Genomic DNA, 136,652 nt, shown 5'->3' with positions numbered 1-136,652 from the left:
TCAGGGAGCAATGGAACGGAAGGTGATAGGTGTAACATTAAGGGACAAGAAGAGAGCGAAGTGGATCAGTGAACAAACGCGTGTTAAGGACATATTAGTCGAAATTAAGAAGAAGAAAATGGCGTGGGCAGGGCATGTAATGCGGAGGCAAGATGACCCTAGGTCATTAAGGGTAACAGAGTGGATCCCTAAAGAAGGCAAGCGCGGCAGGGGCGACAGGAAGTTAGATGGGCAGATGAGACCAAGAAGTCTGCGGGCATAAATTGGTCGTAGTTAGCACAGGACCGGGATAATTCGAGATCCACGGGAGAGGCATTTGCCCTGCACTGAGCGTAGATATAGGCTGATGATGAATATGATGATGATGATAGCTCGGAGAAAACGGCCCGCGCTCGCTCTCATTCATGGCCAAGCTCGCATGAACGCGGCGAGTAACGTGGTCAGGAGCAAACTAGCTGTGGAGAGCGCATGCGCCAAGCCGGCAGGGACGGCGGAAGCGGCTAGCGAACGCGGCGGCGGCGAGTTATGCCCGGGCGTCGGGCGAGTCACGTGATGGGTTGCCAAGGGCACTGCGCAGCTACGATAAAATGAAGGTCAAATTTATCGCGATGTCCACAGCAGTGCCATAGACAGACCTCCATCGGTCCGACGCGCTTGCCGCATGTCTTGGTGATCGCGTCATCAGCGAACACACGACGGCGCGCGCTACTCTGGCGCCGTCTCGTACCGTGTCGCCACCGCGAAGCATGTCCCGCACGGCCTCGGCGTACCGCCTACCCCGTCACTATGCCGTCACACTTTCTACATACTCTCATCCTCCGCTTTCCGCCACGCTCTACCTTCGGTGCCCCCCTCGTTCTCTTGATTACATCGAGGGACGACAACAAGGGATGCCGCGAAACCACAGGAGCGGCCGCACAAGAGCTGCGCTCTAAAAACCTCGGCGGATCGCCCTTCGGGCCCTATATTGGTCGTGAAGAGAAAATGCATTTGTCTTTGATTAATTTTGTCTGCTTGAACGACCTTTTAAGAACATAAATCCCAAATATTTTCACAATTCATTGCTTCTGGAATTTAGGAGGCGCCGTTGAAATTCTCGTTTTGAGGCGCATCGCAAGCGAATATGCGCACACGGGCGGTCGGCAGCGCAACTAGAATGACGTCATGTGAAGTACATTCCAGAGTTCAACGCAGTTCAATGTTCTTTGTGTATAATACTCTGCAAATCTGCAAACCCAATATTTTAAAAATAATGCCTCCTTTATTCGTTGCCAAAAAACAGTTTTCTATCCACGTGAGCGGTGTCGTGACCGCTTCAGTTGTCTGGCAACCATTGCAGCAGAACTCAGACCGTCCACCGTTCCTGAACGTCAGGTCAGACAACGTCAGGTCAGACCGACTGGGTGTTTGTACAGTTTGTAGCCAGTTTCACTGCCGAATTTCACGTTCTTTTGCCGAATTCTCTTCGGAATTTTATCTTTTTGTATGAAATGGCCCAAGACCGCTCAAGGAAGAAAAAAAAAAGTGCCCCGTGTGCGATTCGAACTTGCGGCCTCCGGGCCAGCCCAACGTTACGGCCAGCCTAGTCGGACACTTTATCCACTACACCAGGGGTCTCAAACACGCGGCCCCCGGGCCGCATGCGGCCCGCGGATTCTTTTATTGCGGCCCGCGGACGTCTCATGAGTATCTTGGTTCATTTATTTTTAATTTTTATGCAAATTCGTGAGTGCGCGCCCTGCTTGTGTAGTCAAGGACGCAAATGGACAGAGACTGCTCGAAAACGCGTGGATATCGTCTTTCATGGCTTCGCGTTACCAGAGTGGACATTCCTCTTTTCCGGGGGCCCCTCAATTCGGGCGCCGTTAAGTCGGGTGGACAATGGTCGCAAGAAACTGCCACTTGTGAATCGAGCCCTCTACAGTGCTCACAGGGCTGGGCGAGCACAGGCCGCGGAGAGACTACCCGCGGCGTTTTATGACCCTGCGAACGGGCTGTACGTGACTAATGAGAAGACGGCGCCTTGACCTGAGTTGTCCAGGCTTCCGCGAAAGTGCGAAGGTTTCCGGGCGTTGTGTTCGTCTTTCCTGTTCGTCTTTGTGTCAAACACACTTACTGTGCTGGAGCTGTGAAGAAAAGGGCGCAGCCACACGCCAGACTCTAGGTTCGGGCTCCGAAATGCACCCACGTGCGTTTAGAGGCGTGCCGCAGCTTTATTTATGGCCTCGGAGAGACGACGTCGCGCTGCTCAGGAAAAGACTGCGCATTGCACTTCGAAACTGTGCACTTCCAGACTTCAAACTCCCCATATCTGTGCGCGTGCGCTAAATTGAGACACCAAACTTACCGTCTATCCTCTGACTCGCAAGCTGTTGAAAGCACTGTGGAAGGTAGCAGAGCCCTAAATCAATCATGATAGAGCGCACTACATAATGGTGCTCCTGCGTGCCTGTCGCCTCCGTAAATGTGACAGGTGTCTCATTGACCTTTTTTTTGGACAATCTGCAAACAGCGAAGCTTTCTGCTGTTGATGTCTAGTGACCCACCATGTCGTTGTCCAAGCAGGGTACAAAGCGCAAAGTGGAAGACGAGAAGAGGTGCTTTTATGAGCGATGGGAACTTTCTTATTTCTTCACGGAATCAAGAGACAAGGTGTTGTGCTTAGTCTGCCACCAGACTGTGGCTGTGCCGAAGAAGTACAATGTTCGACGCCACTTCATGTCTTATCATCACGAGAAGTATGGTGCTTTTACTGGCAACGTTCGCGAACAAACCGTCACTCAACTGAAGGCGGCGTTGGGAAAGCAGCAAAACATGTTCAGAAAGCGGTCAAAGGAAGCGACGAAACGGTAAGGGCGAGCTTCGTAATTTCTGAGCCTATTCCCAAATCACCCAAGCCTTTCATTGAAGGCCTGTTCGTTAAGCAGTGCCTGCTCGGAGTCGCTGATGCTACCAGTCCCAGCATGAAAAAGACATCCGTGAAAATAAGCCTCTCTCCAAACACAGTCGCCCAGATAGTTAACGAGATCAGTGGAGACATTGGAAAAGGATTAATCAACCGATGCCACGGGTTTGAAGCATTTTCCATTGCAGTTGTCGAAAGCACTGGCATTACATACAACGCATTATGTACTATTTTTGTAAGAGGTGTACACAAAAACCTGAATGTCACTAAGTAACTCCTGGACTTAATCCCAACGAAAAGCACGACCACAGGGGCGGATATTCTTTCTGTTCTCGAAAGAGTGGACGAACAAGATGCAATACCGTAAAAAGTTGGTTTGGCTACAGACGGTGCGCCATCAATGGTCGGATGCAAGAGCGGGCTTGTTGGTCGATTGAGGACGAAAGTCGCTCCACTCGAAATCACCTATGAATTTGCCACGGTTCACTGCATTTTGCACCAAGAAGCACTGTGCGGCAAGTCTCTGCAAATGAAGAACGTCATGAAAATCGTGCTCAGAGCTGTGAACTTCATCCGATCAAGAGCTGTTAACCACTGCCAATTTGTATCTCTTTTAGAAGGGATTGGCAGCGAATATGGTGAAATTTTGTACCATACAGAGATGCGATGACTGAGTCGTGGAAGAGTACTGAAACGCGTTTTTGAACTCCGAGAGGAAATTGATGCCTTCACAAAGAGCTGTCACGCGAAAAGTGGCTTCACTCCCTTGCGTTCCTCGGTGATATCACTGATCATTTGAGCTGCCTCAACGTTAAACTTAAGGGAAAAAACAATCTGATCACGAAAATGCAAGGCGACATTACAGCTTTGGTAGAGAAAGGTTAGAATTCAGAAGTCTGATCATTTTCTAACCCTTAAGTTGCTGGAGAATGTGGATAAATAATCCTGTGATAACTTCGCTGACCTTCTCCATGATCTCCAAAGAGAATTCGAGACGCTTCCAAGACATCGCTAGCATCGCCGATAAATTCCGAATTTTTTCGTTGCCGTTTTCGGTGCCGGTGGATGACGCAGCGCCCTGAATTACAGGAACTTTTTGAGCACCAGGCTCACACCCCGTTGAAGCACACATTTAAGGACGTGGCTGTACCAGACTTCTACAAGTTTCTTAACGATGCAAGTTTCCCGGCGCATCGTCAACAGTCTGCAAGGATCATTGACATGTTCGGAAGCACCTACTAGTGCGAACACGTGTTTTCCTTGATGAAGGTGAACAAGTCAGCTCTCCCTTCGATGATGACTATTGAACACTTGCGGTCGACCATGAAGATCGTTTCCGCGCAAGAAGTTCATGCGGATATTTATCCTCTAGTCACAGCGAAGCTTGGCCAGCCATGAAGCCAGCATGTTTAGAACAATAGCAGCTTGCTTGCGTGTCTCAAGAAATAAAGTTTTGTGACTTTCATAAATGACACTGGCAATATTTTCTCGTCTATTACTATCAATAACGCTTTATTATAGTAAGATGCACAGATGCAGCAGCCTTGAAGCCTTTTTTTCTGTGGCACCCAAATCGGTGACCATATGTTGACACATAATCGTGGAGCAAACATTTGATATGTCATACTCGGCGTCCACATTTTAGTCATTCTGTAGAACGGTATCGATATGTGTCACAACTTCTTGCGCGCAGTTCCATTAAGGAATGGCAGCGTTATTTGACATTTTGTTAACTCTCCCTCTCCCCCCCCCCCTTCGTTTCAAATTTCATCGCTCTCCAGGCCCCTGCGGGACTAAAATTCGTCACTGCGGCCCGCTTACTGATGTGAGTTTGAGACCCCTGCACTACACTATCGCCATGGGAAGCGTGCGCGCCGAAAAACTGCTGCATAAATGCCTCTTCGCATTTGTAACCCAGAAGTCTGTCGTGTTTTCATAAATTCTAATCTACCCAGAGCTTTAACCGCCAACTTACTGTTGAGCGCTTCTGCAGAAAGCCAAAGCGGAGCGTATACAGTCAACAAAACAGCGTTAACAGCATTTTTTATTGCAGGAAACAGGAAAGCAATCGTCGAACTCCGTGATGTTGGGACTCGGCGACTCGGCGCTGTATCGCTGCTTCTCGCTAGTTATTTTTGCGCTTGATGAGTGAATAATGAGTGGGTTTTAAGTTCCGACTACTCGAAGTTCCTTCGATAAACGTGTTTATGTAATAAACTCTTATTTTAAGCGTTCGGTCATGTATCTCGTCAGGTCAGAAGTTTCACGTTCGCGCAACTCACATTACAGGCTACGTGAGACAGACGTCGGCAAACTTGTGCAAGAATATCGGCTAGCAAAACGACAGTTTAGACTCGTGGAAAGCAACGTAAACAGTTTACGAATGCCCAGTTTAGATTAAACGTGGTTAATTCTGCCTGCGCCACTCGCCGGTGTTGTTGACTGAAAGTTCGACCATGTTGATCAGTCGTATCAGAGATCAGACGTCTCCCGTTCAGTTGCAGGGCGAGTTTCATCATGGCGCTGATGTTGTAGCTTTATGCTTTATCTGACCCTTTGCAAGCCCGCCCTATGCCGACATATTGTGCAGACGAGGAAGAACTGTGATTGGCTGCTTACTGACTTACTGAAACGTCACTTCACGAGTTGAGGAGGAAAGCCTCGGTGAAACCGTAACTGCATTTATTTACCTATTTCCCGATATCGGACGACGAAACGGGTATGCATTGTTTGTTTATCAAGGTACCACGGTTAAAAGCGCACACACAACACAGTTTTTTTGAAAATCTCTTCACGACCCCTTTAACGTTCCGTAGCCCTAACGATGAGCCCAAGGCAAGTGCCAAGGAACGTCAAAATGCCAAGCTTGGGATGCCATGATAACGTCGTCAAAACTCAAAACGAAGCATTAGGCCTCATGGCAAGTCACCTCAACGTTTATAAAATCCCTTCGCCATTACAGTTCTGCGCCTATCTAACGTAAGGCCGCAGCCTTTCGGATGTCAGGTTTAGTAGCAGTTTTGCTGCTACAGACACCGGACGCCAGTTTTTTTTTTTTTTCTACAGAATGGGACATTTAATGATTTCGCATGAATTGTCATGGCAGCAGGCACGGTAATCGAACCAATGCAGGCGCAGTGACGGGCAAGTGACTTAAATGCTATACTTTACGCTGACGCCACAAGCACCGTGTTGATTGATTGTAGGGTTTAACGCGCCGACGCAACGCAGGCGATGGGGCGCGCCGTAGTGGAGGGCTCCGGATTAATTTGACCGCCTGGGGATCTTTAACGTGCGCCGAAATCTCGAACACACGGGCGTTTTTGCTTTTCGCCTCCATCAGAAAAGCGGCCGCCGCGGCCGGGAATCGAACCCGCGACCTCGTGCTCAGCAGCGCAACGCCTTAGCCACTGGGCCACCGCGGCGGGTACAAGCACGGTGTTCGAGGTGCTTTGAATAGCACAGGAGGATGCTTACAAAAAAAAAAATGCACAAAAGAGGAGCGCGAAACCTCGAAGTTTCATATAGTGCGTGCTTTAGGAATATCACACAAACTCGTGCCTCTAGTTTGAACCTGACGTTTAGGCACGTGGCGCTGCGCACGTGGTTGATCATTGCCTCGCCGGTGGTTTACTAGATGGCGCAAGCTGGGCTAAGGCGTGTTATTTGAACCTAGCGAATCGTATCGAAGTGGCGGAGCCACTATTAGCCCTAGCAGTCTTCATCATACATGTGGGGCCCAACAAAGTTTGCTACATCTCTTTGGAGCCCCATCAGTAACGATGGAGCCAAAAGAAACGCTTTCGCGTTTCCATCTCATAAGAACACGCTCAGGACACCTCTAAAACTTTGTCAACCTCACGAGTGAATTTACTTGGTTTTATAAAACTTTACATTGCCTGGCTGCGTCGCAATTCGTAAGCAGAGTCACTCGTGCGCAATTTTTTCGCTGTTCCGCAAGCTCGGATAAAGTCGCCGTCATTGTGCAGCACGTTAAGCCTTACACCCTTAACTCGGCTTGCTCATATGGTCAGGATGCCTTTTGTCTCCATTGTCTATAGTTGGAAGAAACTAAAAGTCCGGCTAGCCACAGTAAGCGACTCAATGTTGTACCGGAAGGCCAGTGGGAGAGAAAACACTGAGATGGCTTTCACGTTGGTGCGCTTTTGTACTGCAGAATTCCGAGACACCATTAATCCCGAGAACTTCTGGTTTAGTCGCTTAATTTCTTTCCTGAACTTCTTAGGCGTGCCTTTTCCATTCTTGGACCTGCGCGACTTCCGTTTCCGTTTAACTGCAGCACCAGTTATTTTTCGTTGTTCGATGTTAGCCGCTGCTCTTGTGTCCGCCTGCGGAGCCAGTGTTTTTTCGAACAGGCTGTGCACAGCGAACACCTTTGTGGCATCTCCGCTTACCAGCTCCCGTGTGAGACTGGCTGCATACTCAGTTGCCGTGACGCTCGAGGTTGAAGAGGTAAAATCTTGAACCACTGCGTGTGTTCCTTGGCCTTGGCCACCGCGGTTAATCTTGCCAGCGCGGCGAACGAGGTTCTTTGGTGGATTCTTTCGCTTTCCGCGCTTTTTGCGTCGTATGCGCACGGTGGGCGCGTCCGTGTCGCCGGTTGCCGCAGCACATTCACCGTTCGAGCAAGATGAGAAGCTCGCCAACATGTCCCATACTTCCTGGAAAACGAGACACTTGGCCTCTTTCTTGCTCCTGGCTGACGCTATACCTAGAATTTCGCCACCGGATGAGACCACGCATTCGTACCCGATCGTCTGCTGACTTGTGGCAGGTAGCTTGAGGAAACCTACGTCCAACGGGAAGTCGCACTTATCGAAAACCTCCTGTAATCTGGCCAAGACGTTGGGCCCTTTGATGACTTTGCATCTTATCAAGTGCGCCGCGGCATCGAACTTGAAGAAGGACACGGGGTACTCAGCTACTTCGGCAGAGGGTGAACGGAGCAGGGGTGCGGCAGCCGCGTGGCCGGTGACCGTGGCTTGTCGAGGCGCCTTGGCAGGGCGTCCGCCGGCGAGCATATCGGGGCTAGCCGACCGTTTCAGCGGCTTGCATACCGAGTTGGCTCCGTTCTCAGCGGCGCCGGCAGCCTGCTTAGCCTTGGGCGGGGCGTTCTTGGGGACAGCCTTCAGTTTCGGTGCAGGCATGGACGCCTGTGATGTAGAAGACGGCAGCCGCAGCAGCACGCTCGTCCTCGCAGTCGTGGACGGCAGAGCTGCAGGCATTCGCGGCGGCCTCTTCAGCGCTGCAGGCTGGTCGTCGTTGCTGCTGTTGTTCCTTTGGTTTCGGCGCATACCCACTTGGGGGATTGGCCAGGATCGGGAGCTTTGTGGGACTAATTGTGTCTTGGCTGGCCACCGTCTGCTCTGTGAAACGTTCTCTCTGTCCCTTCGCAAAATTGCACATACTTTCACGGGGAATTGGACCAGAAGCTAGAAATTATCACGTGCAAATTCTTTCGATAAATATAAAAATGGTGAAGAAATTTTGATAATTGCACGTCTACTGGTGCAAAAACGTTCTTTTCAGCCGCTCTGGTACACGCATCACTAACGTACACAAATGCATTGCTGGAAAGACGTTTTACCAGTCGAGCATATATAACGGCAAAAAGGTGCTGATCAAGTGACTCATGGTGATTTCCCGCGCATAGCGGCAAGAAGGTGTTGATCGGGGGAGCGATTGCTGGCATACCAAGCAAAGCTAGGTCCTCCCGTCAATAAACATCATCATCACCACCACCACCGTTACCAGTCGAGCAACTTGTGGGAATCGTGGAGAACCGCGACCTGCGATCCCGAGCCAGCGCGCGCTTCGGGAGAGACGCTTGTGCGGCGCGCTGAAACCGGTCCGGCGTTCCGCTGGTTCGTCGGCGTCCCCCGAGAGATGGCGCCACCGATGTGTGCGGGGATAGGCGCGCGGGCGCGGGCGGCGCGAACGTGCGCGCACGGGAGTCGGGAGAGTCTCCTCGGAGACCCGGTTGGGGCGAGATCGGCGGAACGCGGCGGTGATGGATACATACATCTCAGGTGGGAGCTTTGTTTGTCGCGCGCCGTGAGTGCCTGCCTCCCGTTCGCGGTCACGACCCGGACAGCGCGATTCGTGAACGCCGTCGAGCCTTGTGCTCGCATGCTTTGGGATTCCCCAAATAAACGGCTGTGCTTCGGCACTACTGTCTACTGTGTTCTCGTATCGGCGAACCTCGCTGGGCTGCCGTAGGCATGGGAGCCCGCGTAGTTGACACGCCGGGAGCTAGCGTGGGGGCCTACCCCAGAGTGCTGGCAAGGCCCCCCGAGGAACCTCACACGTATCCCACATGGCGCCCAACGTGGGGCTCGTATTCAGACGAATTCGAGGTTGCTAGCTCCCCGAGAAATGCGTTGCTGCAGTCGTAGCCCGCTACCCTTTGTCTGGAAGACTTCGGACGAAACGCCTCGCGCCAGTCGGTTGCAGGCAGACAGTTATGATGCCCGATACAGCCGTGACGGCAAATGTGTAAACCTTCCTACCCGCACCAGGCGGTGAGTCAGTAGGATACCTCCGAGCACCGCAGTCGAGGCCCGTTTGCGAGACGGGAGGTGCGTAGGCCTTGTTCCAACATGGCGGCGGGTCGCCTTCCTCGTAGCGCCGTCCCCGCGCAGTCGCGCCGGTTGAAGTTTCCCGCAGGCGCGGCGGACACTACCGAGCGAGGGTGCGGTGTTTGGGAGTTCGCAAGCCGCACGATGAGACCGCCGCTACTGCGCTTCGAGTCCGAGGCGGAGTGTTTGCCGATTTGACGCCTGACAAAGAGCGAGGGGGATCGCTGAAGACTCAGTCTCCTCTCGCTGCGGGGGGAAGCGGGAGCAATGGGACCGTTCGTTGTCTCCGCGCTTCCGGAGCGCGTGCGTCTCGATGCCGTGAGGTCTCCGCTCGAGATTGCGTTCAGGCAGTAAGAGCTTCGCGTGGCTCGGCAGCGGGCTCGTTGGTCGCGAGAGATCGCCAGTCTTAGTAAGAGACGGACTCTCAGGCGACCTATACCGGTGATGTGCGCCCGTAAGCCGCTGGTATTGCGGTTGGCGCTGGCTCTACGGCAGCTTGTATTGCTGCGAGTGAGTTGCAGGAGCCCGCCTGCTTGATGCTGACGCTGCTTTGCCGACCAACGCACCAAGCCGAAATTACTCGGACGGGTGTTTCGATGCTGACCCCCCCCGTAATAGTCAGGCGAGCTGCCTCCAGGCGGGGGTGGCTGCTGGAGCACAGTTGCCGGACTCATGATTCCGCGAGCAAGCGAACGTGCAAGGGGGCACCCTCGGGCATCTTTGTTACCCTATTTGGCGAGATCGTCGATAAGGTTTCCGGCCAGTCACAGGAGATTGCGGAGTCCCGCTGCTCCCCACGCCAAGTTTGGGAATCGTTTAAACTGGACGGTGAGAGCGAGACCTGCAAACGGATACAACCGGGAGCCACGCCAGTCACCACTGCCACGGACAGCGAGGATGGCCTGCTGAACCACCGGCGGGACCGAGCGCGGCCCGCGGAGCTACCGCCAGTTGCTGCTCCGGCCTGCCGGGCGGCAGCCAACCGTTCGGGAGGACCTGCGGCCGAAGCGGCCACGGAACCCAGGAGGCGGCGGGATCTGGCGCCTACGCGAGCGGCGCGAGCCTTCGGGCTGCCGCAGTGGGCGCGGCCGTTCCTGTTGCCGCCTCGAGCTGGGAGTGGGGGTCGCATCATGGCGCGACCCCGGCGTTCGTCGGCTGCGGCTGCAGGCTACCCCCGGGCCTGCCAACCTGCTGTGCTGGCCAACCGCGAGAGACTCGGAACCATTGCAATGTGTTTGCGGGTTTGTGAAGCGAGCATCGCGACGGCGGCATCGTGTGGCGAACTTTGGTGTGGACTGGCGTTCGGTGGCTGTTTTGCTGACTTGAGACGTCGTGACGAGTGCGGTGCAACGTGGCGTCACTCGAGATCAAGTGGCGTATCGTTTTAGGGGGGAGGAGTGTGGGAATCGTGGAGAACCGCGACCTGCGATCCCGAGCCAGCGCGCGCTTCGGGAGAGACGCTTGTGCGGCGCGCTGAAACCGGTCCGGCGTTCCGCTGGTTCGTCGGCGTCCCCCGAGAGATGGCGCCACCGATGTGTGCGGGGATAGGCGCGCGGGCGCGGGCGGCGCGAACGTGCGCGCACGGGAGTCGGGAGAGTATCGTCGGAGACCCGGTTGGGGCGAGATCGGCGGAACGCGGCGGTGATGGATACATGCATCTCAGGTGGGAATTTTGTTTGTCGCGCGCCGTGAGTGCCTGCCTCCCGTTCGCGGTCACGACCCGGACGGCGTGATTCGTGAACGCCTTCGAGCCTTGTGCTCGCATGCTTTGGGATTCCCCAAATAAACGGCTGTGCTTCGGCACTACTGTCTACTGTGTTCTCGTATCGGCGAACCTCGCTGGGCTGCCGTAGGCATGGGAGCCCGCGTGGTTGACACGCCGGGAGCTAGCGTGGGGGCCTACCCCAGAGTGCTGGCAAGGCCCCCGAGGAACCTCACACGTATCCCACAAACTTAAGCAGTTTGCCAGGGGCTGCGTTTCTGCTGAAGTTGAGACTGTTGCTTCAATTTCGGTCTGGATCATGGTCTGGTTGAAGGGTTCGTCGAATTCGGGGTGGGGAGGGCCCATATAGGCGCCGGACAGCGCCCAGAGGGCGACACGGAGCCCGCGACACCCAGCGCCCCCTTCGACAGATATCCGCAACAGTGGGTCGGTCCCCGCAAGCCGTTACGTTCCTGGCTGGGGGGCGCTCCTCTTTTTGCAGCGTGGCCGAAGCATATTAGTCGCCCCTTTTGGGTTTAAAACGAAGTAAGAGATTGTACAGTAATCCTGCCACACAGTGCAGGTGAATGAAGAGGGACTTATTCGGTTGAATTCGCGTATGGGAAGGTATATAAAAGCCGCATATGCGTGATGCCCAGAAGAGAAACGCTTGTACAGCCTGCCTGTGGGCAAAACTTTATCAAGATCAGAATGTTTTGCTTCAAAAAGAAAACGTAATTTATTATTGTTCAATCCACAAAAGAGGAGGCTTTGTCTGGAAATATATCAGACGTTGCGCGATCTTTCCGCGCGAGGTATTCCATCCATGCGAGTGCACTTGCGACTGCAGAACTCCTAACTGGACCACGGTGTTACATACGGGTATTTGATCCGAATGTGATGCTCCATACATGTAACAGTATGAAATTCACATTTGTTTGTGCATAGCGAAAGTGCTGCCGCTAATAAGTGCCCGCTCCGCCAAGAAAATTTTGGGCTTCCAGGTGTAGCCCAGCTAGAACGCCAGCTGTATAAAAACACGCCCCAAAAAAGAAACTCTTTACGAGCAGGCTATCACAAGAAATTCCATTGGGCGAAGGGGGGGTGGGGTAGGGGTAGGGAGAACATCTAATAGGCGCATCGGAATAAATTACGGAATATTCATATACGGGTATTTTTATCTCTACACGCCAACGGGTCCGGCGTGAGACCTTTCTTAGAAATATATAGTAGCGCTTTCATAACCGTCACAACCTTTGCACCAAAAGTCACAGGTGAAAGAATTAGTTCTCTGAGGACACCTCTCAATGATTTGGAGTGACCGGAATCACAACGGATTGGATAAATAAAGTTTGTCCTCCTCCTCCCTGAGCACAAAAATTTCGTCCTGCGTTATATATTTCGAACTTTGATTGCGGCACGTTTTATCTCTATTTTTCTTTTCTTTTCAGTGGTTAGACAACAATCTCATTGTTTGTTTTGCAAGAAGAGGCGGTGATGTTATGATATCCAATCGCTCGCCAGAGATTTGGGAACGTTAACGCCTTTAAGTGTCCACCCAATATGTGTTTATATGTATTTAATAAAGCGATATAAGCACGTGAAATAATAGATGAAGCAGAGTAGAACCGCTGGGTGATAAACTACGCTGCTATACCTGTGTTTGGGGGCCCTCTTTGTTACCAAATTTAATGCGCACTTATGTGTATTTACCGCCGGCTAGCCACCCTACTGACAAGCTGCTCGCACACCACGGCAGCATGTAATCCCCTCGCTTAGTGTGGGTTTTTCAAGATTGAGTAACCAGGCTTGGTATCTGCGAAAAAAAAAAGCGAGGAGGATCCGTGAGAGAATGCAAAGCTTTCAAACACGCTCCCCAGTTGGGTCAACCTACGGCTCGGCAGCAAGGCGACAGCACTCTATCGGCGCCCCGTTTTATTTGGAGGTTTCCGCCTACTATAATACATTTCTGCATGATTTTGTTGCAGTATGTAGTAGATATGCACGCAAATAACGTCCCGACACATGTTTTTGCAAAGTTCCGTTCACGGGCACTGAAGGCGGTCTGCGCGGCGGGACCGACCCAGAGTTGCGCGGGTCGGCCGCGGCTGGCGCTGCGGTCGCCCGGCAAACTTCGCTGTCCGGAGCCTATATAGTGTCCGAAAGCCGCTGCGGGTACGGCGGGATCGGCTGCGAGCATGGCCTGTAGTTCTGCCAGAAGTCCTTATCCTACGCCTGGCAGTTTCCTAATTTGTTGGGTGGTGGCCGACGTAGACTCGCGAGCCCCCATGAGGGAGCGGAGCAAGTGCCAGGTGCGGCGGATGGCTAAAGTTCCCTGGAGCCGATTACAGAAGTGCGATCAGTTTTGTTGGCTCAATTCTGCTCGCGCCGTGATTTTGGCGATACGGACCTTGAGTTTGCGGTTGGTCTTGCGCTTTCTCCACTGCGGGCATCTCACTGGTGGAGGAGGGGCGTCGACCGCAGGATTGTCCGAAGTGATGGCAGAGTTGAAAGCGACCGATTCACGCCTTCAATCCGCCTCTTTCATTGCGGTGTGCTGCCACCTAGCGTGCCTAGCGGAAGTTGAAGCTGTAGGGTTTGCCGGCGTTTCCTCCGGCTGCGTTCTCGTTGTATGCACGGCAATCCCACATTACGGCGAGGAGCAGCCGAAGTTTTTCTTCTGTGTTGGTGTTATAACGCCTTAAGATGACAGCCCCTGGTCATCACATAATACCAGGCGGCTTCTTATCACTGAATGAGGGCTGGCAGAGAAATCTCGGACAGATCCGTGTGCCGTCCGAGTAGCAGAGCGAGCCCGATGCGCGCATGAGATGCGTCGTCGGCGTCGCTCCGCCCACTGTTTTTGCTCCATGGTTAACTACGATGATCGCTGAGCTGAATTTGTAGATTCTGCGCGTTTGTTCGCAAGAAATGGATAAAGCAAGCAATCGTGAAGCGTTTTCTGCCTTCAGAAACAGTCCGCGCACACGCCAGCCGCGCCTGACAGCTCGGCACGGCACACTCAGCGGCTCGAACCGGCGCAGACCACGGTAGCAACCGCGCTTGTCGCTGCTCTTCTGAATCAATCTGATCGCTAAAAAGTTCCACATGCGAGAAAGTAGGTGTTAGTGTGGTGAAAAATTGTGCTAGGGATTGTTGTCAGGGCTTATTTTAAAAGCGGCGATCAGATATATCTGCCGCGATGCAAGCCTACGCTGACCGGTCGCCGCGGCGCGCGGTGCGCCGAGCGGCCGAGAGATGGCGATACCTGCGCGGAAGCATCGAAACAGGCTACGCAGATGTCTTGGTCACCGATCGCTCAAACGGCAGTTATAACAGTTCCACATGCGAGAAAGGGGATGATAGTGTAGTGAAAAGTTGTGTTGCGGATTGTCATTCGCAGTTGCACAGATAGCAGCGATCAAATATCCGCCAGGATGCTAAGCGTAAAGTTCCCATCACCCGAGCCGACGCGAGCGACGCAAACCGCCGTAGCCGATCGCGTGCGGCCGACGGGAAGCGATAGAAGCCGACACCGTTCCCTTTTCGGCACTCCGAGTTACAGCGGAACGCAGCACAAGTTGTGGGCATTGTTCCGCGCACAACGAGCACACACAAAAAATCAAACGATGTAAATACAACCACGACCCCTTCCCGCTTGTGCGGGAGCTGTGGGGAATGTCGTCTGCTGCCCCTACTGGACTGCTTAGGGACTTGGCCGCTAGGGAATTGCGCATGCGCAGTGGGGTTGTGAAAGTAGCGGATTGGAAATTCTTGAATCAGTACCGACGTATTTGTTCAAGGACGGCACGGATCCGTTTGTGCCGTGCAGCGGTCCCTTTGAAACAATAGGAGTATATATATACACGCGGGACGCCGAGGGGATCGCAAACATGTCCAGGTATTCAGCAATCACTGCTCAAAACCTCTATGCGCCTTTCCTCTAGCACTTCTATTGTGCCGCCTCGTTGTGATGACGAAGATCGCCGTTATACAGATTGACACGAGTCTATTCTCTTGTGGGATCCTCGTGAGTGGGCATATGTTATAATAATAATAATAATAATAATAATATAATAATAATAAATAATTCTGACCCATCTTTTTAACGTCCAGCTTCCCTGCAAAACACTGCTCAGTGTGTGTGCCATCATTATGGCCATCACGTGAGCGATCACGTGACTATGATGACGTTACTGTTCTTTTTTTTCAGGCGCATTGACCAGAAATCCAGGGAATTGATACTAACCGCTTACACTAACGACAGCAAGCACCACAATAAAAAAAAACAAGCTTCGAATCAAACCGTTATTCAAAAAGCGCCAACTTCGGTGCACCAATGCCTGCGTTTCACATTTTGATTTTAGATTTCCTTATAAGAGTGCGCACGTCCAGCCATTAAAGTTTTCTTTTATTTCTAGGTCAGTGGTTATTTCGGAATAAAACAGTGACGCTCTTTTTGACAACCTCACGAGTGAATTTACTTCGCGTTTTTATTTAGGCTTTCTTTCACCATATGCGTCTGTAATTTGTAACACCGTCACGTACGCGACATTTTCGGTGTTGCACGAACACAATTCAAGCAGTCGCGGTGGTTTGCTGAGCACGTTACGCCATCCGGTCAAGATGCATTTGCCCCAATTACTAGTTCCAGGAAACTAACGAGCCGCGGCCATCAACACCGGGCGATTCAATTGATGTTGTACCTGAAGGCCAATGGGCGAGCAAACTCTGCACTGGCTTAATCGCTCGGGGGCTTTTGCAAAACTGCAGGATTTTGGGGCCCCAATAACTCTGAGAACTTCTGGCTTAGCCGTCGGATTTCGTTCTTGAACTTCTTGGCGTGCCACGTCTTTTGTACCGTCTGCGCAGCTTACGTCCAACAGCGGCACGACTTATCTCTCGTCGTTCGATTTCAGCCACTGCTTTTGTGCGCGCCTGCTTATGGACCAGACGTTTCTCGAACAGCTGTGCCGCGAGCTCAACGGCCAACACCTTTGTGGGCTCTCTGCTTTCCAGCTCGCGTGAGAAACTGGCTCCATACCCGGTTGCTCTAACGTTGAATATGTGGGCATATCCTAACCGCTATACTACGCTACATATACATTTAGCGCTCTTGCCCAACATTAGGAACAGAATAACGTGCCGTCGTTATTCTCGCTACTCTGGTGCAGCACCGGACTGCGGAGAAACTGCCCACCAGGGGTTCGAGCGAGCCACGGCTCTCGCCGCTGTTGTACCAGAGCACCCGGCCCAAACTCGCTGCGCCTGGCGACGCGCCCACGGCGGGGCCGACTCGCGCCTCGGTCAAAACGCCTGCAGCATGCGTGCCCCATGCAACTTGACGGGAAACGGCGCCGCTGAGTCACCTTCCCTGCCCCGTCGCGGCGGCTTCTGCTGACGCAATCGCTTCGCCTCCATTCGTCGGATTCACACTGCGGCCAGTGAGAGTCCTCATTGGAGGGATTCGAACTGCTCGCGGCTGCAACGGACCGCCGGGCGTATAAAACCAGTCCGGAAGCAGCGGCGAGAGCGGCATTTTTCGGAGGCGCTGAGTTGAGACGTGCTGTCGCCTTTGTGCGAGCCACGTAATGCTCTTCTTACCCTTGTACATACTGTACACAAATGCTGCTTCAACTCTTCGCCGGCTCGATAGCTTCGTCGCTCTGATGTCCGTAGCCTTAGCAACGGGGACGCGCGGCCACCTGCGTGGCAGCACACGCATCAGTCTGTCCCACCGAGATCAAAAGCATTACCTTGTGGAGAAACATGGGTTTAAGCGCTGGACACATGTACGACTGGTACACGCGATTCGCATGCGACTGATCGTTACGATTGATCGTTAGGACCCGTTTTGGCGTCGATCGCAGGTCGGAGGAGGCTCACGACGTGCGTCTGGCAAGCCAGATGCAGTCGTGCCATCGTTGCAATCGTCGTGAGGCCACAGCCAATGAGAGCCCGCTGAGCCCCAACCCCCCGCAACCGGCGTGCGTTGCTCTGGTCGGCTCGGGTGTTGGAAACTTTAGGTTTAGCATCCTGGCGGATATTTGATTGCCGCTATCTGTGTAACTGCGAATGACAATCCGTAACACAACTTTTCACGACACTATCATCCCTTTTCTCGCATAAGCTACTTCTTTTTAGCGATCAGATTGATTCAGAAGAGCAGCGACAAGCGCGGTTGCTACCGTGGTCTGCGCCGGTTCGAGCCGCTGAGTGTGCCGAGTTGGCAGGCGCGACCGGCGTGTGCGCGGACTGTTTCCGAAGGCAGAAAACACTTCGCGATTGCCTGCTTTATCAATTTCTTGCGAACAAACGCGCGGAATCTACAAATTCAGCTCAGCGATCGTCGTGGTTGAACATCTGCGTAGCCTGTTTCGATGTTTCCGCGCAGGTATTGCCATCTCTCGACCGGTCGGCGCACCGTCCGCCGCGCGCCGCGGGGGCCGGTCAGCGTATACGTTTGCATCGCGGCAGATATCTGATCGCCGCTTTTAAAATAAGCCCTGATAACAATCCCAAGCACAATTTTTCACCACACTAACACCTACTTTCTCGCATGTGGAACTTTTTAGCGATCAGATTGATTCAGAAGAGCAGCGACAAGCGCGGTTGCTACCGTGGTCTGCGCCGGTTCGAGCCGCTGAGTGTGCCGAGTTGGCAGGCGCGACCGGCGTGTGCGCGGACTGTTTCCGAAGGCAGAAAACACTTCGCGATTGCCTGCTTTATCAATTTCTTGCCAACAAACGCGCGGAATCTACAAATTCAGCTCAGCGATCGTCGTAGTTGAACATCTGCGTAGCCTGTTTCGATGCTTCCGCGCAGGTATTGCCATCTCTCGACCGGTCGGCGCACCGCCCGCCGCGCGCCGCGGGGGCCGGTCAGCGTATACGCTTGCATCGCGGCAGATATCTGATCGCCGCTTTTAAAATAAGCCCTGATAACAATCCCAAGCACAATTTTTCACCACACTAACACCTACTTTCTCGCATGTGGAACTTCATTTTAACGATCAGATTGATTCAGAAGAGCAGCGACAAGCGGTTGCTACCGTGGTCTGCGCCGGTTCGAGCCGCTGAGTGTCCGAGCTGGCAGGCGCGGCCGGCGTGTGCGCGAACTGTTTCCGAAGGCAGGAAACGCTTCAAGATTGCCTGCTTTGTCCATTTTTTGCGATTAAACGCGCGGAATCTACAAATTCAGCTCAGCGATAGTCGTAGTTGACCATGGAGCAAAAACGGTGGGCGGAGCGACGCCGACGACGCATCGCATGCACGCATCGGGTCATGTGTCTCAAATTCACGCTTACGACTAGTCGTGGTGACAGTCGTAACGATTAGTCGCATGCGAATCGCGTGTACAAATCGTACATGTGTCCAGCGCTTAAAGCGCTGGACACATGTACGAACGACGTACCACCATTGCGGATCCAGAGGGGGGGGTCCGGATGTCCTGACCCCTCCCTTAATTTTTGAATTTAAACCTCCAAGAAGATGACCACTCAGGTCGCAGAAAAAGGTGAATTGATGACTTGTATTCCTTGTGTTTTTGCTTTCCCGAAATTTCAGTGAATAAATAAGGCTCCTCCTCCTCCTGCTCATCATCATCATCACTGATAGGAGCTGGCCCCCCTCACAGAAAAAGCCTGGATCCGCCCCTGCGTACCACAAGTGTTCCTCTCCGCGGCGGAATGGGCCCTCAGGCATAGCTCAGCAAATCTGGATGCCACTCACTCAAACTCACTAAAAGAAATATATTTATACTAAAGTACTCACTCGCACTCACGCTCGCCACTCCGCCCTCACCACTCGCTCTCACTCACACTCACGCTCGCCACTCGGCTCTCACTACTCGCACTCACGCTCTCCACTCGTGCCCAGCACTCGCACTCCCTCGCGCTCACGCTCGCCCGTCCGCCTTCACCACTCGCACTCACTCGTGCTCACGCTCACAACTCGTCGTCACACTCGCACTCACGCTCGCCACTCCGCTCTCACTACTCGCACTCACTCGCGCTCACGCTCACCACTCCGTCCTCACCACTCGCACTCACTCGCGCTCACCATTCGTCGTCACCACTCGCGCTCACGCTCACCCCTCGCGATTGCGAGTTCCACTCGCGGTGAGCCCCACTCACCATTCACGAATGCGAGTGCTCTCACCACTCATGAGTGCGAGTGCTCTCTTCACTCACGAGTGCGAGTGCACTCACCACTCGCAAGTAGTGAGCCCCGCTCGCCACTCGCGAGCGGCGGGTGCACACGCGCGATGTGCGGTGCTTACAGCTGTGAGCGGTAAGCACCGACCCTCGAGCCGCTCTAACCCTCGACCCTCGAGCCGCTCGCTGTGGTGGACCACCACAGCGAGCGGCTCCTGCGAAGAATAACCAACACGAGTAGAAGCTCAATTAAGGGTCGGCGTTCACAGCGGTAAGCACCGCACATCGCGCGAGTGCACCCGCCTCTCGCGAGTGGCGAGCGGGGCTCACTACTTGCGAGTGGTGAGTGCACTCGCACTCGTGAGTGGTGAGAGCACTCGTGAGTGGTGAGAGTACTCGCACTCACGAGTGTTGAGCGGGGTTCACCGCGAGTGGCACTCGCACTCGCGAGTGGAACTCGCACTCGCGAGTGGCGAGCGGGGCTCGCCGCGAGTGGAACTCGCACTGGTTAGTGGTGAGTGGGGCTGACCGCGAGTGGAACTCGCACTCGCGAGTGTTGAGTGGGGCTCGCCGCGAGTAGTACTCGCACTCACGAGTGGCGAGTGGGGCTCGCCGCGAGTGCAACTCGCACTCACTAGCACAACGATGGCGAGGCTCACTCACCACTCACTCATGAGTGGTGAGTGGGTGGTGTGTGAGTGCACTCGTGAGTTTGCCGACCTATGCCCTCAGGTCTCACGTCGCTGCGCCGCGCGTATTTGATTACGGAGCCAGCGGGTACCGCGGTGCGTTGTTTTCGTCACCGGCGCTCTCGGAGGGAGTTTTTTTGGAGGCCCGTTGTCTACGCGGGCCGCCGCCCTGGATTTGGATTTCGCCCGGCTTTCGCCCTGCTAATACGGGCCGTCGAGTGCCAGCTCCGGCTCCCTAGTATACCCGCCTGTCGGTCGCACTCCATTCCAGCGAAGCGGCAGACTTCGCTCCTCGTCACAGCGAGCTCTCTCGCCTCTACGCTTCACCGTCAATGTACGGCTTTCGAGGAGGGCTTTCCACAAATGATATACACTTGAGGCTACATCATGATATCCTGGAAAACCCACCCATAGCGGATGCCACAGCTGTTTAAGCCCTGGATTTAACCAAAGCCTTCGACAGAGTTACCCACGATGCTATCCTGAGAGGTCTGGCACGCATAGGACCAGGAGCTCGAGTCTGTAACTACGCGCGCGCGTTCCTCACACAAAGAACGGCCACCCTCCGATTGGGAAATATTACACTGCCCGATATACAGTTTCTATCGTGCGGTACTCCCCAAGGACCCGTGATTTCCCCGCTTCTCTTTAACGTAGAAGTGGCTCATATACCAATCATCTTAGATCAGATACCGGAATTGCAATACACCTCTTACGCCTAATTCGGAAGGCTTATCTAGCTGTTCTACAAATATCGCCAGGAGCTTCCACTGCCAGACTGGAGAGCACCGGCGTGTACAGTACGGCCACAGAGCTTATCGAAGGACATCGCACGGGGCAGCTTGGCCGCCTGACGCGCAGTGCAGCCGGCAGAGCCCTCCTAGACAGCCTGCGCATTGGCTACCTACAAGAGTTCGACACAATATCACTCATCGAAACCGTGACTAGAGAGAACATCATTATTCGGCCCCTTCCTCGAAACATGCACCCCCAATATCATTCCCAAAGAAGGGCGCAACGAGCCCGTGCATTAACAATAAAATACCCCATTGATCCAGGCACACTGTATGTTGATGCAGCGGAGTATCGTCACGTGGACGCTTTTGCCCTGGCAGTCATCAACTCACCCGATTCTCCCCCACTCACGACCCTCACCATCCAAACCCATCACCCTCAAGTGGCGGAAGAGGCGGCGATAGCACTTGCACTCACACGCCAACACCCCGATTCATATTCTCAGATTTGAAAACGGCCGTTCTAAACTATGCCAGAGGCCAGATCTCGCCTCAGGCCCACCAAATTCTTAAACAAAACCACTGATCCTGTAGAATTGGTCTGGTTCCCTGCCCACACGGGTATTAGAGAAAATGAAGTGGCACACACCGAAGCCCGAGCTCTCGTCTCCCGGCCTGTGATGTCAGCACTGCCTCTCATGGAGCCAGATCAACCCGTGTTAGTTTACTCACGTACAGAGAAATCACCGAACATTACCGCCTCTCCCGCCACAAATACCCTCCCGCCCATCCATCCCTATCAGTGGAAGAGGAACGCCTTTGGCGTGAGCTTCAAACTGAATCCCTCCCCTGTTTAGCCGTATACTTCATCACATTCACCCCTCACTGTACCCCACAACACTTTACCAGCACTGCGGAGAACGGGCCACATTACATCACCATATTAGGGGCCTGCAAGTACGATCCCTTCCCTCTCATCACCTCCCTCGACCAGTGGGAAGCAGCGCTGGGACGCTCAAGCCTGGTTCTCCAGAAGTCACTCACGGGTCGGGCAGCCACAGTCGCCGAAGCTCTACGGTCTTCGGCCACCAAGCTGCACTAACTTTTGGTTAAAATAAAGTTTTATCTCTCTCTCTCTCTCACCGTCCCCTGCGAGGCTTCTCGTCTCCCGGACGCAGCATGACGCCAGCCAGTAGTGTTTGAGGCTTGTTGTGGGCGACGGGATCAACCGCAGTGCTACTCGCCTCTACTCTTTCCTCGCCTTTGTAATCTTTACTTTTCGCTATTCTATCCTAGCATCACTTCAAAATGTCGCTGCCATTATTCGTATCTATTGACGCCACCGTCGAGACGATGGATGCGAAGTGCTCGAGGGCAAGTACAGCGCCGCCTCATAATGTGAGTGCGATTAATACTATATCTGTTGACGCCACCGCCGAAAATTTGAAACGTGGCAGAAGATGCACGCTGGTGTTTTTTAGATGCGAAGCAGCTTTTGGTCAAGCCTGTTCCCTCCGCCGTTGTGTGGGCGCCGTTGTGCGGCGTCCACACCCCACTGCGCATGCCTGGCCAGGCACCGCTGATGACGATTGTGGCAGGATGCCCCTAGGGATTTGCCAACCAAAGAATCCATCACGAGATAGCTTCGCGTTCAACCACCGTCGTCACCTTCCCGTAGGGGAACCGCTTGCCTGGCATCTGGGCTCCATACCGGACCTGCATTTCCTCGTCTACGCGGACGACATAACGGTATGGACCGTCCACCCAGACCTGCATCGCCAAAACGTGTGCCTTCAACATGCCTTGAGAGACACGCAGACATGGTGTCAATACGCTGGACTGACACTTTCAGCGGACAAAACAGCCGTTCTGCCTGTGGCCAGTGCTTGGGGCCGTCGCAAACTAGCGATTTCTCCCCTCATACTGCAACTTTCCGGCCAAACCGTACGCACCGCCGCATCTCTTCGCGTGCTAAGTTTGGAAATCTCTGCGTCAGGGTCGGCTGCCATATGGCTTCGATCTGCCCGACAAAAATTACACCATCTTCCCGTGGGGAACCCTGATGAGAATGCGAAGCATCGTGGTGGTTCCGTGTGGTTCCATTGTGTTGCCGTTATGTTGAGTGATCTGGTTTTTACTAGCGCCAGAGGGAATTCCGGGTCCACACCGGTGGCAAAGGCACGCAAGTGCTGTTGTGTTACGGTGAGTAGGCGGTGGTTCTCGAGGCGCCGAAACTCGTCCATCATGTTCTTGTCGATGTTGTCTCTGTGGTAGAATCGGTAGTCTCCGTCAGCTTTGGTGAGGTAAAGGTTGTTGACATTGGTACACCGGCTGAGAGCAATGTACACGCCCTCCTCTTCGCAGCTTCGTCTTCTCGTTCTTCTTCTTCGACGGTTCCCCTACGGGAAGATGACGACGGTGGTTGAACGCGAACCTATCTCGTGATGGATTCTTTGGTTGGCCAATCCCTAGGGGCATCCTGCCACAATCAGCATCAGAGGCGCTGCGGACGGGGCTGGTTGAGCTGCAAGGCGCGTGGCGCTTCCCGCCAAAGCTTTCCCACGGGAAATTCAGCATCCCCCTCTAAAGTTTTCAGTTCGTCGTTTCCGTTGACGTTCAGCTTCGCGTGCCTTCGTTGTATCAGTAGCTTCTTGGCGTAGTTTGAATGACTCAAGGACATAAGGCGCGTTCGTAGCACTTGCTCCTGTCCCGGATGTGCAACGTAGTGGGAAGAGCACCGCGTACCTCCCGTTGCGGCCAGAGAGTCGTGGGATCGAAACCGGACGCCGCTAACTATTTCTTTTTTTATATAGTGTAGTATTGCGGAGCTGTGGGTGTAAGGAGGAGAGTTGCGCATGCGCAGTGTGAGTGTGGACGGCGCCGCCATCAACGACGGAGGACCAGGCGAGCCTAAGAAATGCTCCGCATTTAAAAAGCAGGACAGATGCTTCACCTGACTCGACGCATCTCACAGAAGTCTGGTGGTTCCTGCTCTAAGATGGCTCGCCTCCTGGTGAGGTCAGTACTGCAGCCTCGACTGGTTTATCAAGCCCAATTCCAGTACATGACTCAGACGGAGTGGGCCCGACTTGAGGCTATCAACAGAGCCGCTATGCGCACCATCACCTGCCTTCCCGCAATGACCCCGATACCATCGCTCCAAGCTGAGGCTCAGCTGAACACGCTTGACGAACTCGTCGAACAACATCGCTCAGCCCGCATACACAAACGTACTTTTGTATCGGAAGCAGCGGCCTTGGCTAGCTATATGGGCTGTTCCCTACCTGCTTCACCAGATCGCCCTGTAACCAGGCCGCCGTGGCGGTATCACCAGGTGACCGACAACCGACCACTGACTAGACTGCACACTCGAACTACCGGAAAAGCATGTGCCAGAGGACCACTACTGACGGCTGCAAACCAGTACAAGGCGATAGAGGCCTTCGTGGACGCTGGTGCCCAGGATTGCGTTTTATCTACGGCGATACAGTGTCCCGTTTATCCTGACGCCTCTCAAACTTGCCTCTACCAAACCATCCGCACCCTGCCCTCTCTACTGGCGGAGTTCACAGCCATCCGGGATGGCCTACAGGCACTAACGCCGGCCCTACAGCGCGCCCCCGTGGGTTCCATCCTACATCTTTATACGGACTCCACCGCGGCGATACGGGATTTACGCCAAGTATCGAACAATTGTACCATTTCAACGGACATCCACACACTACTAGACACTTACCCCTGCCCTCTCAGGCTGGTGTGGGTTAGGTGGAATACGCTCCCCGCTCACATTGCAGTGGATATGGCTTGTCACCCGACGTATATTCCTCGGCCGCTGCCAATGTTAACAACCGGTCCAATAGAAAACTTTCTGCAACGGAAGGACGATCTGCGTCGCGCCACACGTGCCCTCATCCCCCCGTGTGGAACGATTGATTGATTGATTGTAGGGTTTAACGCGCCGACGCAACGCAGGCGATGAGGCGCGCCGTAGTGGAGGGCTCCGGATTAATTTTGACCACCTGGGGATCTTTATCGTGCGCCGAAATCTCGTACACACGGGCGTTTTTGCTTTTCGCCTCCGTGTGGAACGGACCTCCCCAGTAGACTTGCTCGCTGGGAAGAGGTTTTGCTGCGCAGACTTTGCGTTAGAGTGGCGCTTTCACCTGCCGTGACCCGGGCGTGGCCACCACGCTACCATGCCCCGTTCGACGACACCTGCCCCTTCTGCACAACTCCGGCCGCACAAGCTGACGCGGACCATCTCATATGGGCGTGTTCTTCACTGGCCTCAGCCAGAAAGCGACACCTGAGGCACAGGCCTCCATCCTGGAAGACCCCCCGACCTTCAGCGGTGGCTCTGGGGACCCCACCACCGCTCACTTCTTGACTTCCTTCGAGAAACGGGGGCCCATGTATATTTGTAAATAAGTTATTTTTATGCCAACGGGCATTCTATCCCCCCCCCCCCCAAAAAAAAAGGAACCCTGAGTACCACATCCCACTGCGCATGCCTGGCCAGGCACCGCTGATGATGATTGTGGCAGGATGCCCCTAGGGATTGGCCATCCAAAGAATATATCACGAGATAGCTTCGCGTTCAACTACCGTCGTCATCTTCCCGTAGGGGAACATATAAGTAGTATGCGAGGCATTCCTCCTCTCTTCTCCAACGCTCCTCTCCTCTCCGGCATTCCTCCTCTCCTCTCCGGGATTACGGAACGAATGGCAACACCTGCGGCTCCGCGCGCAATAATGCGAAGCAGCTTAGAGTTAGAGACGCGACAGTAGCCGCTGCATACACCGCTGTGGGCGCCACTCTAGCTCCGCGGTATAAATGACGCGCGCGCGCTCCGCTCCTCATTCTCCTCCCGCAACGCCGCGATAGAACTGAAAACTAAAGGGAACTTGAGTCGACCCCATGGCTGCTTTGTATACTACTCAGGGTTCCCCTACGGGAAGATGGTGAAATCTTTTTTTTTTTTTTGCGAGATGCGGGCGTAAAGCGCATGCGCAGGCACAGTGGCCACGGACATGGCGGTTTTCAGTGTTGCCAAGCGACGAAATCGCCCGCTAAACTTTTCAGTGAATGCCACCTATAAGGTGCAGGGTAGTAGCGACAACTCTTTCACGCAGAGCTGCTGCTCCTTCCCTTCATGGTGTAGCAATCGATGCAATCAACGTACTTTTTAATTGCGAGAGATTGCCCTACGGCATAAGAAAAAGCTTTCATATTTACAACACTGCACCCGTAACGCGAAAAAATCCAAGAGACCTGTGCTGGGGCCCCCATATCCAGCGCTTGATATATAGGGGCCTCCCATGGGATGGAGCCCTGTGCGCGTTCGTGCGTCTCTAAGTTCTGGGCAAGTCCACAGCAGCAATCAACGTACGATATATCCAAATCATAGCGCGGACAGAACAGGCAAGGGATTGTGACAAAATTCAGAGAGAGACTGCATCCTTACGTGTGGGAACGCGAAAACATTTCGCAGATGGTGCCTTCGAAGTAGCAGAGGCCGGGTCCGTTACACACACCCAACACGCGCTGCGAGCATGACTAGGGAGGCAATTCGCTGTTTTATCGGGAGTGCTGCTTCTCAGCTGCAGAAACAGCGTTTTCTGAGGCTGCGGTGCACCTGCTCTCTTCAAGTGCCGTCACTTGCACCTGTCGCGTACGCGGCACGACGTCAGCGCCGCAAGCACAAGGCTTTCTCTGCCGCAGGCAAACTGCATAGTAAGCGTCGTGGCTACGCACTCGGCTTCAATTACGGGGTCCCGGATTCGATTCCCGTATTAACTCCACTGTACACAATTTTCTGACTTCGGGACCCGAGCGAGGACAGCTAGTCGAAGCTGAGGAGTATTCCCGGACTAGGGACGCCTTTCACTGGGCGAGGCCCATAACATCAGCCTCTGCTCGACAAATTAGGATTATTGTCTCTCTCTCTCGTTCACATTAGTCCACGTACGCAAATTCCGAGATTTGGCACTGTCTTTTCTTACCCTTTAAAGACGCGGCCGTTTCCTGTACCCGACCACGAACAATAAGGCACCTAATGCTTTGCCATCAAAAATTGGGAGGTTCGCCATGACATGCTTTGCGTATAAATAGCAGATAAAGCGATCACTATCTCACTCGTCTCTCCCGATTTTTTCAGTCACGAGAAAGAAACTCCATGAGACTGTTGTAGGTGTATCCTTGCGTAAGCCGTAGGCTTTTGTTTTGCAGCTGAAAGAATTTAGAAGGGACTTAATGTATTTGAAGCATAGCGAGGGCACCCCGAGCACTCGTCTCATTTGTGCATTCGACAAGTCCGGCTCTGAGACAAGAGGAATATTTGGAGAATGGTTGTCGACACACGAGCACGGTCGTTGGCGTTCGTTCATGGCTATCGTAGCTCCACGGGTGGTCCGGGCACTACGACTGCATACACGCCCCAAATATCCAACTAGCTCCACGGCAGCATATGGCTTCATTTTGCTTGAGAATCCCGAAACTCAGTCTCAGCGTCGATTTGTGTAGCTTAAAGGCGCAATTTAGTATCGTCGGACACTGCCGTCGCCATCCCGGCTGGACAATGTTTCCGGTCCGTCAAAGTACTAGCAAAGCCAAATGTCCCTTACGTCGGCTCTTGCTTTCCCCGGTTCCGGAAGCTACGGGGATTCGGGATAGTTGAGTAGCCAATTCCAAATGGCCTCGTACGAGCGCTCCTTGGCTTCCTTCTTGCTTCCGGCCGTCTCCTGGGCGATGACCTCGGCGTTGCAGGAGACGATGCACTGGTGCGCGGCCCTCTTATTGTCTCCTGCAGGGCCCTGTATTTGTGCTCCACTTCAAGGTGGCACTTCAGGAACCCCGTGAACAGCTTCTGCAGGACGTTGGCGCCGTCGAGCGAGTCTTCCTTGACCATCTTGGCCAGCGCGGAGAATCTGGGAGCCCCCGAGAACCGGTCCCAGGCCGCCTGGACGGCCTTAGTGATGGCCCCCCGCTTGGACCAGTGCTCGGCCTTGCCGAGGTAGTCGTTACCGCACGTGACGATGCATACAAACGGCGTTCGGTGGTGCTTCTTGGCGCGACCTAACCTAACGTCCACCCTGAGCTTGAGGCCGCACTTTAAGAACACTCCGATGATCTTCTCCGCGGTGATGGGATCGGAATCCTCGTCGGCCTTGATCATAGCCGCCACTCGCGCGTATTTGGGTAGCTTCGTGGGATCCTCGAGGAAGCAGTTCTGGGTGGTGGGCTTCACTTTCTTTTGTCGACACTTCCGAGGTATTTTCGCGTGGGGACCGGCTCGGTTGCCGGCCGGCCGCTTGCCAGGCCGGCCAGCTGCGGCCTCCGCAGGCGCCGCCATCGGGAACGGGTCGTCGCGCCGAGTGTGATGGTGGTGGTGGCCCATAAAGTGGCGCATATATACCCACTGAGGGGGATTGGCCAAGAAGATTATTTCACAATAAAAAAAAAACCAGATAAGGCACAATAGTAAAGTCGAAGAAAGAATTCAGTACGTAGATTGAAGAGAGAAATGGAAAAAGAAAGATGGGCGATGGGCACGTTCTTTTCTCGCACGATGATGATAGCAAAGAAGCCTCTTTATAGACACAAGTTTGTTGCGATATCTCAATCCGGGCGCTTTGATTTTCCTTATCTCAAAACCACAAGTGGACCACGTTTCAACTTGTATAATAATTGCGCTGGTATACAACCTTTCAGTTTCCGCATATTGACACAAGTTTGTTGCGATATCTCAATCCGGGCGCTTTGATTTTCCTTATCTCAAAACCACAAGTGGACCACGTTTCAACTTGTATAATAACTGCGCTGGTATACAACCTTTCAGTTTCCGCATATTACGCGAGCCTTATCTGGCCCGTTAGAGGATGAAGACGACGCTTGTTATTATTATTATCGGCGACCTCTTTAGCTTCCGACTCTCCCTTGTACCACACATTACTGTTTTTTGTTCCAAGGCACGTGAAGGAGGTACGTTTGGCTTGGGTCCCTGGCCATAAATCGAACATTTTTTCTTTCGCCTGTCGCGCCGCTTCTCGACAGCTGCTTTTGAAGGACCCAATTGAGCGTTTGGGGTTGACTTTATCGGTTCCACTTATATTATCTATTGGCGCAATACATTTCGGGTATGCAAAATGGTATATATATATATAACAGTCGAACACGGATATATCGAACTCATAGGGGATCGCAAAATAGTTCGATATATGAAAAATTCGATATAAAAAATATGGGCTCTGAGACTTCACCTATGGCGAACGATCACTTACCGATGGGCGCATTCAAGAATGACAACTAATTCCGCACTCACGACGCAACAGGACGCTTTATTTCCGTGAAAAAAAAATCGCTGATCTTGGCCTGCTTCTTCGTCCTGGAAATGAAATTAAAGACGCTGGTCTCAATCTTCTCGAGGCCGTCCAGGTGCGACAGCCCAGTTCTTTCCATGTCGCCGCAACAACGGCGAATCAAGCTGAACGCAGCGGCCACTTCTCCCGCGGAGTACGATCGTGTAGCCGCCTCCTCGTCCGGACGATCTTCACCACTCGAGCTATCGGCCTGGGTTCCTGCGACCGCAGCTACAATATCCTCGTCACCGATGCTCGAAACAGCCTGAACATTGGTGTCAGCGTTCACGAAGTCGTCGGGAGACACTCCGGCTGGAACAGCAGCCGGGAAAAGGGACGACAACTGACGAAACGTGTCGCCCATGCACTCGTCGTCGTCGTCGTCGCCGTCTTCGCAAGCTTCGGAAAGTTCGGCCGTCACAAAGCCTGCCTTCCGGAAGCAGTTGGCCACGGTCTCCTTCTTCACCCCGTTCCAAGCGCTTGTCATCATATGTATGGCTCCCAGCAGGTCGACCTTAAGCTCGGTGCCCACGCGGACGTTCATCAAAAGCCTATCGAGGAGTCGCCTCCTGTACCCGACCTTCGCCATGCCCGCGCATTCCTCCACATCCTCCTCAACCTCAATCGGGGGTGCAGCGACCGCCGAAGAGCACCTACCAGCTCCCGCGGCGTTCGATATACCCGATGTCGGGAAAAATACGGTTCGATATAAACATACGAATTCCTATACTTTTACACAGAATTTTCAAGGGGATAATTTATGAGTTCGATATAGACAATAATTCGATATACCCGTGTTCGACTGTATATATATATATATATATATATATATATATATATATATATATATATATATATATATATATATATATATATATATATATATATAATTGTATTCGAGCTTTTCTTTCAGCTTCAGATCGCTTGAATTGCTGAAGGGTAAGAATTATGGGTAATTGGGGTTTTAATCGTATAACGATGCGTCATTTTACGCCCTCGCTCTTTCCGGTAATAAATTAGTATTTTGAGGTCCTCGCGAATTTCAAATTTCAGCAATTGATTTAGCCCTGGCCAACCCCCCCCCCCCTTGTGGGTACGTGCCAAAAGCTTTGACGGTATCATCATCATCATCATCAGATCGGGCTGGTAGCCTGTCTTCCCAACGAGCCATGGAAAGAACAGTGATTGGATTAACGCCTAGCAATAGTTGGCGGCCACACTGGGGAGCAGACTCGAGAGGTCGGTATCCTATAGCTCTGACCAAGAGGAACGAGTGGGGTTGGGCTGACAGGTTACGCGGCGAACTGACCACCGATCGGCCTTTTGGGCAACATAACAGCTATTGAAAGGCGGGACTAGATAGGGAAAGGCCGCTAACTCGGTGGACCGATGAGATAAGAACACTCGGTGGAAAAGAATTGAGGAGGAGGAATAAAAGTCTCTATGGAGCAGCTATCCTCGGGGTAGAGTCCTTATTCCAGGACCCCTTGATAGGCAAAGAACGGGTTCGAACAGCGCAGGATAGGAGCAGTTGGAGCCAATGGGAGAGGCCTTCGTCCCGTAGTGGACTCAGGTAGACTGGTGATGAGCCTGGGTAATGCGGTAATGCGTTAGCTCCTGTCGAAAATGTTGCTGTAAGCCTCAGCGTGCGCGTCTCAATCCTCGTTCAGGATCCCGCTCTTCGTGGAAGTACTAGTAAATAATTATTTTTAACAGCGCAGTTGTCGTTGTCGGTACTGAATGTAAGTTCGCCGTTGCAGGGAAAAATACCAAGAAAATGCTGAGTGCTGTGAGCGCGTGCCCCGCGGCGACCGCCGAGCGTCGTCAGCACGCGCAGTGGCTTTAGAAAAAAAAAAAAAAAACTGGCAAGCAAAAGCCTAGAGGAGCGAGAAAAAAAACTGTGTCCGATTCCTCTTTCATAGGAATCAGTAAAACACAAAAGTTAAAAGTGCAGCAAAATCTGCAGCTGAGCATGATTTGCGGGTCGAAGGCTGTCTTGTGGGTGTGCTTGGAGAGCACGACGTCCTGCTGGCAAGTCGTTTCGGCAAAGGTGTACTGGCGATATTTCCGTGACGGATATGACGCCAGTGACATATCTTGGGGTATCGCGGCATAAAACACTTTCGTGTTTATATTAAACCCGAAAACGAACAACCCTAAGTATAAAGTAAAGGTTGCTTCCGGTTTCAGCAATAACGGTTTCAGCAATTCGATCCTTTCCGAGATCACGTATGACAGTTTGTAGCCGCATGGTTGGGAATGCGTCATTCACACGTGGGACCCCGCAGTACGAAAGACGCGCGCGACGTCGTCGGGCGGAGGAGACAGCCAGGACATCGCCTGCCGACCAACTTTCGCGCGAAGGTGTGTCGCGTCGCTCACGTGATGCGCGGCGTGCAGAGCGAAGGCAAGAAATATTCTTCCTCCTATCGGTTCAGCTGGCGTCACCCGACACGGTGTCGATGGTATTGAATACGTTGTCGATCGCGCCATCAAAAGATACTTTTGAAGATCACTTGCCACGGTATTCGTGCCTCACAGCGAGGCGGGTGTTGCAGTGTTCTCGGACTGCTGAAAATGTCTCTCTCTCTCTCTCTCTCTCCCCTCCGGTAACAAATGGAAACCTGAATGGTCTGCGAAACATGAAACCGCCAACCGAATTAATTCATAAGCGCTATTGTCCTTCCTTATTTAACTTGCCCATGCAGCAGTTTTTTAGAGAAACTTTGGCAAGTGCACGGGTACGAATAAAATCAGACCACGAGATGAAAGAACCACTTAGAACAGAAGAAATATACGCACAATTTCCCCCTTTTTTTTCACTTAGCAGGAAATGATGCTAAGTATTTTTAGTGACTTGATTGTTACTTAGCTTATTTCAATCCTTCACAGTTCTTGCGAAAAAGAATATTTGGAGCAGCCATTGCGGGTACGAACTTACGATCACGGCTCTATGGAGTGACGTAACCTGAAGAAGAAGGAAATTCCTGTACATTCTTTGCAATTTTCACCAATTGATTGGCACAGGTTTTTGCACTGAATCAAGCAGATACGCGGCCTTTTTGTTTTCTCAAGACAGTACTTTCGAGAAGCTGCAGCCATTGATTGATTGTGGGGTTTAACGCGCCGACGCAACGCAGGCGATGAGGCGCGCCGTAGTGGAGGGCTCCGGATTAATTTTGACCACCTGGGGATCTTTATCGTGCGCCGAAATCTCGTACACACGGGCGTTTTTGCTTTTCGCCTCCATCAGAAAAGCGGCCGCCGCGGCCGGGAATCGAACCCGCGACCTCGTGCTCAGCAGCGCAACGCCTTAGCCACTGAGCCACCGCGGCGGGTCTGCAGCCATTACGGGAAGTCTTACCTCACAACTCAATGTCATTCTTAAGGAACTTCAGCTAGCAAGAATTCGGTAGTGAACACAACTGCTAGTTTTGAACTCTACTTCATATCATTCTCAAAACAGATTTTTACAGCAGAGCTGTTTGAGCTCTTGGTTGCAGCGTCCATACGCAGAAAAAAAAATGAAGGAAACTCACACTAACGCGTAAGACTTGAAGGTAGCGAAGCTGGACGCAACAGTAGCGTGTTTGCTCTTTTTCGCCTCACGGCGTTGTTTAAGCATCGCCGCTGTACGCGCGACCACAGCTGGATGTTCGTCCTACTCCATCGCACACGGCTCTGCGCGCACGTCACCTTCCTTCGTCGCGCGCCCTTATCGCTGCGGCGGCGGCGTCCTCGTCTTCCTCCGCCAGGTGGCGGCACGGGTCCCGCGCGCTTCTCCGTTCCCTCCTCGCCTATCTCTCCCCGCCATCGGGCGCGTCTTCAATCCGGGCGCTTGCGGAAGGGGGTGTGGTTTGACCTTTAGCTCTCAAGGTCAAAACTGGTCACCCCGCGAAGGCTGCCCGAGGTAGCGTACTGTAGCTCTCGCTACAATAACAAGAAAATGCCGAACGCACGTGTGTGCGTCTCGTGATGTTCCATATAATATGAATCCGGCGTACGGCCTGCTAATGCGCCTGCTACACTAAACTGTAAATTAGACCCGGGACTGCGGGGCGAGCAGACGACGCCGCTGTCCTACGCTGTTGCAGTGTTGCTTCGTGCCGTGCGTGGATATCAGACGTCCAGGCAGCACTGAAAATCGGTAAGTGTCATTTATTCGGTATGTCATGCTTTAGAAGAACGTTCAAAGCGTCCGAGAGCTGCCAGGTTGGCCCATAAATTCCGTTCCCAACCCGCTCAGGTGGCGGACCACCCCACACGCGCTTTGTTCTGACGGGGGTTGCCTGTGAAGCTACGTTTCACCAGCAATGTATACTAACGCTTTCTTGCTTTTTACATGACATTGTCCCAGCGTATGTACAATAAATCCTCATTCCATGTTGGTCAGAAGGCTATACTTTCAGCTCTCACAACTCAACGCCAGAAATCATGGCGGATGTGCCAAGATTTGTCATGACAACACAAGCACAGTGCGACTAACTGACCAGTTGCAGGAGCACACTGCTTACTTCTTTTCCTTAGCCTGTTCAGTTAAACAAGCTTCGCGCATTTTCAAAGCCCACAAGGTTTTCCTTCTGGATTGACAACTACCATGCATTGTGTACACAAGGTTAGAAGTGTGGCACCGAAAAATTGAGTATTTGCGTGGTTTTCTTCAGCTGCAACTTCAATCTCGCCCTCCACGCCTTCCCGAATTCTCTGCTGTGCAACTGTGGTGAAAAAGCTTGGCGCTCTTTGGCCTGGAAGATACACCCCATCCTACACCACATCTCGCCGTCCCTTTTCCCCTACAACTGCCCGCACTGTCACATACCTCTCACGACTTACCTTGTTTTCTCTTGTCCTCACCACCCTAACCCCACCCCATCCCCCAACCCTGAGCAGTGGGAGTCCGAGCTGACCAGCTCAGCACCAGAGCAACAGCAAGGCCTGGTGCAACGAGCTCTGGACGCAGCTCGGACTCGCGGCCTCCTGGACTTGGGAGGCTGAGCACATCGTGGTGTGCACAATAAACGTTTATTCCTCTTCCTCCTTGCTGGTCTTTTTGCCTCACATTGTAATTCATGTTCATGTTCAAGTTCATGTGACATGGCTAACGACAGTAGTGGTTAGCCATCAGCTGCCATCTTGACAAGATACTGCCCGAGTGCAATTGTTATGTACAAATATGCTCTGCTCCAGTCAAAAGATGGGAACACCACTTCAATTCAATCTTTTATTCAACATCCACAGCGCCATGAAGCATACGTGGAGAGAGTAATGCACACCATTCTTACATCTTTCTGGAATTGCTCACACCTTGGAATGAGCACTCACCAACTGCTGCCTCCAAAGACTTGAATGTCAATTTGATAACCTTGTGTTTGCTGACCAGGATTTCCACACTTCGCACAGTTTAGACGCATGAAAATAGTAGCTTGCCTGCTAATGTTACTAGGAAAATAGAAAAGTTGCACAACACAAACCCGCACTTCATCAGTATTCCAGCACTCCCTTTGCGGAGCTCTCCTGAAAAATACATCACCAAATAACCCTAAGCAATGCAATTTTCAGTTTAAAACAAACAAACAAACAAACAAAAATGACAAGAACACCTTCGCAGGGCATTTAAAATATGGTGCACAACATCTTCTGTAGCCTTCTTTTATGTGGGCATCAACAGGCAAACAAAAAGGAAGGAGGGAGGGGTGCAGTTTCCTTCCTGCAACTACCATTTGGGGCACAAACGAGGTGGAATTACGCTTCAAGATAACAGAAAACTGTTGAAGCTGTAATTAAAGGCCAACTGCACTCAAATTTTTTTTGTCCAAATAAGTAGTCTATGCTCTTAAAATCACCATGGCGAAATCCTTAGCTTCGTAATCACAGAGAGCGCTAGGTACCGCCGTTCAAAGTACCTCCGAGCAGACGACGTTTGCACCTGGCGGAGAGTCGCCGTAACAAGTTCCGAGCGGCCTATGACGGAGATTGGGGAACCTATCCCGTGAAGCTCGCGCTTCTCCGGCGACTTGCAGGGCGCTCCGCCGGGCGCAGGGATGCATTCGCCCGGGGTTTCTCTGCTACACCAGCGCGCTGTACCGGCGCCGCCACCAAGTGTTTAAACTAAGTGCATAGGCAGTAATATCCCCCACTTTTCTCAATGCAAAAAAAAAAAATGATTAGAAGCCTAAACCTATTCAGGCGCTTGCGAACGTGTTGGAGTTAGCAAAACTCTTTTTACTTGAAAATAATATTTTTACTCAAAGAAAAAAATAGCGCGAAAGGAGCACTTGTCTTACATTTGTCATTCCTATTGCATTTATCACAGAAAAAAAAAAAAAGATATATTATAAATTATTGACCACTTGCACTTCCGCGTCCAATATTGGCCTCATCTGGGCTAGCCCAACGCCACCTCTATCCTTTAGACATTTCCAAAAGTTTTACGACCCAAATAGAGTTCTTGTACACGCGGCTATAAACATTTGTGCGAATTTTGTCTCCCTAGCTAAGTGAACCAAAATCAGCCTTTCTCGTAGTAACAAATACACCCGCAGAAATATTGGCCGTCGTATTTGGGAAGTGCGAAAACTAAACTGCTCCTCTCCTAAACAATAGATTATATTTTTGTTCGATTCCCAAGTGAAGTATTTACTTTGAGCGTTAGATTTAGTTTATTTGAAAGTAAAACGTTTTCAACAGTACCTGTCTCTGGTTAAAGTAGAAAACAGCGGTAGATAGGAAGTGTTTTCGTGTTTTAGTGCGTCATTTAGCTCTGGAGGCGGGCTTATAGTTTCAAATCCCTTTTATAATTCGATTCTCGATGTGCACACAGGGGGAAAAATACTGGGCCGATATTCACGAAGCTCTTTGCATGTAATGTATACTAGAAATAGTGATTTATCCCCGCCCGCGTGCGATTTGTTCCCTTCAGAGAGGGCGACGTGATAGCCAAGGGGCCGGCTATAATAAAAGCTGCTTTTTGATATCGTATACGAGCAAATAGCTTTGTAAATCAGGGTCCGTTTTCTACTTGCAATGCCAAAAATTGCTATTCCGGCAGTCATTATGATGGAAAAAAATTACTGTCGGGTGGTCTACTTCATCTCGATTGATAGCAACGGGATGCCGGAATTGCGCCACACTCCATTATCATGGGCAAACGTTAGTGGAAGATCTTCTGTGGAAATAAAAAAGCGAAACGCGGCGCTACCATGCGCATTTGAAGGCGGCTCTGAGCGGCCGCCGGCTCTGGCGCGGTCGCTTCCGTTCCCTCACGTACGTCACGTCCGGCCGCCGCAATGGCCGCCTTTTCTATTGGCGGTGAGCGCGAACACAGGCGGCGCTGCGAAGCGCGCCTCCGTGACGTCAGCTTAGGGATTCGCGCATTTGTCGTCTGCTTCACTCAGGATCGCTCTCCCTGCTGTTTCTTTGCGCTCAGTCAACGTCTGATGCTTGTCCGCACCAGAATTGGCGTGTGGGTAACTTTTTATTATAATAATAGGCTTAAAATCGCAGCTCATGGTGTCAATTAAAGTATAGTTTTGGATACCGCTACGGGAGAAACATTGCGGGCGCCACCCCATTCCTTGCGAAGCCGGTCCTGTGCGGAGCGCGAAGAATCGGAGCTAGGCGTCAGCTTCTCATGTAAGCATTCGAAAAAAAGGAACAGTCAGCTGCTAATAACCGACAACAGCGAAAATGGAAGACCAAAACAAATTCTAGGCCTTCAGGGCTGTCGGCTTCGGCAGAACGCATCACGATTCTCGGTAATCATATGTAAGGTAAAACAGTTTTTGCAACCTTGCCGAACGCTCGAACGCGTTTTGTCACATCACTTTACGTTGTCAAGGCATGAAAGTTTGCCGACATGCACTATAGACTGCAAAAACTGTAGGTTGAGTTCCAAATAACCCAGTGTGTATATACGCGCGTGCTGATTCTATACCAGTCATCTAACCAGTATGGAGGTTTATTGAGCAAAACGAGTCACGTCTTCGTTAAATTTATAGTAACACATATATGTTTGTTAAGTCCTGGAGAGATATTTCGGAATATTTTGCACAGCCACATCTTCCCGATATTCGGATATGAGTTATAGGAAAACTGCACTCAAGAGGAGGAGTAGGAGGAGTAAGGGGAGGAGGGGAAAACTTTGTTTAACAAATAAATCGATCTAGTTAGTGGGCCGGGTCCTCAGTCCAGGACAAGAGAGTAAAAGTAATTTTCTTCAAATCATAGAACGCTATCCCGAGTAGAATAGGATTTGTTCTTCGCGCCTGGAAGGGTTGAAAAGCAATAAAGAGCTACTTGGAATTCTTCTTCGGTTTCGAGTCTTGTAATATATGCAGGTATACTATTTATTACGTTAGTTTGCGAGTATATCATGCCTTCAACACCGTAATCATGTCATCATTGTTCGAGTTGAGAGTCAGTTCGTTATGATAACGATATAATTACGATAGAAATTCGGAGCACGAAAGCCGCCTTCGAGTACTGTGGACCACGTTGTTTAGGGCGCGATCGCGGTGGCGTAGCACAAACCTTCTCATTGTATTTGCATGTGAATAAACAAAGCGCGCTGCGGATATGTACCTTCTTGCACGCAGCTGTAATGAAAGCGAATTTGTGAAGAAGGGAATGTATGCCATACAAAATGAAGGAAATATCCACACGACCTTTGTGAGGCTCCCAAACACCCCGAAACCTCCTAATAAGAAGTTGGTGACGGCACAGGAAAATTAATGCGTTGGGCAGAAAAAAAAAGCAAGAAACATTAATCCGATACAAGACAACAACGAAAGAAACAGAAGAAAGCCTGCTGTGCGATGAGCGTGTAGAGGCCGCTGCTTGGTACGTAGTATTAGACTGTTGAGTCTTCATAGGAGCATCTCAATAATACTGCAGGGAAGCTTACGCATTTTGAATACTTATCGAGAAGCTCTGATCGCTGATCCTCGCTAATAAGCAAGAAAGGACGAGCTACACATGATCTTCTGACCGATACTCTGAAGAAAGTTGTTCTCTATCTCTTCGTGTGTTGCAAACTTGTGGGGGATACAGCTTCAAATTATTCAGATGCGTCAGTAGATGGCAAAATAACTGAGTCGCTAGAAATACGCTCTTTAGCGCACTACAGCAATGAAGCGGGCGATTTCTAGCCCAGGCACTGTTGCCCCTCACAAGCGGAGTGTAGCAGACGACAGCGGCGCGAATCCCTAAGCCGACGTCAGAGCTAGGGGGCGCCACTCAAAGATCTCACCGCCAATACAGTTTCGGTTCCGAAAACGCGAATGTCGCGAGCCGTTTGCGTCGCGCGCGTTGATGTTTGAAGCGCAGTATTTTGCATTTCGCACCCTTTTTATATGAACTGTTCGGTGACATTATTTTTACGTTGTCGAAAATTTGAGTGCAGTTGGCCTTTAAGGTCATTTCGTGTGCCAGCCATCAAACAATGAAATAGGGGTGCATTTTGTGTTAGATAATTAAAAACGTGTGGACAGACGAACACATTTAATGAAAGCAGCAGCTAATCAAAAGTGCGCAAAAGCCAGTGTAATTATGTGTGCGAAGGACAGGACCACAAAGTGCATATGGCAGCTTTCATCCTGCAGTGAGGAAAACGGGTTGAAGGAGTTGGCACACTGCTGGGTGGCAAATGTTTTTTCTTTTTTCTTTTTGTCCCCCCAATCGACGTGCCTGATTTGTAACTCCAACAAGGACACCATGGTTCACCCCGCCGATGTTCTTGCTGTAGCTACTGCAAAATATGCTGGCACCACCCCACAAGCACCAAATACTTTTTGCAATAAATAGCAATGAAACAATCACTGTTTACGTTTTGTTGTTCCTGCAAATTGTCTAACATTCTTTTCCCCCTATCGTTGCCTTTTTTTTTGCTGCGATATTATTTACTCATTCCTCGATATTCATCCTGCCTTTTTTTTTACTCTGCACTTTTTTTTACTTTAGTTTTATGCAAAGTGATGCATGTATACCTGTACCTCTACTTGTCTTGCCACTCCTGCTCAGGCTTTGTAAAGCCTGCAGTATTCAATAAAAATAAACAAATAAATGGCAGTTTTACGCTGTGCTTGAACAAGACAGATTGGAGAGTTTGGGCACTTAGCAACTGACAAACCTGGCATCTTCCTCAGGTGGGTCATTGCTGCTTTCTTTCATTCAGTGGTTCCATCTTTTCCCATGCACTTCCACGGCTGCTGTCGCTGCTTTCAGGGCCCTTCAGCTTTTAAACCAAGTTTCTACGCTATCTTGCCCAGTGCAATATAGCAAGGGTTTACTGCCTTCCACCGACACCCCTTCTAAAAAATGTCCAGCAGATGTCTCATATTGGAGACTGTACCTAGAACCATGAACGGTAAAACTATTTTCCCACCAACCGAATAATTTAGAGGTGAAAGTTTATGCCGTACCTTCAGCCTGCTATCTGTGCTTGAATAGTATTCGTTTGGTCAAATCAAGACTTTGTGCCCCTTCATTTGCTATTTTTGGGTCTTGAAACCTCAGGGGAAAAGTCAGAGGAGGAGGAGATGCACAGTAGCAAAACTTATTTTTCACGACTGTTGGTTTGTGGCCTCACATATTCGTGACAGCAGCAGCATTTGCTCCGGCCTTGTTAGGCCACCACTGTCCGCCCACTTCTCTGCCCAGCTGAATTGTTTACATTATCACAATTTTCATCAATAACAGGCTGACGGGACTTTATACAGAGGCGACTTAGTTTGGTAAAAGGAACAGAGGAGAAAGCGATGGCGGTGTCATTTGTCAATCAGGTTTTCTTCATGCATGAATTCGCACATGTAGTTGTGTGTTTGCATTTTATCGGGCGGGTGGTAAAGGCCACATAGAACCACTTCGATGATGGTAGGTTTACCTTGACAGAAGGTTATGAGGCTAAAAAATAGTGGGATAGATGTGATGCAATTGAAAGTGATTTGAGTGTGCATAGGGCCCCTAGTTAAAAACTGAAGGTGGAAATGGAAGCTAAAAAAAAAAAAAAAAAAAACTGAAGGTGGTAATGGAAGCTGATAATGACAATATTGAAAACTGCAAAACAATTATGAGTATATGAAGCATTCCTTAAAAAAAAAAAGAAACATACGAGATAAAAAGTTGGAGATGTGTTTGCATGCACACATGGGTTTGTCTGTGAGAGAATTAGCTGGAGTGTACAGCTCTGAGAAATGTTTGTGCCTGTCCGCGTTGTGTTCTGCAAATTCGACCAGAACATGGAAGGCAGAAAGCTGTCCTCCACATTTTGCACAGGTTGGTCTCTGTGTGCTATTTCAGAGGTACGAGTGTACGCATCTGAACTTACCCAGACATGCACTTACCTTTCTTCCAACTAGCCAAACAACAAATAGGGCAGAGGTCAGCCTGATGCACAAAACCCTTACACGGCTTGCAGGTGTTCTCCTCGGTTTCCAACTAGACAAAGGCAGCGGACGGTACCCCATCCAAGGGCAACACAAACAAGCTCTGGGAAAAGAAAGAGGCGGGCCTCTCCTGAGCAGGACCCCGTGCATTGCTGCAGAGAGAGGCTGCGTAAGACCGCTCTCGTAGCCTCTTTCAATGCAAACACGTGCACACATTAATGCATCGCACACACATTATGCATACATTCACCACAATTTGCGTACCTTCACTGCAAACATGCAACAATGATGGCTGCCTGGGTGATATATTTTCCCTGCTACTCCACAAAGACCTACACTGAATCCATAAAAACACAGACAGAGAAGGACGTACACTGCTTGTACCTTTCCAATCCCAGTTCACACTTGTGCAAGTACGCACGCTACATCACAAGAACCCTAACGGAAATGCCTGCACAGGCCCCAATACTTTACTAATGACCCAGCAATGCTTTAGTCTCTTTAAAAAAAGAACATTTACGCAAAAGGCCCACTCTACCGGCAGCCATCTCCAGCGCCGCCTGCTGACTGTGTGTGCTTCCTCGGCTGCATCTCTACAAGTGAAGAGAAAATGGATGGCAGCAGCGCACAGGATAAGCCTGCGCCCGCCTCAAGCATGCTGCACTATTTCCTTCAAATTGTAAACACGCACACAAGCAAGCACTTTTTTTTTTTTTTTTTTTGCGATAGTATGCCCTTTGGCATAACGTCCGGCATAACGTTTGGCATAACGTCTCTCTCTCTCTCCCATACATACAGACACAAATAAATAAATGCATGCGATTTCATACACGTTAGTTCTTGTTGCCTGGTGCTACCGCCCACAACTCCACTGTGGTGCTTAAAAGAGCCACAAACAGGGTGTCAGAACGAAAAAAAAAAAAAAAAAAAAAACCGCAACCGAAAAATAAAATAATAATAAAAAACATCATTTTTGGCCAAAACGAGAATACAATGTTATTTATTATTTTGTTCGGGAGCGAAACTGGAATGCCAAAGAGCATGACTGGGAAAATGTAGTAGGGCCTCCAGTTCTGTTTGATTGCATTACTTGAATGCTAACGTGCATTCAATAATAGCTATGTTTTCAGTGCTGGCCCATAATACGTCACTGCAGTGGGAATTTCGAAAGTTTTCTTTCGAAGTGAACATGATTGAATTTGGTCTTCATGGCCTTTTTAACCATAACCGCAGCGAAAAAGGCAATCTCAGAAGCTCTGCACCCGCAGTTTGGCATGACATTCTAATCCATTGGGCTGGCTCACAACATTTTTGTCGCGAAATGGAATAGATGACTACCAAGATGCAGGAGGCCGAGAGGCCCTGTTGTGCGACATGGGGAAGATGATTCAGATAAAGCTTGTTCACGGCACTTTGAGCGTTCACTTGAGCACATCAGGTCTGGTTACACACAACAAAGTTGCCTGCAGCCCATTTATGTGTTCCCACAACTGCCTATGTTTTTCTTTTCAAAGATATTTTATTAAATCACGTAGGATGCTAGTGTCATAACTGAAGATGTACAAACATCTCAAGCAATACATGCACAGATGCATTCGATGAAATTAACTTTTCCTCACTTTCTAACTGAGCAAGACGACTGCATCACACAAACAGACCAACAAAAGCTGGAAGTGCTGCCAGCAGCCGCCTTCAGTTTCCCTCGGTGTGACCACTGCTGCCTTTACTGACGGCCACATCGATTGGTGCGGCTGCACCATCTGGTACTGGAGCATAGAAAAGCCAAAATTCAACCGAAATGTTCAGCGTAGCACACGTTTTCCATTCATGCTAGGAAAGCTCTGCCCAAATCACTAAGCATATGCCAGGCCATGAGCAGGCTGCGATCATTGGACCCGAGTGATTATAGGAGGAAAAACTTGTTGCCCGCTCGTCAATAGATGCTGCCACCGCCATATCCGCAGTGGCATTTCACCAGGAGCTCTTCACCGACATGCGCAGAGCACCACCAGTCACCACCCAGGTCAGCGCTATGGTCCCATGTGTTAGACACGACAAGGGAAAGAAGTGCGAAAGAATGTGCTCTCTTTGGATGTACAATACAACCCTTCATGCTAATCGCATTAGCAGTGGGTGCCTCAAAGCCTCCGTAGAACAGATATACATTTTTGGGCCCCAAATAAGACCAATCTTAGTGTACAGGTACCACTGACTACGAATAAGTATGTAGAAACCTTGTATTGTTTTAAAATTACCAATGCATATCTATTAATTGTATCCTGTACCCACAGAATTAATTTGGAATAAATTTTGTAAAAAAAATTTGTGCCACTTCATTCATGAAAGAGGACCGTGAGCAATTACACCTGTTTGCGTATTTGTTCCTGCTTGGGTAGCTGTAACAGAATTTATAGACATACACAAGCTTTCAGCATATGCATACACATCTCGTGGCATGCTAGCAGGTGTGGATGGTTTACAGTCCATATTGATGGCTACCAAGGCAACAAAAACGAACAGGCAGCATTTTTTATCTAAATAGGGTGGACACAAAAATTCAATACATTTTTCTCTTAATTTGCACGTTTCTAAGGAATGAATTTATAAGTAGAATGCCTTCGTAATTTAAATAGTACTATAAAAAATAAGTACAAAGTGATTTTTTATTTGACTCTGCCACGATGAACTAAAAAAGTTTGGTTTAGATTTAATACATAAAATAACTAAACAGCAAAAGTGGTTTCAGTTGCTTCACCCCTCATTAACGACGCTAAGCTGAAGAAGTTGATCTATGCCGCACACTTCGGCAGCCTGTTTTTGTCAGTGTTTATATATTGGTGAGCCAATACAGTGAAAGCTCGTTAAAATTAACTTCAATAGTAGGAGTTTATGGATAATTAAAACTGTACGATTTGGTCCAGCCAAGCTCCATAGAAGTCTGTGCATTGAAAAGGTTGTTAATTCGAACCCGATCCAGTTTGGCCACAGATAATTTGAACTACACGCCACCCTGGTGGTGGCAGCAGTGTAACACCTGGTACACGGTCGGAGAAACGCATCCACTCCCTACGGACGAGGCTGCGCCACCTCTGGAACGGAGAGAACAGAGCAAAGGTACAATCGGGTAAATCTATAGCTAACCTCCCCTTCGCACCGATGGTGGCTATTTCGAAAGTCGCAGTATTCTTTGTGCACTACATTGATGTGGAAGCGAGTGCAGTGCTCACTGACGAGGACATCATATCCCAGGTCAGAAGCTCAGAACCTGCCGCTGCGCCAGTCGTGAGGAGGAGGAGGAGGAGCAGCACTGGAGCCGTCCGTTTGGAAGTTATGACCGGATTGAATGCCGCCTGTCTCTCTTCATGCAAGCTACCTTTTTGCTCTCACACAGAGCAAGAAGTACTCTGTTGCCTTTAAGGAGAAAAGAAATTTTTCAAGCCCCAAATACTTGCCATGCCATACTCAGGGGTGAGACAGCCCAAACAGATTTGGAAGCAGTTTTTGGAGCAGCAAAATTTCGATTTTGGAGCAGAAGAATCTTGATTTGGAGCAGTTAGTGACATTTAATACATCGCCTTGTGAGCTTAAAAAATCATTATTTCAGCAATTTGCTGGGTCAAGTGCACATTTCAAGCAGTTTTGAATACACAGAACACTCAAACAGCCTTACCTGAAAGAGTTTTTAAGAGTATCACAAACTACTAACTGCACTACCTTTTTCCTAACTGGTAATATTGTGTTGCGCCTGGACGCAACACTGACAGCAAAACTGCCGGTAACATTAGAGAGTTTTAGCAGTCCGTCTGTTCTGTTGGTTGCTTTGTTACCGGGTTGACCGAACCGGTCTGCGCCTGCGCGCGCAGACCGGTCTACAAGCACGCGCCTCCTACAAGTAGGAGGCGCGGGAAACTAATCCCCCTACGGCTACGAATGCCCAAGTGCCCAGACGAGTCCCGGTGAGCACGGTAACTACGTGCACGACGGAACAGACGGACTGCTAAAACTCTTATCAAATTTAAGGGCTCCGCAATTGTGGCGGTTTTTTTTTTTGCTGTTTTAATGCTAAAATTATTATTTTTGTAATCCCAGGCTGTGTTGTACAAACGACTGTAGTCACGGACAGTTGAGCAGCTTCGAGCTAACGGTCGCATAGCCCAACCAGCCTACCCGTTTCAGTCCCCCGGGCGCAGGTTCACCCTGTGGTCATTTGAGTAGCGTTAATGTTTAGCCACCTAGATTTTGGCATTAAATTTCACTTTGCATACATCAAGTGTTATAGTCGCGTTCTATGGCAACCGTGTAGTCCTGCAGCTATTGGGCGCTGCCTGAACAGGTCGCGGCGCCGCAGCACAGCCCGCAACTTTCGTGTCGACCGTTCCATCCCCGAGGCTCGCGATCGCGCTTCGATGCACAGAAACACCTCAACATTTTACAACAGCACAACAAGCCAAAAAAGTCACTTCACGAACCCGATTATAGACGCGCGCACCGCGTTTCGCACTCAAGGACAAACCACGCCGAATCGTAGGCCCCAATTTCAATGAACTTTTTTCGAGCCGCCCAACTTCCCGGAATCTGGTACCAATCTCAAACCATATCCTTGCGTTAACGTCACTGTTCAGAGCCACAACAGATAGAATGAATAGACTGGAACTCAGCTGATAGCGCAAAATAAACCAGGAAAAATATCGGCGATACGCACTGAGCGCGTTGGTAGCACCCAGATCAGGCGGCGGCCATGTTTGTTGCCACAGCGATGCCTAATCGAGAAGGCCGTTTCTGCGAACCCGGACGGAAAGCGAATCAAGTTTTAGAAGCTATCGCTTGCTTCGTTTCAGTCTTTCTATTTGCGCCATTTCTGTGTTTGCGATTGACCGACGATAAAAGCGGTGACCGGGATGCGGGAGGCTTTTGTCCCCACCGAAACTGACATGAGCATCAAAATCCGTGCCGTTGAGGCTCTTCTGGAGCAGTTTGGCGCAATTTTCGCCATTTTCGTGCTTTTGGAGCAGCTTGGCGCAGGAAAATGGAATTGTATCAGAAAGGCGCAATATGCGCAGCTGTCTCACCCCTGCATACTGCTTCCCAATCGCAGCGTACTGTTGTTACTCTTCACTTCCATTAGTTCTAACCTTCATCAATTATAACTGGGACGCCTTCCCCTTGCAGCTTGAAGAAGCAAGCTTTTACTGTACCTTCAGTCTAAGTTACTAAAATACTACATGTTCACAATGCCTGTAGCAGCAAGTGTTTGCAAAGGAATGCGTAAAGTGAATATCTGTACAAAATGTAAAATGAACTTTAAATCTGTGTCCTGCGGATACAGGAATGTACACACAGTAATGCTGCCTTCAACACTAGATGTGCAAATGTGCCTGCAAACAAATATCCCGCATTAGTTTGACGCAACATTGAAAGGATAAGCCTCCCTTGCCAGCAAATGCTTCAATTAAAAAAAAAAAAAAAAAAAGAGAATAACTGCAGGAATAGCACAGAAGGTGCACAGTGACAGCTTTCGGGCACCTTTGCAGTTGTAGTAGACTGGCATCATGTACATTCGCACTGCTGTAGACCTCTCACCCAGAGCAAGGCTCACCACAATGCCTGATGTAGCTGCCAAGGGACGTGGGATTCCTCCGCCCTGGGTCTTCTGGACAACTAGGCCCCGGCAGACAGATGACAGGACCGATGTCTCCCTGCATGAATGGCTATGTTGCTACCATCGCAGGTTCTCCTCCAAAAGCGCAATGTGGCTACTGTTGCAAAGCACTGCACGCTGAATGCAGCTGTTTGCACAGTTCACATTATGCATTCAGGCCACAGTTTTAATCGCTTTGGTGAAGGCTTCCAACCACCTGGCGTTAACACTTAGTTTTACACACAGAACCTGCAACAAACACAGCACACTGTGCTTTCACAAGATTAAGCCGTGCACATGTGCATATAGAAATTCCATGCGAAAAGTTGTTCATGTTGACAAACACATAGCCGGAGGAAATAGGTGGGGGTCAACCTACTGACAGAATCAGCTTGAACAGTACACCTGAGAGGTGCGCTTGAGCCCTTTTCACATTCAGGCTTCATGAGAGTTCAGTCTCCCACGTCAATTGCTGACACAAATAAACACTGTCACTAAACAGAGAAAGAATAGAAAGACCATATAATGTGTCTTAATGCTAACATGAGGCAGTTTCATGTGCAGCAAACAAATATTTACGTACCACAAATACCACTGCTTTCTTTTCCTTTTGTTTCAAAAAGGGAGAGGGAGGCATCTGGGGAGGGGCAATAGATAAAACCAGCACAGGTAACATGCCACTCAATCAGTCATAACTGCACCTGTAGAACTTTTTAGTTCTATAGGTGCAGTTATGACTGATTGAGTGGCATGTGAGTGGATTGAGTGGATTGAGTGGACCTTCCTAAACATCCAACTAAAAACATCCAAAACAAGCTTTCAAGCATTTAAAACTAAAAAGAAATGTTTTTTGTAGTCTTAAAGTGGTTTTTACCATGTTTTAAGTGCTCAACACGTTATTCAGGATACTATCAATGTACTAAGGTATTGAATTAGTGTTCCCACTTGGGCCCAATGAAACTATATGATGATAAAACATGCTACAAATCCCATAGCTGAAGACATAATTGTCAGGATCCTGTGCACCAAATAATTACATTTAATTTTGACTAGTGATAATCACTCGCAAGTAAAACCTGTCCTGTCACACCCCTTGCATCATATACACACACTCCCACTCCTTAAAGTAGTACTGACACCAAAATTTTATGTTCCATTTTTATTGTTTTTATCAGCACTGAGTGGCCTGGAGAACCCAAAACAGCCCTTTAAATACTTGAGCGTGCAATGACTAATCAGATTAAACTGCCTGAAAATCGTGTCTGAATTTCCTGCGCTTTCAGCCTGCAGGGCGCACATGACAACTGTAGTATGACCTCACCATTTTGTGTAGACGTTTGTGGAGGCTGGTGGAGGCCTACCATTGCGGTAGAAATTCGATGACCACTTTCACTAATGATGACGACTTCTACTGCGATTCTAGGCTCCATTATTGGCTACTTTCTCGCAAGTGGAACTTCATTTTTGGTAAGGTTGCCTTCCTGGGCAGCGGTTATGCCTGTAGCTCTGATTGCGTGCATCAGTTTGTGAACGCACCCACACTAAGTTGCCTGGGCTGTGCGTGTGAAGTGACGTTACGATTTTCTGACGAGCGCTGTAGGCGCACAGCCACACCACTTCTTTTCACTACCTTAAAGTTGTGTCACGGCGATGTCAATTTGCTGCCCGCCGCTCCGCGTGCTGTTTCGTTGGTTGCAACAAATGAGCTCAAATTGGAGTATGTTACACACGCTACAGGCCTCTCTTACCCTAGCCAGGGTATTCTGTTGAGTAAAGGAAGTGAACTGTGTAATAATATTAATACCAAGAATTGGTTTCAGTACCTCTTTAAGATTATGGTTCACTGAAGACAACGAACATTGAAACAGCAAGATTACTCACGGTCACGGGACACGGCATCTTCACTGCCGCCTCAATTTCCACATCTTGTTCGAAAAGGTCACGTACTGCAGAAAGTACACCTGTGTAAGAAGAAAAAAAGGGGGGAGGTGGGGGGTGTAATCAGTTGCCATGTTTACTGCTACAAACACCAGCTGCTTTAGACACAAGACGTACAGACAAATGGCCCTCGCATTATCTCTCCATTTGAAAAGGTGCTGGACAAGAAAGAGTTTGAAGAGGTTCTGTTTGCTAACTGGAACACAAATGGAGTTGCCAAGGTGTGCCACAACTACCCATGGTCATCATGGCCAATTCAGGTTTCAGCCCCATTCATCTTCGGAGGAAAACAGCACGCAAGAAAACAAACGATGCAAGGAGTGCCGAGCTCACAGCCCGATGGTTTGTCAACACTGTGCCTAAAGAGATGTTAGTCTTAACTATTCAGCCACGAAGTCAGTGCTGTGTTGGTCTTTCTCTGGGTGCTTGCATAACACAAGCAGAGCTCATATTTTTAAAAGCCCATTAATCTCATTATTAGCTTATTTGTGTTTGCTATAGGACAAAGGCCTCTCTCAGAACCCCCTTTTCACTCTGAAATGCCCAAATCCATTATTTGCGGCAAAAATTTATTTCATCCCTATATTGCGCTTGCTTCAATTCTACTCGGGTCTCTTGGTAGTTATTAACCCGACGGTTCATCGGATTTTTCTCACTACTTGCTCGGCCCAAATCCATTTCTTGTATTCTGAGGGAGCGTGTCTTCTTCCACTCAAGTTTGCTCTCTAATCCCAGATGCTCGTTTCCTATCCCAAAGCGTTACTTCTATCACTCTTCACAACATGGCTCATTGGCCACACATATGAAGTGCAGGTTTTAATGATTTGACTTAACCTCCGTTTAGGAAAATCGAGCAAATGGCACAACCTTGTTAAACTGAAGACAGCAAAGATGTGAATGTCAGCTGGAGTGTTGCTACCCCCCCTTGAGTTAAAACACTCTTACGAGAATTTGACTGCCGTGTGAAGGAACCAGTTTTTCTTTTGTCTAGTCATACGGTATCACGGGACGTTATAGTACACACTTTTATTATGTTCTCAACCACTGATCCAAAGCATAACTAGCTACTTAATGCATTACAGTTGAACCTCGTTATAACGACACGAATATAGCGAATTATCAGCTATAGCAAACTAAATACAAACTTTGGTCAGTCACGCTTTATTCCAATGACACTTATTCTTTTATGAAAGAACTGAAACCATGACAGCCATGTGCGATATCAAATATAATGAAGAAATATTTGACAAGGAGTTTAAAAAGCTACACGCAAAAAAAAAAAAAAAGTTGTCGTCCGAAATTGCAGCAGTATTAAGGCCCTTTTGTTCATGGTCACTCTGGAAAACTACATCTTACTCAGTGCTGCGAGTAGCCACCACATGAAGATCACATCCTTCATAAAATAAACAAGGACGCAGGCCTGTTTTGTTCAGTGAACTTTGTTCTGTTGTAATTTTACGTACTCAAGTTCCGGCTCATTCACCTTGAAATGCAACAAGGAGAAAGGTAAGGGTTACCTTATTTATAGTGAGTTGGAAGCCTAAAAAATGCATTTTTGTATCAAGTATTTTTGCGCGAGCCAGATTGTCAATTTGTTAAAGCCGATTTTTACCCCTACTGTTACAATTATCGGACATAACGAAGTAATTTGCTGTCCCAATACTACTTCGCTATAACAAAGTTCGAGCATACTTGGTCAGAATTCTAATTTGCTGTTGAGTGCTAAGTGACCTTAAAAAATTCTTGTTTGGCATATTATTGATTAACTATGCAAGTGCTACAAAACATAAAAGCTTTGCGGCATTCTAGCTTGGCTTCGCACATGACTGAACATGCACATTGGATTCCAGACTTTTTGCAGAATGTCTTCTGCCCCCACGGAGTTTTTTTCACGGGGGCTCTATAATTTTTGTACACGTACAATTGCTTCGCAACTTGCAACAGCCCACTGGCTGCGAAGTTGTATGCTTATGCAGCATTGCTTTCCTCGCTCTCTTTTCCCCTCCAAAACAACAGCACAAAAAGATGCTTTCAGGGACACTAAGCCTGGATAACGCAATGATTACCCTGCAAACACTCCTTTTTATATGCTGGTTTAGAGGTAAATAAAGCAGCATTTCTGTCCTATTTTACATTTGCAATAATAAAGGAATGCTTAAGTGAGTAGCAAACATCGTCTAATTACCTAACCATATTTAAATAGAGCGCCTAGAGCCGTGTTACAACTATATTAGGTGCATCTAAGCCCATTTTTCAAAGAGAAAAGTGCGTCTGTAATGGCCGTTTCCCTTGCATAATCCTCCACAGCAATTTGCTGACATCGGCCATGAAAACCCATTGGCCAATATTTATTTACAATACTGGTAACATTTGCATTAACAATAAATATTGTTAATTTAATTAACATTTAATTTATTGCCAATGTGTTTATTCTGCAATATTTTTGGGAAACAACAAATTTCAACATTAACCACACAATAAGGTTGCAATAGCATTAACACACACTGTAAACCAATGCGACATCATTGCGGAAGTTGGTGCTGCAGCCACAAACAACGCATAGTGGTTTCCTTTCTGTCTTGCAGTACAGGCTATGCTGTATAGCCCCCTTAGATAGACAAAAAACAAAAATGGATTACACAAGTTAAACTGCACAATGCAGCCACAAATAAGGCGAATTCACCTTGGTGTACCTGTGAAGGCAAACTGCACTGAAATGTTACTTAACAAATTTCTTTTAGTATGCAGCCACCATAACACGACTGGTGGCACTATGAAATTATTAATTATTAGAAGCGTTTAAAATAGCTCCGTAGCAAACGCTGCCCTTCCAGCGGGTCACCAGGCAGAACTGGTCAAGTTCCATTCTGCGTGCATCGCCCTCAGCTGCTGCCTGCACCCTTCACCCAAGTGGCTGGCTGCAACATCACTTCTGCCTGCACTTTCCTAAATTTCAGTTTCGACGTAAGCGATTTTTTAGGTTGCCTGAAACAAGCATGTGCATATTTCTCCAGTCTCATTCTGAGGTCTTCAAGAAGTCAAAATTTTCACTACAGTGGGCCTCACAAAGGGCGTCATATACCATGATCCAAGAAGCCAAACTGACAAGTACAAAGCAAAGAAACTAATGCACGATGGCTCAGCCATCATTGTGAACGTAAAATCCCATTGCTGGGTTGGTAGCCTCGGCACCTGCAATAACGATGTCGGTTGCAGAGCCACGTGTAAAAATGTCTCCCTTTCGCCTCGGCTTGTTGCCGCAGATAAGGAAGTACCAAGATGGCAGCGCCCAGGCCCACTGTTGTGAACCTTACTAGAGGATTTTTACGCTATAGTACTTCACCTGCTTCCTGAAGTGTCCAAGTGAGACAGCCCGCTTGGCATAGCACCTGAGTGCACCTTCAAACTTCCAGGACAACCTTCTTTAAAAAAGCCGCCATCTTTGGCAGTACCTCAAATTTAAACGCTGATGCTGGCACATGCTTCGGTGCACTGTATTAGGTCTATAGCTAGGGGTTTTTGTGTGCATGACAATATCTGTATGCTCATTTATGCTCCAAGTTAAATTTAAAATGACGCTACCCTGCATCATTAACTTACCAAAATTGGTCTTCAACAGTGGACGAGACGGTTTCTCAATAACTTTACCTTTGCACTAAACTAGGAGGCAGCTGTCGCCTTTAAAAATGGGGAAAAGAAAGCAACCCTAGGGGGGGTTCGTGAACATCATAATACGTCTTTATTGTAGCAGGCAGCTGAAATGGGAGAAGAACTCGTGCAGAGGTGCAGATACTGATATTCCAACTGCTTTATCACAAGATGCATTGCGACTGCTATCACGCGTACCCACCAGAATAAATATACACGAAACAGAGGATAAAAAAAGAAAGGGGTGGGGGGTTAGACGAGTGCTTGGAGTTTGGAGCAAGAAACAGTCCTCCAAACAAAACAATGTCTTGACAGACATTATGAAGGTTACCATCACATTTTGTCTAAATTGTTTTGTAGGAACTTGCACTGCCAGATGGGATGATAAATGCCAGATGTGTCTAGTTACACGATGACTTAATGTACACTGCAAGGGCACATGTTTACACAGTCCCACTAAATGCGAATTTCTACCTTCCTGTACAGATGATGTTCTGTGGAAACTTGTACTGCCAGATGTGTCCCATTATTAAGCGCACACTGCAAGGGCACGTTTTCACACACTTCCATTTGATGAACATTTCTCCACTACTCCGGAGATGACGGCTGCACAGGCATGACGAATTCATACTTGCAGGTGGGGCCCTCGGAGAGGATCTTGCTGAGCAACTGTTGCGGAAGCATCCTGTGGCTGACCACGTAGCACTTGCCGTGGGGCCTCTTCACGCGGCTGCACTTGAGGCCGTACCTCTTGGCCGTCTCAAACAGTGAAGTGCCCAGCCTCTTGCTCAGGGCTGGCGAGAAGACCAGGTCCTGCAAGACCACGTTCTTGGCATACTCCAGGCAGGCCTTGTCCGCAATGCGTCGCAGCGCCTGGTCGGGGCTCTTGGTGCCCTTCTTCTTCTGGGCTCCGTAGCCGAGCCCCTGCCTCCCCGAGGCCTCCGTGGGCATCACCGGCTGCACAATGCCTGTCCCAGCCCGGCCAATGGCGCCCCCCGTCCACCCCATCCGGGTGAGCAGCTTGTGGCCAACATTGTCCGACGGTATCTGCGCTCCGCACGGCCCACCTGAGGCCGTGTGAGGCTCCTCGGGCGGCAGCGCAACCTCGTCGCCCCACATGTCAATGCGCTGCTTGATGACAACAGTGGGCACAAAGCTCTTCAGCACTTGCAGCGCCTCAGCGGCCGCCTCGTGCTTGGACATCTTCGCCTGGCCAACCGAAGAGCCGAGGACGTGGCCCGCGAGCTCCACGGTGCAATAGCGGCCATCGTCGGAGGGACGGAAATGGTACGGCACCCCGTTGGCAGAGGCGGACATCGTCAGGATCGCCACTGGCCCCTGGGGGCCCCCGCTGCGGTCTTCAATCAGCACCAAGCTGCCAAGGTCGTTCCTCATCTGCTCGCGCTGAATGCGCCGCAGGTCCTTCATGTCACCCTCGTCGCTGCTGCAAAACACCTGCAGCTTGCCCTTAACGACAACACTCACATCTATGCGCAGTGGTCCCCTCTTCAGCCTCCTCAGGGCAGCATAGACGGCATCGTTCTTGGCCTGCGTGTCGTCCATGCCTTCTCCGCACGAGACCCAGATGTCATCTACAAAGAGGTCGCACACCTTGGGCTTTGCGCTGGTGCTACACAGCTGTATCTTATACGAAAACGTGCAGCCTTTTCGCAGCGCAATGTTTTCCAGCCACTGCGACAACATTCCAGGCGGGATGCCCTGCTCTGGTACGGCGTTCGCTATGTCAACAAATTTGAGCAGTTGTGCTTGCTTGGGCTTCACATCGAAAATTGGACCAGCCGAGCTTACCCTGTCACCCCCAGAGCCACCTTCAAAAGCTTCACTTTCCGCAACCTCTTCTGCAGCAAGGTTTACACCAGCAACGCCCACTTTTCCTTCTGTTAAAAAGCTTGCAGCGCTGTTTAGAGAATCAGCAGCGCGAGAAACCTCATCGCTGAACTGTTGATTAGCTGAACGAGTTTCTGGCACGAGTAAATTTTGTTTCGCTTCCCCATGTGCCACACCAAGGGCAGGGTTCTCGGCCTCACTGGTTGCAGCCCGAGCCGGAATGACATAGTTGTGCTCCACGTGTTCCTCCCTCTCCGTCGTTGACACTACCACCGACTCTCCATTGATTTGAGTAAAAATGAACGGCCTCTCAATCAGTCTCAGAGCAGACTCGTAAGCCAGGCTCCTGGCCGACTGCTTAGAGGGGCCCACTGCGCAAGCCAGGAGTGCACCGCTCAGCGACAGAGTGCCCTTCCAGTCCTCAGTCTGGCCAACACGTTGCACTTGAGCCAGCAGCTCCAGTCCGCACACAGTGGCTGCACTGTGCATCTTGGTGGCTAAGCTGACCCCCCGCCTGCAATCGTTTGTCACCATTATGGCCCACCTTGCAAGCGCAGGTCCCATCTCCTCACAGTGCAGGGGTGACCCCACCGCTGGCTGCGCAGCGTCTCCCGCCTGGCCACTGCCTGAAGCCTGAAACTGCAGCCGCGGGCGCCCTCGTGAGGTAGTGTCAAAACCACTCCGGAGGCAGAGGAGCATAAGTTTGGTGCCACAGGGGGTTCGGCTGACCGTGAACACGTCACCGACAATCCTTCGCTTCACCTCGGAGAAGGCTGCTAGCCGAGCGGCCACTTTGTCTGTCCCTAAACCCCGGGCAAACTGCAAGCCGTTGAGGAGAACCACGTAGGCAATCTGCCCCTGGGGCGACTGCTCTGGAGAACACGAGACGTCAAGTTTAGCTCTGGCTGCAGACTGTGCCACGAAGGCAGCCAGATCTTCTTTTCCTTCGGCCTGCCTCATGAGATCCCTGAAGGCAAACAGCTTGGCAAACAGGCAGAGGGCCTGCAGCGTTCCCCTTGTCAGCTCAGTGTTGTGCCCTCCAAGCTGTGCGGGATAGACGCTTAAGTGCTGCTCAACAAACTCCCGCGGAAACGTGTCGGGAACCAGGATGACGACGTTATTGCAAGGCACACCCTTGGCCAGTACACGGCCATCTATGTGCTTGTCATCAGGAACATACAAAAGCAACTTCTGGCCAGCCACATTAGGCCCCGGCACCACCGTGCCATTCCTCAGCATCTCCACAGCCGCGAGAGCAGCAGTCACTTCTGCAGCTTCCATCGTCACGCCGGTCCCTTCAGTCAGCCACATACCCTCAATGAACACATTAACGGTACGCTTGCCAGCTCCAGCTGAAAATGAAAGAGCTAAATCCAGCTTGCCAGCGGCATGCTTGAGCTTCATCAAGGCCATCTGCCCGTCCTGTATTCTCTGGCCACGAAGCATTTGCGAGAGAGCACAGAATAGTATGATGCTCATCAGCCGGTATGGCAAGTAAATCTTGGCTGCAGCAGCCTGGCAGTCTGCAGGGCTTAGCCCACCCCAAAAAGGTTTCTGTTGCGGCTCCCTGGATGCAACATAGAGCTCGTCATTGCCCAAAAACTCCAGGCTCGGACCTACAAAAAGTGGCTTAGCTCGCAACTTGGCCCAAGCAGCCCGACAAGCCTGCTCCTGAGCCTCAGCGGCATTTGATGCCTTGGCACTCGCCAACCACACATTCTCCACAAACACGTGGCAGTAGTCTGCTGGCTCACGTTGGTGAACGCCGACAGTGTTCGCCAAGGCCAGCGACATCTCAAGGGCATTAACCTCGCGCTCCAATAGCTCACGAACTCTGCGGCCGTCACAGACCGTGCCACACCTTACCACTTCAGCCGACAACCGGTGGAACAACATAACCTGCGATGGGTCAACCTGGGCGTCGAAGTCGGGGATTGTGTACGCCGCCGCACGCTTACGCAAAGTGTTCTTTTTCCGCATCTTCAACGGTAGCGGTGCGCTCGCCGGTTCGGGTGCGTCTGGAACAACGTCCGGCGGCTCGCTCTTCAGCTCTCGCAACTTCGTGGGATCCGAACGCTGCTGCTGCCGTGTGCTGTTGGCGGGGGCGCGCTTCGCAGCCTTCAGCTTGCGCCACACCTCACGGTAGGCCTGAGTCACGGCATCCTGCTCGCAAGGCGCGCCCGTCGAGCTCACGATCCAGAAATCGTTCACAAAAACGTGAGACTCGAACGTCCCGTCCGACTGCCGAACAGCGTTCACGTGGATCGTCGCGTCGACAGCCTCCACGGCATGACGGAGTATCGAAGGCACGTCGCAAGCGTCTTCGGCTTCATCCAAATCCCCAAATGTGGCCTGTACCACGTCGAACGCTTGATCCAAGCTGGCTTGCACGCTTTCGTCGTTGTTGGGGGGCGGGTGTACCGCTGTCACTGGCCCATTGCGGCGGTCGCCGAATCGCCCCAGGAGCGACTCCGAGTGCTGCGGCCGGGCGACGGGAGACGCGCGACTGGCTGCTCTGTCATCGCAGCGTCTACCTGCCAGCGAGCTATCCGCCCCAACGTGGTCCACCCTCGCGCGCTTTCTTCGCCAGTCCATGTCACTATAGAGGCAGAGTTCACCAAACGATTGCGTGGCTGCAGGAGTCCGCGCGTAGAGGACGACAATTAAACATACCGCAGCGTTCTCGCAGGCAAAGCAACGCTGCCACCACGCTACCGGCGCCGATGATTGACCAGCTTCTAAGCGAGAGGTCACTTCACGCACGAATATTCGCAGAAATTTTGTTGGAACGCGTTCCGCAACAACGTTCGGTGAATGTCATTCCGAGCGCCGACGCCATATTGACAATTGAATGAATCTATCGATGGTCGCGCCCCCACCCGTGCGCGCTGCGATCGTTTCAAGGAAGGCTAGCGTCGTGCTACACTCCTCAAATGCCGTATTTTTGAAACTAACATGTTTTGTTTGCCACAAAAACATTTCACTGAGTTACTAGTGTTAACGCGATTTCCATTCAACTTCGCCGCTAGCTAGGCGCTGGTGGCGCCACGAGAAAAACAACAAAAATGGCGCCTGTTTGACATGGCGCGAAGAATGTGGTGCGAGGAGTGAAACGTCGGGGGACACATTATCCGCGCAAGCAGCAATGCAGAACCAAGGATCCCCGCTTAGCAAGAAGCCCTTGTTCGCCCAGGGCGCCATGTACCCGTCGCCGCCGGCATCACCGTTCCACAGCCCCGGAGCGGGCCAACAGCAGCAGTACGCGCCAAACTTTTCCCCTCACGGCGGCGACCGGTCGGGTCCGCCGTCGCCGTTCCCGTCGCCCAGGTTTAGCACCCCTGTCCACAGTTATCAGCCGCCTCCGAGGTACCCGAGAGAGAGCTACGGCTCGCCCCGATCACCCTGGCAGCACACCGGCCAGCACGGCTACACACCGCGACAACGCTTCAACTCTAGCCGACGGGTAGGCGATTTGACCTCGCTAGTTGCCGCTTTCGACTTTCGGTATCGTTGCCACTGGCTGCATTGACCCTACGATGTGCACTAGACGTTTCGGCATGACGCCGATGTAACCGCCGCACGACCAGGCTTACAAAATTCCCACCCCGGCCGTGGTGGCGGTTTTACTGGGGGCACCCAGAGGTCAGAAATTTCACGAAACCGGGTGTTAATGCCTAAGGTTAATTTATTTAAATAACCAGCTTCGAAAAAGAAAAAAAAAAAGCACACTTGCACAGCAGGCCCTTCTCTTGAGACTTCACTCGTACACATTCTATCCTTTTATCACACGTTAATGCCGCAGTGCTTGGCCTAACAGGCCAGTATTGTCACAGCTCCATCCTTTATGTACCTAACCATTCGTGTAAAAATGGCGGGAAAAATTATATAAGAAGACACCCAGTTGTGGAACAAAAGCAGGCCCATCTTGTTGGCACTGAAACACTGTGTTTGGAAAGTTCAGCTTGGACTGCGGCACGGTTGCACTTAACCCTGGACATAGGAAGGTCCCCCCCCCCCCCCCCGTTTCAATGCCCTTGCACCAAAAGTGTGGTAGTGGCTCATCACAGCTGAATAATACTGCAAGAAAAAGCGGGAACAACACGCCTTAGTCTTACAAACCTTTCTGCACGTGTCTCTGAGTACACAGTTTTGTGGTGGTGGTGGTAACGAGAGCGGAGCTCCCCGAAAGTCGTTCACAGTGTGGGTGGGGGGAGAGCATGTTGTGAGGGAGCCCTGCCACCACTGCCTGCCATTTATTTCTCCTCCGCTTGCAGTCTTCGGGCGGCTCCCGGGGTTCCAGTTGGTCCGCGTCGCCCTACTCGTCGCCCCGGGCAGCAGCAGGGGGCAGCTTCATGAAGCCGTCCATGGTCGAGGACCCCTGGGCTGAGCTGAAAGACATGGCCAGAGTCAAGCCACCGGCCAGTGCGGCCACAGACACGCCTCCCGCGGCCGACAGTGACCATGACGACCCTCCCTCCGACAGTGCCGAGCCAGCTACGGAGGACTCCTAGCCCAATGACCCTCGGCTACAGCTCGCACCATTTGCACACAGCAAGGCGTGCCCACGAGCCAATACATGTGTGGACTTTGTAACGTGAACTGCCCGGAAGGGAGCTAGAGAATGGAAAAAAGTACCTTTTATCATTCTGTAAATAAAGCACACCTCAAGTCACGGCCATTGAGAATCTTCTGGAAGTTAGTTCTTTTGAAAGAAGAGTACTGTCTGTAAATCACAAATTGCAGCTATTCAGTGCCTATGCAAGTTCTTAGAGGGTGATGGTAAGCTGCCAGCTGCAGTGCCAAAATCTAGTTCAGGAGACATCACACACACACACACCCAGCAATGCTCATATTTAGCTTTTTTCCCCACCTGTGTGCAAAGGCAATTTCTTAGCGGGTGTTGGTATAGCTGCTAACTGCAGTGCTAAAATGGAATTTAGAAGACAGCACACACCCAGCAATACTCATATTTAGCTTTTTTCCCCCCACCTGTGTGCAAAGAAAAAAGAAGGGGGGCACATCAATGTTGTAAAGCGAACATAACATGCAATTTGGCAGCACTTTTTTTTTATCCAGTAAGCTGATCAGCTTCTCGGCCCCATACCTGCAACCCAGACGGTTCTGCAGCTTTTCTGTTTTTCGTCTACGACTGAGCAGCAATGAAGAAAACTTGCACGCGGAAAAACTGTGCTCACACCTAAAAAAATAGCAGGCCTGAAGTACTTGCATGCTAAATTACACACAGAGGGAAATGCAGAAAGCCTAGTAGCTCACCACTTCAGCTGGCACTGTTGTATACTTTTCCAGGAGTACCTGCGAACAATAACACCAAGAAAGAAACATGAGTAAAAGAGAAGAAAAAAACACACGCAAAAAGCAGCGGACAATAACCCAGTCACTTTAATTAAAAAGTTAAACCACACCACCAGCAGCAGCAGGGTCCCAGCAGTAACAGTAGCAACTTGCGTGGCCCAACATCGGCCACCACTTCGAAGCTCGCTAAGCCCAATGTAAAAAAGAACACGGCGAGACCAAAATGCCTGCAGTCGCAGGGCAAATCCCCGCGTCGTTACCCTTGCCGCCGTTATATGTCCACTACTGCCGTAATTCGACCACGCGCTCGCCACAAAACTCCCTTCCCCCATCCTTTTCACACACCAGTGCGGTGTTTATTTCCTTCAACGGCCCCCCGACGCTCGCATCACGACGCGCTCTAATCCCACTAGCGCGGCGATTCACGCTCCAAGAAACCGATTGCATCACTGCGCTTAGAGCTCGGCGCGACGGTGAACCCAATTTCCCGGAAGACGAGAAACCCGCAAAGAAGACTGCAATCACATTCCCAAACTCCACGCAAAACAGAATCCCCTCCTTCCGGAGTGTACATGCTGCGCCAAACTAGGCACACTAACCGAAATCATGACCTTCCAGAACCCTCACAAAATCAGTCGCCCTTTGGAGCGAGCACACCGCGCCAAGGCCACCCATTGGTTTCCGTCAGGTATTTATACACATCCCCAGAAGGATTTCGAGCCCCCCGCCCCAAGATATTCCACAGCCACCACACCCCCCACAGGGATTTATTACACCCCCACCCCAAACACTCCACTACGAGGAGTTCGACACCCCCTCGAAATCGAAATTCTGGATAAACCCCCGGTTTGCGTGCTTCCTCAGGTAACCACTCCACGATTTAGCGGAATAGAATATATCGTTTCTCTTCCTCCCAACCCCGAGCTTGCTCCACGGATTTTCTGGCCGACAGCCCTCCAAGCTCGGGCTGCGCTCTCTCGAGCACGTGACAGTACTACTGGTGCTACCCCCAACCCTCGAATGACCCGCGTGCAGCGAAACACGCTTGGTACACGAGATCCGAAGCGACTATCAAAAAAGGCTACCCAGTGAACTATACGACACACTTTGGAGACATTCTTGCAGGCCACTTTTGCCGCCAGCCGTGAACAGCAATCCAATTTTAAAGGCTCTCTGGCAATGAGGGGTACCCTCGCGACATCTAACTCTGTTGTAGCAGACGTGAATTACATTTACTCTTCGCGGCAATCAACGCCCTAAAAACAAATAAAGCTAACCCTTGTTTTTTCTGGCCAAAAGTTGCCTGGAGTTTACCTCCAACTAAACACACGCGCATTGTGTCGGCCCAAATGCAAAACTGCATAGTAGGGAAGCCTGTGGTTGGGGAAAAGGCGTAGGGACAGAAAGGATGAGAGAGAGAGAGAGAGAGAGAGAGAGAGAGAGAGAGAGAGAGAGAGAGAGAGAGAGAGAGAGAGAGAGAGAGAGGGCGCTCCGAGTTTACTTGCACAACGCGCAAAGAGTGCCAATTCCGCGGACACAAACAAGCGATCGATTCGCTGGAGTCCTATTCGCTCACGCGCTAAGCGCATGTCGCATCTGAACAAGAATTCTTCGTGTCGCTGTCACACCACCCAGGTTATAAATTCGTCACGCATAGGGCAGGTTTCCAATACATATTCCCGATGAAAGGTATCAGCAACACCCGCGCAAGACAGCGTCGCACACGGAAGCACGAGCTTCGGAAGCCAGCCTAAGCTTCGACTGCGACAGGAATGTCGGTTCCAGTTGGCAACACGGACATACCGAGATGCTTTGGGAGTAGCAAAGCCGTACTGCAGCGTCAGCAGTCTTACTGGGCATATTTCGAAGTATACAAGCTCCCTTGTTCCCTAAACAGAGACGGCCAAATCGCGTCTACCTCGGAGCCTTTCGTATCACGGAACCCCCCCCCCCCCCCCCTTCCAAAAAAAAAAATATAATAATAAAAAATAAATAAAGCACGGCAGCTTGAGGTTGTAGTAGCCAGTGTGTTCTGAAACGGGCTGCGCGGGCCACATTCGAAACACATGAGCAAGCAGGTAACTGATATGAATAATAGGACGGAACCAAGATCATATTAGCGCAATCTCACGACACCTTGTACACTCGATTCAGTGGCAGGCTGCGCGCAGGGTTTTATTATGCCAGTTTCGAATTCGTTTTTCAATACCGCCGTGCACGAAGGCACTAAAGGGGTTTTAAGGGTCCTCTGCAGCTCACAAGGCCTGGTGAAAAAAAGCAGCAACAGCACATTCCGAATCCTTGCGACGTTGGCTGTACTCGAGAAATAGATTCCAGCTCTCCCAGGCTCCTCAAAACGAATCGTCGTGTACATGTGTTCGCAACGACATTCGACATCGCTCGCGCGCCCGTTCCAGACCGCTCAGGACGGTCGGGAATCAACCCACATCACACTTCAGTAGCACAGCGGCAGATGATATTTGCCGTCATGCCTCATCTACCGCGATTAGTCAATGCGGCACCGGATTCCATGTACTTTCTCGGCCAAGTCGATGCGATACCAGATTGTGTGTACTTTCTAGACTGACACTGCCCCCCTTTTTTTCGCGAGACAATCCATTTGGTGCATCGGTATATAATGAAAACATGCGAGAACACCTAAGCACATCTGGTGGGTTGTGAATGATGCCTTGCTTTCGCCTCGCGTGGTGGAGGGGCTTGGAAATAGTGCTTCTTGAGACGCTTCGCTTCAAGCTCCACCTGAACGCTCTCGAGCGGCTTCGACCAGTCTCCTACGCGATGTGTCGCTGTTCATGCCGCCGTGTAGTGGGGAGTTGACAACGATGGCGAATTTCGCCGCTTGTTCTTCCCTGCCTTAATCTGCGGCGTACTCCGGGGACGACCACCCGTCGCAATTGCTGCGGAACGCCTCGTGAAGGGGCCGTGGGATCCAGATGCCAGACGCTGGCTTCTCCGCTGAAGCCCGCGCCGTGCTCGTGCAACAGAACTAGGAATTCATAGCCCCCCCCCCCCCCCCCCCCCAGAAGGTCCCTGAAAATGCCCGAACGCTTTTCTGCGACCTTCTTAAGACAGTAGGCTGCTGCACGTAATTGGGGAAAGCGAAATACCAGCACCGAGATGCCAGCCGTCGGCATTCAATTACATCGAAAACGTCAGAAGTTAAAACAAAAAAAAAAACTCTATTTCACATATGCTTGAGGTGTGCGCAGGATACGAGCAGCAAACGCCCCGCCAACCGATTTAAAGTTCAACGTTCAACTGGAACCACGGTTTGAGTGACTGCAGGGTTCCTACAGCAGTCGAGGCTCGATTGAGAACGTCCTGGGAGAAACCGTCGGGCTGTTCCGTGTTTAGACCCCTCGCGATTTCATAAAAAGCAGTCGCTCGAACCACCACCTCCAAGACATGAAAGCCCTTAGCGTTCTTAAGCAGTATTGTACTGCAAGCTTCAGCGATATTGCGGGCACAAAACTGCTTGGACGCTGGAGAATGAAGTCGGGAATGAACAGCCTCTTCCCACGCTGCTCAAATTTTTGCTTCCGTCGAGACCCGCAACTGGTCCCCGGTGCGGAGCTTTCTCTGCCAGTGGCCCGCCAAAAAGCGCCACTCGACGAAGACACCCCCCGTGTGAACGCAACCGCCGTAGACGAACCACCGGGGAACACCGCGAGCGAGCGAGCGGGGTTTGGTAAAATTTGCCCCAATTTCTTTCGCTCTCAACAGCAGCCTGAATGAAAACAAGTGTGTGCGCCCGCCACAGCAGTCGCATCGCAGCCATAGCCGACACGCTCTTCCCCGTTCCCGATGACAAGTGTCATGCCGTCCCACTCCAGAGTAGAGGAAAAAGAATGACACAGCACTTTATAACAAGTGTCATGCCGTCCCACTCCAGAGTAGAGAAAAAAGAATGACACAGCACTTTATTTTTTGACGGACAGCTTTTATGGAGGGGTTACGAGAACTTTTTTTTTTTTTTCGTGCAACACAAGTCAACACATCTGCGCGTGCAGAAACTCGGCACCTAAATTAGACGCAGTAGCGCGAGGCGTTCGTGTGTCAAGCGCGAGGCCACGCGTAGTGCGGAATGCAGGAACCAAATTTCCCGCTCCTCCACCATGATCGAATGCGCCTTCCATGAAGAGTTTCAGCCGCGTGTTTCAAGTGAACAGACTAATAAGAGAAAATGTGTTCACGACTAATAAGAGAAAATGTGAATTATTTCCTAAGGGCTGCGTTGTAGAAGCGACCGCAACACACGAGCGTATTTTTTGATGTGGTACATTTCGCGGCGACAGAGCGTAGCAAACATGACGCACATAAGTCTCGTCGGCGCCCATCTACACAAGTTTCTCCCCATCGGCGTTTTTTTTTTGGTTAGTACAATGCATGCATCGTACCGCGTATATTTATCTTGCAAAGCAAGGCGTCTATTGCAGCACTACAACGAACGCCCACTACCTCGATGCATTTTGGGACGCCTCCATTCTTCAATAAGCTAGTTCGCATTATAAGCGGAAAAGCAGCGTGTTTGAATAGACTGCGTAGCTAGCGCGTGTATTTGTACCAATAGACACAAAAAAAAAAAAAAAAAGGAGAGAGAGAGAGAGAGAAGAGAGAGAGAGGAGAGAGAGAGAGAGAGAGAGAGAGAGAGAGAGAGAGAGAGAGAGAGAGAGAGAGAGAGAGAGAGAGAGAGAGAGAGAGAGAGAGAGAGACCGAAACATTGTTCCGTCTGTCATTTGTACCGTCGCGTTTTTGTTCTGTCCAGCAGCAGGTTATGTGCAAGTGTAGAGCTTTTGGAAACGGGTACGCCACATAGGCCGTATTCTCGACAAAGGCCGGTAGCAAGTGACACGGCCTCCTGACAGGCGGGAGGACAGAATGCCCGCTGGCGCTTCCGCGTATTTCGTTGAAGTTCACGCAAAGCAATAGCGCGGCAAATGAAACCAGAGTAACGGCACTTCTCGCTTGCTGCGCGAAATCGGAAGATTGGATGGAGTGAGGTTTCTTCCGCCCTCTTCCGCTGACGCCGCCGCCCCGTATGGAACTCTCGAGACGAAAACATACACACACGCTGGATTGGTTCAAGCAATTTGATTTAAAGAACGGCAGTCAGACTTTAACTAGGCACTTTCCTTGACTTTCGAGCGTCGTAAACACGTGACCGGCGGCCATCAACAAAGCAGACAAAAATGGCATCCCAAGGCATGTGCGATTGCGCAACTGCCACCGTTTATAAACCAGTACGAGGAAGCTAGGATAGCCATTTTTTTACTGCCAAAAGCGAACGGAACATTCAGCGAGTGTTTTGGAGGTTACCGGAAGTTACCTAAGAGAATTTTACCTACTAAGAGAATTCACTATGACCGAGTGTACCATCCGAGCGAGCAAGCTGGGCCAGACCACACAAAACGATTGCGCGTGCCCGCTTCACCTGGTAGCGCATGCAGAATTTAATCAGAGAACTTTCCATAACGAGAAAACACTACGTTGGCGCGACGATATAGTACCGAGGCACGTCCAAGCAAGCTCGGATTGCGTCAAATTACTCCGGGAGCCCTTTTGAACAAGCACATGAATGGCCTTGAAAAAATGAGCGCGCAACCTGCACTAGTGGTGCAAGGTTGTAGAAACAGCAAGGCTGGCGGCCCCTCTCCCTTCGTCCGGGACCGGGCTGTTGCACATCAATTTCCGAACCCGAAGCTGAAAGTTCTCCATGACTGACAGGCCTGGGTCGTTTTGATCGCGGGCTTCGACATCTCTCCCAAAGTGGACCACGTGAGCACGCACTAGAACCGGCGGCAACCGGCCTCGCGAACTCCGCGAGTGCTCCCCACTTCAGGCGCGAACGCACGTGGATTGGCGAGAAGCGCACGCGAGATCACTCTACAAACACTGGGCAGTGCGTTCTAGAAGGTCGAGCTGGGCGACGCCAGGCACTCCTCACACGCTCACGTGCACTCAGCCTTTTTTCTTTCTGGTGACGCTTGGAAGCTTAGAGGGACAATGCAGCCAAAATACAAGTTCGTTTTATTCAAAAGATTGTGTTTTATAGTGCCCTCAGCGCTTGTTGTAGCAAACACTGCCGTATTCACCGAGAAATTGAACATTTTAAGCCAAAATTTCAATTCTCCCGCTAAATCGTGTGTTGACGTCGACAATGACGTGTCTAGAGCAGGGCCTAAAAACTAAAGACAGCCTGCTGACCAGGACTGCTACCATCTCACAGACTGCCGTTCGGTTAGCTTGTTGATCACCCACTTTCACAGAAGGCGCTGCAATACCACTGAAGTGCCAGTGTTTGCACTTTGCTTCAGGCCGGACTTGTATACCCTGCCGTATTTTTATTAGGGTTCATACTAATTGTTCCTAAAACGTAAGCTATGACTCTGCTTCAGGCCGGACTTATATACCCTGCCGTATTTTTATTAGGGTTCATACTAATCGTTTCTAAAACGTAAGCTATGACTCGACAAACACGGTCAAGTAAGTGACCGTGCTGCTTATGTCAAATGGTCAGCGTTGCGTCGGTAGTCCAATGCATCCGCTGGCTGTGTTGGGCAGCGTCAGCCTGCAAAGTGCCGCACTGACTGCATCGGTGGTTACATGTTCGTAACTCTAATTGTTCACCCCACTATTCTTGCTGTTACAAAAAGAATATGAACCAATTCTGTGTTTTGCCAGTGTGGCCCCTTTAAGCAGCTCTGCTGCTAAAGAAAAGGTACAAGTTGATCTGGGTGAGAATTGAACCAGGGCTTCAAGGGTGCGAGACCAGTGCTTTACCCCTATGGCATGGCTGCTCTAATTTATCGCTGTGCCAGGCACGTGAGTCAAAACCAATTCTACCTCTCCATGGCTCCATGAGGGGGGTCTTTAGACGTCAGCTGTACCGCCAGTTTCTGCGTTGACTACAGCCGGTACATCACGAAAGTATGGCTATCAGGCCAAAGAGCAGTAGATGTGTAACGCAGCGGCAAAAGTGAAACAACTGGAACTTGGTGCGACTACGAGGGTGTTGCCTCTGCACTCGCATTAGCAGCACACGTCTTCCGTAACTATCAAATATAGTCAATGCATTCACAAGTGATGCCCACGAGCAGGGTTAATTACCCTTCAAGTTTTTTTTTTTTTTTTGTATGCGCTGGCTAGCTCCCCATACTTCTGGAAGTAACAGCAGGCTCCCTTCAGCTATGCATTCTGCCCCAGCTTTGACTAAACAAAACTTAGGTCGGCCCAAGAGCCCAGGGAAAAATGATAGGACTTCAAAAAGACTGCCCTGGATTAGACAGCAAATTCCTTTGGCAAAAGATAAGTTGGGCGCACATCAGATGCAGATGACAGAGCAGAAAAAATTTTGTGACAACGAAGATTCCAGCCAGAGACGGGTAAGTAAGCACTAAAGGATAACCATTCTGCATGAAAACCACCAAGCTGCACTTGATGGTTCATTCTTCACAAGAAACAACTCCTAACAGGAACCTTTCCAAGAGACTGATGCAGACAGACCGACATGTTTGGGTTGCAGTTCCCATATCAATACGATCAACGAACATTGCAGTGGGCAGCTCCACTTGCCGTCCAGGCCCTGCAAGGATCGACTAGAACCAAAGCACACGAGTATTTGAATTCAGTCCCTTTTAAATGAACTACCACTGCAGCCCAAGATCAACCTGAGACCTTATGCTTAACTGTGCGATGACAATGCCCTCGATGTTACTGAAACATATCTACAAGAAGGGATTGGCCAGGCCTCTGTGGAGCTTATAAGTCACGGTTAATCAGCTGCCCCAACAGCAACTGCCTATGCTCTTGTACAAGCGAAGAACGGCAATAGCTCTCTTATAGTGTATCAATCTGCCAAAACGACGGAGCTGGACGTCACCGTTGAAAGGAGATTGTGCTCAATGTGCGACGTCTGCCTTTTCTCCGGTAGTTCGCTTGTCACTGCTGCAATAATTACAAGCAGACTGTCTGAAAAATCGCAAAAATGACTCGTGTCCCGTTCAAAAGACTCGCAGTAATGCAGTCTTTGCGCCGCGCGGAGGAACACTCAGCAGCGGTAGGGGCTAACTTCTGTTGTTATCCTTAAGTTATACCAGAGTTCAGCTGCCAAGAAGCATTGGCAATGGAGAAAAAAATGGACTGACTCCAAGACCTGACACTACATGTAGCACAGAGCCCGAATCTGCGAGCTTCAGAATCCAGCAGTGAAGCTTAGTGATGGTTACTTTGCGTTGATGCGAAGCACAAAGTTGAGCACTCTTTCCTAGCGAAGAGCGCATTATGAGTAATGTTAGATGCAAAAACCTTCAGTCTTGAGAAGGCAAAACCAGACAGATTTGGGGTGACAAATTGAACTGGAACTTTGATAGCGAGACCAGATTTTTTAAGCCTGTCACCCCTTGCTATGGCGTACTGTTTTATAGTCTATACAGCCGTTTCGCTTTACATTCAACGCGGTTCTTTGAGGGTATTTTGCCAGGACGTTGCAAAAGTACTCCGTTTATCTACTTTCTTGTTCTCCCCAATGAATTACAATTTACTGGAAAGCACCAATTTCCTAATACTTGACACTGAAGTTTGGCTTAGTATATAAGTGGTTTATCAGCCACTTGTCATGAGAACTAATGCACAATACATAACTGATTTATAGGCTACGTGTACACATTTATACAGTGTACAAACTTTATACACATTATTTACGCAAGTGTGAAAAGCAGCTTCACGGGGAAGCTCAACTGCAATAGTGTATCGGTCATTGCACAACGGCAGATGAGACAAACAAGTTGTTCTTGTGGCAGCCCCCCCCAATAGTGGCAACTTGCATCCACAGGTTGCACATGGGTTTCTTTCAGCAAATGCACCGTCGACAGGAGAACATATTTCCAAGCGCCCAGAAGCGGTGCGGAGGAAGGGACGCGGAAGGCAGAGATGGGTGAACTACACAATTGTGTGGTCGACTTCACAGCTCGCTGAAGGTGAAGTACAAGAAGCAGGGCAGGACGTCCCTATTACACTTCTCAGTGAATACCCCCCCACAGCCACAACAAAAGTGTGCGAGGTTGGATTACGCCAGTGTTGAGGCTCTGGAGCCTTGGTGATGCCAATAGACAAGTTCCACGTGGTTCAACCGCAACAAAGCAAGGTGTGTGAAGTCAGTTCAGCCACTGCGGAAATTCTTGCGATGACGGACAATGGTCGACACCCGGCCGCTTATACTTCAGTGCGGCTGGGTCCCCGCCAACTTCCGGCAGAAGTTTGGCACTGCGAGTTTTTGTCCACAGTTTCGCATGGGTTGCTCTCACCTGGTACATGGTTCCAACGATGGCAGATAGAAAAGGCATGATACACAAACAAGCAGCACACAGAACCAGTCTAAAACGGACGACGCGCTCCAGCCCAGAATGGTCGGTATACCAGTGTCCGGTGTTGTGTGACGGATGTGAACGTGGTGTAGGCATCTTACATTGCACAAGACTGTGTTTAGGTTGTCTGCACGCACGCGCTCACAATAATGATGTACGTGCCAAAGCATTTGCCAAAGTTGTTGCTATTAAAAACCAAAGAGCGTGCCATACAGCAGTAACGAGTACATGACAATGTACAGCACTTACAGGACACCACCAAGTCCACCCAACTAGCAGAAAGCGTGGGAGCATATAGAAGCATACCGTTTTTTTTTTTATCCTAATGGAACAAGTACCTTAGCTGCAGCTGCTCAATGCCCACTTTTGCACATGTAACTTGCACGGTGGTGTCCATAAGGGCTGACACGTCGCCAACTAGATTATAAGATGACAGCTAGCATTCTCTTCTTCAAGCTTGCAGACTTTCCTATTGACATGCTAAACATAAGGAGGACCCATTGTGTTATGGCGAAACTTGGAAACCAGCTTAGCAGCCATCCATTACGCAGGCCTCCAAAAATGCGTACACCTAGCCTGACCGAATGCACGCAGGGAGAAGCACAGGCAGCCAATGTGCAGGTGAAGACACAACAGCCTTCCCGCACAAACTTTGAAAGGACAAAAGGCCATGCTTACCTCTCAGGATACCTTGACAATGCAAATACAGCGGAGAACATTTTTTTTAGCTGCAGTGGCAAACACGTCGCTTCGTACGTATCCTCTGGAGGCACGCGTCTTCCTCGGTGGCGCTACTCCCTCACGAGTCATGTCCTCCAACACAAAGAAATGGCACGCGCACTTGACTGCTGCGAACGTTAGCGCACTTTTTCCACAGTTTGTAGAGACCGTCTTCGGAGGCACGGATGAGGGGGCTCTTGCGTCTTCGGCCCTGGCGGCCTGGCAGCGAAAGATCCCAGGATGAAAACCAAAGCGGCGTTGTGTTTGCGATGAGATCACTGCAAGGTTGCAAGAGCTGCAAGGCTGCAAGATTTGTAAATGGTGCGTGCGCTGTGCTCTCCGTCTTACAAGAAGCTTGTTTTGGAACGACTTTCAGTGTTACCGTGCAACACAGTTCCTGAGTACGCCGCGAACTCTTCTGTATGATTGGCAAACTCCTTTTAGCAAATGCTTTGACACGGAGGGGTCGACATGAGCTCCATTTGGTTATAAAATCGCGCGTGTGTGTGTGTCAGTGGGCAGTGTCGGTAATATGCAGGGCTGATGTCCGCGAGCAAAATCAAGGAAAAAAAGGGGAGAAGGCCTTGCCTTACAAGATTTCTGCAAAAAAAGAATTTTGTCCACGTGGCAACACATTTCTTCCCTCATTTTACTCAAATCAGGTCTTACATACAAAATCGGGGGACCAATGACAAGGCAATTGATATGACACAACAAGGGCGGCACGAGAGTCGCCTATGGCTGACGAGCCCATTCACACCGCCAACTGGGCTCCCTCTAAGCCAAGCTTTCCCGGAGCACAAGGTTACACTAACAGACAAAAAACAAACATAGTAATAGTAAAAAAAATGCCCCATTTGCCTCTTCCAAGTCAGCCTTGGCTCCGCTTGCTTCTTGGGAAAGGAAGTTCCAGAGCTGCAAACTGGGCTTTTCTTTGCCAGAGAAGCAGACCATCCTTCAAAGGGAACACGGCAGGTCCCAGTGTCTTGCGCTCACATAATCCGTTCCACAAACACAGGCACACTTCACACAAGGCTGCGGAATGCAGAGAGTGTCCACTTTCACCAAGCAGCACAACACTATGCCAAGTTCCAGTTAAATATATATATAATATGTATATACACATGCATTGTACAAATGGGCTGCCTACTGTGCAGTTTCTGCAATATCGCTCCACTGGCCACCAGTGAAATAAAGAAGTCAGTCACCTAGCTCTATGCTAAACAACAATCACTGCCCTGCAGTCAGTACTGTTCTGGCGCAGAAGCACTGGGAGAAACAGTGAAGAAGGCCAGTCTCTTCAAACACCCAGTAGAGCCGCCAGTCATTAGGACTGCGCCTGACGCTCTCTCAATTTCTCTTGCAGGATGCGCGGGGTGCAGGGATAGTCCCACCAAGGAATACCATTAGCGTGCCGTGCTATTTTCTGGTGCGACTGCGCCACACACAGAGGAGGGAAAATGAACACGAGGGAGGGGCACAACACCGGGCTCGGAAGCAGGCACCCCAGGTGGTGTCAGGAAAACACACAACCCACAGGCCAAAACCCACCCATCCCCCAAGCAGAAGTGGACCCCCTCACAGCAAGGGCCTGCGGCCCCCCCTACCGATGTAGTGGGACGCCCCCCGGGGACCCCCCACAAAAGGCGCAACTTCCCTCCGAGGTGGGTACACGTCTGGGGGCGACACCTCGAGCACCCCGTGGCCAGGCGGTGTGTGCAACAAGCTAAGGCGGCGCGATGGTCCCAGCGGTGAGCTGCTCAGCAGCGCTGCCCGCGACTCCCCCATCGACGGTGACCCGTAATAGTCCCGGCTACCCCGGGCGTCCGGCCCACTGCGATACGGCCGGCCGTACTCCGGCTCAAAGCCCCGCGCTTCCCCTCCAAACCTGCTGTCGCCACCGCCACCCCCTCCGGGAAGGAGGTGTGGCGGCTCAAAGCCCTGCTGCTGCTGCTGCTGGTGGTGGAGTGGCGAGGGGGATGGAGTGGTGGCGCGGATACCTGAGAGGCTGCTGGGTTTCTTTACGCGAAAGCCCTGCGCTTCCAGCAGCTGCGCCAGCGCTGCCTTGACCCCCGAGGTGGTGTAGCTCTGCTGCTGGCCACAGGAGGCCCCCAGGGCGGACGAGGGGACCTGGGGCTCAAAGGGTGGCGACGTGTCGTCGGGTGTCGGGGCCCCACCCCGGTGGTAGGCAGAGTCCGGTGCCACTACACCCCGGCCCAGGGGAGGGGGCCCCGGTGCAGGTGGCGATGGCGGCCTCCCACGCAGCACACTGGTCTCGGACGGTCGCCGGGGGAGCAGTAGTGGTGGTGCCCGGTTGTCCCCGCTGTCCAGCAGCAGGGGTGGCCCTCCCGACGTCCCCCCACGGTCATAGGCGGTGGGACTGGTGTCTCGGATGTCTGCGACAAGGCCCCCCCAGACCACCCACCAACTTAGCCTCCTAGCTCGTATCAGTGCCGCTTCTACTAGAACGGTTCAGCAGTGCCATACATGAAGGGAAGGACAGCTAGCATCCACGCAAGCAGCAAGCAAAAGAACCATAGCGTGTCGGTAGGCTCATGTTCATCCTATTCTGCCACTGAATGGGCCCAGAAACAGGCTTTAAAAATAACAAGGACAAAAAAATTTGGCCACAACTCCGCAACTGAGACTGAGGAAACCGCGGAGCTGGTGGCCTTCAGTAGCTTTATCTTGGCTTTTTCTATAGCGTTAAAGGAGTACTGACACCAAATTTAGAGGCCTAAATAACGATATAATTGGCTTCAGTAGTTTGTACAGATTACCCACAGAAATTTTTGGAGCGATCCGAGGCTGGAAACGCATCAAAAATCGATTTTAATTGCCCTGGCCGCGAACTATTACAAATCGGCAGCACTAGCGAAATCGCTTAGGGTGTGACGTCAGGCTATCCGCGATTTTGCGGCCGATTCAGCATGACGTCATACAGTTGTTTCCGGAACCGGAAGCGATAGCCTGCGCTGTTGTTGTGGGCGGTCTCGCTTCGATAGGAGGTTTGGCTTGGCTGCGGTACCGCTGTGAGCAAGGCTTGCGAAGTGCGCACTTCACGTTTCCGCGCAGGTATTGCCATCTCTCGACCGGTCGGCGCACCGCCCGCCGCGCGCCGCGGGGGGCCGGTCAGCGTATACGCTTGCATCGCGGCAGATATCTGATCGCCGCTTTTAAAATAAGCCCTGATAACAATCCCAAGCACAATTTTTCACCACACTAACACCTCCTTTCTCGCATGTGGAACTTCATTTTAACGATCAGATTGATTCAGAAGAGCAGCGACAAGCGGTTGCTACCGTCTTGCTACCGTGGTCTGCGCCGGATCGAGCCGCTGAGTGTCCGAGCTGGCAGGCGCGGCCGGCGTGTGCGCGAACTGTTTCCGAAGGCAGGAAACGCTTCACGATTGCCTGCTTTATCCATTTTTTGCGATTAAACGCGCGGGATCTACAAATTCAGCTCAGCGATAGTCGTAGTTGACCATGGAGCAAAAACGGTGGGCGGAGCGACGCCGACGACGCATCGCATGCACGCATCGGGTCATGTGTCTCAAATTCACGCGTACGACTAGTCGTGGTGACAGTCGTAACGATCAGTCGCATGCGAATCGAGTGTACAAATCGTACATGTGTCCAGCGCTTTAGTGTGAACCGCGTTCAATCCGTAGCAGACGATGCAGCGAACGTCCCTGACGTCACGGAGACCATGACGTCACGGTCCGACGTCACGGAGACCGTGACGTCAGGCAGTCCGCTTGCAGGCTCTCCTTCGAACGGCCATTTTCCCGCGCGGCGACCGAATTTGAAAGTGGTTGCAATAAACGTGCTATAATTAATTATATGTTGGTGGCTGACGCCTTTCGGTTCGATTTTCGTAATTACTGGGACCATAGGTATTCTTTACAGCATAAAAACTGAAAGCGAGAAATTTCGTGTCAGTACTCCTTTAACTTTGCGTTTCTATAGCTTTAACTGGGCTTTTCTATAGCTTTAAATGGGCTTTCTGCAGCTCCAACTCTGCTTCCTTAATAGCTCCAGCCTGGCTTTTCCATAGCTTCAAACCGGCTTTTTTATAGCTCTAACTTGGTAGATAGACCGGACACTGATCCCTCTGAGCACATGCAGCCTCTCTGCACTGGACCATCTGCACGTGAGAGCTTACGTCACCACTAGGTGCAGCCAATCCCCGACGTATGCTTCCTCACCCAAACATCTGGGACAAAGGCACAAATATTCGTGTATCAAGCGCACCCAAAAGCCTCCAAAGCCCTCCACAACAATCATTCGGCTCAACGCCCTTTTGAACTGAATGTAGCTGATTTATGTAGTGGAGCAGCATAGCAGTCACATTTGAGCCGAATGATATTTAGCTTGAACGCACTCAAAATGCTAGTCCAGCATGGGTATTACTGACCTCTGCTGCAGGGCCTTCCCAGACATGCGTTCCCTTTAAGCTGGTGTACAGCCACATTCAGAACTGATAATGACGTTAAGCTTTATAAAAAGCCTCTATACAGCACTCATTGCTAGCTTTTAATCTGAACAGCCAAACATCACAGTTGATGTGTATAGCTCCTTACGACTGATGATGGGTACCTTACAACATGATGGGTACCTTAGTGACATCTTTTATAAGCTTAGATTGGATGAACAAACATGGCTGCGCCTATGGAAGGATTCAATGCGACCCCTGACAGCACTACCGTATTTATTCGAATACAAGCCAGTCCTGATTTTACACCCTGATCCCTGAAATTTGGAAGGGTAAAAAATTTCCTCAACAGTAAGCTGGCTAAAACAGGTGGAGCCGAAAACAATCACGAAACTAAAACGGCAGTTATTAGTCAAATATTGGGGGGTTTATGCACCAAAGCTATACTTATGCCATGAGGCATGCCAGAGTGGAATAACCTTGACCCCCTAGGGATCTTTAACTGCATCGAAATCTCAACAAACGGGTGTTTTTGCTTTTTGCCTCCATGTGAAAAGCGGCTGCCACAGCCGGGTATTAAACTCGACTCCTTGGGCGCAGCCTCTTAACGCCTTAGCCAATGAGCAGCCGCAGTGGGTCAACATTTACTAGCCATGAACCAGCTTCGGTTTACTCAACACTGTCACTGCTGCCGGCTTCGTTGCTACTGTCCTCCCCGTAGTTGTCCCCATCATACGCCACATTTACCTGGCAGCATTAGAAGCCCTGCGACGTGGCTGCGCCTTGGTGCCAGGCATGTAAACCCAGCAGCAGCACAGAGAGAAGAGAGGGGTTCTGGGATACCAGTTTCTGGGGAGATGGCTCGTGATAAGCTGCGTCCACAGAACCCTTTCAACAAGTAGCTCACTCGTTTTATCAGTTGCCGCTGATCACGGCTGTAGTGGGCACGCCGGGTGGCTGGCTACTTTGGGGCGCTGCAGAAGCGCTCGCCCATTGGGCGACCAATTACTGGCACTGTGAAAAGTATTACTGCAGCACCCTTTGGACATGAAGCCAGCAAAGACTGGCGCAGCTTGCACTAGTGGTGCAAGGCTGGAGAGACGGCAGAGCTGGCGGACCCTCTCCCTTCGTCAGAGACCCGGCTGTTGCGCCTCACATGAAGTTCCAAACTTGCCGCTGAAGGTTCTCCACGGCTGGCAGGCCCGGATCGCTTCGTCCGCAAGCTTTCACATCTCCCCCAAAGTGGACCGCATTAGCACGTGCAAGGACACGCGGTAAACAGCTTTACGAACTCGTCTGTGGCACACTTCAGGAGCGAACGCACGTGAACTGGTGAGCAGTACTGCACACGAGAGATCATGCCACAAATGCCGGGCAGAGCAGACTGTCCTCGAAGGTCGAGCTGGCCAACGCTGGGCGCCTCTCATGAGACGCACGATCGCAAGCCCGGATGACGCCGGGCACTCCTCACGAACTGCACGCTCATGTGCGCTTGGCTGGGCTGAGTTTTCTGGTAATGTTCGATGGCAGAACTAAAAGCTCAAACAGCTCTGCTGTTATAAGTCAAACGTGATGTGTATGCCAGCAGTACACCCTGTCACCACTAGCCATGGTCGAGAGAGCCACCAATCATGCTTACTGTGCGGCAAGACGATAGTGATGGGCGGTATGAAGTTGGAAGAGGATTCCAACGCACAAACTCTAAAGCAGCGTAGTGAAGAGTAATTTCCTGCTGTGACACATGGACTAGATGTGTTTCTATGCAAGTGACATTGCATTGCAGCGGCTGCTGCCCTATCTTGCTTCATTGCACTTCTGTCGCAGCCATGTGATTTGGTACTATCAAGTGCATCTGCAGTGCCAAACTCTGCGAACGAGCCTGCGGTGAAGATTTCCGAGATGCCATCATGGGCTCGTCTTGAGACTCCTTTTAACGCGGACATTTCTTTCATCAATGCCGAATTCCCACCTTGCCTGGAGGATTGAATTCTTGGCCGCAACCACAACTTTCCGCTTAAAATGCACCACTATAGCACCGCTACAGACGCAATTGCACCGAGCAGGGGAACTTGTACTGCCAAGCCAATGCTACAGTGTAAGGCACACACCAATACAGAGCAATAATACTCTGTTACAATACGGTTTTAAACGGAGCCTCCATGCAGCCCTAGCTGCAAAACACTTGTCATGTTCGGATGAGTACTCGGCCAATTTTATACAAACCCTCCCATCTAAGCTAACCCATGACTCTTGTGTCCCACTTAAAAGAAAGTACCGTCTTAGAATCGAGTAAATACGGCGGATACAGTGATTCAATAAATACAGTGAGGTGGCCAAACGAAGTGTTCTGGTCACTCACTGCTCACATGCTGCCCTCATTTCAGCATGCGCTGTGCCACAAGAAGATCCCACAAATAATGTGAGAGTGAACGGAAAGAGAGAGAAAAAAAATTGCATGCTTGTGATGTTACAGCACTAGTGGTGTATGAACTTCTAGCAAGTTGTTACAGTGCAAGGGCCGCTAGGCCTTTTTCTACTTACATGGCCTTGCAGGTACACCCAACACAGCTGTGAGGAGACAAAGCACAGTCCAAAATGCAACACCAGTATCTGCCAAGGTGGTATTCCATTCTTAAGGCAGCGTACCACCAGAATGCGTTAGTAGGTTTGTTATCCAAGATCAAGATAAGAAATCTCAAAAAGCGGAAGGAAACAACAATTGCCCACATAACGGGAGTCTGAATTGTGCATGCAGACTCAACTCCAACGAAAGTGGTCATGACAGGGTGCAAGTGGCACAAATTCCCTTTAACCCCTTAAGTGCTTTATTTTTTTTAGAATTTCCCGACCTAAAGTGCCTATTTTTTTTATTGCTGATTTCGAATCTGATTGTACTAAAAAGTAGCTAGTCGATGTTGAAAAAATATTTGTACCCAACAGTTACTCAAATCAACACAATAATCTTATTTCTGAAGAATACATAGGAAACCAGCGACCTGCTGCTAACAAAATTAAAAACTTTATAAATAGAACAGTTGCAGATGCCACATCTTTCTTCACTTGTGTAGGCTAAGCACCTTTGCAATAGCAGGAGTGCAAGGAATACCCACATCTCCTCCTTTGTAACTGGTACCCATTTTTTGAGGAGGGAGTGATCACTGGGAGGAAAGCATTTCAACTTTTCAGCCGCTTTGCGGTTGGTTTCGTCTACCACAAATGATATAAGTTCATCGTCCAGAAACTGCTGAATATATTTCATAATGTCACCCGGCGATGACAATATGAAAGTCTTGCCTGGAATGGCCAAGAATGGAAAGCGATGAGGCTTCACAGGAGGATTGTCCACATAAAGCAGGATCCACTCGCGAGCACTCGCGATGTTCGCTTCCCCGCTGTCTTTGTCATCACCGGAGGAGCTGCTCAATACACCGTCATCGCTGTCTTCACTTCCAGAGACAAGATAAACATCTGTATCCGAATCAGCATCACTTGAAGAAGATGACGAAAATGAAACGCTTCTTTTTCTAGTTGACGGGCCAGCTATGCATGGGTCGGCTCCACCGCACGCCATCTTTTCATAAAAAAAGCGCGCCTTGCCGCAGGAGAAAACTAATTCGTCGAGTAAATGCTGCCATCTAGTGGATGGCACGCAATCTAAGCCGCAGACGAGCGCTTCTCGTCCTGAACAGTATAGGGCAGTACCTATTCCGCTAAGACGAGCTCTACTCGTCCAAAGCAGTTTGGTGACAGTTTCGGCAGGACGAGCTCTGCTCGTCCAAAGCACTTAAGGGGTTAACTGCTGCTTGAAAACAGAGCGGCTGTAGGACACTCACCAGAGACGGGCGGCAGAGGGTGCTGAGGCAAAGGTGGCATCAGGAGGGGTGGTCCGGGTGACGGAGGCTTGCCACCTCTCCACTTGGCACGCGTTGGTGACTCCAAGGGTGGTGGCGGAGGCGGCCTGCGGGACGGCTGCGGGGGTGACGGGAGTGGTTGCACTGGCGGCCGTGGGGCGCGGCCTCCTTCCCTGCCCCCTCCTCCCTTTCCTTCATCGACACCAACTGGCTGCTGCTGCTGCTGCTGCTCCCTCCCCACAGCGTCCACCATCACTTGTGGCTTGGCGGAAGAGGAAGCGGGCGGTGGGTGTGGTGGGGACGGTGGCCGCTGCTGCTTCTGCACCAGTGGCTGCTGAGTGGCGGCCCCCGGTGGAAGCTGTGGAGGCGCCACGGGGGCCTGCCCCTGCTGCTGCCTGCTCTGGTGGCTGGCCATCTGCACCTTCTGGGCCTGCTTGGCAGCCGCCGCCAGCAGCAGCTGCATGTTCAGGTTCTCCAGGAGCTGGCGCGTCGAGGCGTCAACCTGAAAGGCACCCACCGGCACCACTCAGCATCGCTGAAGAGGGTGCGGCCACCCGTCAGCTGCCACAAACGCACCCAGGCCATGGCTCTACAAAAGCTGGCCACCACCGGCACCAGTTCCAACACCACATATACAACAGTGCCTGTCATATTGCTCGCTTCATAGGGGGAGCAATTGGAATGCCGAGCTCAGCCACCCATCTGCAATGTTGAGCACCCCAGAGGGCACTCCACGTTGCATCACGGGCCTTCCGAAGGCCAGGGAAACAAGCTGCTTCCGAGATGCGGCGCTGTTGGGCGGCAAAATGCGAGTATCCCGAGAAGGGGCCAGACAGAAAGGCTCATAGTGAGCAGAGAAGGGCAAAAGGAAAGCAATTGTTCAGCCGTTTTCAGCTGACACAGACGATTGCTCCTCCGACAGGGGAGGAGAAGGAACGCACACAAAGGGGCCCATGCGTAGCTTTCACAGGTGCTTGGATAGGAGCGGCAAGCAGAGAACAGCGCAGGCAGCAGGGAGAGGCACTGGGAGCCAGATGGGCAAGTACCCCCATTTTAGCAAGCTGCTGAGACACACACAAATGAGGCTGCCCTAGATGGCTGAGAGAAGTTCCTTGAGCCATTTTAGGCCAGGGCGTGGGAAAATGTCCCAAACCCTGCGACCCCTCCCCCCAACGGCTAACAGGCATGGCCCCTTTCCCCGCAGTAGTGACTAGCTCACCTTAATGTTAAGTAAATTGGCTAGCTGGGCAATGCTGAGTGTCTCATGCTTCTGGAAAGCAGCCGTGATGGTGTTGAGGTTGGTCTGCAGCTGCTGGCTGTTCACACTCGACGGAGCCGGGTTGCTGTCAGAGCCGTCGGCCGACTTAGAGCTGTCAGCTTCTGCACCACAGGGAGGTGGGAAGGGGAGGCAAAGCACGGAGGGGGGAACTCAGCAACATGGCACACACAACAGAGCTCGCTGCCCAAGGGGAGACACGTGCAGTTAGCTACAAGGGTGGGATGCAGCGCCCACCACAGCTGCCCCAACACACGGTGGCTATGGGCTGCCACAGGAGGGAAATTACGAGTGAAGCGCATGGTGGCACCCTGCATGGGAACCAGCTTCAGCTGGTGAAAGAAATGGGCCTCCTAGCTGCTGCTGCCGAACAGTCACCCTGCCAGTAGCCCAGTAAACCATTCGCATGTTAAGTCACAAAGCCCAAAAGGCTTCAGAAGTCTGCTGGTCTGCTTCACATATACCATGCAAGCAACTGCATGCAGTAACGTGCCCTAAATATCCTCGTGAGACCCGAGACATGATGTAGTTAATTTTTTTAAACAATTGAGTTTATCAGAGTACAGAGATAATTCTGGTGTCATTCCTTATTTTCTATGGTGTTCCGTTGAAGTTATCAGATGTGCACTATATTGCACACTGGGACGAAGTTGTCAAAGAACCATGGAACACGATGTCACAGACTGTATGTGGGTGTGTTGTGTGTGTATTTTGTTGTGTGTGTGTCGTGTGTGCATGTGTGTGTGTCTCGCTGTTTCCGATGAAGATAAAGAAGCCGATCAGCAATGGAAAGTCCGTCCTCTTCTTGACATCATTAGAAATGCTTGCCTCCCTTTGCTATGCTCACCAAACATCTGCGTTGACGAGCAAATTAGTCCCTTCCCCGGTAAATGCCCAGTGAAGCAGTTTGTTCCTGGGAAGCCCTACCCGACAGGCCTGAAGAACTTTATCTTGGCACGTCCTCAAGGCCTTCTCTTAAATTTTGATATCTTTCAGGGGAAAGGAAGCCTCACACAAAAGAAACAACATGGAATCGGCGCTGCTTGTCCCCATTTGCTGCAATCCCCTCAAGCATTTCGAGGGCAGAGGCATTGGCAGCACCTGAAGAGATTTTTAGGGGCGAAGTCCCTTGGGGGCTGGGACTGTTGGCACCTCCTGCTGTCGTCGCAATCGTCAACTCATGTAGGCATGGTACTAAAACACCAGGAAACTTGTTTACATCTCGCGCTAAAACGTAACGCGCACTAAAAAAACACCGGGACACTCGTTTACGCCTCATGCTAGAGAGCTTCATGCTTCAAAGACGAGAGACTTTCACAGCAAAGCTGTATACCCCTCCCCAACAGTCTCATCTCCGTTGGCAAAAATGCCAAGGCGCCAAGAATACATACACTGCCTGTCTCGCCCCTCCCCAAGTTTCACGTTAGTGGAGATGGCCCGGGATTTTTTACTATTTATTTGCAATAAATGGACCCCTAATTTCAATAGTGAGAAAGGGCAAGTCAATGTAATAGGTTCTGCCAAATGTAGTCACACAGAGTCAACATTGTCCTGACGTGCAACACGTTGCACGTAAAATTTACGGGTGAAATGAGGAAGAAAACAAAAAAGTGAAGGCAGAAATAGCGGCGTTGAATGAGACCTTAGTCTTTCATGAGTTCGTAAAACGATATTGAAGAGCGTCGCAGCATTTTTAAATACATGAAAATGATTTGCCTTGGCGGCGTCGATAGAACAACTCCGGACTGAAAGACACAATTTTTGTTTGTTGGCTTGAGCGCAACCTCAAATCTACAGTTGCATGGAACACCAACAGATGGCACCACCAGTTTCTAATGTAGCTTGGAGAGACTGTTTCAGTTTCCCCTTCAGCCAATTCAGCCAATTCAATCTTAATGTGCAATACGCTGCACATGGGGTCTTAAGAGAATGCGAGTGCTTCCCGTAGCTTCGGAGACACACTCACTAGGCTTCATCGTAACTACAGTAGAACCTCGCTGGTACCGTTTGTAAAAAAAAAAAAAAAAAAAAAAAAAAAAAAAAAAAAAAAAAAAAAAAAAAACCCGTGAGGGGGAAACGTACTATCCAGGAAAACGTACTATCCGGTAAGAAAGGTACTACGAGGAATTTTTAGTGTTCACAATTCAAAGCATACTAACCAGGAAATCGTATGGACCGAGAACATATCAACGGGGTTCTACTGTAGTTTGTTGATGTAACAAAATCTCCAATAAGGAGGAAAAAAAAAAAAAAAAAGAAAGTGGTCTGATCACATTGGACCAATAGCATCAAATGGGCTCCTTCTGCAGTAGTAACAGTTTTTGTTATCCACCAGCACACATGCTCCCTCTTTAAAAAAAAAAAAAGATACATAAATTTGGAGAGTCGAAGCTCAAAAGCCTGAACGAAAAGGCTCTGGATGGCAGAGAGGCATGCCAACCTCTGCCTACTGGTGATCAATGGTAAAATGCTTGCGGAGTTGTTAACTAACTGACTGACTGACTGACTGTAGGGAGGGGTGCGGACAGTAGGGAGGGGTGCGGACAACGACGGTGCGGACTACGGACGTCAACGCGGGTGACATCGTGAGTTACTGAAATGCTCTGCATTTAAAAAAGGAGGGGAGGGGGGGGGGGGGGGGGAAGAGAAGGACAGCCAGAACTATGTTCCTCAAACAAAAAGGAGCACAACAGCAGGCAACGAGGAGAACAAATAAATAAATAAAAAAAACTTTACAACAACCATCTTGCCGACGTTTACACATCGGGAGTGTTCAAAGGATGCCTACATGGACACTGAAGGCAACAAGCAAGTTGGTTTTAAACAAAAGCCCGACCTTCCCAAAGCCATTTTAGTGTTCATTCGGTGCCGAAAGATGCCTTAATTGCCGAGAAATCGCTAGTCAAACACTGGTCAAATGTGAACCGCTGTTTCTGTAACGAGAAACTGGAAGCAAGCGAGGCGGCGGTGATGTATAGCCGTATAGAAGCAACTAAATACAACGGTACCACATACGAAACGATTTGGTCCGTTTCGGTCAAATCAGTCGTGGTTTCCCCAACTCCCACGTTTTTTTGCAGCTCCGGACCGCTAAGCAATACGTTCCTTCGTGAGGCCCGTGATCAGTATTGACGCTTTGTTGAAGAAAAACATTGTCCTTTTGAGGCCCCGCGAATGTTGGCATCGAACCAGCCCCTCGTGCGTAACTCGCACGCTTCCTCAAAAACTGGTACTGCTGCCCTAAGCATGGACAAGTGGCGCCATCCAGTGGCCGCCAGAAGAGACTGCCAACGAGACTAACTACTTCTGGTGCAAGTTGCACAGTATATAGCCAGTGGCGGCAGGACCCATCCATGATTTCGCCATTTTCTACCTTATTTTAGAGAAGCTATGTGTAAGAGTGGTATATTCGTGTTCTGGGCAAGCTAATCTATTGATCTAGATCCCCTTAAAAGGCAACTTGTGAACATGGTCCCGACCCATCCTTACATGGTCCCGACTTATAGTGGAGATTTGAAACTTCTGCAATATACATTATGAGCAGTGTACACTGTACATGGAAGCAAATCATGCCATATTTCAACATTAGGTCCAGGATAGTCAATGAAAGCAAACAGAGTTTAAAGGAAAAGTCAACAGCCAAGGAGCAGAAGGATTAGATGCGAAAATGTGCCGAATTCTGCTGATGCACGATAGGAGTGCTCCGCCGTGCAGTGGACAGCCACAGGCTACCGATCGTCCAGGAGGCACAGTGTGCACCCGACACACAACCCACGTTTGCAGTGGATGCAAAACTCTGCTTTAGCCTCTGAGAGTTTGCAAAGGAGAAATGCTTTTAAGAGGCGTACACTGAAGGATGTTCTCCCTGTTCAGCCCTGCTCCTTGCACTGCTACTCCTAAAATATCTTGCCATTTTGGCCCTCAAGATGGTTGGCCAGAAGAAAGCAATGGATTGCCTAAAAAAAGCTACATGGAAGCCATCATTACAGGTGGAACACAAGCGGAAAGGGACGCGTCCTTGCGCGCATTTACAGCTTTGGAAACCGGTTCGGGTGCTGGACGACCCCACAAACTGCTCGCTAGCCGCGCACATTTTCCCCTGCCGCACTCGTCTGCCGCATGGGCAATTCGCTCGCCGGTGGCCGCAGCCAACGGCAGTGTGGAGCGGGAGCGTCATTGATGATGTTACGGGCGGAAAACGAGAGGGGAAGGTGTGACGCATCCCTTCGCACGCCCCTTGTCCCAAAGATGCACTGCAGGCACACTCACAGCATGCATCTCCATTTTTTTCAAAACAGCAGCACGGGGCCGTTATTTGACCGAGTTAGCCGCAACGGAAACCAGATTGCCCGGACACACATGTGCCTACCACTTTTTACCCATCTTCCTGTGTAAAGTAGCAACACAGAAGTGTCCTCCTCAGCCACAATTGGAAGCAAATTTCAATGCAAACCACAATAAGCAAAGCCGTGCTGACAACCAACCTTTCTCTGAAGGGTCTCCATGGTGACACTGACAGTTCATGCACCCATTGTTTGTTCTTCACATGCATTGCTGTGAGGGGAATGCAAAACTGATCAAACCCATCCTGGCAGCGAGATTACAGAAGGAAAGCCTCATGCATTTCCATTCATTTTTTACCCAACTAATAGGCTGGCACCGCCAAAGACGTGGCCTTATCTACCGGCACAGAGCTGCACAGCCCTTCACCCCGCCCCCTCTGCACCAGTGCCTCGTGTCCGCAGTCAGGCAAATCGGCTCCCCGTGAAAAAGCAGCAGCTCGGCTTTTGGGCTGCCTTCAGAGTGCTGCCGCCCACACTAAGCCCTGCCCAAACGCCCCTGGCTGGAAGACCCCCCGGGAGCAGAAGTTGCACGCACCATCGAGGCCGTAGGAGGGCCTGGCGTTGCCGCCCCCCATCTGGGGCCCCTCGTTGCTGTCCCCCCGCGAGATGTCCTGGGCGCTGGGCGGGGCCGAGTGCACCCCTCCTCCCAGGTGCATGGGCAGGCCGGACGAAGGCAGCGGCCCCGACGACGAGGCCGCCATGTCCTGCTCCAGCCGCAGCTGCCGCCGCCGCCGCTTGGACCACATCTCGTGGCAGTCCTGCCAGTGCGGGAGGCTGCACAAGGGGAAGGGGATAGGGGGGGGTCACACCAGGGGGTGAGGACCGGGCTTGCTGAGGCACGAAGGAAAGGAGCTCGCAGGCACACGCAGAGCCACAAGGAAAAGCAGAGAGCCCCTCCGGTTCAACCGGTGCCATTTCAGCAGGTGGCGTGCAGAGCTCCCCACTCCACCCACTTCTGCTCCTCTTGTCCAGCAACGTAGCAGGCAGCAGCGAACCCCAGTGCTGTGCACAGTGCTCAATCAGACACAACTGGACATGACTGTTGTGTTGCTTCTCATTAATTCAAAAGCATTAAATGGCCCAGTGAGTGAAAATGGCACCGCAATTCCCTCCCATACACTGTGACCCACATTCATGGCGCATGCCCCAGAAACAACACAATGAAAAGGACCCCCTGCTGCTAGGCAATGCCTCAGCATGCACAGAGCCCAGGGGGAATGCAGGGAGCATGGCAGCAGCAGTGGCATAAGTTCTGCTGCCATACACTCTGTGCCAAGCTTTGCACTCTAGCCACTCACCAGCGAGCTCAGGTGCTTTGCACAGTGCCCAGCACACTGCAGCACTCAACTGGCCCTGAACACTTCCCATTCATAACTCCCACAAAGTGCACTCGAGTTTTTTTCTCGCTTCGACATTCCTGAGTCTGTACCTTGTCTTTTGAATGCAACGCGGGTGCATGCATTGGAAAAACAGCAATGGTCTTGCCACTCTATGCCCGATCCCTTGCCCACCATTACAGTGACTCACCTTTGTTGCCTATTACCATAGAGCCCCAGTTCATGTATTTCTCCACTTTAAAGAGGCAGCGTCTTCCCAGGGGAGATCGAGACATCAAATAACAACGGAGCTGTGGAATGCTTCCCAGACACGTTCAGATGCCAACTTTTTCGCTGAACGGCCACTTAATGTTTTTGCACTAAAAGAAGGGCCCAATAAGGGAGCCTCAATGCTCCATTCTTCGTAACAGTCACTGCGGACAAACACCCTGTCTATCGTAGCTCAGTTATGATGGAAACCTGCACTGTTCATGTTGCCGTTTTTCGCCACTGCCTTGTCAACACTTACTGCGGAGGTATTCTTTGTGCAAACAGTTGTACAAATCATTTCACAAGCCACTAAAACCGTTATCGATGCTGCTTAGAAGCAACTACGACATATCCCTTGGGCCTAACTTGACAACAGCTGGAATAATTTGGTTGCTTTGAAGGGCTTGCCCATGAACAGCTACACTACTAGCACGATGTGTCAGGCAGTACTTTCCCAAATATCGCCTGCCCGCGATGATGTTCCATATGCCCAAGGCATGCGTGACTGGTTTTGGTTACACGCATGTAAGGATCGAGATAAGTGCAAGCAGAGAGTCCTCACTCTGCTTTGGTGCAGCATTCACGGATGCAAAAAGCTTTAACAGGTGACCAAGGAAATACCCAGGTAATACAATAGCCCACATACAACCGCCAAGTTTAGACTTGGAAAGTTGTAATAGCAAGTATACCGTGAAAATGTCTGTTCACGTCAGTAGTTGATAAAAACATAAATAAAAATGAACTGAAATGCCCCCCCCCCCCCCCCCCCCCTCCTTCCAGAACAGGAGGATCAAGTGAGAATTTTTTGCCCACGATTCGCCTGCGATTCCAGTGAACCAAACAAATTGTGCGTATCATTTACTTTCGTGAGAACAGAGATTCAAATTTTTAACCCTTACCTTAAACCATTACTGTTGCCTTTAAGGGGGCAGACTGGTCTTAGAGCTATTTTTTTTATTTACCAACCAATTTTAATGAAACTGCACTGCGTTATAGAGTTTTTGTAAGTTGATTATGTTTTGAGTTAATTATTAATTGCCATTACTTTGGGTCACAGTTACAAAATAACCACTCCATACAGAATGGCAACTGCCACGTGGCTAGACAGACAAATGACTAAAGAATACAACATAGGAAGAACTTTTTTTGATTCAGCTATTTTTGGTCGTTTTACAACACAGGGAACTTCGCTTCTCCCGCACTCTGCCAGAAATGGCTCGCAGGTGGTGCCAATTGAACACAAAACAATTTTCGAAATCCTCCATTTGAAAAATTTGTTTCCAACATTGTATTCTCCACACATTTCGGTATCAGAAGCAAAAAGAATTAAAGTAGTACCTGCTCTGGGTGCCAAGATATCGGAGGATGAAATGCTAGCTTTGCATTGCAAGAAAAGTGCCGTTTCACCAACAAATTCTGCACTAACTGAGCTGTAAAGTGCACTTTAAAATGCTATTATAATATAATAATAACAAAATATGGTGCCTTTTGATGTGGAAATTTACAGACTGATAGAAAAATGGTGGTGGAGGCCAAAAATGACATTTTTGAGAAAACGCTTTTTTTTACCGTTTTTCGGCCCCTAAGACCCAACTGCCCCCCCTTAATTAGTCAAGTGGCAGAAAAGTCTGCACACGCTCTAATACTGCTAAACCTCGTTATAATGAGATGGGCTATAACAGAATAATGGCTATAACGAGCTAATCGTAATTCTCCTTGAAAGTCCCCATAGAAGCCAATGTAGTTAAAACATCATTTTAAGGAGTAAACTTGCTCGTTGCGGGATACAAAAAACAACTTTCGTTTGAAAATAAAATTTTAAGACAATTCCATGGCAGTGCGCAATGCGGATTTGAGACAGTGTGCAATACGACAACTGTGTCGCGCGCAAAACCAAATGGCGCGCCATGCATCCACTGTGCCTGCAAAGCCATTCCCACACACGGCCGCGGCACAATCGCCTGCAACTGTTGTCACTCGCCGCCGTGGGAGCCACGTGGTTGAAGTTGTGTGCATGCTTTTTTTTTTTTAACTGCTTCAGCCTTATTTTTTATCGTCCTGCGCACGTGATTCGGCGAGAATGAATGCGCCAGGCGGGAAGCGAAAGCGACAGATGTAGACGTCAAGGCGGCAACGATGAAAGCCGTCTAATTGGGCACGAAGCTGAGCGAGCAGTCATTCGCATCAAAAGGATGCATCAACGTCCAGTAACGAACTTCTTTGCAGCTAAGCCCGTTTGACATACTAGTTACGTATTTTAAACTGCAATAAAGTAGGTGCGTTAATGCTCCTTCTTACCTCCCGAATGCGGTTACGCTGTTGTGTACCGCCATGTGGCACTATGCAATTTCGCAACTATTTATTTAGGGAAAGTACATCCCCCCATATTTGCATTTTAACGGCCACTACGACTATAACGAAATATTGGTTTAATGAGCAAGTCGCGGTGCTCCTTCACTTTCATTAAACGAGGTTTAACTGTATATGTGCCCGTGAAAAATAGATTTGCATTCGTTGGCAACCCAAGTTAACTGATATGCAGCCTGTGTTGTAGCTCGTGTTAAATGTGCAGCACCATTAACAACTTAACAAGCCTCAATCATTTATTCTTTTGAAACAACTGTAAAATGGCAAAAAATTTGTAACTGGGTTTTTGCGATAGATCTTGAAGTCAAATAGTTCGGTACGGCCAAACTGCACATGACCACTGTTCTTGTAATCCTTCTGCTACAAAGAAGTTTTAAGTGCGAATGCACTTCTTAAGCGAGCCTGAAGCGTCCGCCGCCGTCCGCATAGCAACAGCTGCGGGTGCGCGCGCTCCTCGTCTTCCTTGGCAACGGGGGGAGATGGGCGCGCGCTGCCTGGCCACTGACATGGCACATACCCACGTGGGGGATTGGCCAGGAATCTCCTCGTCTTCCTTGGCAACGGGGGGAGATGGGCGCGCGCTGCCTGGCCGCTGACATGGCACATACCCACGTGGGGGATTGGCCAGGAATCGGGCGTGAGAAGGGCTAATGCACCCGCTTAAAGGAGTGCTGACACGAAATTTCAAAGCTGAGATCCGCTCTAGCAATCAAGTACAACGACAACACAAATAGGTGTCTGTGAATAAATGCATCTTTCTTTCTTTGTAGTTGTGTGTGTGTGTGTGATCTCTCTTTCGCGAACATTACCGAACTGCGCAAATTCAACTTGTGCATTCGCACTTTCACATTCTTCCCCTTGGGGAAATGCGGGGAATTTTTACCAGCGGTCAGTCTTTTACTTCCTAATCACACGCACATACTTCTCTGCCGTTTTCGCTGCAGTCGGCTCGTCTTCACTGCTACCCAGAGTGTTCTAAGCAGGGCCAATCGTGAAGGTAATGCCAATGCAAGCTTGCTCTTCCCGTAATTCTCGTGCTGGAACCGCAGGCCTCGAAACAAATTACGTAGATGGTAGCCACAGAGTCCCTAGTACATTCTGGATGGAAATTATGCCCACAGCGGCAGCACACAGGACAGGTAAGCTATCAGAATGCCAAGCACCATTTTGGGGACTGAGCCGATGGCATTATCCGAACAAAGCAGCTGCAACCAAGGGCCTTTTCTTGGAAAGCCTCACAATTTATTGCCACGACATGGGAACGGCTCACAGCCTTCCAAATGCGGCCCATGTCGGGTGCCAAGAACCGATCTTCAAATGCTAAGTGCTCAATCAATGACCGGCGTCCTGCCACACACGGTAAATGTACATTTCAGGACCCCAATGATGAAGACAGACAGGTGCAATGACGAGAGCAGTGACAGGAAGGAAGCAACAGTGAAAAGGTTGCACACACTCAAGACGCCCTAGGGTGTGCCGCAATTGTGGAGGACGCCAGTGACATAGCATGCATCAGGCTTTGTGCACTTTAGTAGTACAGGGGGTGCTTAGCACTAACTAGCCTTTATCGGTGGTTCCACTGGGAAACTGCAATTTGGAACAATTTTTGGTGCAGCCAAACACTAATTTTGATGGAGCTTGGTGCACCTGAATACAAATTTTGAAGCTCTTTGAAACAACTACATACCAACAAATAGAAATGTCCAAGGTGCTCTGAAAGCATAAAATTGTCCATCATGTTTGCTGACCGCGTAAATACAGCACGCTGCTGTGCCTCCATCCACAAACAAGAGAACCCTAAATTTGGACCATCTTCCTAATTTTCCTGGAGGCAAAAGACCTGCCTGCACAACCTGCTGTAATTCGTTCCCTTCAAATCGAGTGAATCTGCCGAGACATTGCCTTTAACATTGTAACAAGTTTTTTTCAGCTTAGCCATGCTTCTTATTTTTCCTCAGCAGTTTTTTTTTTTTTTTTTGCATCTCTGCTCAAAGCCACACATATGATATTAAAGCTAATGAACCAAGGTGTCAGATATTAGAGTATTTGCTCGCATGGGAGTGCATCGTAATTTGCTCCCGCAATAACCCCCCCCCCCCCATAATGGTTGCCAAAATTCCCCTCACCACAATGAAGACATCACACTTTTCAACCGGAAAGATATGGCTAATAAGCTCCACCGACAGCTAGCTAGTAGATCCTAAAACGAGCTCCTGTGTGTCCCCTGCCCTGCCTGCCAGGATGTTATCACCTTCCACTCGCCTGGATCGGACCTTCGAACAGCGAGCTGGCCATGGAGATAAGAACGGGAAGCATGAGCTAATAAACTCCAGGAAAAAGATGAGCAGTTTTGACTCAAATAGAAGGTTTCTGCTTCTGACTTCACTTTGTGGAATTTTACACAGCGCTCGCCTGCACCAAAAAGCTGTACAAGGCATGCACGCTCAACTTCATTTAGATTTAGTTTAGTAAAAGGAGAAAAAGAAGGTTAACACGCGAAGACACGGACGGAACAAGCGACACATGAAAGCGCTCTAGTTTGTCACTTCTTCCGTCCCCGTCTGTGCGCTGTTTTTTAGGTCAATGATGTGTCAACTAGCCCAATGTAAGCCTTAAGTAAGGGTAATTAAAAACTGAGCTTAAAAGGCCTCAAGGGTTTCTGGTCAAATCTAAAATATTTGAGCTACTGTCATAAAAATTGACAGACATGCTGCAGTGTGCTGATCCCATATAGGAAACAATTTCTTACATAGAACAAACACTTAGGAATACACGAAATAGAAAAATTAAATAATGGGTGCTTATGAACTATGCAACCATCACCACGAATATTCAAGGAGTGCTATGAGGGTTGTTCTACACTTCTGACTCTCCTACTCCTAGTTGAGCGGCTTCAATGAACATCACATGTGATGCAAGCCGGCATAGTTGGAATTGATTCATCACGGAACTTGTGCTAAACAAATGGGGACACAGAAAAATAAGCACCTGCTTATGTTTTTATTTCCGAGTCCTTGTTTAGTTAGCACAAGTTTCATTATAAACAACATGGTTTAAAAACAAGCAGCCATTCAGCAGTTCTTTTGTCAAAACTTGACTTCTTCAACAAAAACATTTGAATACATTTCATATTTGGGATGCAACACACAAACCTGCCAATTTCCACGACAAAAGCACAAACATTGGAGAAGATTTTGGGGACTTGCCCTGTGCAGAGCCCGCTCAGGGGGAAAGAGCAACTTGGCCTTTTGCAATGAGGGAGCGCGGCAAAGGAGAGGAAGGAGCACTCACTCGGGCGGGGCCATGCGGTCGGGCCGCACCTGGGCCAGCCACGGGGAGCGCAGGGCCGCCTCGGCCGTGATCCGCCGCTCGGGGTCCAGCTCCAGCATCTGGTCGAGCAGGTCGAGCGCGTGCGGGGGCAGGAAGGAGAACTCCTCGCGCAGGCGCCGCCGGTGCTGCTTCTTGGGCCGGAAGGCCGCCCAGTGGGGCAGCTGGATGACGCGGGGCCACACGGCCGGGCACGGGGTGCCGCACACGCGGCTGATGGCCTCCAGCTGCGCCATCTCCTGGTTGGCCTGGAAGACGGGCTTGCGCGTGAACAGCTCCCCGAGGATGCAGCCGCAGCTCCAGACGTCGATGGCCGGCCCGTAGCGCTCCTCGCCCAGCAGCAGCTCGGGCGGCCGGTACCACAGCGTGATCACCTTGTTGGTGTAGGGGCGCGCCTTGTCCTCGGCGCTGTACAGCCGCGCCAGGCCAAAGTCGGCCAGCTTGATCTGGCCCCGGTTGTTCATCAAGATGTTGGAGCACTTGATGTCCCGGTGCAGGAAGTTGCGCCGGTGGCAGTAGCTCAGGCCGTCCAGCAGCTGCCGCATGAACGAGGCCACGTGGAACTCGTTGAAGTCCACCAGCCCCGACTCCAGCAGGCCCATCAGGTCGTGGTCCATGTACTCAAACACCAGGTAGAAGGCCCCTGCACAGCCCGTTCAGCCGTTATGCAACACAGCCCACAGCGTCAAAGGCACCGTAAAACCAGATTTTACCAGTGGCCGCTAGACCGACAGCTGTGAACCCTGATCCTGTTTCCCCCACCTTTGTCCTTCTTGAAGTCCAGGGCGTCCTGCTTGTCGGTGACAATCTCCTTGAGATTGACAATGCTGGGGTGGTTGAGCTGGCGCAGGATCTTGATCTCGCGCACTGCCGTGATGGGGAAACCCTCCTTCTCGTTCTCCAGCCGAACCTTCTTCAGGGCCACCAGCTCCCCTGCAAGGGAAACACGGGGGTCAGTCACCGCAGCCACTGGCTCCTCCCACTGGCCACAAGAGACAGACTCCCTGGTTCCCTTTATTTGTGCCAGATTCCCTACTCATAATGCCAACAATGGCGAAGCCACGTCTTGTGAGCCGCTTGTCACACTTGCCAAGCACCCAGAAACCCAACACAAGATCCTGCCCAGAGGATGTGCGAGTAAGAATAAGGTTCACAGTTTCCCAACTTTTCAGAGCACCTTGGAAAAACTGTGAAATCAAAGACAAGAAAAGAGTACAAGTGAAAAAAAAAAAAAAAAAAAAAAAAGTGACTAACAGACTAAAAAAAAAATTCCCCCACCTCCCCGAAGGGGATCGTGCGGAAATGCGAATGCATTGGGTGCACCGATGAGTGCGCTGCGAGTAATTATTATTAATGGCGTACTTAATGAAGAGAGACGAGAGTGTGAACGTAACCATTTATTCATTCATCAGCACCTGTTTGTGTTATCGTTGTACCTGACGGCCACAATCACCACCTTGTGGTCGCTGAAGTGCACGGTCAAAGGGTCTTTGAGAAGCATACGCGCGGCACAGTTTCGCGTGCCGCGCGTATGCTTCTCAAAGACCCTTTGACCGTGTACTTCAGCGACCACAAGGCGGTGATTGTGGCCGTCAGGTACAACGAGAGGAGAGAGAGACCCGCGCAACACGCCCGCCCCGCGCGCGAGCTCTCTCCGGCGAGCTCCGTGATGCGAGCGCCCTCACACGCCCGAGCGCGCTCCTCCTCTCCACTCACTCTCCGCTACTCCGCCCGAGCTCCGCGATGCGAGCGCCCTCACACGCCGAGCGTGCTCCTCCTCTCCCCTTGCCCTCCGCTACTCCCGCCCGAGCTACGACGTGCTCCGGTTGCTAGGCGCGCCACAGCTGTTGCTAGGCGCACGCCGGCCAACGCACGACAACCCCCGACATAGAAATGCATTCGCATTTAAAAAACGCTACCGATACATTCGGCGAAGATGCAGTTTCTCTCCAGCTAACAGGAAACAGCTTGGGAAAGCAGTAACTACTGTAGTTGACACGCATTTGGGTAAATTTCCAAAGTTGCACATTTTTTCCACAGCCCAATGCAAAGTGCACCAACAGAGCTACTACTACGTTTATACTGCCACTGCGCTGCCACAACACAACCACAGAAAAAACAGAGCTGGAAATGATGCTCTACTTTAAGAAATTGTGAGAAACATGACAATTTCATTCTTGCTGAAAAAAAAATCATTTCAATTGCAGTGTTGGATTAAAGCTCCACATGAACTTAGCACTAATGAGCACATAATTTATGTTCCCGAGTAGAGACAACAGTGATGATCATCAATCCGTGCTACATGCAGAACTGGTATTCCGTCTAGTTACAAAGAGCATCTAAAAAAAAAAGGCGGGGGGGGGGGGGGGGGGGGGGGGGACTGTAACAGGTCTGTCAAATGAGCGCCCCAGTGATTACATGATCACACAAATGTTGTCTGACAGCAGTTTTTTTTTTGAACCCGACAATGCTGGGATGAAATTGGAGTTGTGCCCAATCGTTCCCCAGCTCCTAATAAGGCAGGGCAATGGGGGAAAGGGGGAGATGTGTGCCTGTGTACCTGTGTCCTTGTCCTTGGCCTTGTAGACCTGGCCGTAGGTGCCTTCTCCAATTTGGCACACGATGTCAAAGACGTCCACGCAGCGCTCCCCCCAGTTGGGGAACCGGTCATCGTCCGAAGGGGGCTTGTTGAGGATCCTGCAGAAGCAACAAAACGGGGAACGTTACGGGCTTGCCTTGAACACGCCGACCAAACGCTTCTTACCGGCACGGAGTATACAGTTCAGGCTCACTGCAGTAAATATGGGTGCAATGCACATTTGGAGAGAGAACCGTGGGTCTGGCTAGGCGAAAACACCTTTAACAATGAAGTAATGCTCCAACCATCGACACTCATGCCACTGGAAATTGTGAACACAGCTTGCATAATATACAGAGTGTGTTTTATTTTAAAAACAACACAACTTTTTCAAAAAAGGTATAAAAGCAGGGTTTCTTGCAAGTGGTTGTGGGTCCCAACGTCCAACACAAAAACGCAACGTCAATCCAAACGAATGGTACAATTAACATAAACTGCGGACCCACCATATGACTTGGAATAGGAATGTTTTTGAGGCCCAGTTTCGGGGACTGCAAGCCATTCTCTGTTTCACTGAAATGGCCTGGCATTAATACCTGGCTCCAATTTCCTGATTCAAATGTGTCCTCTCAAACTGGCGATTATAAAACCTTGCCACGTATTTGCTAATCATGCCAATTAGTGTGATTACCACCCCGTTTCTTGGTGGACATGAACACTTGTTACCACTCTAAAATAAACTGGGATGCTTTTAACTTGCACCCTCGACTCAAAAAGAGGTCTGTGGCAAAAAATAACTCTGTATAATGGGACACAGCCCAACATGCTATACAGTTGAACCCCTTTATAAGAGACACGTACCGGGTAGCAGTTTCTGTCTCTTATACGAGATGTTTCTTATAAGCAGGGTACCATGTTTTCACTAACTGATCAACCCACAGTTCAATGTGGGCACCGTATGACTAAAATAAGCTCAAAAGAACGCAAAAGATTAATTCTAATTTATGTTTGGCCCCCAGAACAGTTCTGAATCTTTGTTTGCTTCATGGCTGTATTTACGCTGTTTTTTACAACGGATTCTACAAGCTTTCTTTCCTTTCACTGTTTGTGGAAGATGAATCGTAGATGTTGAGTTCACAAGCCTGATGAATAGCCAGAGCGCACAGCTTCTTCCACTGTGTGCTCAGGCTATTCATTACACTTGCAGGACTCAACATCTGCGATGCTTCTTGATTGGGAGCTACGCGAGTTCGAGAGCCCGCATGTGCGGTCGCACTCCAATGGATGGCAGTAAGCTTCAACCACTTCTGTAAGTTGCATTTTCATTGGTAGGGCTTCTCATCGTCATTTCATAGCTGACTGAACCACTGTGTGTTAGCTGAAGTTATAATAAATAGCGACTGCAGGCGCCTGTCGTCCACCTGTGTTTCCATAATGGAAGCAACTGCAATTAGTGACTGGTGGCACTGCATCTGATTCTGAAGTTAAAATGTCTGTTATAAGCGAGATTGTTGATTGAAGTTCAAGGATGACTTGTCCCTTATAACCAACTGTCTACATCCGATGTCTGTTATAAAAGAGGTCAATTTAATGGGAAAGATAAAGATAGGGCCGCCAACCATGTGGGTGATTAGTGTCTTTATACCAATTTGACTCTTACATCCATGTCTCTTATAATGAGGTTCAACTGTACAAGCCATTTTCCATTTGACCACATGTGAGCAGCACCCACTGAGGTCCACATTACAAGGTTCTCATCGATTATTGCTACAAGATTTTGCTTGTTTCAAATAATATTCATGTAATCAGAAATTTGTACCGCCAAAAACATGCAAAACAAGCCCAAAACAACAACAAAAAATTGTTTCTTTCACTGGCATCAGCCAAAGTCTCCTACACATTCTGCGCTTCTTTTTACCTTTGAAGTCGCCGAACGGTTTTGGGTAATAAATGCGTAGCTAATGCTGTTCTCAAAACAAGCCTGGCCTCACCGCTTGAAGCTCACACCAGGCTGAATCGAAGACGAATGCACCGCAAGTGGTAGGAAAAACATGTCAGCAAGCAAATGGGCCAGAAGTGTTCCCCAAACGAGCCTTCCAGACACGTTTAAAAAATAGTACTACTTCAGGGATTCATAAAATTCACATATCTTTCACCCCATTATGAAGAAGTGCAGCAAGAGTTATGCCACCTTTGCGAAGTGTGGCCAAAGGTACAGGGCACAGTAGTTTTTGAACCTCAATTTAGCATAGTTTTGAGCTTAAAACACAATTAAACCTGCTAAGGTTGTCACTTTATTATCTGCATTATAGCAGACATACCTAATGCAATTTGCTTCGGGAAATTTGGGTTACAACTGCTCTTGCAGCCATCTTTCCCACGCTTATTCTGGCTGCCGACTGGCTACAGAAGCGATGGCCTCACATTATGCATTGTAAGATTGGAGTTGCTAATTACATGTGAATCAAACTAAGCTTTGCATAAATATAAAATTGTCTTAGCAGTAAAATGTTGCATAACGTGTATCACAATACATAGAATGGCCTGCCAGTCACAGCCATTTTTAGAGACTTGTATTGTCATAGAAAGTATTCAATCCGTAGCATTCATCACGAGCTGAAATTTGGCCCATTGCCTGAAAGGCATTTCAGCCGGGAAATTTTTAAATTCAATCTGCTGTGACTGTATCAAAAAGATTATCCTATAGCCAATACCGGCTATCTTCCTTTAGTGAACTACATCCTTAGGGTCCAGCATGGAGTCATTGAAGGCTACACCGTTCAGAAGAGACAAGTAAGTAGGTTGTCCTCATAGCCCTGCTCACGTCTGTGCAGTAAGCCCCGCTTCAGGCCACACTGTTAGCTGATCGGAAGGAAGAATTATTTAACCAGAGAAGCAACTGCGGTTGGTAAATCCTGCTGACAATAGGCGCATTCAGCAGAGTGAAGGCACTTTGTGCTCGTCAGCTTTCTGCTAGGCAAAAGAGAATGCTGTTCATTTCGATCCCTTGTTCCACAACTAGGATAGTGTTCTCATTAATTAACTAAAATATTTTTGTTCCACCATATTACCGCTTCTTCACAAGCCTCAACCAAACCCAACCAGAACTAAAATACAACTTCCACTGCCTTTACAACTTAAAATTGCTCCATGTAGAGAGAGAAAAACCTCCTACTCATGATGAAAAGCAAAATTTTCGAAAAGAAACACGCAACTTTGCATGCACCAGGGAAGTGCCAAAGGCGTCCCAAATTGCTCGCTTGTTGAAATGGAACTGCACTCCCAGAGCCAATATGTGGCAAGCTCAGCAAGTGGCAGTACAAAAAGCTTGGCATAATAAGGGCACAGCAGGCAAAGCAACATTGTGTTCCATATCTGTCCTGCATTGCCAGGGATTTGTTTTAGCTACATGTTTTGTTTTTTTCAATCAATGATATAACAGAAGTAGTTTGATTAAGATGGGATTATTCGTAGATGACTGCTTGCTTTACCAGAAAATAAGTAGCTATCAGGATCAGTTAATAAACTACTACACCTAAGAAAGGTTGCAAAGAAGTGCTAATTACGAAGAGAGAACAGTCACTTCTGTTGCGAAGAAAGAAGGTTTTCATATACATCTAAAAATGGCCCCTCCAAACTGCTACAGCATTCAAATATTAGGGCATCATGATTTCCTTCTACCTAAGCTGAACAGTGCATGTTGAGTATATTGAAAATAAAAATGTTCTTACGAGGCCCGGAAGGCAGAACCGCAATGAAACAGCAATTTGTGCAACTCTGGAGAGATGGCAGCACCTTTCACAAGCTGGCATCACAATGTTAGGGCAGCCACCATACAGTATGTGTCCGAGGCGCCATGAAGTAACAACTATGGCCCTGAAAAGGTATACAGACACTACACGGCTGGACGCCAGAAATCAACATCTCAGTAGGCCGTGCCATCTCATTCAGAAATACGCAAATGTCGGATAGTTCCCTTCCACGGACAAAATTAGTTTCGCTTAGAAGAATGCAACAAAAAGGAGTGCGTTTCATCCATACTCGTTACATGCACACAGATCCACTGACTGCACTTCTACAATGGGACGGCCTTTCCACTCTGACCGCAGTTTGTGCATTGCTATTTTGCTTTAAATTTCTGTACCCGCTCGTGCAATATTCATTCAAATAAATCCGGCCCTGCTCATTAATGCAAATGGCAAGCGGCAAACACGAAAATAGCATTGTCATTCACTTGAGCAGTATTACTCACACGAACAACGTTTTTCGCCACTCTCTTCTCCCACAAACCATATGTGGCCGAAATGCGCTCCACCTCACTGCAGCAACACTGCTGACAGTTGAAAAACTTGTACCCCTTGCACGCGAAGATGTAATGATTTGTTTGTGTATTTTGTTTATGTTTAGTTTAGACTTCTTGGCATACGTTTGATGCAAAGTGTCTGTGTATTACTGTGCACCTCATATAGGATTCTCCTCCTGTAATAATCCCCTAACAGGAATAGAAGTATCCTGAAATCAAAAGAGAGAGAAAAAAGAGAATCCCCTCGGTTTACACTTTGACAATGCGTCCTACACCCCAAAGGCTGCTCCATACGATGTCAAGCACAGGCAGTGATGCACCGGTGCAACCCCAAAGAACCACAAGTGGGGGAAAGGGGGGCCTCCTCACCTCGGCCTGCGGAAGACCTGCATAGAGGCGGCATTCAACGCCGCCTGAGACGCCGAGCTGCCCGACGAAAAGGCTGCCGCGGCCATGGCCTTCTGGTTGGCCGCACTGCTCTCGCGCTGCAGCTGCTGCTGGAGCTGCTGCTGCTGCTGCAGCTGGGGTGACCCTTCGTCCCGGTCCGGCGCCTCGGGCGACATCATGTCCTCCACCTTCATGCCAGGTGGCATGGGCAGCTCCTTGATGCTCTTGCGCTGGGGCGGCGGTGGGGCCTGCGTGGGGCTGGGCTCCGCGGCCGGCCGCTCCACCGACGAGCGCCCGCTCTCCAGGCTCCCTTCCCCTTCCCCCTCCTCCTCCTCCTCGTCCAGCACGCCATTGTTGCTGTGCGGGGCACTGGTGTCCCCGCCCGCACCGGAGGCAGCGCTCTCTTCGGGCGAGGAGACCAGCTCGAGGGAGTTGTCCGAAGGGGGGGTGCGTGGCGGCTTGGAGGGCTCCGCGGGTGGCGGGGGAGGCGGGGCCGGTGCCTCAGCCGGTGGCACGGGAGCAGCCGCAGGAACGGGGGGCGGAGGCGGCAAGGGCGGAAGCGGGGGCGCCTCTGGAGGAGGTGGCGGTGGGTGGCTGGTGTCACTGGGGGGCAGGGGTGGCGGCGGTGGTGGGGGGATGTCCGCCGTGGCGGGCCCATTGCGGGGCGGGGTGGTGGGCGGCAGTGGGGGAGGCGGAGGGGGAGGCGCCAGCTGCGGAGGCTGCGCTGCCCGGCTGCTGGCCGAGTGCCGACTCTTTTCAAGCTCGCGCCCTTTGCGGTGCTTCCGCAATTCGGCGCCGAGGCTCGTTGAGGCGAACTTGGTCTCGTAGCTGGGACTGCGCTCTCGCCGCCGGTGCGTCTGGTAGGCGGCCGGGGGGCTCAGAGGAGGCGACCGGGAACGGCCGCCCCTTGAGCGCTGCAGGGGTGGGCTTCTCGACCGGCTCCTGGACTTCCGGGCACGTCTGCTTGACCTGAGGGAAGAAAAGAGGGAAAAATGATGCCACTCTGCTTCCAACACCTCCCAACGATGGCACCCCATACAATCAGGAACTAACAGTTAAATACAACACAGAGGGAGACACACTGCTCAACATTGTGCATTACTGGAATGAACTTAAACAGTGCCAGATTACCAAGGAAATTACTTTGAAATTAAGAAGCTCCTGAAGAAAGGTTGAAAAGGAGCGTAGTAAAAACTGCTAGTCGGACGGCATGGTAGAAACCCCAGATTCCTGCCTCTGTAATAAAAAAGGAAAATATTAAGTGCTTATCTGTCTTCATGACAGGAAATCATATTCTTGCCTTTAATAAACAAACAAAAAAGAAAAGAAACTACCCGCAACATTCAATGAATAGAAGCCCTGAACATCAGAGATGGACCTTGACCACCTGTTCTGGACTGGTGGTTATGGTGGTGGTAATGGGGACAGTAGCATGCCCTGTGGGCTTGGCACTGGTACTTCAGAGGGATTTTCAAGGGTGCAACTGCGGCCATTACACCTCCTGGTTCCAGCAGTTGTCCATATGCACCAAGTGGACCAACAAATACAGCTACACCACAGTTACATATTGCTTCAGATGTCTTCATTTCGCTTTGTAATGGCACAGGACAAATGAAAATGGGGAACCAATGGCAGGTGTAGATCATCTCCCAACACGAATAAAGACGTCATGAATTTAAAATTCCACAAATTCCATTGCATCCCACTTTCAGCAGCTGTTCACTGTAGTGACACTCTACGCCTCCTTCCTGTTCCCGTCTGTCAGAACTGGCAAGCACAAGCAAGAAGGTGGTTCACGCTGATTTACATATGCACTTCATGGTACATGCCTGCCCGATTGTGGTTAGTGTAGCTCTACCGTGAAGGCAACCACCACCATCCCTGCGGTTACAAGCAGACCGTGCACTGCTATAGTGAAACCGGGAGGAAGCACCGTTGTTATGGTAATTCAAAGTGACTCAGCTATGAAGACTCCAGCAGGTGTGCATGCATGTGCGCAGTGACAAAAGCATCTCGGTGTACGTTCGTGCAAGCCCCAAAATCGGTTGCAGTGGCCCGTCGCTTTTGACAGACAAGAAAAGGCACCACAGCAATCGCACAAAATAAGGGGACCTAGAGGCTTTGTGCAAAGAGACAAGCCCAATGAGGACATCTATAACTGCAATAAAATAATGCAGACGTCATGGCAACAGTAACCTAACATCCCCGAAATAATGAACTATGTTCTCAAAAATGTGCCCACCTGTGCTTCGGCTATTTGTGTGCACCTTATCTTTGAACTACCCATCTGCAAGGCTCCCAAAGCCAACACTCATTACCAGCTAGGCAGATACAAGGCCAAATTATGATTAGTGTTCCATGTCAAAACCCCACCCCATTGTCGCATGGTAGAGCAGCCGTGCTGAACTTGCCCCATAATTGAAACCAACAATATTTCTCTGCCAATTTTGTGTTGTTGCTTTTAAAAAGTGGTGTTGGAGGACCTTTGAATAATTGCTTATGTGCCACCAAGGAAGGCTGCAAGAAGGTAAAATATCTGGCAGCATAATTTGGCATATTTGTCGGCTTCAATAACCTCCTCTCCGACAAATAATATGCCAATCACAGAGGTGGACACACCATGGTGCAAATTCAGAGTATTCCACTTTCGATATCAACTGGTGTTCCTTTAATTTCAACACCTTGTAAGCAACCTTAATTTTTACTTTTTTTTCTTGATTTGAAGCAAAAAAAAAAAAAGGCCCTTTAAGAACTTCACGCACACCGGCCCCAGTGCCTTCGTATCACATTACTAACAGCAATCGCTCATGTTGCCATAAGACACATAGGCGGGCAATGCCCCATACTGCCATGGCTGCGACAGAAGACGAAGGAGTGGCTGTGTTCTTGCGCGTGCTATCTTATGCCTGCTATGTAAATACTGTAAACAGATCATTCCTCAGTCTTTGCCACGGTCCGTGTCATCCGCCCTGTCGCCATGTTACATTTTGGTGAAGGGTGCGGGTCGATCACCTCCATCCTGGCCACAGCTTATGCTGTCTTGGCCTGGACGTGATCGTTGTTACATGAGCCACCACAAATGTCACGGGTAAAAGGTGAAGAAATTGTGTTTACCGGGCCAGCAAGACTCACATACTGCACCTAAGCTGGTGATGAGGACTAACAACAAAAGCTGCGGCGTTAGCACCCCAACCTTCTCTTCTCACGCTCAATGTTCCGAGAGAGGCACATCCCAAGCAGAGAGAATGACCCTGCGCTGGAGTTCGAATTTAGGTAACACCTGCGGCAATATTATTCCAGAGTGGGGGGGAGGGGTGTCCCTGCAGGTTTATTGGATCGTGATTATTTTTTACTGTTTTGAAGACATGCAGGAAGGAATGCCCACAGAAAATGTTTAGAATAAAAGGAAAAGGAGGATGCACCAAAAGGTAAACCACCTGAACGTAATGTGCAAGAACACTGATTTTCAAATACAGTGGACTCTCGTTCTGGAAAAATGTTACGTTCATATGGAGCTTCACTTACAGAGACTGTAGGCTCAGCACTGCGTGACACAAACTTTACGTATGAAAGGGCACAGCACGCCATGAGCACAAATGTTAATGCCCAACAGTAAGCAGTGAGTGGTTTTTATTCTCCCGTACTACGAAACGAAAAAAATCTGTCAACAGTTCACTTACTCATTCCACCTGCAAAAATAGTGACAACTGTGATTTATTTGCCAGGGAACGACTTTACGTTTGGTTGTTTTAGCTCTCAAGCACACTGCAAGCACACTGTGATTACAAGCAAGTGGTACAACTGCAGTGTGCATAGTGCGCGATAAAATTGGTAACTGCCAGAGTCACAAAACAAGAAGTGATGCATACCTCAATTACACTAAGCTTGAGTTTTTTCAATTCTGATTAAGATTTTTTTTTTTACAGTGTCAATATAAAACCACCCAACCGTGAGACATTTGCTCCATTTAGGCAATTAGTGCCATTTAACCGTTTTCCGTATATCAAGAGTCTGCTGCAACTCAATGAACCATTCTTTCTGGGCATAAGCCAGCGCAAGGATGTTTTAGAAGACCAATGGAATGCTAACTGCTAGCGTTCGTGCAACCAAAGGGTCTGTTGTGGGCCTGCTTCTAAAGAAATGTTCCCTCCATCAACCATCAAGAAAGCAATCTCCCAGAGCCCCCCCTCCCATGGCTTACGAAAATGTGGCATAGGCAATATCAGTAAAAATAAAATTAAAAAAAGCCCAATCAAACCTGCGTTTTTGAGACCACAAAAGGAACTCTATTATGATGTCAGCCCGCGGCAGAAAGTTGCCAGGCATCAGAGCTGATGTGAAGAGAGCTTTGAGGCTACAACGCAGTGAAGACGTGCACAAGTTATGAATCAAGGGCACAACCAGCGCTGTGACGGCCCACACAACCCCTATGAGTCAGAGCCTAACCATTGCCTCACAGATGCAGTGCCACCAGGAAGTATGAATACAGCTGATGGGTTGCAAGTAAGCTCAGATACTTGCACCCCATAAGTGAGCTGTAAACAGCCCCACACTATGAAAGTTCGACAGCTGATCCAATCCTCTGCTCCCAGCTGAGATCCTAGCTCAACCTAGCCCAACATTCTGACTTGCATCCGGGCTCTGGAAAACTACCAAAAAATAAGATGTAGACACGAAACAAGAAAATGACAGCACATGCGCTGGACTAGCAATTTATATGTAATTGAGGAACGATACGTTCCTGTGAGCAACCTGTGTGTGTTACAGACATACATAAATACATACAACAGTACATCCTACGCGTGTTGTCTTCCCCTTGCTTTGTGTCTACGTTGTATTTTTTGCTGGTTTTCCTAGGCTTCAGCATGAACCAACTTCTACTGCACCTGGGGACAAGCATGCCATACCTCAACAATCCTAAAGGGGTAGGCATTCGTTGTAATGCTGCAAGTGGTAGCTTCGCATGAAAAGACCGAGAGCCGAGCACGTGAAACCAATAACAAAACTCGCTTCTGTGGAAGACTGCCCACGTAAGGTCACACATGTATGTGCTTGTCATTAAGACACTACGCCTATTTGCCTTTAGCGCCTGCCAAAAAGTGACAAATCAAGTCACGCCCCGCACCCCTTTCCTCTACTTCAAAGAGCCTTTCGAGTAATGCTTTAGGTTAGCTAACACAATCGAAAAAATCTTCAAAATGGCCATGAAGACAAAAAACAAATTTCTTTTATTTAAAGGGTTTGGTGTTTCACAGTACCCTCAGAGCTTGTCCGGCAGCAAACGATGCTTTAGTTACTGAGAAATCAAAACAATTTATGTCAGAATTGTAATTCTCCTGCTCCTGCAGCATCGTATGTATTTTAACGTCAGCAATGACGTGTTCAGGGCGGGTACCTAAAACGAAAAGTAGTATGTTGACGGGGTTGCTGCTGTGACTGGTGGTGCCCCCTTCATTACTTTGGTTACTGTCGGCCCGCCTAAATGGCGCAGCAAGACCACTCAAGGACTGCTGTTCGCACTGGGTTTGCTTTTGAGCGGACTTCACCTGCCGTATTTTTGTTACGGTTGATAGTAACTGTTTTGTGAAACACGGATATGGCCCGACAAACAGGGTCACATATGTGGCCGTGCTGCTTATGTCAGCTGGCCAGTGTCGTATCAGGCAGGCCCATCCCCCTCCCCCTACGCTTTTCATCACTCTAATTAGGGTGTGCGAATGATTTGCTGCTTTATTTTTGAAGCAGTTAACTTAGTCATACCTGTTGCCGTCTAGCCAATGTAGCCAGCTCCATTACCCCAGCCCTCCTACCCAGCTTCCACTTGGTAGCATAGCATACGCGGACAATGTGCAGGTAACACTGTGCACCCTTCTTCTGACTACACAAATGGAACACCCTCACAAAGCAGCTTATGCTGCACTGGGGATCTCCCCATTATTAGTCCCATACCTACCAAAGTCTGTTCGATATGCAAGACGCCATTCATTTCCCACACGTACTTTTATGGCGACGAGAATACTCGGCCAACCCGCAGCGCATCCACAGTGAATCAGAGAGTGATAATCGAAGAGCCCCATCGATGACACGTTTTAGCAGGACCGGGTTATTTTCAAGACGGATACAGCAATACATCTACCCTCATTTTTGGGACCTATCCAAGCCTAATGCCCTTCCAAGCCCTTTTTCCCCTTTACACCACAGTTTATGTTGAAATTACTATTAATAATAGCGAACAAGTAGAACAATATGACACCTTCCCGTATGCTCTGTATGTCCTCATCAATTCCACCCCCGTTATGTTGAAATTACTATTAATAATAGCGAACAAGTAGAACAATATGACACCTTCCCGTATGCTCTGTATGTCCTCATCAATTCCACCCCCGTTATGAAGCTTTCGGAAGAAACTAAGGGCATATCAACCAGGACCAACGGATGAGACATCCTTTAAAAACACCGACACAGTGGCTGCTGGATTGGTACTTGCGGCTACACTCTAGAATGCATCAGTGACCAGAAGGAATAAAAAATCCGCGCCGGAGCTGCTCTCACACGCAGTCACAGGAATTGAGCTACTTCATAGCTTTGTCGGCTTGAGTGTCGCACCACCTTGGACATTGTGGAAAAATGTAATCAGAGGTGAAGATTTAAAAAAAAAAAAAAAAAAAAAAAAAAAAACGAACCTACGCAGCAAACTATGCATGATGGGGCAAAGCGGCTGGAAGAAGCATTGCTTGTCTTGAAAATGGTGGGCCAGCCAGACGAATCATTACGATAGAAACGGCGCACAGCAGTAACACATCACGATATCGGCAAAGGCCAAATGCCAAACCCCAGCCTCACTCTTGCTGTGCCCACCAAAACAGTTGAGAGGCATCTTTGAGGGATTTTGCTCGGTTTCCCACACCTGTGGGCTTAGAGGTGTAATGCATTTATTGCTAGAGTTTCTTGCAAGATTTACACCACTACTAAGCATTTTTACACGCATAAAACCTACGTCAACTTCGCCAATGCAAAGAAGCAGAAGACAATTGTACCAATGCTGCTGTGGGAGTATTCAAATCTGAAGCTTAACAACCGAGAACATGTGTGGCAACAAAAGATCTTTAGCTGGCAAACATATACATGGGCGTTTATTTCATGGGAAAGTTTCATGACAAGCCAGGAATAGTTGAACCTGTCTCCTCATGCATTGTAGAACAACTGCTGTCGTAGTTCCTGCACCCCAGCAGTGGGGACAAATGGTGTTTTGTTGCTCCACTGAAAAGCAGTGAAATTAGTCCCCCCAGTGCGCAACGGCTTCGAAGCCACCTTTTTACCATAACAGGCTTAGTCTGAAGAAAGTGCCAATGCCTGTGAAATTATCAGATGTGTACACCCTGAATGACATTTTCCTACTTTGTAGCCTTCTCATGCATGTGCCTGCACAGGTTCAGTTTGTTTACCACTCAAAGCCTGGGTTGAAATAGACTATACTAGACGTAAATGCAATGAACAAATGCAGATCACAACAAAACCTTGGGCCACTGACTCCGGACTCAGCTAAGACCACTACGGGTACCAGCAGCTGCACTCCATCTCCCCAAGTTCATTGAAAAACATCAAATTTGGACAAGCACCTGTTTCGACCAACCTATAACCTGCGTGTGCTGCACTTGCAGCAGTGCAAGATGCTTGGAAAAAATAAAGCACATTTAGCCAATCATACTGGGTCCTAGAACCAGGCACTTATTCGTGCCTAATTTTTACAAAGTAGTGGGCATGTTGAAGGCCTGAAAATCTTGCGGTGGTGCCCAAAAGCTACTCATACCTGGTGCCCTGACGGACAAAATGCAGAGACGCAAAGGCAGTGGATATTTGTGAAGGCTGAGGGTTTCCCCCTTCTTGCTAGTGCGGAAGTTTCAGCACAATACAGCTGGCTGGCTCAGGGTGTTAAACTGAAGACAAACATTAAAAACTCACATTAGGGGGATTTTATGTGCCAAAGCTGCACCTGGGTAAAGGGCTACGAATTCATTTTGAATGCTTGGGCATCTTTAACGCGCGCTAAAATCACGACACAGGCATTTTCGTTTTTCACCCCCATCAGAAACACGAGTGCAGCGGCCAAAGTTGAACCAGGGTCCTTGGACTAAGCAGCTGAAAACCATTCAAAATCTTCTAAAAAGGCTTGCACGGAAGAACAATGCAGTAAAGTAAGGCTCTGTAAGTGCACTGCTTTAAAAACTTCATCAGAGGAACAAGAGATAACCACCAACAGCATTCGACACAATCCTCCACAATAAAGATCATCTGTAGAGGACCAATAATGAAGAAATTAATGCAGCTCTTCCACTAGCAAGCATGTTCATCCCTATTTACACTGCACGAGAACAACCCAGCAATAGGGTCAGAATAAACAAAGTGCGCATACAAGCTTGAAAACTGCTAAGAATGCTTGCGTGGTTCCCACCCACCTATTACAAACCAGTAACTAGCACAGACAAATGCTGACCTAGTTTTATCGACACTAAATGAACCACCCCAGCTACACAACCACGCATGGTGCAAAAAAAAACCCAACGGCTGCGGCACTGAGCTTGCATTTAGGTGTTCAGGCTTCTGATTTCGAGTGCAGTAAGTGAAAGCTGCTAATTAACGGAGTGCAATTGATGCATGTTGGGAAATTTTATCCCTCAGTACAACAGAGCACAGTTTTTTTGAAAGCTACGTTCCTCACAGGATGCCAGTATCTGGGTGAAAAATGAACACTACCCAACATTGACCTTGACAGCAGCATGGAATCTGGTTGAAAATCTAACAGCGGTTAGACGAATACCCCTGGCTGAAGAACCCACAGTGGCATCTAATGTCCTGCAACGTACGAGTGAGAGCAAGCAAGATACTCAACTTAAAAAGCTGTGACACCCCCCCCCCCCCCCAAAAAAAAAGAAAAAGAAAACTCACAAGGAGGCATAACAAAATGACAAGCAAAACAAACAACATGCACCAAACTGAGAAACATTGGGATGCTGTGGGAGAATTTCACACAAGTTTCTGATGGTTTTTTGGTTCTGCAGAGGGGCACTGCCAATGGCTGATAGTTGTGGTGACAGCATGGTATCAAAGCCATGCAAGCTGGGGCGTGGCTTGCAATACAATTATAATTATCAGTAGTTGTTATTCCCGCCGCCCCCCATGGCCCAAAGATTTTTTGGAGGAGGAGGAGTGTCCCCTCCTGTGCTATCCTGTGCAGTGACATTATGCTCAAGTACTGCACGATTTTTTAAAGGTGGCAAAACATGGTGGGTTATGTTATTTATCCATGAACCCTAAAGGAATGTGCTGCCCCACGGATGTGCCGCACAGCTAACCTGTTCTTGATAAGACATGCCCAGCATGCACTGCTGACTGCACAGGCAACAAAAACAAAATGACCCAAGTGTAATATAAGCACCACTTCTTTCCTTATATTTACAGCCTGGAAGCTGATTATTGAACACTTTAGGCAACGGCAGATGTGTACACGAAAGGCTGCTCTAGTGTTTGGGAGCTTTTGAACTCTCGTTACATTTGGAAGCTCATCATGGCCAAAGAACAAGACCCTCCTGATCATGGTGGCTGCTTTTCTGATGGAGGTGAAAAGAAAAAACGCTTGATTTCGGCGCACGTTATTGTCCCCAGGTGGTCAGAATTAATCCGGAGCCCTCCCCCAATGACGTGCCTCGTAGCCTAGACGTAGCTCTGGCACTCCGAAATTCCAAACTCCCAAATTTAGTAGTATGTGGGTGTTTATGGCGCAAGGGCAGCCAAGGCCAAAGAGCGCCAAGATAACATTGAGCGGTCCTTCGCTGTCATTTTAGTGTCCTTCGCAATAATAAATTTAGGTTGCAGGGCCAGATACTGCCCGAAAGCAAGACTTCTGCTCACAACTCTGGTAGCCAAACGCAGAGAAATAGAACAGCCATTTTAACTGAAGTCACTTAAACTTACTCAACAGAGTGAATTTTCCCTAGTCATGAACACTAGCTTCGTTCTGTTCCCCTCAAAATCTTAAAACAAAGCCCGAACAGCAGATTCCCTAACTCCTGGTGTTACTTTTTGCCTTAAAATTATTTCTCATGCACCCATTTGATTTGGGCACCTTGGCGGTGCAGCCATTGTACAGTTAAACCTGGATGTAGCGAACCTCGATGTAATAAATTCCTGGATATAACGAAGTTTTTCAATCCCCCATTGCCAGCCCCATTGAAACCCATGTTTTTGAGACCTCTATGTAACGAAGGCGTAGCAGCGGTTAAACCTTGATGTAACGAATTCGCTACGCTGATGTGCCATTGTTTTTTGCACTTCTTCTGAAAAATAGGCCGAAGAAATGCACTAATTTAGCGAACTTCGCCTGCACCGCAAACTACCATGTGTTTCCAGTGTGAGTGCGGTGTCTATTTGGTGCTAGGCCTGCCTGTCGGCGCGTAGTCGCACGTCTCCAGTGCCATCTGTGGTGTTGGTTCGTCGGTGATGAGCTAAGCTGCCTGAAAACGAGAAGTTTTGGCTTTTCAATTCCAAGACAAGCTCACAATTTTAAATGCAGTCTCTGCCCGTGAGAAAGAAGAACATTGCCGTCCGGTACAGTATTCCAGCTAGCACCCTCTCAACAATTTTGAGTGCAGAAAAGAGCAGCATCAAGTTCGCGAAAAGGCACCCTTTATGCCTTGTTTGGGTTTTGAAACGGGTTAAGGCACCGAAAAGTGCCAAAAGACAAAAGTGATACTTAAGTGACGTTTGTGATATGGGGTAAGTGACCTAGCTTTTTTGGATTGCCGTGTAAAGTTTGTGGGAAAGCAGCAAGTGCAAATCACACAGTTCTTCACTGTGAAATAAATCCTTTAAGGGCGAGTTCATCACTATGTCTCGCATTTCGTTTTTGCTTCATTCACGCGAGCCTTGACTCGAAACCCGAATAACGAAAAATTGTGAATTATTGTAACTTTGTTATACCCAGGTTTAACTAGTTCTTTCCCACCTTTTTGGGCCACCTTGCTTAACTGAGGCTGAAATAAAAGTAGCAGAAGCCCGAGAGGTTTGACAAAATGTCTCCCCTTGACGGATCAAATCTGTCCTAGGACATGACAAATATCGCTCGCTCCTCGCCCAACGTTTCACCCTTGAGCTGAAATTATCTGTCTGCAACGATCTTCGGAAGTTTAAAGGAGCACTGACACCAATTTTCGGCGGTTATATTATTGCACAGTTCACTTCCTTCACTCAACAGAATACCCTGGCTGAAATATGACCGGCTTGCGATGCGAAGAACATAGTTCAATTGGATATCATTTATCGCGCCGACAAAGCAGCGCGCGGACCGGCACTCAGCAACTGCTCCCGGCTCACTCAGGATAGAGAGCCGTCAAGGAAAAAACAGCGTTGCATTATGGCCGATTCCCACTGTAACTGCAGGGATGATTTAATGAAAATGCAACATTTCCTGAAAGGATAGCGGTGGGTAGGTATTTGAGTGTGATCACTTCCCCAGCATTTAACAGCGTGCAAATGGATTGCGCACCCAGCTCGACGCTCACCTGCTCTTGGCAAAAGGATACAGTGAGCGCACGAGCAACAATGTGTGCGGTGCGAGCACGCAGAGCTCCGTTTCTGGTATAAGAATTTCATCGGTTTCATTTTCTTGGCTGCTGTACCAAAAAGGATCCCTTGCACCCTGTGTTTCGAGCATAGACTCGACGTTGTTTCAGTTGCGAGGTTGTAGCGAACGGCGCGCGAAAGGTGCTTGTGCACAGGCGCTCACTCCCGCTGGCTGAATAAGTGAGTTAAAGCACAAACGCTGTCGCGACTGATTGTCTCTGCGTTGGTGGCGACAAGGTGAAGAGCATGCGCATCCCGTAACGACGACTCCAGCCAGAGTTTAATTTCATTGCTTCCCATCAACAGCTTATCGAGTTCGTGGGGACTGTCCTCTGTCCAAGCTCAGGACAGCCGCTCCCTTGTACATAGCGTACACTTGACCAACTGTGGAGTAAAGCTCACTTCATCGACTGCCTGCCTCCAAGAGCGTGGGCGGCTGGCTAGGAGTAGCGGCGGAGATTTTGCTTGCCCATTTGGAAAAACCTGTCATTTGTCGTACTCCTGAGCATCATTTAACAGGAATAACGTAATAAACAACATCAACTAAGAGTACTAGATTGCTTGTATGAAGTGTCGAGCGCAGTGCATTTGCTGTTATCTAATCAAGACGTGAGCGTACACTTTGCCAGCACAGGGAATTATGTAGCTAGGATAAAAGTAAGTTACCGTTCATGGCAACTCTTGCGCATGCAAAGTCGACTCAGTACCTCACGCTCAAAGTCCGTAAGGATTGGGAAGCCAGCTCAAAACAAAAAACAAACAAACAAAAAAACCTCCTAAGCCATCTCCACTAATGTGAAACCTGGGGAGGGGTGACGCATGCGGTGTATAAGTATTCTTGGCGTCTTGGCGTTTTTGCCAACGCAGATGAAACCGTTGAGGTGTAGAGGTATACAGCTTCTCTGTGAGTCTCTTGTCTTTGAGGCATGAAGCCTTCTAGCGCAAGGCATAAAGGAGTGTCCCGGTGTTTTTTAGTGCGCGTTACGTTCTAGCGCGAGGTGTAAACGAGTTTCCCAGTGTTTTAGTACCGTGTCTACATGAGACGACGATTACGACGGCGACGATTGTGACGACGACGTCAGGAGACGCCAACAGCCCCAGCATCCCTAAGGGGATTTGCCCCTAAAAGCGTTGTCGTCCCATGTGGTCACTTGCTGAAGTAACCATAGTAACGACGACGCTGTAAACAAACGCGGGTAGAACCACCGCCGTCAAAAATCGCAGACATAGAAGTGAATTCAGGTGGCCAACCATGAAATGAGTGCTTCACCTCGGTTGAGGTCGGACTTCTACGTCATCGCAAGCCGCCAAGCCAACAAATAGTTCTGCCTCGTTGGGGTAATAACTTTGTGAGCAAATTTGCTTACTATTTCCGGACTTACTATTTTCGGACGAAGGGAGCTGCATACCCCACTGGTCCAACCTAGCTGCCTCATATGAGGACCAACTATCCCATTGTTATTACCATCTCCATACAAAACACATACCTTCTAAAACTATAAACAGTTATGCCCCAAGGCTCTGCACACTAAAGCAATACAAATGTGAGTGCTGATCTCAAGTGCTTTTCCAAACTTACAGCAGCGATTATTATTGGTTATGAAAAAAAAAAGAAAAAAGATGCATGCATGCAGAAAAACATTACAGCATTAACGCCCAAAACGCACTCACCCATGACTGTGTGGCCAGTGCACCCCTGCCTGCCTATAAAAACTAAAAAAAAAAAAAAAAGAGAGCGATCTAATGTAAGCAGTACATGAATGCCAGTCGGTGGTAACCACCCCAAGCAACTCTGGTAAGCAAAGCTACAGGTCACACTACCAACTATCTCTCGCATTCACAGCTTGTTCACGTTTTCGGCAAAGGCCACCTTGCGAGCCAGATGGCTTACTCAAGCACAGCTGGGGGCCCCAAAAAAGGTCAGGGAGCAGCTTATAAAACAGGCAAACTATGGAGCGTGAAATACGTTCTATGATCCAGTTCTCGGCCCTGACCCAACTTCAGGCTGCGCTTTTGTCCCGGGCAGTGCCCAAAAATCAATCAACATCGCACTTGGTTGACGGCATTGACAGCCCAGTTGAGGGGCAAGAAACACTCGGCTAAGAACTACAACCAGGACACTCACAATTAAAACTCTCCAATTTTGTACTCACTTAGATAGACTTGCATGGTTTCCTTTTGAATGCAAGTGGCAACGGTACTTGTGCCGCTTTTTAAAATTGGAGGTAAGTACCTCATGTTGGCTAAAAGAAAACAACATTACTGGTTAATCAGCAAACGAAATCGGCGACTAGTTATTGCACCAGAGGATCGAGAAAAGGGCCAACCATTATCCTTCACCAAGGTGTGACACACGTGTCAGTAGTACTCAAAATAGGCATATTTCATTCTATGCAAACAGGTCCACCCAAAAAATGTGGGAGCTCTACTACCATTAAAACACTAAAAGCTGATTTCTGCGTCGTAAAACTGGTAAGCCATACCAGTGATATTGCACGCAAATTTCGCAGCCTTTCTTGAAACGTATGCAAATCCCACTTGCTCAAAGTCACACGTTAGTGCCGCTAACACGACCCAAGAGAGTGCGACGCGGCGCGGGTGACACGGAAAGGTCACGCGATGTGGCATGAAAAGCTACGCCCGATAGCTCCAGGCAGAGGACAGCAATCGGCGCACTTGGCTAACTTAACATGCCGCCCTAGGTGTTCAGAGGAGCAACGGTGCGCCATAAAATGAGCTCTGGAGGCGCATCAAGAAAACCATGGACAAGGCAACGTGTCAAGGAGGGGGAGGGCATGTGGGGGATGAAGGAAGCGGGTTAGGACCTCGAACAGTAGGCCCACCGTCTCACCAGAAGTGGTACCCACCTGAGCGGACTCCTGCTTCGACTTCGTGAATATGCGGATGTCTTCCGCGAGGACGTGTAGAGACTAGAAGAGTTGTTGGGCGAATAGTTCCGCGACGGCCGGTCCTTTTCGCGCGAATCGGAGGTCGGGGTCTTCCGCCGCTTGGCCGAACGGCTGGGCGGCGGGCTGGGCGAGCTGACCGGACTGCGGCCGCCACCCTTGTAGGCGCGCGGGTGGTCCGGCGACAACGAACGCTTGCGGCTCGAGCGGCTGCTGTAGCAGTCACCGTGCGAGTCCGGCAAGCCGTAGTACGGGTCCAGCACGCCCGAGTCTCTGTACCCACTCATATACGTCCGGCTACTCGCGTAGTCCTTCATCACATCGCGCTCGTAGTAGTTGCTCGACGTCGAATAGTCCCGCGACGAACGCGACGACGGCGGAGGGGGTGGTGGCGACGGAGGTCGTTCGCTGTGGTTGCGCCGGCTCGACGAGCGCGACGAGCTGCTGGCTTCCTTGACGTCGCTAGACTTGTGTCGCGACGAGTGCCGCCGCTTGCTGCTGCCTTCGGACCGCTCGGATGACCGCTCCGCAGCGTGCCGACTCGACGAAGACGAGGACACGGGCGGCGGAGGCGGCGGCGGCGGCGAAGCCGGGTAGACGTGCTCGGCAGCCCCTCCGCCGTCGTCCGAGGGAAGCGACGAGTCGGAACTAACATCGTCGTACTCGACGAGGGGCTTGGTAGCGACGATGGCCCGCTCCGAATCCCGCGTCGAATGCTTCCGCCGGTGCGACCGATGACTCTTCTTGTGCTTTCGATGGCTGCTGCCTTGCGACGAGTGACGAGATTTGTTGCTTACGCGGCGGCTGTCCTCGGGACTCCGGGCTTTCTCCCTCACCTTGGTTCGGGAACGCGCCGAACGTTCTTCTGATCCCCGCATGGTAGCCAGTGGGCGGTGGACACACACAAACCGCTGTCACGTATCCATGGCCAGCCAGTACGACGAGGTCCTTCACAGAAACAAGGCACACCAACCGAACGTCGCATCCACCATGTTAGATTCGCGAACGCAGAAGCGCGATTAGGCCTAAACCAAAGATTGCGGTCTCATGGTAAACAGGCTATTCGGCGTTAGCGTAAATAACCGGACTGTTATTGTAGTCTCCAAAAGACTTGGTTTTTTTCAACCTGAAGTTAATAAATACGCTAACGGGCTGTGCCTTCTCCAGCGCGTTTCACGAACGCGTAGCTGACGGGCCCTTTTCAAGCAGGGGGAAGGACATTGTCTTTATGGTATTCCCGGCCCTTTAATTCTGGGCTAGTGAACGCATGTTGCACACCTTTTAATAGGTTTGATAGTGCAAACGTTTAATTCTGAGTTGATTTACGAAAGCTACGCGTATCCTAAAGGATTGCGAAGGATTGAAAACCTCCAAGAGACCGCAATCGCTGCTTCTTGGAACAACGCTTCGAAATCTTTAGCTGACGTCACGTTAAAAGAAAAGGTGAGACGGAACCGACGGAACAAAATGAGCAACCTTTATAATTACAAAAAAATGTTTAAATAATGCGAAAAATACAAAATAAAAAAAATGTATTCATTACTTGTAACTAACATTAGGTAAGCTATATTGGCAAGGTCAGATTATGTGCCGTTCCACCCTCAGCCAACCCATGGTGAGCCAGATTTGTTCGCGGACAAATTTAAACAACGAATACCGGGTAAGACATGGAATTAGTGCTGTCACTTTCGCAGCTTCCTCCAGCAATCAACAGAACATTTGTAAAATATTTGCAAGAAGGCGATGGCTACAATTCAGCGTTCGTAGTGGGGAACGTCGTCCATCTCCACCCTCATTACATCGGAGCTGCTCATGCGCCCTACACAGCACGCATCAAAGTGGCCTTAGAGGAGCCTGAAACGGGAAAGAAATTTTTCGCGCTAATTTTTGGCCCCATTTCTCACCACGTGGCCCGTGTTAACTTGATGTCTCAGCTTGTATTGTCAGGCTTCCAAACTGAGCTACCGAATCGGAAGCCAGCTGAGACGGAGACTGATGATTTCATTGAGCCACTTGTGCCCCTCCTTGTGTTGGAATGCGTAGAAAGCTCGCGCTGTCAAATATGGGAGGTTCTACAGACACAAGCATCTTCCAAGCAAGATCAGTGGTCATTGTACGGAAAGACAACAGTTGATGGTGTCGACTATTTCAGCTTAAACGAAAGGTTCACAGTGACACAGCTCTGCAACTTTTACGGCGTCGTCAGAAGCATCGGAAGTGTGGACAAAAAATCCAACAGCCTGGTGATAAGTATCGCTGACCCGACAACGGAGACTATGTCTTGTCGCATCAAAGGCCGTCCATCGAAGGCATCTGGCGGTCTCCTCGCTGTGGTTGGCGACGTTTTGCGAGTGCACAACGCTAACGTTCTGTCGTACACCAACAGTCCTCGCGCTGTAGTTGGCTTCAATAACGTTACCGTATTCAAGGCCAATCTCTGGGATAATAGCGTTCAGGCCGTGTCTGGGAGGCTCAATATTACAAGCAAACCGACGAGCCAAGAAGAAGACATCGTGCTGAGGCTCGCAAGATGGAGTGTGTGGCAAAAACTCTGCAAAGAGAAAGAGGCATACACGGTTAAAGCAGCGCCTTTCCCAGCAGCACCAGCTGGCCGATTGGCGGATCGATTGTCTTGCCTGGCTGAGTTGCGTACGATTGACGTTGTCTGCGCTGTCGTGGCTGTTCACCGTGCTGCCACCTTACCCGGCTTGGTGTTCGTCACCGTCTGGGATGGCACGTGTCCCGGTGCCCTGCCAAGTCCGCTACCACCAACTCTTCCTACGGATGCGACACCTGTTCGCTGTAATGACATGGTGAGAAAACTGCCTGAAACGCAGCTCGTGTCGGTCTGCGTAGCATGTCCATGGTCTCGCCTCGCAGAAGCCCTGCCGCTTGGCGCCCACATTCGCTTCTCCGGGTTGACAGTCAGGAGGAGTGCCTGCCATTGGTGGGTCGTTCTCGAGACGAGGTATTCGAAGCAGGGGCTAACAGTGCTGACTTCGCCCTGCTCTGAGCTGGAAGAGTGCATGGGAGTGGTGCTGGCATTTGCCGACGGCATCAACACAGTCAGTGACGTGTGTGCAACTGAGGAAGACGAGCAACTTGGGGCGAGTCAACAGCGTGGAGTACCAGTGCACAACCTTAGTGACGCGAACAAAGACGACGATGAATCCACCCACTACAGTTCTAGTGAAAGTGTCCCGGATCAACAAGTGTGCGGAGTATCACCAATGTGCATAGGGGATGATGGGAGTGAGGAAGAGCTGTTTCCATCATTGGTTGGTTGCAGCAATGACTCCACCGACTACTGTTCTAGTGAGAGCCTCTTTGGCACCACAACAGATGACAAACTGCCGTAGCTTACCTTTGTCACCTTGTCGGGCAAATGCAGTGTAAAAAAACCAATGTAGCAGTCAGTGGCTTCAATCTTTGCAGTTAAACGCTTAAGTGCTTAATGTACATGTAAGAATGCAGCAGCTACTTGTAGTGGCTGCTCTTTCGCAATTATTTACAGAGTCAGTTAAGAGTTGTGGCTTGGCCAATAACCTTCAAAATCAATTCTTAAGCACTCAAAGGCTTTATCATAGCATGTTGGAATGACTCAATTTCTTTAACCTGGAAAAATAGGAACATGTATGGCATCTGGGGTGTATGTTGCAGTGGCCTTTATACTCAAAGAAGGAATAAAAAACAAAGTTACTATGTTATAGATGGTGCACTTTATACAACTATCATTTTACAAGGGTCGACAGATTCACGTATATTATGTGCAGAAATGAAAAGCTGTACGTAGAACACGCAATCACGCTACCAAGTTTCCCTCTGCATATTGAGATGAAACAAAAGCAATGGTGTAGTCTATAAAATAACAATCCCAATTTTTGTATTAGCAATAAACATATTTTAAAGCTAACCTGATGTTGCAGCATTGTGTGCCTGGCACTGATTTCATCATTAGGATTTCGTGTTGCTGGGCATGGAGCTTTGTTCAAACAAAGATGCGAGAATGGTCTCACTCAGAGCAAAACTATTCTGAGGTCATCAACGTCTGTTGTCGGAATAAGGGAGACCGCCTGCGTCCTGCTACCAGCTGCACTTATAAGCGAGTCTTGCTAACAGCGTTTAAAAAAAAAAATTGTTTAAACTGCATCGTCATGGCGCGACTGGACTGCGTCCTCACGAATGGCTGAAACTGAGAAGTGTGAAGCCTCTGTCCAATACGGGTTTTGTTGCCATAAGCCTGATGGCCAAACTCGGATGCACGAGGTTGGTTTAGAGGTTCACAATAGGCAGGACGCCAATGTTGGCCCCAGCACTTGTCGTATCCTATTACCAGTAAAATGTCCTGTTTCAATTACCCTGCAGCGTTCTGTTTCTGCATCTGTTGGATGTCGGTTCCCACTTTGTGTACACGTCCACAGAGACAGCTGACAACGTTACTGTAGTAGAAGGCACCATTGGATGACCGGACTTGAATGTACGAGCTTGGTTTAGAGGATCAAATCACTCTTGGAGTCAATAGTGCAATGTGGATTAGTGTTTTAGGAGGATTTCCTTTCAAAGAGGCTGCCAAACAACTTAGATCTTTGCTCACCCCCCCCCCCCCCCCAACCTCACCTTTAAACCGACTGAAAGAGAACCATTGGCACCTCAGGCTACAGGATAGACAGTTTTCTTTACGTCTTGACTTTATGCAGCACGAGCCACCTAAAAATGGTGGCCTTAGCTAGTCAGCGAGCATGAGTGTTGACTCCTCTAGATGCATAAACAAAGAAAGCAGCAGGGGAAAGGATCAAGAATTACTTTCTGCAAACTACGCCGCATTTGCCTCAGGTTGACTCGCTATGAGAGGAAATTCTGTGCTCCTGTTGGCTTACTGAAAGACGCGCCACCAGGAGGTTTTTTTCGGCAAAGAGTGACAGTTGCACGTGTTTACACTGCCAGTGATCTGCGAATTCCAGCTCCTTGCATTGCTCAACTCGATGTAGCCACCCTCGGCAAACTGTGCCAAACTAGATTGGGGACAAGGCACCCGTACGGGAGCCGAAACGTCTTTTTTGGATATTATTAACATTCTTGGTGCCAGTTTTTATTGTTGCCATGCGTTTTCCCGACCAGACGGGCTTCCGTTCAACCCTTGATTTCATCAACTTATGCCGGACATACGGCCAACTCACCTTCACTCAGATTCTCCAGTACATCTCCCTAACCAGCCGAGTTGCCACCTTCAAAGGGCACCTGAACTTCAGTGACGTTCAAAGCGCGCGGTTTTAGACTGTGAACAAGGCACGCGTACGGAAGCCTTTTTGGATTTTATAAACATTCTTAATCAGTGTTTTTATTGTCATGTAGCAAACTGCACGAGAAAGTTGCCCACCCTTGCTTCACTCTGAGAAATATTGGTGTACCTAAATACTGCAAGCATTGCAAAAGCTGATCAGAGGAAATTTTTATGTTTGTCTGAGGTTACGGGTTGAAAGTCAAGGCAGCTCCAAGTGAGATGTCATTGCGGTGTTACAACTAAGAATGGGGTGTTGGCAACCAGATTCTTAAAGATTCCCGAATTTTTGCGTGTATGGCACAGCAACAAGAAGCTAGCGCTTCTTGCTGCTGCCGAGGTGCTTTCGTAGACCACACAGAGACCTGGCATTCTACACAGTTGCCAGAAGAACCATTGTCAGAGTACACGGGAATTCGGTTCAATGGAGCCAGAAGAGGCCGAGAATATTTTTTTTATTTAGTATCGAGAGTTCTGTTTACGGTTAGAATACACTTAACATGCTACATTTTGCCACAGCTGCTCTTCCAGCTTTGTTTCAGCAAATAAGGACCACCAGAAGCTGCAAGACAAAATGCACGGAACAGCTGCCTTTTAGATACAGCCACAGAAGTGGGAATCTATGTCAGGGCCAATCACCGATTAGGAGGGAAAAGACTCAAAGGGGTCATGCAGACAGAATGCAAGTTTCTTTTATTCGGAAGACTGCTTCATTAGAATAACTGACATGACTTTTAATGTGAACTTTACTCAATTAAGCTTCTAATTAGCTACTTGGCCTAAATATAGGGCATATTCTTTTTGTAAGATTAATAATGGTGGGGTGAACAATTAGAGTTGCAAACACACAACCATCGACGCAGTTAGTGCGTCACTTTGCTGGCTGACCCTGCCTAACACAGCCGTCGGACATGTTGGATTTGTCCGACACAGCACTGACCAACTGACATAAGTGGCACAGTCACTTACGTGGCCATGTTTGTCGAGTCAGCTTATGTTTTAGGGAACAATTAGTATGAACCCCGATAAAAATAAGGCAGGTATAGAAGTCCGGCAGAAGATGGTACTGCACTGCCATCTATGAAAGTGGGCGATAAGCAAGATAACCAAACGGCCGTCTGTGAGATGGTAGCAGCCCCGGTCAGCAGACTATCTTTAGTTTTAAGGCCCTGCTCTGGGGAAGTTGTTGTCGACGTCACGAAACACGCGATTTAGTGGGAGAATTGAAATTTGGTTTAAAATGTTCAATGTTCAAGCTGTACAGCTTCCTTTGTAGCCGTACGGCTGCATTCAGGTGGATGTCAAACTTTCCTTTGCAGAAACTTACTCCACCTTCGGGATTTCCCCAAAATCTGGCCGATTAATGTTCAATTTCTCACTAAATACAGCATTGCTTGCTGCTGGAAAACCACTGAGGGCACTATAAAACACCAAATCATCCGACTAAAACAAACTTATATTTTGTTTGCCCCTTTAAGCTCTAGCAGTCACTTTCTTCTGAACCCTACAATCAATCAAGCAATGTTTACTGAGGTTCTACAAACAGCCCTTTATTTCCGGCTTTTTAACCTCTGCAAATTTGAAGGTAAGAATTATGAAAAGAAATAACAGTTTTAGCATCTCTCAAAAACTTGGACTATATTTTAATTAATGAAAATTGTCAACCACGGTAATGACTATTGAAGGTACACAAATTTGACGGGTAATGAGGAAAAATGACATTTCCAAACTCGCACCAATTCTGCCAGCGTTTTAAGTGAGTTGTCACCTTAGTTGTTCTAAAACTAAAAACCACTTAGATTTGTAGTTGAGAATGTCAGTAGTGCACTTCTTGAAGGCTGGTGTGAAGGGTCCTCTAGTTTTTTGCAAGGTCTGTGCTGTGTCTTTGCAATTTCCTCCAAGTAAACATGGCCAAAACCCAGTTTTAAGCAACTTTGTGCCGTTCATTAAGAAAGCTAAAGCAGCTCTCTAATGATCAGTTAACTATGTCACAATAATTTTGATCTGTAGGTTTGGATTGTTCCAAAGTTCGGGCTATGCAAGGCAACACTTTGCTATAAAAAATTGTTCCATGCTAGTCTTTTTTATAGTTTTAATGGTCGCAAATTTTTGGAAATAAATCAGGTTTATCATTATTTGCAGAAGTATCATTCTGACGGAAAAAAAATTCGGTAATACAGTGGAAGCTCGTTAATTCAAACTTCAATAATTCGTATTTATGAATAATTGGAACTGTACAATTTGGTCTGACCAAGTCTCCATATAAGTATATGTATGTATATGTATAAAGAAGGCCATTAATTCGAACACGAGTAGGTTCTGCCACAGATAATTCGAACTATCTGCCACTGTGCCACCTCCTTGGCACCTGGCACTTGGCCACACAAACTCACCCTGTGCCTACGCACGAAGCTGCGTAGAACGGAGAAGGCAAAATAGGGTAAAATCAATCCAAATGCCACAAGGCAAACATTTTGTATTCTTTCATTAGTTTGAAGTCTTATTAATTTGAACTGAAATGGCGTCCCCTTGTGGTTCGAATTAACGAGCTTTTACTGTATCAAGTTTTACCTGAAAATGAAGAGCTCCATGAAGCAAGTCTGGCAGGCAAGCTAGACAAGAAACAACCGCTGCGTACAGCCATAAAAACATTCTTTTAATAGACATCTTGGCAATGTACAAAAAAAAAAAAAAAAGGTCCTACAAAAATCTGCGTTTGAATGTTCGGGCAACATGGCAGCCATCGCTACTCCCGACGGGCAAAACACCCGTGCTTTTTATTAGAGTGCAGTACGCTATGTTCCCGAATAATGCGCCACATTTCCTTCAAACACTCTCATTGGCATAAAACGCGACAGTGCTGACAGAGTGACAAAACATGCTCTTGTATACAACTTGTACCTGTTTCCAGTCATCGAAAGAGGTTCTCTTCAGGGCGGCATTTTCGGCTTCATGTCTAAGTATACTTTGCATGCTTTGGAGCATCTCTGGGGTTTGTGTGTTGAGCTTTAAAACATACTTCTCCGCTGGATGATCAATGCTTGGTCCCTTGGCTGATGCTTTTGTGGTAATACACTTGTGCTCAACGACGACATGATACGATGCGAATGAGTTTTTCAGAGAAGCCATCTTGATAATGTGTCGCATGACTTCCCCACGTAAGCGAAGACTCTGTCCGGAAACTCATGCCCGCATCAATGCACGAACTATGTCAGCTTGCAGACAAGGTGACTACATCACCAACTCTGCACTCTTCTTTGCAGCGGGTTAAAACACAAGCAGCGGCAATCTGGACCTCACAAAAGCACACAAGACAAATGCTGAAACACAAGACATTTGCGCATACAACAGTTCCAAGCAATGACAGGATTCGCTGAGTGGCACTAAGAGTCAAGAACACTGATAGTTGTACTAAGTTTAACAGCTCTCCTCTGAAGTTAAAGGTTCCAGAAAGGAATTCACGTATCTCGACACTGGTTGTCCACGGTCATCAGACGTTAGCAATGGTGAAAGTAGAGCAAGAAGTATTAAAAAGGGAGGTGTTCTGAGGGACTTCCAATGATGCAGAGGCCACCTCGAGAGTGTGTACTCCTTTTAACATTAGCCTGAGCTCTTTGGACTGGCCTGCAACAGATTAAAGCTGGGCGCTTGTAGTATATCCCTCAGTGGGACTAACCCACTGTACAGAGCGCTTACGAGACGAGCACCACACAATCCCGAGCGCGCCGCGTGCAGCTTTTGTGTAAGTACAGCACCGAAACAGCACATTTCATATCGCACGACCTTTGTTAGGTCATGCTCTGTTTATAAACCCAAACAAAAGGGTTCTGAGCCAGCTAACAACGTTTACCCCTACCTAACTGGGCCGGAAGGAAGTGATGGGCAACAAGGTAGTAGGTAAATCAGGTGCTTTCTTTGATTTACAGAACTAGTTAACATAACAAAGGATCCACTGCCAGAGACATGCATGCCACTGTGGAAGTAAAGATTTCGCCGGGAGGAACAAGATAACATCACTTTTTTTACATCTGCAAAAAAGAAATGCCTAAGCACGCACGCTGAGCAAAGCCATCATGTACTTTCTTTCAGCGGGGTTAAAAGCTTCACGCAGTAAACGAATGCTGCCCCAGCACTGATGTAAGCTCCTTTCTTTGCTGATTGTGCTCCAGCTACAGGCACTACATTTACAAACCCTTGAGTTGTCTTGAGCTCTGAAAGTGTAGCCACGAAATGATGGAGCTTCGAATACTGCCTTTATGTTTTGAAAACAATGCATTCCAGGCTAACGTAAAACAAATTCATTATGGTATTAAAACTTCACTCCTCATACGCAAACGTCCCTAAAATGGAAAAAGGGCTGACAGAGCTGAACAGGAAGTGTCCCTACATTGTCATTCGTGTATAGATATATATAATGTTTATGTATATATTTATATATATATATATATATATATTATTGCAAAACAACTGTAATCGACAGATTCCCTCTAGTGCCAAGCAAGCACGGCTACATAGTAAGCCATTGTGGGCCGAGGAGAGAGAGCGAGGGGGATAAAAGATGAGAAACAACGTCGTCATTCACCGCATGCGGCATATATACGTCGGTGCAGCACGCACAAGGCTCAGACAACATGTGCGGGACTCTGCCGACAATGACCAGAAGTGCATACAGACAAACAAACAACTACATAGACAGCCAGTGGTCCTGGCCTCCAGACAACACAATGCGGCACGCGTGACCAGCAACACCGAAAACAAAGCACGGGGACAAACCAAATTAAAAAATACTAACAAAAAAAAATACACCGAAGGAAGAAGCGCTAGCAGTTTCTTCACTGCCCCTCAAAAGTTCCGGGATGAACCTCGCGTCTGGCCATCCGGTGCCTTCAAAGCAACGACGAGACAATGCGAAACAGCATTCGTGCACCAGCCGCCGCTATCTGTGCTACTTCCGTCTCACAAGAGGAGGAGGAGGAGGGGTGTCTGAATGCACGGCAGCTGTTGGCTTCGGGTCAAGGCGGAGTTCTTGATGAACGGGCTTGCAACATCAGCACTGATTGACTCGAGGGAAGCACCAGGGGTTTGTGTGTATGGGAGTGCTGTGGTTTGTAACTCGCAGGACAGCACACATTGGGCAACAGGCTATGTACATAACGCAAACAAGTCACACAAGCGAATTTGCTCCGCAAATTGCACATATGCTGTACAGAAGGGGGGGGGTCGTCGTTGCAGGGGGGGGAGCTCTCTTTCTCGCCACCACGATGAGAACGGGCCCGTTGAGATGAGGAAGGAAGAAGGCACTCTTGCGTGTAAGCGCAGCTTCTGTGGGGAGAAGGAAAAAAAGAGACAGAGACGGACAGAAGGTTGCAGTCATTGTCGCACAAAGGGTTTGCCCACCACTCTGCCGCTGAAGAGCAAGTGTGGAGCTCAAAGAATGTGCTGGGATTTTTTTTCAGTCGTCTGTCAATTAAAATGACAATGTTTGGGCGCCACAGATTTATTAGAAGAGTGCCCTTCAGCTTCAGTATGGATGTAATAAGCCAGCGTTAACCCACGGGAGGGAATTCTGTGCCTCCCGTGCAAAAAGACCTGTAAACAGCTACAAGGCTAGAAAAACCAACCTGTAAAACATGAAAGATGTTCAAATGAAATAAGGATAAATACTAAATGAAATCATGCTTTAATTTCTTTTTTTTAGTTTTCAGCCTCTTCTAGCTGTCAGATAGTTCACGTCAGAATCAAGCACACTTTTGAGTAATTAAGCAGCAATCCTTAAAAACTTTTCAACCTGATTCTGCTACCTCTATGTTTAATTTACGAAAAAGCCTAACTGTAAAACTGCTCCTCTGATTACCAAGCTCTTCCGAAATCACAACTGTCCACTCTCATTTCCCAAGGACAACGTTGCGCTACTCTTTAGTTAGCCTATTCACACAGTTCGACCAACACAACACAGCACATACAGATTCAACTCCAAATTTGCAGTTGCGACAGATTAATTTGGAGAACGTATAAAATGGCATTTAATAACCTGACCTTTCAAGCATCCTGTGGGGTAAGGCTAGGCAAAGCTAATAATTCCCCGCCCACAACTCTCGGCTGAATATGAAGCCATGTGCAGGGTTGTACCAGCCGCATTAAAGTGCAACACTGCTCAACAATCCTACGGCAACCTTGCAAAGTCAGCCACCAGTCAAGGCTGTCACCAGCCTTTGCCGGGGTTGGCAGTGTCGGCCTCAAGAAGCTAAAACGTCGTATTCATGCGGTTGGACACTCGTAGTCATTCATCTCAAGAGCACGGGTGTGAAATGATTGCATCATTGCTGTCTTGAGAAAAAAAAACGCCAGCAATGGCCAGATATGAGCTGTTAAAAGTGGGGAAAAAAAAAAAAAAGCAGAACCCTTTAGGGCTTAATTTATTTACTTTTTCCACTTCAGCAGCTTTCGTAGCAAGCTATTTCACGCACGCTCCTCAACTTTGCTGGCTGGCAGTGTATCTTATGAAAAATCTCGATGAAATCTGCTGACAGAACACTAAAAGTAGTAGCACTTTCGAGGTCACTATCCAGCCCAGGAAGCAAAACTTCTGCTGTTGTAACACCCGGGGTATTTTTGACACTGTGCTTACTCAGACGGAATAAGCCCACATGGTTTTTCTTTTGACAAGCAATTACGCCTCAAAATATTCGACAACTAGGTCAGTTTGGTGTAAATAATTGAAACCAGTTAGAAACCCGCACGTTATCATTACCGATGCATATAGATTGCAGAATCATTAATTTTATCGAATCACCAGCTATGGAATTAACGCCTGGAATTAACCTTGCCTCCTTTGCTTACTTTGAAAAAAAAAAAAAAGTGGGGTGGAGGGTGGGGATATTGAGAGAAATGCATGAAAACAATTACATGGGACCGTAGAAAACAGCACTACTAGTATTAGTTCCTCTGAGCACTAATTGCTACTACAGTAAAAGCTCGTTAATTTGCACTCAAAGGGGACCATAAAATTGTTCGAATTAAGTGGAGTTTGAATTAGCGGGTGGGCGGTAGAATGAATGGACATCCCACCACACTGCACGGGCAGAACACAACGAAGCCACCTCTGGACTCGTTATCGCCAATTAGGCACTACTACATGTTTGTTGTGCACGCCACATGATTGCAGGCCCATACCAGCGACTGCAGCACAAAGAAAACCTGCAACGGCATGCACCGTTGCAGCGAAATAAGCTATCGCAGCAGCGTAGCAAGCGCGCTACTCTGTTGTTTTTCTGTTTCATTGTGTTGCATCTCTGGTAAATTTGGTTTGTTTTGGATTTGCAACACATTGTAACCACTCTGGGCCGGCGTCTTCTGTGAGGGGTGATGGAAACCAAGGGATCCTAGTTCGAATTAACCATTCTGGATACCGCCAAGTTCGAATTATCTGGAGTTTTCCCCCATTTAAATATACAGGGCTGTGCCGGGACCACGGTGTCAGTTCGAATTAAACGTAAGTTCGAATGAACCGAGTTTGAATTAACGAGCTTTTACTGTATTACTATTGTTTTATCTGCACTTAAAATATTTCAACGCCCACTAGAACGTTCCAAGCAAAGCTGATTACAAAGCTAATGCAAACATTTACTCTTCCCATAATTCCCATGCTGCTGAAGTAATGAGTCTCATAGACACTGGCACCAGATTACTTTGCAAGAAACTCTATGACTCTTCTGCACTGTGAAGATGGCAGACAGATTCATTGTAAAACAGAACAACTTTAGGAAGTGCCCAGGACGAATAGTGAACTAAAGGCAAGCGATGAATTAAAAATAGCGGAAGAAGGGCATGCACAGGAAAACGATAAAAAAAAGGCGTGTGCACGAAAGGCCCGTGCAGGGGAAAATAGGGTTGCCACCTGCCCGGTTTTGGACCGGCCCGACCGGTTTTTTAAACAGCGGGCCGGTTGCCGGTCCATAGTTAGAACCGGTCATCATTGGCCGGTTTTTTGGCCGTCGTGCCGTGATTATGTCCGTTTTGGCGTTTTATAAGCATCAATTCAACAACTAAGACGATAAATATGTGTCGACAAGCTGCGCAAAGACACGCCAGCAGAGCGCAGCCGAGCGCGCTGCCTGAGATGGAGGGGGACCTAAGATAGGAACAAAACAACCAAATGCTGCTTCCGCGGTCAGAAATTGCGGTTACTTTTCAGTGAAGCACATACAGAGCAATAACCAAGGTCTCAATCACTTTCAGTGCAAAGGTTATCTTGATTTCTCTCCTAGAAAACGCTACAATAAATGGCGCCGCATGTCAACCCCCCCCCACCTCCCCCTTGAAGGGCCGGTTTTTTTCTCGGGGAAAGGTGGCAACCCTAGGGGAAAAAGAGATTTGTGTACAGGGGGAATAAAAAGAAATACGAACAACGGAGCGCACAACCTCCGACGCATGCTGCACCATCTGGCTGCAAAGTCAGTAAAATGCGTGCATGCGCACTTCTTCGAGAGCGTTTAAGAGAGTGGCCTACATTTATAGGATATGCTTGATCAAGAAGCCTCGCTTGTCGTTTATTTTGAGGCGCCTTTTCGTGCTGCATTGCCACTGAGCAAGATGATCGTTGAAGGGCATCATGCTAGCTGCAATCAGCCTGCTGCACACCCGGCTCCCGAATATAGTAGTTAACAGGATGCTCAGTGGCGAAAGAGCGTAAAAACATGCCTCAAAATAAGTGACCGGCATCGCTTCGTTATCAAGCATTTCCCCTACCTGTAGGCCACACTCTCAAAAGCTCTTGAAGAACATTCCATGTGCGCAGCATACGTCGCAGGTTGTGTGTTCCGTTGGTTGTTTGTATTTCTGTTAATTTCCCCTGTACAACCGCACGCCAAGAGCAGGTTTTAAGTTTATGAGGTACAAAGAGGAAAGAGTCCCTGCTCTTTGGGTGGCCAGCTTCAGGAGGGAGTTAGTTGAGGTAAACGCAGCTAATTGGCTCGAAAAAAGAGTCAGAAGGACGCATGTTCGCATGACCGGAAGAATGCAAGGATTGGCAATCAGCAGTTATCAGCATCACCTTCAACTCACCTTTGGAACTCGGGCTGAAAAAGAAAAGTGCATACACGGCCTGCTCACCCGCTTTTGCGCGCTCTAATTGCCAAGCTCACAGGGGCAGGCCTACAGCTCCATTTCTTCCATGGTGCGCGACAGCCGCACGTTCTCCTGTTTCCGCCGCTGACTCCTCCGCACGGCGTCTGCTCGACGGTACGGCTCGTTCTTGAGGCCTGCGGCAGCGACGGCATCCACATAAGTAGTTTGTGGTGCACATGTCCACAGAGTCAACTGTTTCGAAGCTGGACAGGCTTTTACAAAGCCTCAAAGTGGCTGTATAGGCCAACTGATTGCTAGCACGGCTAACACGAATCGCCTCACAGACTAAAAACAACAATCAGCAAAGCACACACAGCAATATCTGCTACTGTTTATCTGTTACACTAAGTGTGTAGACAAAAGTCGATGAGGAAACTGGCATAAATTAACCAATTAATAAAAAGTTTACAAATATACCATTTACTTTCCGGTAGCAGCCCTAGGATGCACTAGAAGACTACACAAATGCAAGGGTAAGTGTATTCATCACAGACAAATTGCCACCTAAAATTTGTAACCTCACAAGCTGTCAGACTCCCAGAGCTGGTTCAAAAGCTCTTTGATAAAGATAATTAGTGCCTGTGCATTAGTCAGCCAGTACACCTAGAAACATTTGGAAGGAATATTTTGAGACTTTTATAAGCAATGAAAGCACAAAGCTTTCATTCCAAAACAAGAACAAAGAGGTCTGCAACAGGTTTTAGCCATTGAGTTAAAACGAAGTTTCCATTTGCATTTAGCGCCGTAATCACAAGCAGAGAAGAGCACCCACCTAGAAGAATGTCTTCAAGTGCCCCGTTGTAGACTTCGTCCTGTTTCAGCAGGCGTTTCTCATTAACCAGCCGAGTTTTGTTCTTCAGCTCGTTTATCACAGCATCCTGGCGGAGGAAAAAAAATAATAAATAAGAAACCATTTTTGGAACACTTGGCAAGCCCAAGATGAAATACACATTCCATTAACTTCTCGTTTACTTTAAGAACAAAAGGGGAAAGTAAAAAAAAAAAAGATCAGGAAATAGCGATATCTCATTTAGAAAAAATTAATTTTTGTGACCACTGAGCAAGATTTTACAGCACTAAAGCTGTTAAGCAGTAATGACAGGCACGGTAAAATTAGCTGAAGCGAGATGACAAGCATGACGTGACAAAAAGCATGGCAAGCCAGCACGTGTATGGTTAGAGCAGCTCCTACATTGCAAGCAAGCATTTCTCTGGCCTTGACAATCCCCTACAAATGCGGTGCCTTGTGAACCCTCCCTTGCGAGCTAGCCTTCTACTAACTCACTGAAGAGCCACTTGAGCACTTGGACATCAATGGTGAGCGATACAGATGCCCCACATGGAACATTTGCTTTAATTTGACATTACACGTGCAGATTTGTAACTTAATTCCTCTGTTTCATTTGATGCTTATATCTTCCACATATGTGCTCTCCTGCCAGAACAAGCACTCACTAGAGATTTATGCACAATAGAACTGCCTGGAATAAGAAAAACCAGAGGCTAAAAAAAGATAACTGCTGACACACACACACACACACACACACACACACAAAAAAAAAAAAAACCACAGCCAGACTCTCTTCAATGCTTCAACGCTTGAGCAAATTTTCAGCAGAATAAAATTCTAAGTGTTTTCTCAGACTACTTGTACAGTGGTTTTATAGCTGCGTGCAATGCGGGCACCCACAAGCGACATTTTAGTGCTGCAGCTAGCAGATAGCGGATGCATGCACACAGGGGCAGCACAAACATGCATTGCATGTAGCAGTAGCATGGACAAGGCATCACAATGCAAGCGGCATTCTTATACTCGTTTTTTCATATCCCACAGCACGTATTGAGACTTGACAGTTTTGAGTTTAGCTTTGCCTTCATAGAGAAGATTGCAAAAAACAACCTGAACAAAACTTGAAACCAACTGCAACATGTGTTACGCAAGAGGCTATATACACAATTATTTTTTTTTTTATGAGATCCTAGCAAGAACTTTCAAATAAGATTCGGACAGCAGATGGCAGAGTTAGGAAGTACGAAAAAAAGCACTTGCCTCATTCAGCCCTCACATTTAGTTTAAAGTCACCAAACTGCATTTTCTCAGTCCGAGAGGTTCACAGCACACTCGATTCACATTTTAAGGGTGGTGTTTGCCTTCACAAAGATAGGAAGGTTGCGGAAAGTATTTTCGGCAAAGCAAGTGTGTTTTCAAGGCAGTGCAAAGGTAAAATAATACAAGCACTGCTATAACAGCTAGAAAAAAATCTCAATATAAACTTTAGACATTCCCAAAGTGATTGATGCCTGCAGATATTCAAAGTGTCCCAGAAACACACATCAAGAAGTTAAAAAAGAACCAAGCTTGATAGAGAAATCAAACAAACTGTATTTTCTCAGTCATCATGCTTATTTTTAATTTTTTTGCTGAATTAAATTGCGCAATTTATTTATTTTAACTCCCAACTTCTTAATTACTTATTTAAACACTATGGCAGCAATGGGAAAGCTGTGAAGTGATTCACTATTTGTGTGGTTGTTTTTTCCACACAAAAAGAAAGCCCATGAAATGCACGAAATACAAAAAAAAAATGCCACACAACTTTATTTTCCTGACTTCTTTTTCTGTCCCAGAAAAATGACCAAGCAAAGTGAATCTCAAGGAATGTACGTGCCTGATTCAGATGTTTTCCGGGGTGCTGCTCTGCTACATTTCATACGAAAACGTAGCTTTCAGACGAATCATTAAAAATTAGGCTGATTAGAATTGTCTAACTGATTAACATAACTCAGTGAAAAAAACTACACGACGACAAAAAACAAACACTTTGTCTGATTTCTCTAGAGCGCGTGGCCCTTTTTCAATGCTTGGTGCATGTCAGCTGGGATGCCCTGCATTCATGTACAGCTTTGCACTAACAATACATAATAATATAAAAAACTAACATCAAATGGTCAGCCGGACATTTCCTTCGCTAGCTAGTTCGGGAAAATGAATTACATGTGTGCCTGTGTGTGCATGCATGTGTGTGCAGAAAGCCTAAGTTTGGAGCCATATTGCAGATAATAGCAAGGGCATCAGGATTTTATTTGGACTCGGCGGTATTAGCAGCATATCAGGCCACACGTTAGGAGGTGAGAGAAGGCACAACATGCACATGCGAAGCAGCTGACAAGATGGATAAATGTTTCCAAACTTTTTTTTCTCTTCCCTTGTGACAGCAAAAAGAGATTTATTGTTGCTGTAGCACTCTGCTGAGATGTCGCAATAGTCTGGGTGCAACAGTACCAACAAATGTGAAACACATATGAGGGAAATGAATACTGATTTCTGTTGTTTTATGACTTCCAGGGTTGATTTCAAGCATAAACACTGAAGAGGGCTTGGCATGATCAGTTGTAATGCCCTTAGCATTCCTAACATTCACAAAGCAGCCTTTCTCAAACAAAATCTCCAGGACCAAGATGCCAGCTGACACAGAAACACCGATTTGTCCTCACGGCTTGCTGCAGATATTTTCACAATGGTTGCAGAAGGCAAGGCATTAGCAACACCTTGAAAAAACAACAAACTTTTCAGAACGCACTGAAAATATGGTAACACACTCTTACACCTAATGCAGAGCTGCAACCACCTCCGACTGATTGCACATAGCCCAGTACAAACAGTCGAAAGCAACTGAACAATAAAATCGTGAATCACCTTACGCAAGTACCTCATGTTTTAAAAACAGCCACAAATGTGCTTGCTTGTCCCTCTTCAGTGTCTATGCTGGTGAATGTTAGTGGAAGGTTTAATTGCGGTGAGGCAGTAACACACAGGCGTGCATGCAGCTCACGCAACCCACTTATAATTAACATCACAGTGCAAAATAAGGGGAGAGAAAAAAAAAAGTTGATCGCAATGGTAGCGCATCGTGTCACAGCGGGACTCACCTTCGACATAATTTTCAATGGGGCCAATCTGAGCCGGTGAGAAGCTGACCGCTGGGGACTTAGACGGATGAGGTTTCTGTATCTACCCCAGACTGCACAGCCTAGAAACTTTACTTGGGATTGCTTGGGCAGCAACGTCTTTAGGTACGACAGTCGCTCTCCGAACCTGCTCTACCAGAGCATAGCTGATTTATTGAGAGTGACATGGGATGCATGAAGAGGTTAATTTTCAGCACATCAGTTTTGGGAGGTGTTTATTTTTCAATGCCAATATGTGTAAAGGAGTGCACAGTGGTTACTGTTAAACCTCACCATATAAAATGACCTCTAACAAGCTAATAGGTACTACGTAACCATGATCCTGCTTTGCGTTATTGGTGGTAGATGTGGACAATGATTATACTGGAGCAAAATTTATACTGATGCAATTTTGGCTTCCCTTTAAACTTTGTTGCAATGAGGTTTTATTACATTCGTACTTGTGGTGTTCTTATTTTTTAATTTTCTCGTTCCTAATATCAGGGCCGTCGCACCTCACAGGTTTGGCCCATCCAATGACTGGGCTTTTGCAGGTCGTACTGCTTTTTAAAATATTCATAAGGACCTCTAAGCTCAAACTCTCCGACAAGTTGTGTTCCCAGAGGAAAACAGGAATGTGGGGTGGGAAGATTTCAAGCAACAAGATTTCACATAGACGTTTTTGCTCTCCTTTGCACCCAGATGTGCTTGTTCGTTATTTCTATGTATGCCGAGGCAAAACTTTTGCGCTTCTATTGCTGCACACACACACACTGTAAGGTGTATTGCAATGCCAAGACATTATAAGTGGGTTCTGTTTTGCACCAAGGAAAATCTTTAGTAGTGCTGTGCCCAGGACTTATGATTGATGAGCCATTACAACCAGTCAGTGCTTTGCTCCTGATAGTTTTAGGTTTGTCCGGGACTTATAATTGATGTGCCATTATGACCGCTCAATGCTGTGTTCCTAATAGCTTCAGGCTCAGCACACGAAGAAAGGATACCTCAGAATATTTTTGGAAGGTAGTGGCAGCTTGCAGAGCATGCAGTATGAGTGTAAAAGAAAACGTGCATAAAATAAGTGTGCCGGCATGCAGTTCTACAGTACAAAGCCGCAGAGCACTGTGTGGCCCTAACTGTGCAATGCTTTACTCGAGCGCTGACTGCACACAACTAACCCCACACAACTGCACACAACTAACGTGCAGGTTAGTTGTGTGCAGGTCTTAACGACTTTAAGCGCTGACGGCGCAAGTCCCGACTGCACACAACTAACGTTCACATAACAGTGCCTCATGTGTGAAAGAGAGGGAGAATTAGCCAGGTTGTTTGGCCCTACAGTAAGATTACTCTTAGAGAAGGTGGTACCAGAGCCACAGACAACATTCAGCTTTGAGAACAATGCCAGTTTGGTGACAGAAGCTAACATATTTATTCAGGATCTGAATGATGCGAGGTTACGTCACACAGCTTCAATACCAGTCACAAGTCACTGTTGCCTAACTCGTGCGATTTAGCTCGATCATCACAAAGGGTCACCACTACCGTGCACTGTTTGTTGGCAGAAGTTTTTTCAAGTCTAGAGTAAACGATACGACATGCTACAAATTAGGAACACTCCAGGCTTCAAATTGTTTCCAACAAGGACTAAATTGAGGGCACACTGATAAACTAACGATCTGTGTGCAACAACTTAACAGTGATGAGGTAACTTGACTATGGTGTAACAATACGTATATGAACATGACCAGACCAGAACCAAGGATTACGGCTGGTTCACAGCATCAGGCCTGTGGAACGCTAGTCTGTACAGGACGCTAGACCCTGACGTGCTCAGCCGTAAATACCTAAACATACAAAAACAAGACGTTCCTTTCCCGGTCTATGAAAATAACAAAATAAAAAGGGGCCTCCCACACACTTGTGGAACCATTATGCAAAACAAGTCCCACGAGCTAACAAACAAAAATTGCAGAACTGTGCGAGACTGCACAAGCACCTGAACAAAGGCTAATAAGAGCACCTTGCTCGTAAAACACACATGGGGAAAAGTAAAGACATTATTTTCCTGGAGCTCATCAGGTCGCCAACAAAACACTCGACAAACAAAACAACACAGGAATGAAGAAGTATACGGCAGTGCATTGTCACATCAGAATCCCTTCTCTGGCAAACGTCAACGAAAAAGCTAAGCAGAAAGCTCGTATCACAGGCTTCGTAGTAATGGTCCACCGTTTAAAATGCAATTGCATCACAGGTGTGCACGGTAACTTTGTTTTGCAGCATACAGTGTCTCAATTGGTGCAAGACGAATCGCAGGTGCGAGCCGCTTTTTCTCGTCTTCAAGAAAAGCTGAAGAGCATTACAGCACAGTGGGCATAAATTACATACTTGTAGCGAGCAAGAAACATAGCATGGAAAGGTGTACATCACCTCACTGCTGATATTGAGAGTTTACCCTACCAGCCTTTGCATACAGAATCGGATGAATATGCAGAACAAATAGAAAAGGCTCTTACGCAAGCTAAAAAGAACTACAGCCAATTTTCATCAGTTCAACCTCAGTTAATCCAATATTGGGCCAAGCTTAGTGGCTCTGTCACAATCTAAAGCTTCTGTTGATTCAATATTTTATTTCATTTGCCGGAACTTCAGTGCTCCCATAAATGCTGAAGTAGCTAGAGTTAACTGTATTTAATTCTTTCTCACACTGAAAAAAGCTCTGTAGAAAAAAAAAAGATGAGCTTTTGATTGTTCAACAAAAACACTTCTGTGAACACGATGCTGCTAAGTTGCCAAGAAACTCATGTGTGATATGAGGGAGGGACTCACTCCTATGCCACCAGCAACTTTTGGCGTTTAATTTCCTACAATGGCGCCCAAAAAGCCACCCATCTCAAGAGCCCAGAAAACACCTGGCCAAAAGGAGTGTATCGAGCAATACTACTATAGCAAGCATTAGAAACTGGTCTGCACTGAAAATACATTACAATACAAAAGTTAGAGCTCTGGCAAGTACAAAACTGATTGAAAGCAAACATGTTAAAACCTTGTGAAACAGTGGCTGTAGAATTATAAAGTTTCAGATTAGGCCCTTAAATTTCCGGAAATATATGGTAAAATTACAAAATTGAAAAGGCAAACTTAAATTAACAGTCACTTTACAAAACCACATCTTACAAACCAAAGCAGGGAGCTATCAAGTCATTCTACAGCTCACCTGTAATGTTCAGTCTGCGTAAACGCTCTCATAAGGAACCACTAAGGATTCACAACACCTATTCTGCTTTGCGCATTACAACATCGCACAATACAATTTTTTTTTTCAGATTTCAATACTTTCAAAACTACTGTAACAATTTTAACACTTAACCAGAAATTCCACAGCCACTTTTCACTGAGCTTTAACCTCTTCCAAGTGTAGCAAATTCCATTTAGGGCAGACCGGTTCGATGGTTATGGTATGCTTTGAGCATCTCTATGGCGCATCGCGCCGTCCAGCTTGAGCTAAAGCTCCACTGCTTTATTTTTTAACAAAATAGAAAATAAATGCAAAAGGAAACTTTGGTTCGTTGTAGTTTCTTAACTCTTTCGGGACCGCTCCATAGGCCATCGATCACATATGATCGATGGTTTCACGAGCCTGCAGAATACAAATTTTCGCTCGATGGAACACGTAGCGACATCTAGGAGATAGTTTGAAAACTATAGTTTTCTCTTTTGTGAAGTTTCTTTTTTTATCGCCAGGCGGCAATGCATCAGATATTTTATTCTGATGGGCAGTGGTTTCGAATGTAAACAAACATGGCGTCATACTCGCGCGAGCGCGATAAGAAATCCGCCTCATCTCGTCTCGCATATCTTCGCCTTCTACTGTGGATTTTAACGATGAGAGTAGCAGTGAAGAGTCGGAATGCGGCTTTAGAGATCGGATTTCAGCTCGAGTGAGGATTCGGGTGTCGATCAGCCTGGAACATCAAATCGCGCCCAAAGGTGGGTGTTGGTTTCGGTTTCAATTGTCTCTGGAGTAGGTATGTGCGCTTGAAATATGTTCTGGCTGGTTTATATTTGTTCGCTAGGGTGTTAACTACCTATGGTGGTGATCTCCTGCCACCATCTCAGAAAAGGATCAAGTTTTCGCCGAGACGAAAGCCCGGCGTGTACCTAAGCGATGACGTAGCCATGGCCCTAGTGCCAAAGAGATCACGCACAAAACAAAAAACCAGTTACACCTAGCCGCATCAAACTTTCGCGATGAAGACACAGAGCATTGTGTTAGATTTTGTATATCCTGAAATAATTTTATTCTTTTTTAATATATTTATATTTACGCTTTTTTCTATCTTTTTCTGTAGTTTTTTTACAAAGTTCTTACTTTAAGATTTTTTTATGGTTCTATCGTCAGTGTTGAAGTAAAACTTGGTATTGTATGTCAAAGAACATATAATTAGCTGCATTTTGGTATATGCTAAGGTAGGATGGTGCCTTTGCTTTATGTAATAAAAAATTTGTAACGAGACCTCACTTTTTCATCACTTTTTCGGGCGGTCCCGAAAGAGTTAATATGACTTGAACCCGTTTATTCTGGGCTCTGTAAATGCGTAACGTGACAGCCTGGCAAATGCAATGGTCTTCTCCCTAAAGACGTTGGCTTGCCTTCAACATCGGTTGCTTGTCTTGCAGAACGCATTTCTCATGACAGTTGTGCGCTTAGCATCAATGCCTGGAAGACACCTCGCATTCAAGAAGGTGACTGCAGCTTATACACACGGAAATAGACATGATGCGTTTTGTATTGTGCACGTGATGAGCACACACAAAAGCTTGGGAATCAACGGTTGTGCATTTTTCATGTGTCACATTACGTGATGCAAGTGCATTTGGTGTCACGTGGAGATGAAAAGACGTCCGACAAGCTACCGAATGTGAGCTACCCCAGACATTATGGCGCCACAAAATACGAAACTAAAATTAAATACCCGAACATGAAGGTTGGCAAGTTGTTCTGCATGAAGTGAGTGCTATATAGTACAGCAAAAATATCATCGTTCATGCACAGATGTGGTGGGTAGACACTGTGTGAGAAGAAAGCACGCGGTACGAAAAGTAGAGAACGAAAAAAAAAAAGATCTAAAACCTGGTTTTTGGCAATGGTGTAGCTTAACGAAAAATCACAAACTTCCAGAAATTGTGAAAGGTGAAACACTTCTGTATACAACAATTAGACAGGAAAGAAAAAAAAAAAAACATAACTCTTATTTTTAATTGAAATCATACGGAGCTCTGATACCTACTAGAGACGTCACAATTAAACTTGAGGTCTTGCTTCGGTGCTAAAACTGGCATGAACACCCAGTCGGAACTTCCAAAATTTACCACAAGTAAAGGCATGTACCAATATCCTTAAAAAAAAAAAAAAAAAAAAAAAAAAGAAGACATAACTCTTATTTTGAATTGAAATCATACGGAGCTCTGATACCTACTAGAGACGTCACAATTAAACTTGAGGTCTTGCTTCGGTGCTAAAACTGGCATGAACACCCAGTCGGAACTTCCAAAATTTACCACAAGTAAAGGCATGTACCAATATCCTAAAAAAAAAAAAAGACATAACTCTTATTTTTAATTGAAATCATACGGAGCTCTGATACCTACTAGAGACGTCACAATTAAACTTGAGGTCTTGCTTCGGTGTTAAAACTGGCATGAACACCCAGTCGGAACTTCCAAAATTTACCACAAGTAAAGGCATGTACCAATATCCTAAAAAAAAAAAAAAAAAAGCCAATGCACACAAGTCAATGGTCAAAAGAGTTATCATACTGGTTCTCCACATGTAGCCTGGCATTCTGATCTCTTTTGATCCCCACTGCCCGACCTCTCCTCAACCCTCACCTTCAAATTTTGGCTTGTGTGACAGTAAACCTAGCCATTACATGCCTTTCTAGACCCCACCCATTCGTAAACTATAGGGGCAACACTGGTCTTGCAAAATCACGAGTGCTCTCTTCACCGGGTTGCTCAGTTTATTCCCCGTTAAACCTGCCCAGATTCCTCGCAGTAAAAATTGGTATCGATTAATTTCGGGGACAGTTCACAGAATTGGCAGCAAGGGCGAAAATTAAGCACACTGTGTTAGCTGGCATCACAGCATACACCGTGGATGTGGGGACGACCTCTTCCTCCACGCAGAGCTGGACACGTAACAAGCCAGCCACTAGACCATAAGATAACATAGAAACATAGATCGCTGCTCCTAACCTTGCGAATGTTTCATCCTCTTTATAATGTTGAAAAGCTGTATGAATGCAA

At 48.8% G+C, this 136,652-nt stretch overlaps 4 protein-coding genes and 1 long non-coding RNA gene across 10 annotated transcripts in view; 1 reads left to right on the top strand and 4 right to left on the bottom strand.

The window, feature by feature from the left end:
• Positions 1-41,301: 41,301 nt before the first annotated feature.
• Positions 41,302-51,667, bottom strand: LOC144169767 (uncharacterized). Its single transcript, XR_013322522.1, has 3 exons — positions 48,043-51,667; positions 46,120-46,219; positions 41,302-42,289 (listed from the first exon to the last, which is right to left on the bottom strand). It is a non-coding gene; the product is annotated as an uncharacterized LOC144169767 (long non-coding RNA).
• A 349-nt stretch (positions 51,668-52,016) lies between these two features.
• Positions 52,017-56,568, bottom strand: LOC144169765 (uncharacterized). The gene has a single exon (XM_077699098.1). It carries the CDS (start codon positions 56,188-56,190, stop codon positions 52,336-52,338), a length of 3,855 nt encoding a protein of 1,284 aa, XP_077555224.1. The 5' UTR covers positions 56,191-56,568; the 3' UTR covers positions 52,017-52,335.
• Positions 56,569-56,597: 29 nt separating this feature from the next.
• On the top strand, positions 56,598-58,273 carry LOC144169766 (uncharacterized). Its single transcript, XM_077699099.1, has 2 exons — positions 56,598-57,058; positions 57,870-58,273. Exons 1-2 carry the CDS (start codon positions 56,741-56,743, stop codon positions 58,104-58,106), a joined length of 555 nt encoding a protein of 184 aa, XP_077555225.1. The 5' UTR covers positions 56,598-56,740; the 3' UTR covers positions 58,107-58,273.
• Cdk12 (Cyclin-dependent kinase 12) lies at positions 57,844-113,407 on the bottom strand. Of its 3 annotated transcripts, XM_077699097.1 has the most exons (12): positions 111,950-113,407; positions 110,754-110,795; positions 97,446-98,432; positions 92,756-92,892; positions 90,958-91,128; positions 90,160-90,838; positions 83,451-83,689; positions 78,516-78,676; positions 77,279-77,798; positions 71,012-71,407; positions 58,870-58,908; positions 57,844-57,983 (listed from the first exon to the last, which is right to left on the bottom strand). In XM_077699097.1, the coding sequence occupies exons 1-11, from the start codon at positions 112,864-112,866 to the stop codon at positions 58,874-58,876; spliced, it is 4,284 nt and encodes a 1,427-aa protein (XP_077555223.1). In that variant the 5' UTR covers positions 112,867-113,407; the 3' UTR covers positions 57,844-57,983; positions 58,870-58,873. The 3 variants fall into 3 exon arrangements, with proteins under 3 accessions (XP_077555223.1, XP_077555221.1, XP_077555222.1); XM_077699095.1 differs by lacking the exons at positions 57,844-57,983; positions 58,870-58,908 and having other exon boundaries at positions 69,626-71,407; XM_077699096.1 differs by lacking the exons at positions 57,844-57,983; positions 58,870-58,908; positions 110,754-110,795 and having other exon boundaries at positions 69,626-71,407.
• A 6,494-nt stretch (positions 113,408-119,901) lies between these two features.
• Frl (formin-like protein) overlaps positions 119,902-136,652 on the bottom strand; it is a 269,253-nt gene continuing 252,502 nt past the window's right edge. For all 4 annotated transcript variants that reach the window (XM_077699090.1, XM_077699091.1, XM_077699093.1 and 1 more), the window contains exons 25-27: positions 127,165-127,270; positions 126,378-126,526; positions 119,902-122,588 (exon numbers count right to left, since the gene is read on the bottom strand). In XM_077699090.1, the coding sequence (XP_077555216.1) occupies positions 126,420-126,526; positions 127,165-127,270 (213 nt within the window). In that variant the 3' untranslated portion in view covers positions 119,902-122,588; positions 126,378-126,419. The remainder of the gene's footprint in view (positions 122,589-126,377; positions 126,527-127,164; positions 127,271-136,652) is intronic.

This window comes from Haemaphysalis longicornis, unplaced genomic scaffold, assembly GCF_048455015.1.
Source record: "Haemaphysalis longicornis isolate Haplotype H1 unplaced genomic scaffold, Haemaphysalis longicornis Haplotype H1 scaffold_2, whole genome shotgun sequence".
NCBI classification, from domain to species: Eukaryota; Metazoa; Arthropoda; class Arachnida; order Ixodida; family Ixodidae; genus Haemaphysalis; species Haemaphysalis longicornis.
Note: the sequence above shows the minus strand (reverse complement) of the source record. Positions and strands in the feature narration are given on the sequence as shown.

Bases quoted from the DNA above. Each gene is read 5' to 3' on its own strand.
- Cdk12 (XM_077699095.1), bottom strand. From the start codon at position 112,866: ATGCGGGGATCAGAAGAACGTTCGGCGCGTTCCCGAACCAAGGTGAGG. The intron at 90,839-90,957 runs GTGGGGGAAACA...CGGGCTGTGCAG, and splicing joins GGACTTCAAGAAGGACAAAG to GGGCCTTCTACCTGGTGTTT. The intron at 71,408-77,278 runs GTGAGTGTCCTA...GCCTTGTCGCAG, and splicing joins CCCTCTGCCGCCCGTCTCTG to ACATCCGAGACACCAGTCCC.
- LOC144169765 (XM_077699098.1), bottom strand. From the start codon at position 56,190: ATGGACTGGCGAAGAAAGCGCGCGAGGGTGGACCACGTTGGGGCGGAT.
- LOC144169766 (XM_077699099.1), top strand. From the start codon at position 56,741: ATGCAGAACCAAGGATCCCCGCTTAGCAAGAAGCCCTTGTTCGCCCAG. The intron at 57,059-57,869 runs GTAGGCGATTTG...CTCCGCTTGCAG, and splicing joins GCTTCAACTCTAGCCGACGG to TCTTCGGGCGGCTCCCGGGG.